We start from the raw sequence: 129,621 nt of genomic DNA, 5'->3' as shown, positions 1-129,621 counted from the left end.
TGAAAACTTACCAGTGTCTAAAGTGAAAAATTCAGAAGCTGAACACATAAAGGGAAGCACAGCAGATACTTCATCCGTAAAGCATGTCAAATCTTAAATACGTTTGTAAAAACATGGAATCATAGATTGTCCTGAGCTGGAAGGGATCATTCAATCCAGCCCCTGGCCCTGCACAGACACCCCAACAACCCCACCCTGGGCACCCCTGGCAGCGCTGTGCCAACGCTCCTGGAGCTCTGGCAGCCTCGGGGCCGTGCCCATCCCCTGGGGAGCCTGGGCAGTGCCAGCACCCTCTGGGGAAGAGCCTTTCCCTGATCTCCAGCCTGAGCCTCCCTGGCACAGCTCCAGCCATTCCCTGGGTCCTGTCCCTGTCACAGAGCAGAGATCAGAGCTGCCCCTCAGGAGGAGCTGCAGCCTGTGGTGAGATCTGACATCAGTCTCCTCTTCTCCAGCTGAACAAAACAAGTGGAGAGGTCAGGGAGAGACCCTTGGGTGACTGAGCTGGGGCAGTGGCCCATGTCTCTCAGCAGGAGAAGGGCTTCACCTACACATCCTCAGTGGCTGGATCCTGGATGCTCCCACAATGTGTGGAACCAGTCCTGATCAAAGCAGGGTAGAAAAACATCCCCAAAATAATGAGCAGCCATTTGTGAAAAAGCCAAACAGAAGGAAGAGAGAACAGCGCAGCAGAGGAATAAGAGAGAAGTTTTAAAGCTGCCTAATTGTTCGTGCAAGCTGAACCCATGAGGGTGTCAAGTGCCTTTTCCCTTCCAGCTCCTCCTGCACGCAGCACTCCGGCCCTTGCTGCTGCTCTTGGCTCTCTCATCAAGAAGTAGCTATTATTTTCACAATCATTTTCTAGTACACTTTACACCACTAACAGAGAAAGCTGTTGTGAATGGTCATTTCGCTTCCAGGCAAGTTTGGACACAAACAGCACTGAGCTCTTTCACCAGCTGAAAACACCCTGGGCTTCTCTCTCTGCCTGAGGGTTTGGAGCCTGCCAAGTGCCCAGGGCAATCTTGAGCCACGCTGCTCCCTGGGCTGTGCCACTGCTCTGAGAACTCATTTATGCTAAACAAAAGTTAATGGGGAACAGAGGGAAGGGGAAAGGAGAATTAGCAGCTCTGACAGACTCCTTCAGGTAATTCTGGTTTTTCTATCTAAAAATTACAACTGCTCTGGAAATGCCACTTTATTCTGTTGTCTTTGGGGTGGATATGTGGTGTGTGAATGGAGAAGAAGTGATTCTGCAGGGGAAAGCTTTGTCTTCCAACAGGTTTGTCAAAGTTGAAATTGCTGCTGAATTGCTTGTGGCCAGGAAGAAATCAGCTTCTGGCCATTGCTGAACCCAAGGGATTTAAGGATACAAGAGCACATAGCTGGAACAGCTGGATTAAATCCTTCCTCATCATCCCAAAGCAGAGGTCCCCCATCTCCACCCAAGGAGCTCAAAGCCAGGTAGCCTGGATAGGAGGTAACTGGAAAAAACCCGAGGCTGCTGGAAAGGACAAAGAGACAATGCAGGAGAACCTCCCCAGAAAGTCTTTTTTCACAGAACCCTCAGTGATGGAAACAGCTTGTCCTGATCCCTGAGTGCTCCCAGCCCTCTCCCCAACACTTCAGCCCACCATAAGACCCTCCCCAGCAGAGGCTCCTGAGCCCAACCCTCACCCCCCAAAGGCAGAGAGGCTGTGGTGGCACTGGGACATGTCAGGAGAAGGCTATGACCGGAGCCCATGTCACCAAGCAGGCCAAGGTGACAACTGTGTGAGCACACTGAGGCCAAAGAGTCCCCCAGAAACGTGACAGGAGTGTCTGCAGCACCAGCAGAAAGCCCTTCCCAGACCCTCAGGAGCTGCTCCTGGCTCCTGTGGAAGAAGGAACACCGGTGAGAGAGGCTGCAGGGCTTGTCTGCAGTGCAGCTGAATTTTCCCTGATATATTTAGACATATTTCTTGACATTCCCAGAGATGGCAGCCTGACAAATGCAAGTACTCCAAGGGTTAAGCGCTTTTAAATGTCTTGGGAGTTATTTGCAAAGCTATTACTTCTGAGTTTGTTAATAAATCAGGATTTAATACACCTGAGTTACATTATCTCCCTGTTCTAATGTATAAATCCTGTCACTAAACCTTCAGGCCCAAGTGCTGTGTGCTTTTAGTCTTAGCTTTAGCTACCTGGTTTCTAAAACGTTGGATTGTTTCACAAGAGATGGATTTTTAAATCCTTCACATCTCTCAGCAAGTATACAAATCTGTGTCTGGAGTTACAAATCCGATCAGAAGGTTTGTAAATCCTACAAAAGACTTACTCGAAAAAGTTTTCATTTACAAATTCTTGCTTTGCCTCTGGGACATGTAAGTGACTTATTTGCCAAGGAGGATTCAGCAGCCCTGGGTTAGATTGAGAAATCCTTCCCTTCGCTCTTCACATGCAAGGCTGGGTAAATCCTCATCCAGCCAGTCTGTAGCTGTCTTCCAAATGAAGTTTGGGGTTTGCAGGGAGCTCCAGAAAAGTCCCTGGAGAGGGATGGATGCTCTGGAGGGGTGTCAGCCTCCTGGGTCAGGCACAGTCTTGGGATTCCCAGGCTCTGGAGACGCCTCCTCTCCCCACTGTGAGAGGGAGCCACAGCTCACAGGAAAGGCTTCATAGTGAGAGAGCTTGGGTGTGATGCACCTGCCCTAGATGTGGGCATGAGGATCACCAGCATCCTCAGGAGTTTGGTTGGAGGAGGTCAGTGAGGGCTAGGAGTGCTTCAGGCAGGTGCCATCCCCACTTGTGCCAGGCTTTTTGCTATTTTTCCTCCTGGAGAAGGATCTCGGGGGATGTGAGCAGCTACAGTGTTGGAGTCTCCCCCAGATTGGGGTGACCCCAGGAGGTGGTAAAGCCTCTCCTCCAACCCAGGCCTTCAAAGAAAGACTCAGTAGTCTTCAGTCGTCCTGTCTCAAGGCAGTTTATTGCATGTTATCTCAAGGCACACACACTCCCTGACATTGTCCCTGACTCCTTCTCCCTCTGTGTCTCTCCCCGTCTCCCTCTGTCTCTCCCACCCAGGGGGCTGGTGCCATCTTTTATATCACACATTACATATTAAATGTTTATGGTTTTTCCCAATGCCTATCACCTATATTGAACAGTGACTTTCTACTCTAAACCAATCTGTGAGTGCCAACATCACCAAGAACATGGGGGATAGGAAGGAGAAAGAAGGAGGACAGGGCACGCCCAAATCCCTCCATCTTAGAACTTCTGACCCCCATGTACAAAACTCAGACCCCTCTGTACAAGGCCTGAAACCCCCCTGTACAGCACTCAAAGATCCTTCCTTTCACTTTGTGACTACTTCTACTATAATATCTAAACTTTTGTGATTTCTTGTTCTTCCTGCAAAGTTGGTAAATTGTTCCACCTTGACTGCAGAGTGAAACCTCCAGGACCTCTCACTCTGCCCCTGAGCCAGTTTCCATGGCTCTGTCACCTCTGTAGGCACTCCCATAACCAGTATGGAATAGAGTAGTTAAAGATATTGGGAAGATCAGTTTGGGTTACGTCAAATATTTGACTTTTTAACATAATTTATTTTTTTACTTTGCTGCTTCACTTTCTGGTTTCAGGCCCTTCCATTCACCTTAGAAAATTTTCCTGAGACATGGACCTCTGAGGACATGGAGGCAAATACAAAATGAGACGAAAAAAAAAAATCAAGGAGATTTTATGAAAAGTAGAGCACATAAAACTAATTTAATATAATTTTAATAGGAAAATAGAGAGGAGCAGAAGAGCTAATCTGTCTAGGTTTAAACAAAATATTGCATACAGAGTCTGATGGGAAATCAGTCTTGCAATAGAGATTCTTCCCAGAATCTCCATGGAGAGAGTTACAGGAGTTACAAAGGGGAGGTGGGTCCAGCTGAAGGGAAGGCTGTGCAGAATGAAGTTACCAGCCAGGAGAGCAGAGCCAAAAGGAGCTGCTCAGGGGCCTGCCCGGGGTCTTCATGCAAAAATCACATGTGTGCTTATGAAATGGGGGAGATGATGAAGTTAGAAGTTATTGCTGGTGCTGAAGGAGTCTGGGTTGCCAGACTAGAAATGTGGAAATGGATCTCAACACAAAACACAGTCTGGCCACGACGACTTCTGCCTTGCTTGTCCTGGGCTAATGTCATGAGTAGATTGGGGCTCAGGAATGCCATTTTCCCAGGAAGAGGAAGAGCAGAGGGGTTTTCTCTGTAGAATGGGAAGTGGTCTGGTGTCCAGATGTTGTGGCTGTGGTGGAAGAAGACACCAGCAATGCCAGGGCTGCCAGTGCTGCTCTGTCCCTCTGTCCCACGGGGCTTTGGGCTGATCTGGGAGGTGGCCGGGGCTGCATGGACCAGGCTGGAGGTCAGAGAATCTGGGAACCGTAGAATGGACTGGGTTGGAAAGGACCTTAAAGCCCATCCCATCCCACACCTGCCATGGGCAGGGACATCTTCCACTAGCCCAGGCTGCTCCAAGCCCTGTCCAACCTGGCCTTGGGCACTGCCAGGGATCCAGGGGCAGCCACAGCTGCTCTGGGCACCCTGTGCCAGGGCCTGCCCACCCTCACAGGGAAGGATTTCATCCTCATCTCTAATCTAAATGTTCTCCCTGCCAATTTGAAGTATGCCCCCTCGTCCTGGCACTCCAGGCTCTTGTGAGTACTTTCTCCATCTTTCTTGTAGGCTCCTTCAGGTACCAGAGGTGGTTGAGAGAAGATGGTCAGGACCCTCCTCTGACCTCCAGGTCCCAAAGACACGGCTCTGAGCCACAGGAGAGTGCATCCAGCCATCCCAGGGAACTTGGAGGGGCAGATTCCCTGGAGAGCTGGCTCCCTGTGCCCCAGCTTGGGGGTGTGTTTGAGCACAGCAGCAAATAAACACCATCTCCTTCTTTGGTCCACAGCAATAAGAGTGGGCTAATATGATATGGCACTTCTTAATTATTGGATCACCAACATCAAATAAAAGACATATTAAACCTTCCAGGAACGGATGCAGCTTTAAACTTGGGCTTTAAATTAAAATAAAAAATCCCCAAAGCTCTTTCAGTGCTGCTTCTCTGCACGCCTGAAAATCAGAAATGGCTTTGCCATCTCATACTGCTTCTGTTTGTCCATTCTTCCTGTCTCTGTTTTCATGTTTTCATTTTTCTATGGCTGTGTGGAACACATTTCTCAGTTAAGTACTTGCTTTTGAGAGTTGTTGCCATAACAACCGTTTCATTCCACGATATGCACACTATCTCTGAAATACAGAATTTCTCCTTAAAGGAGCATGTGCCACACACATCAAAGAGGAATATGGACTCATTATTTTTTACATTATTTTGTGGGCAAATAGATGTTTTCCAATACAGTTTTTTTTTTCTTTTCTAACTGAATTTTCTTGTTCAGTGAAACTATGGGTTTTTTAAGCATTCCTATCTCATAGTATAATTTTTTGCCTGAAACACAGAATATTAGAAGACAAGAATCTTTATTGTAGTTTCTTTTCTCCAAAGGTCTGAGAGAACTATGCTGCAGTTAATGCATTTAAAACCCATCTTATTAGAGAGAAAAATTATGTAAATAAAATCCATTAAAAATGCATAGTTCTTGAAGTAAAACCTCAATTTTCCTGCATGAATTGATGGTGGAAGGAAGGAAAGGGCCAAGAATAGGTTGCTTCATTTTTTAGTATCCTGGTTTTGATGGTCTCTGCAAGAAGCATTACATGTGCAACTGAACAGCAAGTTTTTCCCCAAAAATGTCCCACAAAAATATTCTATTTCTGAAATGTCAGAAAAAACATAGTTTGGAATGAGATGATCTTTAAGGTCCCTTCCCAGCCAGGCCATTCTGGCCTTCCACGTGCTGCTCAAACATGAGTCCTGTGGTTTGCTCACCACAGAGGTGTGAAGCCATGAGCACCATGGTGAATTTGGGATTTATACATTGATTTATACATTGATTTCTAGGATCCTTAGGAAAGTCAAGTTTTGCATTGCAAACCCAGGGAGACCACAGCCACAAGAGCTCAAGGCCAGGGAGGATGGAGCTCTGAGCATCCTGCTCTGGTGGAAGGTGGCCCTGCCTATGGCAGGGGGGTGAAATGAGATGGGCTTTGAGGTCCCTTCCAAACCATTTTGTGATTCTGGGAATGAGAAGGCTGTTCCTTCCAACCCCATCTCCTGCTACTTGCATTGCTTCATCCACCATGGGTGATGGACACTGCTTGGCACTGCAGTGCCACCATGCAATTCCTGCATTAGTGCCAGAGCCGTCACATCCCTCCTGTCCCTGCTGTCTGTCCCTGCCCAGGAGCCGTCCCAGCCCTCCTGTCCGTGCCCAGGAGCCGTCCCAGCCCTCCTGTCCCTGCACAGGAGCCATCCCAGCCGTCCTGTCCCTGCCCAGGAGCCATCCCAGCCCATGGCCATCTCACCGCGGTGACCTCGTGTCCCGCAGCATCACTGTCACAAGCAGCAGTGACACCCCTGCCCCGGTGACACCCCAGGGCCACGTCAGAGCCAGCTGTTGTCACAGCCCCTCGCCGTGACAGGGCCATCAGCCCACATTACGATCAGAAGGGGGGAAGCTTGAGAACCCAGCAGCACGGAGCCGGCAATATTCCCAAGATCCCAAGGCCATTTAGCTCGCTCTCGCACCAAAATCTCTCTCCTGAGCCACTGCACAGCCTGCTCCCAGCCTTGGAGCAGCCAGGAGATGCAGGCTGGGAGCAGGAACCTGCATTTGCAGCTCACACCAGTGCATATTTTAGCTCAGGTTTACAGGCTGAGAAGGGCAGGAGTGGAAGGATGTGGTAGCTAAAAACGCTGCCAGGACAGGAGCTCCTCAGCAGCTCAAAAAAGTGCTTGAAAGGTGCCTTGCTCTGCAAGTGGTGGGTGCTGGAGAGGGAAGGCCAGCCAGAAAACACCTTTATTTCTGACATTGTCTGGTCCTGCTTCCAGCTCTGAGAGGAAAAGATCCATGAATTGGTGCCCCATGCCCTGGGGAAGAAGTTGGACCAATCACTCATTCATCTCCTTCCAAAAGCAGCTCTGGACAGCAATGCTGGATTTTACACATATCATGTAGTGAGAAAGAGACTGGGGGGGGAAGTCAGAACTCCAGATCAGTTCTGAAAGCTGGGGGAGAGCAAAATTTAAGCTCCAGGATCATAAAAATGCAGAGTAGCTGCAGCAGGGGTGCTCCCAATGGAAAATATTTCACATGGGGTGTGCATCAGCAAAGGGGTTCTGCACCCCACACATGACTCAGGACAGATCCACCTTGTCAGCTCTGTCGTGAAGCATCCCAAGGGGTTTGTGTGGTCCCAGAATGAGAGAGAGGAAGAGGACCTGTCCTTCAGGAGTCAGGGACTTGGTCCCCAGGATGTGCAAAAGGTCTCATAGGTAGAAATGTCTGACTCCATCAAGTAACCAGCAGAAGTGTTGATGGAGCGGGGGATGGAGGCAGAGAAAACTCAGTCATTTATCAGAAAACACGGCTTTTTAAGGGCCACATCACAGCTCACTCTGACCTGCAGCTCCTGCCAGAATCTTCTACATTTCTGGCTCACATTACCCACAGCATCTCTCGGAATCTCTGTGGATTGGAGGCATCAGTAAAAGCCACTTGAGATCTCCTCTGCAATGGATACAGGACAAGAGTGAGGGATGTACTCTGTGAAATCAAACTTCCTTTGCACTGGTGGGGTGCAGGGCTCTCCCAGCCCAGCCCAGGAGCTGGCTGCTGCTCCTGAGCGAGCCCTGGTGCTGCAGGCAGATCCCTCCCTGTGGCATCTTGTCCCAGCACCACCCTCCTCCATGAGCGGTGGCCACTCTCCCTCGCTGTCCTTGAGCACCCTGGCAGTCAGCAGCCCTTTGGAGGCACAGCCACCTCCTCTAGCAGCCTGGGACAGAGCCACCTCCTGCAGCAGCTCCCCGAGAGCTGCTCTGAGCCCTCTGCAAGCACGAACATTCCATTGATTTATTAATGAAGGGTGCTCACAAGCACATGCTGGTGCGCTCCATGAAATGGCCTTTAGCTTGTGCTGATTACTCATGTTTTACATCAGCCCGATGTTTTCTAGATGTGTTTCAATCAATACAATGGCCTTTTTAGCACACATTACCGCTCACCTTTGGCTAACCAACCATCACATTTCTTCTCAAGTGCCCATTTGCATCAAACTAACCCCAAAGATGCATCAGCTCTCCTTTGACTGCCACCTGACCTGACAAAAACGTTCCCATTTAGGTATCAAAATGCCTTGCACGCTCAAGCTTCCTTGCTGACTGCTTCAGACAAGATGTTGGATGTGTTGTGTCACTCATGTCAGAGTAATTCTCCACACAACTTTCCTTGAAACCGCAGCATGAATATTCAACTTGCTCTTCTTTTCCCCAGACTCAACATTTGCCTACACTACGCTTTGGGGTCAAGGCAGCTCCAAGAGGTAAATGCCAGCAGTCATCTGAGAACAGGGGAAATATTTTGGCTGAGCACGTGTGGAGTTGTGCACTGATGTGTTTTCATCCCTTCTGGCACCTATGGTGGCCATTTTCAGGTTAGCTCAAATTTGGTCCCCAGAACTGCTCTCAGATGCTTTGCTCAGCACCAGATAACCTCTGCTCCTGGATGCTGTCCAAGGTTTTCATCCAAGGTTTTCTTTGGGAAGCAGTGGTTATGGGATCTGAGTGACCTTTGGAAAAATAGTAGTAATTTTTAAATTTTTAAGATTTTTACTTTTGGTTTTTTTTTTTTATGTTGGATCCTGTCTTTGAATATCCAGCAATCCTTAAGGTTTGCCATTATACTAATTTGTGGCAAATGGCTCTGCCCCTAAAGCAGCCTTTTCATCACCATTCCAGTTAGTCCAGCCAAACCCAACCATCCTTGCCACCAACTCTGTTTTTAATGTTCCAGCTGCACTTTTATTGCTTGGGTCATCCTGGCCAAACCTGCAATTCCACATTTCCCTGGAAGGGCACAGAGCATTTTGCCTGTTTTAAAGGCCCATTCTTCGTTGGTAGTAAAACACACACTGTTAAATAACACAGCTGTCATCTTCATTTGTTCAGGAGCGAAGCGAAAGCAAACAAGGAAGGGAGGGGGAAGGGACCTTCTTGTGCTGACATTGCTTCCACACACACACCAGGACAAGCTTCCCAAGTCCAGAGTTTCCTTATTTAGATGCTGACTTTGGTGAATTCCTCTGGGCCACTGCTTGGAGCTTGTCGGCATTGATTTAGACACCGAGCATGACAGAGTGACAACAGACCGAGGACAGTGCCCTTCCTGCCTCGCCCTCCCACCTCCCACGCTTCCTTCCCCACCAGTCACCCAGGCCATCCAAGCCCACGGTGATTTTGCCACCAGGTGGGACAGCTGGACCCTCCACATCCAGGTGCATTGGATGTAAAACACAGGGAATGAGATGGGAGGGGGCTTTGGCAGCAGGATGTCTGACAGCCCCAGGGAGATGTGGTGCTTTCAGGGGGTAGCTGTGCCACCAGACCTTCAGAAGAGGAGCAGCTGCAGCCTTAGGAACCAGTTAGACATGAGCAAGTACCAGAGCACCACGGGCACCAACCAGTGAGCTCTTTCATCCCTGATTTGTGGGAAGCCCATGTTGGACAGAGATCAGAGTTATCTCTCCTTCACAACGTTCTCTGGAGCAGCAGGGGTTGGGTCTGGAGCAGCACGCTCCAGTGCTGCCCTGCTGGGAGAGGTGTTTGCCTCTTTTCCTGGAGTGCTTTGTTCTTCCTCATGTTCAGCATTCACCCTGGACCTGAAAACATGGCTCACACCAAGCAGCCCAGAAAATTCCTGCTGCCAGCCATCAGCTCTTCCAGTATCAGCATTCCTATTGCTTAAATTCCCTGTAAAATCCCAGAGCTGCTCTATCTTTGAGGTCTGTACAAACACACACCACTGCAGCTGTGGAGGAGCCCTGGAGCTCCAGAAACCCAGAGACAGACTGGATATCTAAGCACAGATATGTTCTACCACAGAAATGGGATAGCTGAGAATTCCTCATGGATGCAATGGGGCCTATGGGAGACCCACTCCCTCTTGACACTCTGAGGCACCTTAGATTTCTGTCTTAAGGCACTTTATTCACAAACCCCTGGTTTCTTTTTGTCTTCCAGTGAGAATATTTGAATGGGTGGTCAAGGATCTGCAGAACACCTGCAGCCCACATGTGGTGGGTGCTGTGTATGAGGACCATGGAGTAGGAGTGTGGTCAAAAACTGACTAAGCTATGAGTGGTTTGAAAAAATATCATAGAAAACTTTGGCAACAGAAATATTCCTGCAAGTAACCTGGACTGATAGGACGAGGGTGTATTAGGGGACAATTGATTGGCTCATTAAGGACTCTGCTCCTTGCCATGAGCCCCAGGGCACCTTTACTTCTGGTATGGCTGTTTCCAAAGTCCAGTATAACAGTGGACTGGATGAGAAACTTTGTGGCCTCCTGCACTGTGAAAGCTGAGAACTGCAATAGGAAAGGGAGAGGGGAAGGTGGGGCAAAAAGGGAACTGTGGGTACTGGTGTGTGGGACCGGACAGGGAACTTGACTGCTACTTTTACCAGGAGTTATCAGCTCATCTAACATTTCTGTGCCAAAATCAACTTTCTGAAGGCAGCTAAAGTGGATCTATATCTTCATCTTGTCTGCACTCTGTTGCTCTCCCTTGAGAAGAGGGAGGAGACCCTCACCTCTGCATGGACAATAGAGAGGATGTGTTAAATATACCTTTATTCCATGAAGATAGTGAAAAGCAAATCCAAGTCCGAATCCTAGGTGGGCTCTCAGCTTGGGGAAAACTCCCCCATCCCACTGCTCCAGACTGGAGCTGTCTCTGTGTTCTGGTGAGCTGCTTGCCCTGGTTCCTGTACTGAGGTGACTGCTCCCAGCTGGTCTTTGCTCCTGGGTTTGCTCTGGTCCCCACACAGGCTCTGGTTTCATTTCCTTGGTCAGTGGTGGACAATGGTGTGTGTTGTGACAGAAACAGCTGTGCACCAGCAGCTCCTCCCTGCTGCCCTCAGCTCTGTTCTGGCCAGGCAGCCCAGGAGAGGGTCTGGGGGGCATCCAGAGGAGACAAGAGAGGGTCCGAGACACTGCCTGTGCTGCAGAGCCCGGAACACAACACATCTCTTCATTCTAGAGGCAACATGTCAAACTAAATTGAAGATACTAAATGTAATTGCAGTTTGCTTTAGCAAAACACACTCTCAGCCGTCTGCGAGAGACATTTAAGCACTGAGTGCTCCTGATCCAAATATTAGTACATTTGTGGGATTACAGCTTCAGCCCACCCCTGATAGGAGCTTTGCCCTGGCTTCGGTGAGCGCTCCAGGGCTGGGAGCTGGATCAGGAATCTGGAGCTCCAGGGTGGGTTAACCCCTTCTGCAGACACCAGGCGAACAGGACAGCAGCACTGTCCCAGCCAGCAGGGCCACTCCAAGCCAGGAGCACTTGCCATCAGCCTGTGCACCATGGAAACCACTGGCTTTAGCAGGAAGGACCTGGTCAGCAAATAAGGAGCTCCTACAAAACCAGCCAGAGGCTTTGTCACAATGAGATGAAATGGGAATATAAGGTGGGCAGCAGGAAGCTTGAGTAATTTCCCAGAGTGAGATCTATCAGGTTCTGGAGTTATCCTTCCAAGGAAATGGTGGCAGGTCCACATCTTTAGAAATTTAAACTAAATGAAACTCAAGACAATGGAGAGGAATGTATTTTCAGTGCTTTTTCCAGTGTGATGGAGAAAAAGAGTCTGCAGGAGGACAGTGAAGGAAACCTGTAGTCCAGATTTACAGCAGACTGCCAGAAATTGAGGGAGAAGAGGAGGGAGATAGCTGATGAATGGCAGTGCTGGGACACAGCTCTGTCTCCTGAGGGCAAGGGCAGCTCTGTGGGACACAGCAGCTGTGACAGTAACAGTGCTGAACCAACTGGAGGACATGGACCCAGCAGGGAGGAGAGGCTGTGGGCAGTGGGAAACGAAAAACATGGGACAGATCCACACCTGCATGGTGGTCTGAAGTGGGATAGGGAGAGAGAAAGAGAGGAGACTTTGATAGAAGTGAGGGAAGTGCTGAGGGAAAGGGGGAGATGGTGGTGAGAACAGGAGGAGGGCCCTGAGCATGACCCAGCCATGGTGGTCTCCAGACAGGCACCAGCAATGGGCCCAAAGGAGCTGGAAACTTCCTGGATTCTGCCCAGGCCTGCCTGGGAAAAGCAGGTTCCAGCCATGAGGTCCTTTTACCATCCTGTAAAACCCTCTCCTTGCTCTCTTCTGGGGCTCTGTGCCCAGGAGGGGCAGAGCCAAGGGACCAGCCATGGTTGATGCTGCTTCTTCATATTTTCCTCTTCTCTTCCCATTTTTCTTGGAGAGGGAGAGTGAAAAGCCATCAATATGAGAATTGCTGAACTTTCAAACTTAATGCAAGCTGTTTCACCTGCTGACCATGGAGCCTGAATCTATGTTTCCAACCATAGTGAAGAATTTACTTTGGCATTGGTTTTTTGTTGAAAATAAAACTGAACTGAGGGCAGGATGTTGTCCTTAACTAGTTTGAGATGACTAATTATTAAACTAATTTTCTAAAGGTTACCATATACAGAAAAGCAATTATACAGAGATTAAAACAAGTTCAGAAACCTGATTCATTCTGAAACCATGGTAAACCCAAATCTTGTACTATTTCTGATTTTTAATGACCTCAGGAACATTTTGTTTAACTTAGATGTCAAATGCAACTCTGAAATGAGAGATTAAATATATTTTGTGCTTTTCTTTCCTTTTTTTTTTTTTTTTTTTTGTTTTTTTTTTTGTTTTGTTTTTGTTTTTTTTTTTTTTTTTTTTTTTTTGTTTTGTTTGTTTTTTTTTCCTTCCCCCTACAGTGCACAAATTTCCAGTGCTAATTCTGTTAGTGGATTTCAGCAGGCTGGCAGGAAAGCTGTGCATGGAGAGAGGATCCTGGTTAACCCCTGGGTGGCTGCACTCCTTTGAGACACTCCTGGCTGTGGAATGAGTGCCTGGAGATGCAGCCCCAGAATCCCCACCCTTCATCAGACCCCTCTAAAGCTCAGGCTGTGCTTTGGGGTGTGGGGGTGAGAGCAAAGAGGGTCTAATGATGTTGTTTCTCCCCAGGGCTGCTCCCCACTTGTTCTGGCCCTGGCACAGTGACCCCAAATCCTCCCCTGGAGGCCTTTGCTCATGTGGATTAGCTGTAAAAAGCAATTTTTGTTTGTTTGTTTGTTTGTTTTTGTTTTATTTTTGGCAGTTCCTCTGATCCCAGTCCCTCAGGGGCATCCTGCCTCAGGGTGCTGGCACTGAGCTGTACCAAATCTTTGGTCTTCTCTGCTCTGGGGCATGGGGCAAGGGGAAAATGCCCATTTTAAAGCAAGAACTCCCCTGACCTGAGGACAGAAGGAAGGTCGACATGAGATATGATATACACAGGCACCATTATTGCTTTTTTGGTGTCTGCCTCTGACCACTGAGAGGGACCTCCCATCCCAATCCTTGTGGTCATTCCTGGGACTTTAACATCAGCCAGGTCAAGTTGAACTAAATCTCAGCTCATCCAAGTTGTGAATGAGAGTGCAAGAGGCAGAAAGAATACATTTTGGAAGGATTCTGGGGAAAATATTACCTTGCTTTTGTTTCTTGTCTTTATTTGTGCTCCATAGGGGAAAAAAATTAGTAAAAGGGACTTAGGACTGAGCATTTGGGTCTGGGCTTCTAACAGAACATGAAGTTGTACTCCTGGACATCCCAATTTCCCCCAGGCTGGCCAAAGACAGAAGTTGTTACCCACAGGAGCAATGCTGGTCTCATTTTCTGTCTCCTAAAGATAAAGGCAGCCAAGCAATAAACAAGGTTTTAAAAAGCACCAACTGTAGGTGAAAAGTTCCCAAAATACAACTGCACTGTCAAGGAGCTCACGCCGCAAATCACTCCCCCCTCGCTGCCCCTCAGCCCCACTCACGCCAGTGCCACCCTCCCTGGCTCATCCCCCATTGCTAGAGGCACCCCAGATGGATCTGGCACCGGCAAACTGGGGCTAAATGCACCGATGTGGGGCCAGAGTTGAAAAGCTGCATGTTTCATTTTGACATGCACTAAGCAAAGGCTCTGCTGCTACCGCGTCGAAACGAGCTCGCGTGGAGAAAGGCGTCTCAATTTGCTGCTGCTGCTGCCCACACTGAGGTGAAAACTTGTGTGAAACAACATGGAACACTCCATCTTCAGTTCAACCAAGCATTGCAATGGGCTTCCCTTTTTCCTCAGGACCTGATTTCACTTTTCAGGGCCATCCACACCTCGCCATTTGCAGCCACAGAGGATTTATTGCCCAGCTCCAGCCCGGGGCTCTGGGCTGCACCAGCCCGGTTCCAGGCGGCAGTGGCACAGGCACAGCAAGCTGTGGGACCTGCTCTGCCACCACAGCGTCCCAGCTGTCCCCTAGGACAGCCAGTGGATGTGCCTGCCTGGCTCTGCAGGGCTGCAGAAGGGGATCTGAGCAGGTCCCATGCTCGAGCCATGACAGCGCAGCAGGATTTCCCAAGCTTTTCCAGGATTACACAGTGCTCACAGCGGGAAGAGTTTACCCATCCCTGCGGGGACAGCCACCTGCCCTGCCCTGGCCACCGTCTCCTGTGCAACAGGGCTTCATCCCACAGGAAACACGCTCCTCCCGGTGGCAGGGGATTAATTACTGCACTGGCATCTTAATTCAAGGCGCACACTGGCCTCTAGTGGGCACAGGCAAATCCTGTGTGCTGGCAACTCCGGAACTGTCACGGCAATGGGGGACAGCACAAATTATATCAGTTATTAAAAAAAAATAATAATAATCTGTATATATACTCTCGTATATGTCTGTTCATGCTTTATATATACACACATATGTTTGTTTTTTCATGTATTTCCAGACACACAAATAAATATCTATTTGTCCATGTATTTATACATACACCCATCTACATGACCTGTTGTTCTGTGGATGTCATACCTAACCCCAGTGCTGCCTTGCACTCGATTTCTCTCTCATCTCAAACTCCAGGAGTTTCTGTATTGTCCCTTTCTGGCAGAACCAAACCAGCTCCCTGTGAAGCAAAGCTGAGCCATGGAATTAAAATCCAGCAGAACTCCAGGGCTGGGTGGTGCTTTGGGGAATCTATGGACACTACACATTGACTGATGGCTCCTTCTGGGGGGGGCTGGAATCCAGAAAGAAGAGTGACAAAACTGAGGGTGGAAATCATATTGAGACTTTGAGATGAAAAACAGCTCCTCTATGAAAATTCAGGAGGGAGAAAAGTTGGTTTGAGCACACAGGGCAGGTGGGACCTCCATCAGAGGTGTCTGAGCAAGCAGATCCCAAAAGTGGGAGCCTGAGGAGCAAGGACTTCCTGGACTAGGCTCCAAGGGAGAATCAGAGGCCTGGACTTGTTTCTGCTGAAATCAGTAGAAATTAGTAGATTTGCTTGGTTCACTGTCAAATCTGAAGGAAGCACAGCCAGATCCCACCCTGCCTGAGGAACCTCCCCCTGCACTCAGGTGGGGGGAGCAGGGGAAGCTGCCCCTGAAGCTCACTGGGAAGGAAGAAACTCCTGAGATCCAGTCTTGGGGAATCTGATTGTCCAGCAGCTGACACAGCCCTGTCTCAGGGCTGGAAGGATAATTTGGTTTAAAAAGGACTGCTAAAGTCTTCTAGTGCAGCCTCCAGAGACCTCTCTCTGCTGATGGATCCAGCACTGCTTGTACTTGTTAATGGACATGATCCTTTAAGGTATTCAATCCCTGGGCCAGGACACAGGATCTCCTGGAGAGCAAGGACAAGGGCAAGAACCCCCAGCACTGCCCTCTGCTCTGCTGAGCTCCTTCATTAGCTCCTGCCCTCCTGTTCAACCTCCTTCCCAAGGGGATCTGGTCCTTCATTCCTCTTCCTTTCCAGACCCTGGTGCATTAGAAATGTGCCACACTTTCAAAAACGTTTTTTTGCCACCCCCAACCCTCTCCCTGGGCAGCTGCCACCTTCAGCACCCATCTGACCTGCCCCAGTTACCTGCACTGGGAAGTGCCCAGCTGGGATGGGTCTGGGATGGCAGAACCCACATGGAGCTGCTGGGGCAGCTCTGCAGAGCACCAGGGCAAAAACATCAGATCCACCCCTCCCCGAGTGAGTGAGGAAATGGCCACAGACAGCCCCAAAACCCTGCTGGTCCTTACATCTCCAGGCTGCTCTGGCCATAAATGCATTTATGCCATGTGATCCACAGGCAGCTTAACATGGGGCAGCAACCACAGGGGGGAAAGGAGCCACTCATGAGCTAAGGAATCACAGCTGCTTTAGCAGCTGTAAACAGCCTCCTTATCTGCTAGGCAGTGGGAAAAGAGATATTTACTGGCTGCAGAATGACAGAAAAAAGGAAAGGGGAGAGGGGAGGGGAAGGGAGAAGAGAAGAGAAGAGAAGAGAAGAGAAGAGAAGAGAAGAGAAGAGAAGAGAAGAGAAGAGAAGAGAAGAGAAGAGAAGAGAAGAGAAGAGAAGAGAAGAGAAGAGAAGAGAAGAGAAGAGAAGAGAAGAGAAGAGAAGAGAAGAGAAGAGAAGAGAAGAGAAGAGAGAGAAGAGAGAGAAGAGAAGAGAAGAGAAGAGAGAGAAGAGAAGAGAAGAGAGAGAAGAGAGGAGAGGAGAGGAGAGGAGAGGAGAGGAGAGGAGAGGAGAGGAGAGGAGAGGAGAGGAGAGGAGAGGAGAGGAGAGGAGAGGAGAGGAGAGGAGAGGAGAGGAGAGGAGAGAGAAGAGAAGAGAAGAGAAGAGAAGAGAAGAGAAGAGAAGAGAAGAGAAGAGAAGAGAAGAGAAGAGAAGAGAAGAGAAGAGAAGAGAAGAGAAGAGAAGAGAAGAGAAGAGAAGAGAAGAGAAGAGAAGAGAAGAGAAGAGAAGAGAAGAGAAGAGAAGAGAATTCTGAATGTTGCTTAGATGTATACATATATTAACGTTTCTCACACTTATGGATCCTTTGGGTTTCTCTGGTTGTCTTCCTTTAAACTACATCCACATCATTTTGTGCTTTTTCCTGCAAACACCAGGACACAAAGGTGATGCAGAATAAAAACTGAATCTTTGTGGTGCATGGTTCACAAACCAGCTGCACTTCAGATGAACTAAAAATTTCCCCACCTGAGAGTTTTGTGCAAAAACATTCACTAAGCTCCACTGGAAGAACTTTTTCTAACTGTATACATGAATTTTTGGCATAAGTGGAGCTTCAGGAGCTTCAGCTATAAGAAAATATTGCTCCCAGGTGATACATCAGACAGTGATCTGCAAAAGTGCTGCAAACCTCCTAAAAGCCCACAAGAGACAGCAGATAAAAATCTGTGGGTGTCTATTATCTGATGACTAATAAATGTTGATCAAAATGTTTGCAATTCTTACAGTGAAAATATGCACTGGCAAACTCAGATGTTGCTCAGCTCAACACAAAGGTCTCCTTCCAAACACCCCACCAGGGCGCTGTGCAAGGAAGGCTGTGGGATTTACTGGAAGGGTTGGATTGTCAGAGAATCATGGAATCATTTAGGTTGGAAAAGCCTCTAAGATCATCCAGTCCAACCACTCCCCCAGCACTGCCAAGGCCACCACCAATCCATGTCCCCAAGGGCCACATCCACAGGGCTTTTGAATCCCTGCAGGGATGGGGACTCCACCACTGCCCAGAGCAGCCTGTTCCAGTGCTTGCCAACCCTTTCTCTGCAGAAATTTGTCCTAATCTCCAGCACAAACCTCCCCTAGTTTAAGGCTGTTTCCTCTCACTCAATCCCCTGTTCCCTGGGAGCAGAGCCCAACCCCCCTGGCTGTCTCCTGCTGTCAGGAGTTGTGCAGAGCCACAAGGTCCCCCCCGCCCCGAGCCTCCTTTTCTCCAGCTGAGCCCCTTTCCAGCTCCTCAGTCACTCCTTATATGTTTGTTTGACCAAAAATACTTGTCATTCAATAGTTTTGTTTCAATGGTGCATTTCATATTACAGCTCATGGTTAGAAGGACCAGAAGAGTCACAGAATCACAGAATAATGAGGTTGGAAGAGACCTCTAAGATCATCAAGTCCAACCCATGCCTAAACACCTCAACTAGACTATAGCACCAAGTGCCATGTCCAGTCTTTTTTTAAACACATCCAGAGATGGTGATTCTACCACTTCTCTGGGAAGACAATTCCAGTACTTTATTATTCTTTCAGTGAAATTTTTTTTCCTAATATCTAACCTGTACCTTCCCTGATGTAGTTTGAGGCTGTGTCCCCTTGTTCTGTCAGTGCTGCCTGGTGAAAGAGACCGACCCCCACCTGTCTGCACCTCCCTTCAGGGAGTTGTAGAGAGCAATGAGGTCACCTCTGATCCTCCCCTTCTCCAGGCTAAACAACCCCAGCTCCTTCAAACGTTCCTCACAGGCTTTGTGTTCCCAGCCCCTCTCCAGCCTCGTTGCCTCCTCTGGATGTGCTCAAGCATCTCAGTGTCCTTCCTAAACTGAGGGCCCAGAACTGGACACAGCCCTCGAGGTGTGCCCTCACCAGTGCTGAGCACACAGGGGCAGAATGACCTCCCTGCTCCTGCTGGTCACACAATTCCTGATCCAGGCCAGGAGCCATTGTCCTTCTTGGCCACCAGGGCACACTGCTGGCTCATGTTCAGCCGGCTGTCGACCAGCACCCCCAGGTCCCTTTCCGCCTGAACACTGTCCAGCCACACTGTCCCCAGCTTGTAACATTGTAGGGGATTTTTGTGGCCAAAATGTAGAACTCGGCACTTAGACTTATTAAACTTCATGCTGTTGGACTCTGCCCATCCATCCAACCGATCTAAGTCTCTCTGCAGAGCCCTCCTTCCTTCCAATAGATCAACACAAGCTCCCAGCTTAGTGTCATCTGCAAATTTACTAATGAAGGACTCGATGCCCTCATCCATGTCATCAATAAAAATGTTGAACAGAACTGGTCCCAGTACAGAGCCCTGAGGGACACCACTGGTGACTGTCCCCAGCTGGATGCAGCACCACTCACCACCACTCTCTGGGCCGGCCATGCAGCCAGTTCTGAACCCAGCACAGAGTGCTCCTGTCCCAGCCGTGGGCTGCAGCTTTTCCAGGAGTGTGCTGTGGGAGATGGTGTCAAAGGCCTTGCTGGAGCCCAAATAGACACATCCACAGCCTTTCCTGCATCTACCAGACGAGTCACCTGGTCATGAAAGGAGATCAGGTTGGTCAGGCATGACCTACCCTTTGTAAACCCCTGTGGCTGGGTCTGACACCCTGGCCATCCTGTAAGTGCTGTGTGATGGCACTCAGTATAAACTGTTCCATGACCTTACCGGGTACTGAGGTCAGCCTGACTGGCCTGTAATTACCAGGATCCTCCTTCCCACCCTTGCTGTGAATGGGTGTCACACTGGGCAGCTTCCAGTCATCTGGGACCTCCCCAGTGAGCCAGGACTGCTGGTAAATGATGGAGAGCGGCTTCGCAACCTCATCTGCCAGCTCCCTCATCACCCTGGGGTGGATCCCATCTGGTCCCATGGATTTATAAATATCCAAGTGTCCCAGCAGTTCTCTGACTGCCTCCTCTTGGAAAACAAGAGGACCATTCTGATCCCTGGCACCACCTACCAACCCCTGAGGACAGTTGTCTTGAGGACAAGCTGTCTTACCACTAAAGACTGAGTTACCCAAGCCTTGGAGGTACCACCACAAGGTAAAACACCATGGGAATAGCCATTCCCACTTGGTTCTCCCTACTCCCAGATGAGAGTGTCCTGGTAGGAACTTCCCACCTTCAAGTCTTTGGACAAGTTTACTTGAAATTAGTCACCATCTGTAAAAGCTGTGGGGGATTCACAGAAAGACAGAGAGGCAGCTGGCATGGCTGGAGCACATGGAAAAGCAGGCAGAAAATGGGATGTGTGTTGTTTTCAGCAGGAGCTCAATGCCCCCAGTGCTGGGCAGGGGGAGCTGGATCATGACCCCAGGCTTTTGTCCCACCACTGGGGAGGAGAGGATAGGAGGACAAGGCCAGACAGAGAGATCCATTGGGAAAGGTACCTGGTTGCTCAGAGAAGCTGTGGATGGTCCATCCCTGGGAACATTCAAGGTCAGGTTGGACGTGGCTCTGAGAAACCTCGTCCAGTTAAAGATTTTCCTGCCCACTGCAGGATGAGTTTTTATGTCCCTTCCAACCCAAACCAGCCTGGGATTTTGTGAAATAAGAAAGGCTTTGAAAAACACAAAGGAGTTGCAGGCTCCCTTCAGAAACAGCTCCAGAATCTCCAGGGCAGGGCAGGGCTTGGAGCAAACCTAGACAAACATGGAGAAAAAAGATTTTCTCTTGACCCTTTATCCTACAGGATGAGAAGCCAAAGTAGAGGGGCAGAGAGGAAGGATCACCAGGACAACCTGATCCCAGCATTAATTCCCTCTCTAACACAAGAAGCTGACCTGAGCTGCCTATCAAGTTGTTGCAGTAAATATTTCTGCTTAGTAGCCCACATAAAAATGAACACGAGTTCTTGATCCAGGCCCAGCAAGGACAGGGTTTCCCCCCCCCCGCCACCTAAGTGAAATAGGGAAAAAATAAAATCAGGGAATGTTTTGACTCCCTTTGAAACATTTTGACTTCCACTGAAGAAACTCCCTTGGGTGCCAGGACATTATTTACCATTGGAAATGGTTTTTGTGTCTTTGTAGTTTGAGTTCTCCCAGGCAGGTGCCATCTCAAAATAAAAGTGGGAAGATTTTGTTTTGGAGATTTTGAACTGATTTTTTTACTTCTCTTTTCTTTTTTGTCAACTACCAAGTGAAACATTTTGTTAAAAAAAAATGCCTAAACAAAATATTTTGACATTTTCAAAATGTTCTCTTGTTCCCTTTAACCAAAACACGTTGCTATATTCAAAGCAAATTCACAGATCCCTTCAGCCCTTCCAAAATGCTCTGGGTTTGCTGAACTGCACATTGATGGAGAGATAATCCTGCAGCCACGGAGGCTGGGTGAGGGGCAGGGAGTATGGAGGGAACTGAGATGGGCTTTAAGGACTCAGAGAGGGAAAAATGAGGGAGGCAACAGCTTGGGGGTGCCAGGAGGAGGTGGGAGAAGCTGGGAGAGGATGAGCAGCTCACAGAGATGGAAAGAGTCAGGGGGCTGAGCAGCTCCATGGATGTGGGTGATGAGGTTCATGAGGTGGCTTAGGGGCAGAGAAACCTGCCCAAAACAGAGCCAGACAGAGCTTTTGTGCCCAGCATCTGTGCTGTAGCTGCTGCAGGGAAGAGGAAGACCCAGCCCTGCTCCCTACCAGGCTCATGCTGACACAGATGTGCTCGTGGGCTGTGAGCCCCTTCCTCCTGACGCACTCCTGGAGGAGAGCTCTGCTTGCAGCTTTCCCCTGGAGAAACAGGAGGAAAACAAAATACCCACATCTGAAAGGCTTCAGGGATTCTGTTTACTGGCAGACTGTGTCAGTGGAAAGAACCCAGGCACCAGCACCACGGGAAGCCGCTCCCACCTCTCCATCCTGGAGCTGGTCCAGGGTGGATGGGGCCGTGGGACACCGTGTGTGAGGCAGAGGAATGGGCACCAGGCATTCAGTCTCCTCCTCCTCCTCCTCCTCCTCCTCCTCCTCTCCAGGCTGGCCAGGATTGGGGCTGGATGTTTCCTGCAGAAGTCCTCTCCAACTCTCAGGGCTGGCAGAGGCGCACTGGGAGCTGTGGGGCAGCTGCTGTGGGGCTCAGCTCTCCCTGCCAGCCAGGAGAGGAGGCAAACCCAGTGCCTGGATCCAGGAGAGAGGCAGCTGCAGAGCATTTACCCTTCTGGGTGCCATCCCAGCCCGTTTCCATGGCAAAGGGAGAAGCAGGGAACACACTATCGGCACAATCAGCGATGGGCTGATGCCTCATTGTGCCCATATTTCCTGTTATTTCACCGGAGTTACACACAGATTCAGGGCTGAATCACGGGGTTGTGACCTTCACAGATACTCGGATGCTGGGGACACTGTGGGAGGCTGCTATAATTAGTGACTAATTTGGTGAATTCAGCAGCACAAGCCTTACATCACCCTGGCACACCAGGTGCCAGAGCAGGCCTCAGTGGCAGGTTGGTCACAATTCCCCACAGGTGTCCCTGGTTTGCAGCACAGCTGTAAAAACAAGGATGGGAAGGTGCTGTAGGACCTATGTGCAGACCCACAACAGACATCCCAAGCTCTAGCCCCCATCCCATGGAGCTGTCCTACCCCAACACACAGCATGCAGGGATGATGATCTACACATCATCTGTGTCCACAGCAAAAAACGGCCCCTGGAGCCCCGTGATGGACAAATTCCTGTGCCTGCAACAGCAGGAAAAAACGGGATGCTGAGAGGAAGGCAAAAAATCGAGTTTGAGGAGACTGTGGAAGGATTGGGGTTTGTTTGATGGTTTGAGCATCACCCCAGTGGAAGATGTTCTGGGAGCTCAGCACTGGGGCCTGACCTCATCCCAGGTTGTCTAATGAAGGTGACCCAAACTGGGAGCAGCAAAGAAGAGATTTGGAGAATTCTGGTGAAATGTCTCAGCACAAAGGCAATTCCAGGTTGGCCAAGCTAGATGAAGGCTTTGCTCTTAGCCTTCTTCTGGTACTGGTCAGGAGCCAAGACATGACCAAGTGGGACATTATCAGAAGCTTTAAAGGGACCCACATTTAAAAAAAAAGCAGAGCAGCTCTCCACCCCTACCCTCCACCACCTCTCTGGAGCTGCCTGGGACCATTGGTGCCTTCCACATAACCCAGTATGGTGTGGGGTCTTCTGGGCAGGATTCAGCATCTCCCCATCTTGACCATGCCACTACAAGGCCAGTTTTCCCAGCAGAAGTTTTGGCCCAGCAGTTTATCCTCCCATCAGCAGCACAAAGCTGCACAGATGGAGGATTTCAAGGGAAATTATTTAGATAAGAGATTATCAGGTATACTTCGATGTCAGTTGAACTTATGGGCTTAATGCAGAATGATAAATCACCCATCCAAACACATATTATTTGCCCTGGAGGCATTGTCCTGTGAAATTTATTTCCCACTGAAGGGCCTTGTAAATCATTTGTAGCAAATAAACCACAGCATTTCCAACCCTACATTTTCTAAAATCTGGACTCATGTCTGAAGACTGACCCAAAGGCCATGAGATCTTTCCTTTCTACCAGTTTCAGGAGATGGACCTTTCTCTGCTTTCTGACCTTTTTCTGCTCTCTCACCCATTTTCCAAGCTTCCCTCTCCACTCCCTACTCCTGGCTGTGTGTTATCTATTCATTTCCCTGTCCTTGTGCTGCTGAAGGACACAATTTGCCCCAAAGTATTTGCAAACCTGGCACTGAATCACTCCCACCACCAGAATCAGTACCAGCACAGAGCTGCTGGTGGGATTTGGGAGGCAGGGATCTTCCCTGATGGGGAGCAGTGCACAGAAGCACAGGCTCCATGGCAGCTCTCTGCTTTTTCCAATCAGATTTGCTGGGGTTATCCAGGACAGGCTGTGCTGTCTCTTTGGCTCAAGCCATTTTTGAGACTCTGTGGGGTGATTTTGGCAATGATTCTATTCTCTGTTCTCCACTCCAGGGAATGGATGCAGAGACACTCGTGCCCCAAGCATGGCTGAAGGACAACAGACAGTTTTCTCACTGGGGGTCTTCTCCATCCTCTGCCTGGGGACAGTCCTGACCCACAGATCCTTTCCCACTTCTTCCTCTCATCTCAGCTTGATGCTCTCCTCTCTTTCTGCCTCTTGGAGCTTCATTTGGAGTTGGACATTCATTGAGTTGGACCTGACAATCCATGTGGGTCCCATCCAACTCAGGATATTCTGATTCCATGATTCCCCCTTTCTTGGTGTCCTTTTCAGCCATCCTTCGAAGCAGAGGCATCTTCATTCCCACCTTGGAGACAACCATGAACCTGATGACCAGAGGTCAGCCTGATCCTCCACCACTGCCCTCCAGTGCAGCAGATCCTTTGGTCACCTCCACAGCCAGCCCATGCTTTTGGGGCATCAACATCCATTTCTCCTTGAAACAAGTTGGTGGAGGAGACCCTCTCCAGCAACTCTCTCTGGAGCAATGGTTGTGACAGGAAATGTAATGGGAAATGGCTCACAGCAGGACCAGCAGGGCTCCTTGCAACCAACCTCGGGGCCTGAGGAGTTTTCTGAAATACTGAAGATCATGGGTGCTGCAAGAGCAGATTTTCACCTTTCAGTGGACGTTAGGAGGGAATAATTTGTGCCAAGCAAAGTCTGCAACAGTTGCTGCCCCATATCTGATCATCTCCCGCGATAGCAGCTCGGCCCTATCTGATCCAGCAGTTATTGAAAACTCAGCTGAGTGTGACTGGGATCATTTTTCAGGGTTTTCATGCTGCTCTTTAACCACAGTGAAAATTAAAGAGCCAACTATGGAATGGGAGAAAGCGCTGTACTTTCACTATGACACTTTCTGGTAATGAGATATTTATTAATGTTCATTTCTTCTGAAAGGAAACAAACCAAACCCAATTCCTTATCTCTCTCTCGGTGTTTAAGTTATGAGTAACACGGGAAGCTTTTAGGCCATGAGACAGCAAATACACCCTGCTTGGGAGCCTGTGGGTGTAGGAGATGCAGTGATAAAGCCAAGGTAGATCAAATCTCTCCCATTTACCTAGAACTTTCTGCAGCTCTTGAAATGATGGAGGGATTGAAAGATGCTTTGTCTTTTTTATGAGAAAAGCAGCTGTGATTTAGCAGTTTAATCACTTTTGTCACAAAGAAATGCAAAACAAAGCCCATCACCAGGATAGCTTTAGACACATAGGAAGCAAAGTCATTGCTTATACAGCAGCCAGGCACAGATCTGCTCTCTGAAGCTGCCATCCCACTAAGGGCTTAGCAGTGGTGTTCATGGTCAAACTCTGCTTTTTGATTTTGGGTGCTCAGCAGGTTGTCACAGGCTGACCTGAGGGTGATTTGGAATTAGCCACATGACCAAGGGCTGCCTTCGCACCTTGCAGGGTTGGGCTCACAGGTTTTTGCCAATCTCAGGTGACTTCTGAATGACCTTGTTGAACCTGCAGCTCCGCAGGCCTGGCTGCTGCAGCTCCCCTGCAATCACACCTGGCACACACGACCCGAGTTCTGTCAGTCTCGACTCCCTCCCACGCTCCGGACTTGCAAACTCCTCTCTGCTCCACACACGGGCCCAGGGGTGCGAGGAGATGAGTTTCTTAAGAAGTAATTATTTCCTTTGTCATTATCATCATACTCATGTGATTTATTAGCAGAGATGGAAACTTTGCAGAGCTCTGCCAAGGAAGCTGTGGGTCTCACCAAACCCTGCTCCCACCCCAACCGCAGCTCCATTTACCAGGTGATTTCCCAGCTGCCCAGCCCCAGCTCCTCACAAGAATTACAGACTGGAAGGAACCTTCCAGACCATCTTGTTCCAACCCCGTGCCATGGGCAGGGACACCTTCCATATCCCAGGTTGCTCCCAGCCCCGTCCAACCTGGCCTTGGACACTTCCAGTGATAGGAGGTGGTTTGGGATCTTTGTCTTATACCTTTCTATTCTTATACTCTCCCTCACTGCAGCCCAGCTCCCCCAGTACTAGGGAACAAGCCAAGGTGCATGCAGGGGAATCCATTTCCCAGCCTTGGCTGGTGTAAATGGGAGATGCAAAACAACCTCTGACTTCCATTTGGTGTGTTTGCTACATCAGATTTCTCCAAAGGTTTGTAGTACAGCCAGATTTGGGGCACGTTATCCCCACAGCAAAATGGCCATCTGTCCCCAGGTTCCAAACCCTTGCTAAGCCTTCCCAAAGAAAGGGCCGCTTAATCGTGATGACTTTGTAGTACATCTTATGTTTTTACACCTTAAAAATGGTGGTCAAAGGATCCAAAGCTTACATGCTGCTGCCAACCTGGACAAGAGTGTTTATACAAGATTTGGAAGCTTTGTTTCCTCAGGAGCCTTTTTTAAACCTCATTTTTAATTCCCTGTTTGCTGGCTTTGATGTATGACTGCATTTCCCAGTGTCAGAATGCGGCAGTGCAGGAGAAGGTCTTGTGCTGGAGAGCACAAGTGGTGATGGCTTCCCACTGCCAGAGGGCAGGGTAGATGGGATTTCAGGAAGAAGTCCTTCCCTGTGAGGGGCGGGAGGCCCTGGCACAGGGTGCCCAGAGCAGCTGTGGCTGCCCCTGGATCCCTGGAAGTGTCCAAGGCCAGGTTGGATGGGGCTTGGAGCAGCCTGGGATAGTGGAAGGTGTCCCTGCCATGGCAGGGAGTGGAATGAGATGGGCTTTAATGTCCCTTCCAACCCAAACCATTTTGTGATTTTAAGACTCAAGACAAAGACGGGAGGGGGAAAGTCTTCATGGAGCTGTGGAGAAGCCCTTCTCCTGGGTGAGCTGTGGGGTTCCCCACCAGGAAAGTCGCTGGGTAGGTCAAAAGCCTCCAAGTCACTCGGGCATAGCACTGCATGATTGTTCTTATGGAGAAAGGCCTTTCCCCAGGGCCTGCACCAGCATCCCAGCCAGGATGGTGTTTCCACGTCCTACTATGGCTGCACATCCATCTCTGCCCCTGAGGTGGGGAAAAATGCAGGCAGGAGCCAACAAAGGAGCATTTACCCTCCTTAGTTACACAGCTGGGGAGTGGCAGCTGTATAACTGGCAGACAGACAGTGTCAGTGGAATGCATGGGCACCAGTCATTCAGTCTCCTCCTCCTCCTCCTCCTCCTCTCCAGGCTGGCCAGGATTGGGGCTGGATGTTTCCTGCAGAAGTCCTCTCCAACTCTCAGGGCTGGCAGAGGCGCACTGGGAGCTGTGGGGCAGCTGCTGTGGGGCTCAGCTCTCCCTGCCAGCCAGGAGAGGAGGCAAACCCAGTGCCTGGATCCAGGAGAGAGGCAGCTGCAGAGCATTTACCCTTCTGGGTGCCATCCCAGAAGTGGAGACTGGAGGACTGTGCGTGACTCCCACTTCAGCGAGGGGTGGATGGGAGTGAGTCTTCCAGGGGATATGGGGAAACACCACACAGGGAACTGCAGCTCCCAAGTGGGTCCGGAACAGGAGACAGCACAGGTGAGAAGGCAAGAGCCAGCCTGGCTGGGAAGGACAAGTCTTGCTTTTCATGAGAAACTTCAGAAAGGCACGTTTCCGCCGCAGCGCAGCGGGAACGTGTTTGTACCCACAGGCAGCCTGCAGAGCGGGATGACTGCTCCTCACCCGCCCCGGGAGCACAGGCACCTCTGATCTTGGTGGCAGTGCCGGCGTTTCCCAGCCCCACAGCAGTGACAGCAGTTGTGAGATGAGCTGGCCGTTCACCTCGCAGCACCCGCTGCACCTCTGCTGGCAGCCGGGCTGGAGGCCACGGGCTGCTTCTGGGGCAACCTGGGTGGCTCGGGTGACACCAGCAGACCCTAAAAAGCCACAACTCCAGCACCTGTGAGGTGATCAATCCCATGGGACATGGCAAACCTCAGACTGGGCTGCTGGTGCTCCACATGCACCCCGCAGGCCTCACAGTGGGCAGTGCAGGCAGCATGGGCACTCATGTCCACGATGCTCTGGCACCATCCCAATGTTGTTTAACATTTCAAGATACGTGGCAGTGCCTGGAGAAAGCACTGATGTGCCATGAACTTCCACTGCTTTGGCCAAGCACCAATGACTCCCAGGAGTTTTGTTTTGTTTCCTGAACCCAGTGATAGGATCCAAGAGACTGGCATGAAGCTGTGTGATTAGGGTAGATATCAGGGAAAGGCTCTTTCCCAGAGGGTGCTGGCACTGCCCAGGCTCCCCAGGGGATGGGCACGGCCCCGAGGCTGCCAGAGCTCCAGAAGCATTGGCACAGCGCTGCCAGGGGTGCCCAGGGTGGGGTTGTTGGGGTGTCTGTGCAGGGATGGGGCTGGGCTGGGTGATCCTCTGGGTCCCTCCCAGCTCAGGATGTTCCATATTTCTGTGATTCTATCTCAGCTCAGGTGGTGTCATCCAATTAAAGATCTCGCTAAGAAAAATGAAGTTTGAAAGGATCTTGGACCCTTTAAGTCTCTGAAACAAGGAGGAAAACAAGCAGAGCTCAAAAGTTTTAGAACATTGTAATTTTGCAGTCTATACCCTCATCACTGTGTCCTGCTGGGCCCTCGAACCTAACAGAGGGATCATTTATCATCTGCTGCACAGACAAGTGAGGACCCTTGCAGAGGACACTTTGAGCTTTCCTTGACTGCAGGTTAAGCTTTCCTCCCTAATCTGCAAAAGAAATCTCTCAGAGTGTTTTTCATTGGATTTTTTTTCTGTTTTGAAAGAGCAGAGGGAAGTTCCACAATTTCCGAAAGGTCATATTTTCCCCTTTCAGCGATGAAAGCAGCTCTTTCAGCTGTATACATGTGCAAAAATTCAGAAAGTGTGTGTTGGTACAAGGTATTACCCACAAAGACTTGTTAGATTAAAACATAGATAAGCATCATCTGAATTGTAACTACATTTCACTTGATTCACTGTATTTGTGAGTGAATGATACATGAAGATGTTCTCCAAGATGCCTTTAAAACACCCAAGCACATTTCTGTAAACTTCTAACCTATTTCTATTGTTAACCTTCAGTGAGTTTTGCTATACTCAAAAAAAAAAAAAAAAAAAAAAAAAAAAAAGTGGAAAAAGACAGGAAATGAGCCCAAACAACCAGGTCTCAAAATGAGCAAAATTCAACTCAGACTTGTTGGCAAGCATCCTATTGACCTTGGTCCCAAAGCTGCAGAGCATTGTTGTGGTAGGGGTGGTACCTTGTTATTGTTATTTGCCTGTAGGTGCTCATCCAATTTACCAGAAATCAGAACAGAAAAGTTGAAATGCACAACAAGCCACAGCCCTGAGATGTTTGGCTTGGAAAAGCAGGTGTGACACAGGCTGGAATGGGGACTCGTGAGGCTACAGCTGATCAGTGATAAATTATATACAAATTGTAAATGCATTTTACCCTCAAAACACTGTAGGAAAGATCAAAGAGAAGGTTCTTTGCCCCCACTGTCCATGGCATCCTCTACCCACTCTGAGCTGCAGATAATGGTGCCATGGTTGGTGGCCAAGTCCCTTTGTATCACTGCTGGTTTCTTCTTTGCACACCAGTAAAAAAAAAAGGAGTTGGGTTCAGGAGTTGGCTTTGTCCTGCTCAGTCATTCCCAGGGTGGGCAGCAACCTTCAGGAGCTCTCCTGCCACACTGATCAACAGGAACCTGTCTTAGCAGAGCTGGGAGGTCACTGCAGGGGGGCTTGCACTGCCAGCCTGTCACTTCCCCATCTGGGAGCCTGTCCTTTGGAATCCACTGCCACCATGGCACCTCAGTGCCCCGGAGGAGCTCCACAGCTGCACAGGTGACAGATGCTTCAAAACACACATTTTGTGTGGCATGAGAACAAGCCTGCACACGCCTTCAAGACTCTCCAGAAGGCTCTAAATAACATCAGCAGAGAAAAAATATATATCATAGAAACAAATATCATCTCCAAATAAGAGAACAAGGAGCCCTCCAGCCAACTGACATTTGAGGATTCAGACAGCAGCAGCAGAACTGCCATGAAAACTGTCCTCTCATGCCACGGACACTACTTGGAAGTTATTGTTAATAAAGGCACACAGATTTCCTTTAAGATTATTTCAGTGTGGGCAGCTGTGTCAGCTGCAGCACTCTGGTCATTCCTGTGCTTGCAGCCAGCAGCAGAATGGGCTTTTCCCTGGGAGGAGAGGAGACCAGAGCATCACAGAACCACAGAATCCCAGCATGGGTCAGGTGGGAAGGGACCACGGTGGGGTCACCTGGTGCCACCTCTGTGCTCAGGCAGGGCCATCCCTGAGCACGGGGCACAGGATTGTGTCCAGAGGGTTCTGGAACATCCCAGGGAGGAGACCCCACAGCCCCTCTGGGCTCTGCTCAGGGCTGGCTCTGCCCAGGGCAGCAGTTCTGCCTCCTGGGCAGGGAATTGCTGGGCTCAGGCCCTGCCCGGGGCTCTGGGGACATCGCTGGGCCTGGAGCAGAGCCTGGGGCTGCTCTGAGCTCTGCACACAGGGACAGACAGGGACAGACTGGGACAGACAGACAGGGACAGACAGACAGGGACAGACTGGGACAGACAGGGACAGACAGACAGGGACAGACTGGGACAGACTGGGACAGACAGACTGGGACAGACTGGGACAGACAGACAGGGACAGACTGGGACAGACAGAGAGAGACAGACAGGGCAGACAGGGATGGACAGGGACACACAGGGACACAGGGACAGCCAGGGGCAGCCAGGGACAGCCAGGGCTGAGGCCCCTCTCACTGGGGCTCCTCTCCAGGCTGAGCAGCCCCAGCTCCCTCAGCCTTTCCTGGGCACCGAGATGCTCCAGGGCCTTGCCCAGCTGCAGGAGCTCCTGTCCCTGCTGTGCTGAGGAGCCAGAGGTGTCCCCAGGGCTGGGCAGAGGGGCAGGATCACATCCCATAAGGGCACAGCAAAAGCAGTGGCCCTCCCAGGGCCCCAGAATAGCCAGGGGGGGCTGAGCCCAGAGGGACACAGGCAGCAGCAGAGATGTCCTTTCCTGTGCCAGACACAGATGGACATCCATGGTGCAGCCCCAGTGCTGGGGCTGCGTCCCACTGCCCTGTCCAGAGGGACAGGAGCTCTCTGGGCACACAGAGCAGGCACTCAGGGTGCAAAGCTGCCTTCGAAAGAGTTCTGGTCAACCATGGAGGGAGCAGGTGGTTAGCCACCAAATCCTGCTCGGAAAAGCCACTGCCAGTGAAAACATTTTTGATTTTTATCAATAATCCCAAAGCAACAACTGAAAACTGAAAGTTTTGCTTTAAAGCAAAGTCATCATTGTTTTGATTCTTGACAAGCCACCAAACATTCGCCAGAGAGGTTTCAAAAAAAATACCTTGGCCAGCCCCTCATTTTGTGGTTGGAACATCTGTCCAGGATATCCACATCCCAGATGTGGCCAGTGTGGGGTCGGTTCTCTCCGTCAAAACCTGTCCTTGTCCACAGCTTTTACTAGGAAGCAAAAGGGGACATCAAAATGTCCCTGTGGTCCAACTGGGAGCTGCACATCTGAGGTGTTAGAGGAGCCCTCCAGGTGACAGCCTGTGGATGTGGCAGCAGTGGCCAGGGTGCTGGGATGTGACACACCAAGGCTGGGACAGCAGCAGCCACAGCCCTCCCTTACGGGACACCTTTGAGCAGGTTTGGCCATTGGCTTTGTTTCCTCTGTAAGACCCATTCCCTGAATCTGTGGGTCTCCAAGGATCTCAGCTTGTCACAAACACTGCAATTGCTGAGCCTTTGGGGTGCACAGACACGCCAGGAGCAGCACCAGAAGCACTCAGGACACCACCCTGTCCTTGGGCAGGGACAGGGGTGGCTTGATGGGTGAATCCCTGGATGGAGGATGGCACTGAAGCTTGGCAAGAAGCTGAGCTGCTCCCACAGAGTCCTGCTGCAGGGAGGAGAGGAGAGGAGAGGAGAGGAGAGGAGAGGAGAGGAGAGGAGAGGAGAGGAGAGGAGAGGAGAGGAGAGGAGAGGAGAGGAGAGGAGAGGAGAGGAGAGGAGAGGAGAGGAGAGGAGAGGAGAGGAGAGGAGAGGAGAGGAGAGGAGAGGAGAGGAGAGGAGAGGAGAGGAGAGGAGAGGAGAGGAGAGGAGAGGAGAGGAGAGGAGAGGAGAGGAGAGGAGAGGAGAGGAGAGGAGAGGAGAGGAGAGGAGAGGAGAGGAGAGGAGAGGAGAGGAGAGGAGAGGAGAGGAGAGGAGAGGAGAGGAGAGGAGAGGAGAGGAGAGGAGAGGAGAGGAGAGGAGAGGAGAGGAGAGGAGAGGAGAGGAGAGGAGAGGAGAGGAGAGGAGAGGAGAGGAGAGGAGAGGAGAGGAGAGGAGAGGAGAGGAGAGGAGAGGAGAGGAGAGGAGGTCCCCACCATCTCCTTCCACACCACAAGAGGGAAGAACAGCTCTGTGGGAAGGACAGGGTCAGGAGGCACCTCCTCACCTGTAAAGTTTTTAAGGAAATCAGCTTGCTGCTGGAATCCTTCTCATCAAACATGGATAAGACACTGAAAATGCCATTATGAAGATCACCAGAAAAGGAGGCCAGGACCTCACCAGGAGGAGGTTATTCAGTGTGTGAGTGCAGAAAGGGGGATGTAAGTTTTGAAGGCACTGAGTGCCAACAGCATAGACAAGAAAAACAGGTGTTCATTGCAGAAAACCCAGCTGGCAATTCTCTCCCAGCCAATTGATGAAGGACAGAGAGGGCACAGACCTTGGGCTGCATTTGGGCTGTATTTCATTGCCCAGATCATCACACCTCTTGCAGGGAGGAGTGAGGTAAAGCCAGCACATGGATCCCACCCAAATCCTGCCAAGACCAGGCACTGGTGCTCCTCAGGTGGCTCTGGCTCCTGTGCAGAGCCCCTGTGAGCCAACCCAGCTGAGCAAGTGTCCCCATGGGAGATGTCACCAAAACCAGCTGGGCTGGGGCTTCCCTCTGCTCTGCCTTCCCACCCCAAACCGCCCCCTTCCCAAGCCCCATAGGGCAGTCACTTCCATTAATGACCATTTCCAGAGATCACTTGTGCTGTTTTCATGGAAATTTCTACATCACAAAACTGGCAATAGTCAAATATGGAAGGAATTTTCACAGAGAACAATGTCTTTCAGGGTTTTCCAGATTATGACCCCAAGCAGGTTGAAACAGCACTAGCAGGGAGGAGCTTACCCTTTACCCCTGTCACAAAATCAGTCTGGGGACAGAGGCAGCCACCAGGGTTGTCACCCAACTGCCTTAGTATGTGACATACACTGTGTAGCAGCCGTAATCATGGAATCTTAGAATGGTTTGGGTTGGAACTGACCTTAAAGTTCATCTTCCACTATCTCAGGTTGCTCCAACCTGGCCTCAGACACTTGCAGGGATGAGGCAGCCACAGCTGCTCTGGGCAGCCTGTGCCAGTGCTCCAAGTGGTTTTGGGTTGTTTTAAAAGGCAAACCCAAGGTGAATGCTGGAGAAGTGCCTCCTCCAGATGTGCTCTGCTGCACCTCTGTGCTGTTCACCCCACACCACAGAACAATGGCAGTTTCTGCCACTTGGGCTCCTGTGTAAATGCCAGCCCAAGCCCAGACTGTCCCACAGTGGCTGCTGGTGGTGCCCCTCTTCCTCCCCTGTCCCTCCTCAAAACCTCAGGACAAAACTCCCTTTTCCCAAATGCCAGGGGCATCTCCCAGCAGCTCCAAACCGCCTCCCCCCATCCTGCAGCCCAGTGTGGAGTCAGACACTCCTGCACAGCCCTTGTCTGCAGCAGAGAAACAAACCCACCCCACCCTGCCCTTTACCTAGCAGCAGCAGATCCTTGCTCACTGACAAGTTGCAGTGAATTTGTTTTACATGACCATAAACCAGGGAATAAAATGTCTCTGCCACCTGTTTCCAGAGAGCCATGGGATTTTTTTCTTATTGCTTCTCTCCAGCTGTAAACTCAGCCCTTCTTATCAAACTCAGCCCTTCTTACCAACTCAGCCTTTCTATCCAAACTCAGCTCTTCTTATCAAATTCAGCTCTTCGTATCAAACTCAGCTCTTCTTTACACACTCAGCCTTTCTATCCAAACTCTGCCCTTCTAACCAAACTCAGCCTTTCTAACCAAACTCAGCCCTTCTTACTACACTCACCCTACTCATGTGAAAGGTGAGGGATTCTCCCCAACACAACCATTTTGAACTTCAGAGTCCAAATTCTGGCTGAGCTGGAGCCACTAGCCAAACTTCCCACCCCTTTCCCACTATGTGTAAGGCTAAATAACCCTTCTTATCATTTTTTTTTCTTTGCAAGCCCACCAAAAAAAGCAAATTATGCAATAGGAGCCTGTGCAGACCCTCCTGAGCATCATGGTGCAAGGGGCTGAGAGCAGACAGACCCTCACCTCTCCCCTGAGGATCTGTTCCTTGGCTGTGGGGACATGATGGATTTGTCACAGAAATTCTGCCTGTCCCTTCTCTGCCTACAGGCACCACTTACCTGAACACCTCCAAATCTGCAGGGTAAAAAAATATCAAAGTGATAATCCCCATGGGAAAATCCTATCTTGGATAAAGAAAATGAAGCCTCATTCATACAAATGTGGCAGTTTTGGACTTTATTGATGTCAGGTAATGTGGGTGCCATAAGTCCCCATATTAAAAACCAAGACACACTGATGCTAACTCAGTTTTATTTTTGTTTTCTCACTTGTCAAGATCCCAACAGCAAGCCAGACTTGAACAAAACATTTAAAGTCTACATGGGCCCAAGGATCTTTGTGAACACAGTGCAAAAACTTCTGTATGGCCCAGGCTGGAAGAGACCCAGAGCAGAAGCATGGCTTAAAATCACATCACCTAAAGGAAGGCCAGAAACCAGGCAGCCCATCACTTTTCTATGTTTTCTGACTGACTATATTTTTCTTCTTTATTATGTTAGTCAGGTGCTAAACAAATAAAATCAATTCTGAACTTATAAAAAGCAATTGGAAATGTCTAGCCTTTTATAGTGAAATCTCAACTTAAGCAGCCCACAGCATTTGGAGAAAAATCAATCATCATTTCCATCCTGCTACGTGTGCTACTAAAATTAAGAATTGATGTTCAGCTGCAAAGGAAAATTATTTCAAGAGAACCAGCTTAGCAACAGTGTTCAGTGTTCATAAACCTCCTGTTTACAGTTCTTCTCATGGCAGACCAACTCCTACATCCCACCATGAAATATAAATAATAACGAGGGATCCTGATTTACATACAGTTTCCATCTTAATGGGCATCAAAATTGCAAGCAGGGCAACAGCACCACTTATGGTAATAGCAAGTAGTAAACATGTCCTCAGCCTAACGGGTTCATAAACCAGTGTTAAACACCCCTGTAATTGCAGCCTCTCCCATATCCAAACCAAAGTTCAGCTGATTTTGCCAGTAGCCTTTCCATAAAGACAGAAAGCCTGGAATGGGGCACCTGAAGTAGCACTTAACTCTGATGTAGCCTAAATATTTTATCAACATGCTCTGCCCACTTGGAAGCACCACTCCCTGCATCTTCTTTGATTTATTGCAGCCCAGCCTATGTAACTTGTAGTATAATATGTGCAAACCACATAAATATCTCCCAGAATATGCCACAATGAAAGCCATCCCTGCCTCCAAATAATCTCCAGCCCACCAGCTCTATTCATTAATGAGTACACAGGTCATTTCCATGCCATGGAAGCTGCTGTTTCTCCATCACCATGGGGCTGTGCAGCAGCAGCAGCCTGGGCTGTGTGACACGCTGAGCACAGTGCTGTCCCCTCCAGCCCCCCTGGCTTACCACAGACTTTTCTCAGCCTGTCTGTCCTGGGGTTTGTGGTGGCCACAAGAGTCACCTCGCTCAGGAGGGTTTGTGCTCAGCCTGTGGCTCCCAGGAGGTGCCTGGGAGGAGACAGCCCCGTCTGCCCCCCAAATCCACACGCAGGGTGCTTGGCTGCCTGTAGAAACGGTAAGGAGGCTAATGACCACTGCACCAAACCCAGCTTTTTAATGTTTTTCCCAACCAGTTTTGATCCAGCTGGCTCTGCCAGCCGTTGGTTTCTTGCCCATCAATCCTTGGATTCAGTCCCACTTACACCACCCTCTGTTCACCCTCTTTTTTTTGGTGTTTGATTAGTGCAATTAGCACCTGTGATGTTGCCTCCCCGAGCCCACCTCCTCCGTGGCAGAGCATTCCCACCTTCCCGGCTCTCCCCGATGCCAGGATGGGGACACTGCTCCTCCTTCTGATGCCAGGAGGGGCACACGGCACGGCTCTGGCTCTGTCCAGTCCTGCTTTTCTCACGTCTGTTTCAAAAAGATTGCAGTCAACTTTGAGAATTGAGTAACTGACTTTGATAGGGAAATTACTGATCCAGTATACAGCAAATAGCAGTGCTCTAGAACACTGTTAAATCCGAGTCTGGAAAATGAACTTTAATAAAAAGCATTCCAGTAATGTATTGTGACAGCTTTTAGTGAAATCAGCTCCAACAGTTTGATTCGCCCAGGAATACAGCAAGATACTCCTGCAGCCTTGAGCCATGGCATCAGCAAGCAGACAATTTTATGATAAATGGACCCAGAAACCCAAATTACAGCTGCAGCAAATGAGCAGTATGTTGAAAATTACTCGGTGGCTTTTTGTCTGGGCTATCATGCTGGTATCTGGGTGTGCACTGACACCTAGTGGGATGGCCCCAGGCTGGGAGCAGAGGGGTAAACTGGGTTATTTTTTAAAGAGTGTCAAGAGCCAACCCCTCTCGATACTTTGGGGTTTAAGTTTTTCTATTCTGTTTTGGTGTGCAGCTTTTAGCTTTATATTAAGTGTCACTAGGGTCTTATCACAGGGTGGTGAAGACAAAACAATCCTGTTCTAGCTGGAGACTCAAGGACAATCTCTTCAAACTTCAGGCCAAATGCAAAAACAACTTGAGGAGGGCAGGCAAGCAAGCAAGGAGGATGAAACTTCATCATTTGAAGCTGTTAATTTGGCAGTTGGCTCCTATATGCAAATGGACTAAAACTTATAAAACTGTGAGATCTCGTGACCAAGCTCTGTTTTGCTTCCATCTTGGAGCCGTCTGGGCAGAGCCACGACTGTGGCTGTGGTACTGCCAGGGTGTGGCCTTTGAAGGCACCTCAATAAATATACACTTCATTGGATATTTATTGGATTTTTAAAATTGGATATTTATTCCTTTTAACTCTGCCTAGTCTCTGTTCCAGCTCCTCAAGGCATCATTCTTGATGCTAAATCTCAGTGTCCAAAGTGGTGGCTGGAGCTGAGTGATCTCTGGGGTCTTTCCCAATGCAAATCATTCTGTGAGTCTGTAGCTGCTGTGAGATGACAGTGTTGGGTTATTTGTGCCCCTTCCTCTCCTGCAAGCAAAGTGATTTAGTTTTGATTCCGAAATGTTGCACCTCTGCCATCTAAAGGGTTAATTCATCACTTATTTCTGCTCTCCCTGCTTGGGTCACCCCCTCCTCATTTAGGGCATAGGTGGGAGGAACAGCAGGGATTTGGTGTGGATCAATCCAAGCCTAGAGATGCAAGTGGAGGGAGAGCTCAGCCAATGGCTGTGATGTTGAAATTCACCACACTGGTTAAACTGCAGGGTGCCAAAATCAGCATGACCATGCTGGGAGTGCAGGCTGGGGAACCTTCCCTGGTGTGAGCCACAGGTCACCATAGCACCCCAGAACGGGGTGGGTTGGAAGGGACAGTAAAGCCCATCCCATCCCACCCCCTGCCATGGCAGGGACACCTTCCACTGTGCCAGGCTGCTCCTAGCCCCATCCAGCCTGGCCTTGGACACTGCCAGGGATGAGGCATCTGCTATCCACGGCTCCTCTGGGAGGTTATGGATAGCCCCAGGGGACTCAGTGCTCTCCCAGGGAACCAGGCTGCTTCAGCCCTGGTGTCTTGGATCCACCTCTGCCCTGAGATAGGAAGCCCAGTTCCAGTGCAAGAGGCTGGCAGCACTGCAGGACTCCGCACACAGATTTGGGCACTGGTTTGATGCCTTGAGGAGCTGGAAGAGAGACTAGACAGAGTTCAGAGGAATAAAATGGGTATTTATTGAGGTGCCTTCAAAGGCCACACCCTGGCAGTACCACAGCCACAGTCGTGGCTCTGCCCAGATGGCTCCAAGATGGAAGCAAAACAGAGCTTGGTCACGAGATCTCACAGTTTTATAAGTTTTAGTCCATTTGCATATAGGAGCCAACTGCCCAATTAACAGCTTCAAATGATGAAGTTTCATCCTCCTTGCTTGCTTGCCTGCCCTTCTCAAGTTGTTTTTGCTTTGGGCCTGAAGTTTGAAGGGATTGTCCTTGAGTCTCCAGCTAGAACAGGATTGTTTTGTCTTCACCACCCTGTGACAAGACCCTAGTGACGCTTAATATAAAGCTAAAAGCTGCACACCAAAACAGAATAGAAAAATTTAAAACCTAAGGTATCAGTTTTCCAAAGCAGGTCCTGCTGCATCACCCGGAGCTGGGTTTGAATTACGGGCAGAAACAGCGTGAGGAAGGTTTGTCAGGAGAGACGCTTACAGGCCAGCAATGCCCCAGGTGCTTCACAAACATCCCGGCCCGTTCCCAGCCCAGCTCCCGACAGGAACCGCACAGGAGCGGTGCCGGGGACCGGCACCTTCCCGCGTGGCACCACCTCACTCCTATGGGAGCGTCACGGCACTCGTTATCTTTATTTTGGGGCTTGACAGCAGCACCTAAAGCACTGCCCGCTCCGCCACTGCCCTGCCCTGCCCTGCCGCTCAGCTCTTTCCTGCCATCACGACGGCGAGCTCCAGCCTCCGGAGAGGTACCGCAGGAACCTCCCGCTTCTCTGCGAGCAGTGCGGGTGATAATTCCCGCAGTCAGGGCCCCACAGCCCGGCCGAGGCGGCAGCAACTCCCCAAAATCCACCAGAGCATCGCCGCTCCCTCCGCGAGTCCCGCACCGCCCCGGATGCGGCCTCGCCGCGCCGCCAGCGCTTCCGCCGGCGCGTGGCCGAGCGCTCGCCGCTCCCATTGGCTGGAGGGGGCGGCGGGGCGGGGCCAGGAGAGGAGAAGTCCGCTGCCATTGGCTGGATGGGGAGGATGGACGGGGCCGGGGCTGAGGCGGCCGTGAGGGCGCCCGGGGCAGGGGGTGAGGGACGCGGCCATGCGGGGCCCCGGCGCGGCCGTGCAGCGGTTCCTCGGCCCGCTGCTGTGCCTCTGGGCGCTGCGGCTCCCGGCGGGCGGCGGCGCGGCCGCCCGCGGGCTGGACGTGGCTTCCTACCGGTGAGTACGGAGCGGGCGGTGCGGAGCCCACCCGGGCCGGGGCTGAGCGCGCCTGCTTGTGCCGCAGGGAGCGGGTGCGTGCCATGTTCTACCACGCCTACGAGCACTACCTGGAGAGCGCCTTCCCTTACGATGAGCTGCGGCCGCTGACGTGCGACGGGCAGGACACCTGGGGCAGGTAAGGGCTGGCCCCGGGGCGGGGGTGCGGATGGGCCGCCCCCCTCCGCCGGGTCTCACCTCGCTTCTCTCCTCCGCAGCTTCTCCCTGACCCTGATCGACGCCCTGGACACGCTGCTGGTGAGTAGGAGCCAGCCCCGAGTGCCCGCAGCCTGCTCAAGGCCCCTGAGTGCCACCTGTATACCTGGATTTTATGTGGTGGTGCCAAAAGTCAGTTATTCATTGACCTGAGAACTTTCCATTTCCCTTTGCATCACCCCTGGGAGGGGTGGCAGAGCCCCCTTTTCCTGACACCCTCTGGAGTAAAGATCTAAAGTGTGTGAGAAAAGCTTTTCGTAACAAGATGGAAGTGTCAGTTTTTTAGTAATAGCTGTAGTTAATGATTTCACAAAATAGTAAAACTGACTAAAATCAGCCCCAGATATTGAACTGCTCTTTGTTTTTCCATGAACTCTAAGCCTGATCCTCTGTTTCCCTGCAGATCTTGGGAAATGTTTCCGAGTTCCAGCGAGTTGTCAACGTGCTGCAGGAGGGGGTGGACTTCGATATTGATGTCAATGCATCTGTCTTTGAAACAAACATTCGAGGTGAGGTGGGGTTTTCTGTGGGGTTTGTGTTGGGTTTCATTCTTGTACAGGTCTCAGAGGTGGTAGTCAGAGGGAATTTGGGATGCAGACTAAGAGGATCCATAAACAGAGAGAAAAACCACAAACAAACGTCACTTCCTTTCAGTCTTTGAACATCCCTTTTTGCTTCCTGTCTCAACATAAGCAGCAGTAGATGTGGCACTTTCAGTATTCTAGTGTGAGGTTTTCAGCTTTGGAATAAATATATTTTTCACTGCAAGCATACAGATTTTATCCTGTAGTCTTCTGCATGCTGTTTTGGAGTCGAGATTATGAGTTTTGCACCTTCAGTGCCCGACTGTTTCAGTGCCATCTAGCTAAAAAACACAGTGTTTTTTTAAGAAACAGTGTTTTTTAAAACTGTTATGCTTTTGTTTTTTGTCCTGCCAAATATTGCAGTGCCGATTTTTGCAGCAGTGTAATTTCTCTGTGGTTGTTATGTGACCATAGACAAGCCTGTGAAATAATTCATATTAGCTAATATAGCTGTATTAGCTATATAAGTAATAGCTAGATATAGCTAATAAATCACAGCTGCTGCCACATGGAAATTCTTGACTCTTCCTAGAAAAAAGAAATATATCATTAGAATCAGAGAGTGGTTTGGATGGGAAAGGACCTTAAAGATCATCTATTCCATGACCCACCATGGCAGGGACACCTTCCACTGTCCCAGCCTGGCCTTGGACACTGCCAGGGATCCAGGGGCAGCTGCAGCTGCTCTGGGCACCCTGTGGCAGGGCCTGCCCACCCTCACAGGGGAGAATTTCTTACCAATATCCCATCTAACCCTGCCCTCTGGCAGTTTAAAGCCATCACCCCTTGTCCTGTCACTCCACACGTTTCTGCTGCCCTGCAAACAAGCAGCAAGAACCAAAATCACTCTTCCCTTCTCTAAACTCATTCCTCCCCACGTGGTGTAATGGATTCTGATGTGTCCTTGCAGTGGTGGGAGGGCTCCTCTCTGCTCACCTGCTCTCCAGGAAGGCTGGGGTTGAAGTGGAAGCAGGTTGGCCGTGCTCGGGACCTCTCCTGAGGATGGCTGAGGAAGCAGCTCGCAAACTGCTGCCAGGTGAGCCCTTGTGTGCTGTGTGTCCCTGTGCTGGGGATCAGGAGCTGGCTGCTGCCTGTCATGGGAGATGCACTGCTGCATGAGCCAGCTCAAAAACCAGTCCTGGTGGTCCCTGAGCTCCAAGCTCAGTGCTTCAGGTTTAATTTGTAGGGAAGATGTTGTTGTATGTGTGCATGCCAAGTGCTGTGCCTGCTTAACGCATCAGCGTGCTTGTTTCTTGTTGAGGGGAAATATATTTAATATAAATAATAAATAAAGGCTGAGAGACAGCAGCTTGTAAGACAAGAAGATGCTGCCTCATGTGCTCTTTGTGAGCTGCAGCTGGGCTCTCTGCCCTTGTGGCATGGCACTGTTCCCTTGTGTGCTCCCATGGGGAGATCACAGCCTCATTGTCTGCACATTGCTGGCCAGTGTGTTTAGTGACCACCTTGCTTGTGCTGTAAAAAAATGTGGGGATGCAATCTGCTGCTCTGGCAAGGTGGAAGAGATCCCCAGGACCTTCCCAGGACTGTGTGTACCTTTGCATACCCTCTCTGACCCTCCCAGGATCACTCTCCTCATTTTGTTCTCTGCAGTTACTCCAGCCCCACTTCCTGCCCGTGTGCAGTGGGATGTGAGGCACATGTTTTCTTGAGAGTCTGTTAAACACAACACTGAGCACTTCTGTGACCCCAAAATCCTGTGTTTCAGCTTTCCAGACCCCAACTGGGATGCCCTATGGCACAGTGAACCTGCTGCATGGAGTAAACCCTGGGGAGACCCCAGTCACCTGTACTGCTGGAATTGGCACCTTTATAGTGGAGTTTGCCACCTTAAGCCACCTCACTGGTGACCCAGTGTTCGAGGACGTTGCCAGGAAGGCTTTGAAGGCACTGTGGAAAAATCGCTCGGATATTGGGCTGGTGAGTGAGGAATGCACTTGGGGTGTGCTGGGCTGCTTTTTCTGTACCTTTGTGGATGCAATTCTAGGCGTGAAAAAGCATCAACAGAGAGGAGATAGAGTTGGATAAATAACCACAGTGCTCCTAACTGGGCTGAAGGCTCGTGTTTGACATTGTTCCTGAACACCTGCAGCATCCACATCCCTGCTTTTCTGCAGCAGCCCAACATTATCCCATTGTTCTGGCCCACACCAGATGTGGCTGGGAGACAAATGCCTCCAGCTGGGTGCTGCAGCTCTTGTGACAGCAGCTGTAGCAGATTAAATGAAAGGTCTGTCTGATGCCTGGTGGGACAAAGGCCTAGGGAAGAGAACAAGAGCATGGCAAGTACACTGAGATATTGCCAGTCTGTATAGCTCTGGGGTTCAGGAATACCCAGAACTGGAAGTATTATCTTCGTGTTCACTGTCTCCTGCTCTTTTCTATTGCTGCTTTTTCAACCTCTGTGAAATGTTGGTGATGCGTATGTGAAGAGAAACACATTTATTTATACTCTGTGTTTATTGCCACAAATTATCCACAGGCTGTATGAAGAAATGTTTCCCTTTGTTTGCTTTGGGATTTGTTTATTTTTGATTTATACCCCAAATCCTCAATCATTGCTGGTTTTTTTTCACAGTTGCTAAGACATGATTGTGTATTTAATTGTCCATCAGCTGGGTTTGTTCACAGGCTGAAGAGTGCCAGCATCTATTTAAATATTAACATGGCAGCTCTTGTGCCGTTGACATTCTTGGCCTCTGTCTCTGTATCTGTACCTCTCCATCCTTCTCTACTCTTTTGTAAGATCAGAATTAGGACCAGACATTTCATGTTGAAATTGTGCATTTTTACAGTAGCATTATAATATGTTGTTTTGGCAAGTGAAGCATTGATATTGGAAGCATAAAATGTTTATTAGATATATAAAATACATTATCAGCATGAAAATTGTATTTTCTACAGTTTGCACGTAAGTATAAGAGCTGTATTTTCTACAGTTTGTATTTCTCTGGTGCTGATAAACATGTCCTGTAATAGAGAAAATGCTGGTTGGAATGGACATTGTATATCTGTGAAACTGATGGTCTGAAAAAAGGACCAGGATTTCTTGTGTCCCTCTAAGTCCCTTTCTCCTTGTCCTTCACTCCTTCCAGGTGGGGAACCACATTGATGTGATCACTGCCAAGTGGGTGGCCCAGGATGCTGGGATTGGGGCAGGGGTGGACTCCTACTTTGAGTACCTGGTTAAAGGAGCCATTCTCCTGCAGGACAAGGAGCTGATGTCCATGTTTTTAGGTGAGCGTTTGTTTTCTGTGGGAAGGGGCCCAGCACCTGTGGCAGGACATGAAGGATCTAATGGGGCACAGTCAAGACTGTTCTGAAGGCTTTGCTGTAATTCTTTTGAACAGTCAGTGATAACAGAGTTACCAAAGTGAGCACCCTGAGAAATCATTGAACATGGCTCAAGTGAAAAAGGGGCTTCTCTCATTCTTAAAAATAAGCACTTTTCTTGCTTTTTTTTTTTTTTTTTTTTGTTACAGATGGCTAATCTACCCATCTGTTTCTTTACAGAATATAACAAAGCTATCAAGAATTACACCAAGTTTGATGACTGGTACCTGTGGGTTCAGATGTACAAAGGAACAGTGTCCATGCCTGTGTTCCAGTCCCTGGAGGCCTATTGGCCAGGTCTGCAGGTAAGGGCTGTCATACCAACAGCATCTGGTGATTCTTTCCTCTGTCAGGGGCTGGTCTTCAAGAAAAAAAGTTAGAACTATAACCCTCATCTGTGCAGGTTTAAAAGTTTGGCTTGTTCTCTGGTGAAATCTGCAATAGCCGGAGCTTATGATGATGTTGAAGAAAATGTTAATTTTATCTACAGTCTCCCATTCAGCATGATGGGAGGGCACTTCTGTGGTAGCAAACTCCACTGGACAGTGGTCGCATAATCCAAATGGGAATGTGAGGAAAAAGAAACTCACAGCTCTTTTTCTATTAACTCACAAATGTTTTATTTGTGTGAATATTATCCCATCAAGAGCTTTGCTTTCTCATCAGTCTTCTTGTTTGGACTGAGACTTTGTTCCCCTAACTAAGAGATTGGATGCTGTGATTGACTAAACATTTGACTGAAGGAACACAGCCTTCTTTAAAAAAAATCAGAGTCTTCATATTATTTCAGGTGTGGGAATGTAAGCCACCAGAAAAGCAGCAGTTTCAGTCTTACCTGTTCTTAATGCATCGTGCCCCGTATCAGTTGCACCACTCAGACCTGCTGAAATACCCATTTATGTCACTGGGTATTTCTTTGCCTAGAGCAGTGTTATTGCATCAATTCCTGTGCTGGTTTTTTTCACTCCCACGTTTCTTTGCTGTTTCCTGTCTCTCAGAGCCTCATTGGGGATGTAGATAATGCCATGCGCACCTTCCTCAACTATTACACGGTCTGGAAGCAGTTTGGGGGCCTGCCTGAGTTCTACAACATTCCCCAGGGATACACAGTGGACAAGAGGGAAGGATATCCACTCAGGCCTGGTAAACAGAACTGAAATTAAAAGGGACATGAACTCCTGCTTTAGCTCTGGTTGGGAGGTCAAGTGTTAGCAATACCACAATTTCCTCCCCAGTTTTGCTCTGACTCAGTTCCTGCAGGATTTGAGCTGGGATTTCCAGAGTTAAAGCTGCACATTTTGTTTTCCCCCACTCACAAAGACAGGAAGGAAACAGGAAGCAAACCAGAGTGTTACTATAGAAAGGTGGCGTGGCAATGAATTTTGTTCAAAGTGTGGGATTTGACATATTTAAGTGTTAGATTGTCTGGCTTGGGGTGCTTCAATCATGTGAAATGTTAAAGGGACTGCTTGTGTCCTTTAAATTTAGGAAGTGAAAGTGAGTGTGAATAGACTGTTCCAGTTCTGCATCTAGGAGGGATTCTATGTTTTCTGTGATACTGTAAGGAAATTACCTCTCTTTTTTTCTCATTTTTTACAGCTCTGACAAAAAAAAATAATAACCTGATTAGTGGGTCCATAAATGTTAATGAGAATAATTAACTTCCTTTTGGTCTGAGTGTTCAGGTGACATCCACACTGGACAAATCTACCAAAAATACTCATCAGCCCTAACTATCAAAGGTGTTTAAGTATAAAGACCTGTTCCTTTAGTAAGTAAATACAGCATAGTGCTTATGTTGTCTGTAATAAAGTATTTCCACTCTATTATTTAAAAACTCTATTTTGAGGATTGAATTTCTTGTTTGTAATCCTTTCCAGAAGCATTTTTTTTAACTTTGACAACTGAGTATTAATCTTTTTGTCTCCTGTTTCTCTCCCACTCACTGAATGTGGGAGGGAGCATTAGTCACTCTTACCTGAGCTGCTGCAGGCTGGTTAAAGGGAATTTCTTTGTAGCACATCCTTAGGAAAATCTGTGCTTGGAGCCAGTCAAGCCAGGCTGTTCACTTGATTATGCTGAAGTATTTTTATATTAGTTCAAGGAATAGCTCATCTTTGCTGTGTGTATGGTTTGATAATCTTTGCACTGGCAATGTTTGGGTGTTTTGCAGAGCTGATTGAGAGCGCGATGTATCTGTACCGTGCCACGAGAGACCCCACACTCCTGGAGCTGGGGAGAGATGCTGTGGAGTCCATAGAGAAAATCAGCAAGGTGGACTGTGGCTTTGCAACTGTGAGTGCTAAATCATCTGCCATGGCAGCTGAAGGGCTGCTAAAAATCAGCTTTGAGAGGGTGTTCTCATGAGTGATGTTTTGTCATTGATTCAAGCAATCATTTTGGGCAAAACATGACTTCTTTCCAACAAGCCCCTTGTATTTCTCTGTGAAGCTGCTCTGCTAATTTCTGGTCATGTTTCTGGTTGTAGCTTCCTCAGGGTGGGCCAAATTCTATCATGGGCTGTTGCCCCAGAGTCCAAAATATGGGAAAGCACCAGAAGCTTCTCCTGCATTTCTAGTAGGTGTTGCAGCTGAGCAGGAAGGCTCTCATGCAGGCTCCTCCTACCAGGTGTGTGATTCTGCTTTCCCACTATGCCTTGAAAATCTGGTGAAACACAAGAGAAGTGCAGTGAGTGATTTCTATTAAGTTATTTAATAGAGGATTTCAAACATGCTATCAAGCTCTATTTTTCAAAAAACTCTTTAAAATATTGGGAGTAAGTAGGTAAAAGCCTTAGGATTTTTTTTCTTAAGTGGGGAAATGATGGGAATCTCTTCTTGCCCAGACTGAACTGAGGGTGAGTTTAAATGTTAGGAAGAGGTTCTTCACTGTGGGATTGCTGAGGCCCTGGCACAGGTTGCCCAGATCCCTGGATGTGTCCAAGGCCAGGTTAGACTGGGCTTAGAGCAACCTGGGACAGTGGAAGGTGCTCCTGCCCTTGGCAGGGCATGGAATGAGATGGGCTTTAAGGTCTCTTCCAACCCAAGCCATTCCATGATAAGATACAGGGTGGGTTGGTGTTATACTGTGCTGTTTAACTGAAATTAATTCCAAGTTGGTTGTATTTTTCTCCCTAAGTTCATAACTTAGTGAATTTGACATAACTGTAACCCACTCTGTTTCTTCTCTTGTAGATCAAAGACTTGAGGGACCACAGACTGGATAACCGCATGGAATCCTTCTTCTTGGCTGAAACAATCAAATACTTGTACCTGCTGTTTGACCCAGACAACTTCATCCACAATGATGGCTCAGACTTTGATGTGGTGGTCACACCGTACGGGGAATGTGTCCTGAATGCAGGAGGGTACATCTTCAACACTGAGGCTCATCCCATCGACCCTGCTGCCCTGCACTGCTGTAGGAAACGCAAAGAAGAGCAGTGGGAAGTGGAAGACTTGATGAGGGAATTCTACTCACGGAAGAAAACCAAGAAGTACACTTTAAAAAGAGCTCCTGACCATGGTGAAGGGGAAAATGCAAAAGACCCCGAAGATGCCTCTTCAGAGAAAGCTGGAGAGAAGAGAAACTCTAAGAAAAGCTCACACTCCCTCCTGAGCTGCCCTAGTCAATCTTTTAACTCCAAGCTTGCAGTACTGGGACAGGTCTTCTTAGACAACACCTGATCCTCTTTGCATCATCAGTTTAAATTATTGAACTTGTTTCAGATTCTGGGAATATATTTTTATAGTTTCATAATGGAAAGTGTGGTACCTCACAATGTGAATTCTATTATGAAGTGAAACAACTTCCCATTAAATTCTGCTACGGCACCTTTGTAAGCCATGACTCAGATACCAGCTGTTAATGCTGTCGAGCTGCTGATCTCAAAGCAGTTGGTTGCCTGAATATCAAACAGGTGTCCAGAAAAAGAAAGGTCTACATGTTAAATGTACCTTTTTTTAATTGCATTTTGTGAGTTTTACAGGCTTACAGAAAGATACTTACTTTCTTCTATAAATATGAGCCTGAGTTTCTTGTCATAAGGGGAAAAGCAGGAATTACTGTAGCTTTACTACAGCTCTCTGTGTGCTCCATCTTTTATCTCTGGCCACTTTATAAACATGTAGTTCATATTGAAAAATTGCTGCCCAGTGGAGAAAACCTATTTATTTTGAGTTGAAGGCTCAGATTTGTTGCTCTGGCAGTTCTGTTGGGCATGAAGGATGGTGTGGGGGGAGAGGAGCACTTGGAACATGGGAAAGTGCTCAGTCTCCCCATTCCAGATCAGTGTGAGTCAGTACCTCCTGCCTGAAAACCACTTTAGTAAATGTCCAGGTAATGTCTGGACAAAAAACTGAGCTGGAGGGTGGACTAGGAAATGTTTGATTCCACAGTGTAGATTGCTTTCTTTTTAAAGAATCTAACATGCTTCTCTTTGGTTTCCCCATTTCCTTCCTCTTTCTAACTTCCCTTTGCGTCCCATGTGTTTCCCTGTACCTCAGTCAGTGTAGCCGCCCCGGGGTGCCCCAGCTGAGCTGAACACGAGCCATGCACAAGGCTTGGGTGGAAGGGGGCTGAGCCCAGGCTGAAATTGCAGCTGTGCCTTGGTGCAGCAGGCAGCTGAACAGATGTTCATGAACCTCTCGGTGTTCAGCTGACTCGGCACATCCAGACCTTTAAATACATCATTAGTGTCTTTGCAACAGCTGTGTGCAGTGACCAGGAAAGGAGGAGTCAGTGTGGCCAAGAGGTTTTCTTTCTAAAGGAGAAACAAAAAGAGGGGCAGAAAAGTGATGGAGTTTCTTCATGCCTGCTGGAAAGTGAGGAGTCTGGAGCAAGCTACAATTATTTGAGTGGGCTAGAGGTACAGGAGAAATAAATCCCTGTGAGCAAGGATTAAATACAACTGGACCAGTGCCCACTCTGTGCTGCTGTGTGGTTGCCTTGAGAAAGTAATTTTTTGTTGTTGTTGTTTTGACCTGTACTAATGCTGTAAAGTTAAATAAAATTTGCATTTTATCCTTTGGGGTAGAAATCCTGTTGCAGTTGTGAATGAGCTATGGTAAGAGACACTTGCAGTGTTGGACAGGCATATTGAAAAGACTGGTAAGCTACAGAGCTTTTGGTTGTGTCCTTTCCCATGGCAGCTGAGACAGTGCAGGAATTCCGCATTGACCCAGCCCTTGCAGCCCTTCTGAGAGAGGAAAACAGGCATTGCTGGGCAACGATGAAGCTCTTGTTAGTGGCTCCTTGTTGTCACCATAGGTTATCTTTTTATTTTCCAGCTGTTCACATCTCACACGCTCTTCATTGTTTAATCTGCAGAAAACAAACCCCAGGCCTTCTCCAACAGCTTTGCTCAGTGCTGGGTCAGGTCCTGAAACTCAGCATTGTCGCAGCTGTGAGGTAAACAATGGGACAGGGCAGATATCCAACTCATCAGATCCCTCCTGACCAGGGCATTTTGGTACCCTCATCCAGGAACTTCCAGCAGCACAACCAAGGAGCTGTAGGCTGGGGAGATGAGGTTGTTCCTCAGCATGGTTGGAGCTGAGAGAACTCATCTGTCCATGGCTACTGTGAGTACTTAGATGAATCTTGATTAGATTCTCAGATTCGTCTGAGTGGGAAAGCACCCACAGGGATGATTGAGTCCAACTCCAAGTCAATGGCCCAGGCAGGAACTGAAACTTTGGTATTATGACCAACTGAGCTAATCTCAGATTAGTACTCTGGGCTGAGTGACTCGGAACAACACAGAACAGCCTCAACTATTCCTTGTTCCAGTGCTGTTCCATCTCACAAAGCCTTTATTTTAACAAAAACGAACTGTGATCGGAGGCCTCGGCGAGCTTTTCCTTAAACGGAAAACGGTGTGGCTGGGCCTTGCTGAGTGAAATAAAGGTATCCTAGCGCACATAAAGGCATGCGGGTGGGAATGGGGCGGGGGCCGGCGGGAGGCAGAGCCGCGGGGAGCAGCAGCGCGGAGAGGCCGCGGCTCGCACCGCTCCCTCCCACACGGCGGGCGCCCCTTCCGGCCGCCATGTAGCGTGTCCCGCGGCTGCGCACTCGGCGGAGCGGGCCGAGGGAGGGCTCGCTGTTTGTGTCCCCAGCGCGGAGGCCATGGCGGCCGTGGCGGGGGCCGGCACGGGGCCCGGCTCCGGCACCGGCAGGGCCCGCGCCGCGACCACCAACATCTTGGCACAGCTGCGGCACGGGCAGCTCAGCGGCCGCGGGCTGACCCGCGGGGCGCAGGTAACGCGCTGCGGGCCGCCCGTGGGGCCTGGGCCGGGCGGGCGAAGCGGGCAGGCCGCGGGGCCTGGGGGCCCGTGGGGTTTGGGGCCGGGGGTGCAGCACCTCTTGTCCGGGCCTCTGGCGGAGCTGCGCGGCCGGGGAGAGCCCGGCTGGCCTAGCGGGGCCTGCTCGGGGAGAACGGCCGCTCCCAGCCCAGGCTCGGCGCTTCGGAGCTCCCCGGAGGTGCTCGGGCTTTGCCCCGGCACTGGAGGGGCGGCACGAGGGTGTCCCGGTGCCTTCGGGCTTCGTGTGCCGCCTCCCCGGCCCCAGCCGGGCTCGAGGAGCACCGAGGAGCCGCACAGGCGTTTGCCCAGCCGTTCTCCGCCTCTTCGGTCGGTGTGGCCTTCCCTGCAAAGAAAGGAAGCTCTGCCCGGGACTGTAACAATGCAGCATCGAAATTTAAACGTATTTCCTGGACAAAGGCAGCCTCGTGGTATTAGGGCTTAGGAGACATTTTAGCTCTGTAACGCAGGTGGTTTTATGAGGAACTGCTCCAGGTCTGTTTCTTATTTGTCATCTTTCCCAGTTGATGATGCTGGGAAATGCCAAGGAATGAAATCAGGCCTGTGCCTGTTGTGTGCTGATTTTGGCTTTTTTGGAAAAGCTGCTCAAGGATAATAGACTACTCATTTCTTTTTATGGAGAATAATTGGCATTTTTCTTGCAGATTAAATGCAAAATGGTGCAAAGACTTGGAAGATGAAACATGAGATAAAGAACTTGCATCCTGGTGCTGATTTATTGACCTAAAGTATCTTAAGAGAAGGCAGATGGAATAAAAAATGGCATTTCTCTAATTTAGTCGTGCAGACAATAGCATTTTTCTTGATAAACAAGGATTCTGAGCAATTATTAAGAGAAGATTTGTTTGATGCCTTTTCAGGACTACCTAAAAACAGAGGCCAGAAAAAGTAAAGGAATAAAAAGTAGTTATATTTATTGAAGGGCCTTCAGGTATATTTCAGGCAGACAAAGCCCCCCAGGTCCATCCAAAAATGGACCACAGGTCACAGGTTTTCACACTTTTTAAAATTTGGTCCATTTGCATATTGGGGGTTCATCTTCCAATTAGAGCTTCAGGTAATGAAGTCATTTACCTCAAGTTTGCTCCCCCCAACTCACTTTTGTTTACATTTTTCAGGGCCTGAGGCAGTGAGGTGTCCTTGATTGCCAGGCCTGGAGAGAAATTGTTGTGTCTGCCCAAAATGGGAAAGCAGCAGCTCACACTGGACATGGAGTTTAGAGTTCTACACTAAAGAATTGCAGGGTTACAAATACATGGAAAATAGAAAAGCTAAAATCCTAAGGCATCATGTTCCTCATGAATGCCCGTGCCTCATTCTTTAGCAGAGAGGTAAAAGAGCAGGTATTTTTTTACAGCTATTTTGTCCTTATTTTGCTGCTTCCTCAGCTGCTAGTTCGGTTAATCCTTAAGAAGAGCCAGTAATTTGCATCAATATAAACCTGTATGACTCTTCTCCTTGGGATTGTTTTAGGAGTGGATTTCCTACAGCGCATGGACAAACTTTGTCTCACTGCCTTACATGTCCACCTCTGCACTCTTTCTTTCATGCATCTCCTCAGCCACTGCAGTTTCAGTCAGGTAAACCTGTACCAACATTATGCGCCTCTGTTGTCTGTAGGATGGTGCTTCTCCCTCTGGGCTTTGGTTTGCTTGAAAAATGCAGTGCTACTGTTTTCATTTTGGGCTTTTAAGCTTTTATAGCAATCAAGGAGACTTCTGCTGGTTGCATCCTCCTTAAAATGCCCAAAATTGAGGTGGGGTTTTTGTTTGTGGAGTTTGGTTTGGTTTTGCTTGAAAAATTTTGGCATCCTTGTGCTGCCCAGAGAGTTAAAGCTTGGACAGACAAAGCTCCCACAACTTCATAAATGCTGTAGGAAGGTATTTTAAATCATTTTGTAGAAGAGCATGGAGTGACAAGACAAGGGTAAATGGCTTCCCACTGCCAGAGGGCAGGGTTAGGTGGGATATTGGGAAGAAATTCTTCCTTGTGAGGGTGCTGAGGCCCTGGCACAGGGTGCCCAGAGCAGCTGTGGCTGTCCCTGGATCCCTGGAAGAGTCCCATGCCAGGTTGGACAGAGCTTGGAGCACCCTGGGCTAGTGGAAGGTGTCCCTGCCCATGGCAGGGGTGTGGGACTGGATGAGCTTTAAGGTCCCTCCCAATCCAAACCATTCTGTGATTCACTTAAGCTAAGGCAGGGGGAATAACAACTTCCTGAATGATTTTGAACTTTTGTGAATTCCGTGTCTCTTTACTTTTACCTTGAATCAGTTTTTTGTTTGTAGATGGTCTAAATATAAAACACTTTGATGTAACTTTTGGAGAAGCACAAGGCAGTTTTGGCTGGTTTTTTTTTTTGTTTGTTTGTGTGTTTTTTTTTTTTTTTTTTTTTTTTTTTTTTTAGTTCTATTTTTTATCAAAACATTCCCAGTTTTCCTGCATTTGACTCCTCAGTAGCAGCGTGGGAGCCTTTTCAACGGATTTGCTCCTGCAGAGACTTAAAGCAGGTCAGGTTGCTGTGTTGGGGTGTAGAGCAAGTCATGAGAGTATCCTTGAAGCACTTCCTAGCTGTGTTTTGGAAGGAAGTTTTGGGTCATGTGCTGCCTGGACTGCACTGCTGGTGTCCTGTAGGCAGGGGAAGCCCTTCTCAAGACGTTAATTCAGGGAGACTGGGGAGCCCAGTTCCGTGCTGGGGTGCCTGCCATGGGCAGCGGTGGCATTTAGCCCTGAATAAAGCTTTGTGTACTATTCCTAGGTGATCTCAAGATCCATTTTTGTATGAGGAAAGCTGGGAAGGATCATTGTTGACAGGCCTGCATCTAAAAGTTCATCACTCTGATCTTACAGGGACATAGAAGCATTTTTGACAGCAACAGCCCCCTGAATATCTGGCAGTTTTGAGGTCAGCTGAGGCTTTGAAATCTGGATCCCTGCGTGTTCCTGCTGTGCTCACCTACCCAGAGCCCTTGGCTTCCTTGCCATTTGGTGTCTTGCTTTATTATTAGTAATAAATTATTCAGAGAAGGGCAACAGAGCTGGAGAGTCAGTCATATGAGGAGTGGCTGAGGGAACTGGGAACAGGGCTCAGCCTGGAGAAAAGGAGGCTCAAAGGGAACATCTGGCTCTGCACAACTCCCTGACAGGAGGGGACAGCCAGGTGAGGGTCGGGCTCTGCTCCCAGGGAGCAGGGACAGGTCAAGAGGAAACAGCCCCAAGCTGTGCCAGGGGAGGTTCAGGTTGGACAACAGGAGGAATTTCTTCCTGGAAAGGATGGTTCAGGCATTGTCAGGGGCTGCCCAAGGACATGGTGGAGTCCCCATCCCTGGAGATGTCCAGGAAACAGCAGGACATGGCACTCTGAGCTGGGTGATGAGGTGGGGATCAGTCGGAGCTTGGACTCTATACTCTTGGAGGTCTTTTCCAATCTAAATTATTCTGTGATAAGAAGTTAATTAGCTAAAGCAAATTTCAGTAGATACTGCCATTATTTGTTCCTGTATCCATTTTATCCATACTGCTGGAATCAGCTGCTGCCCTGTACACAAGCCTCAGTGTTGATATCAGATTGCATAACCTTGGATCAGGATTTGCCCTGCCCTGAGCACAGAGCCAGTGCAAGGGGCTTTGCAGGTACTGGTGAACCAGTGGCAGAAGAGCTTTCCAGAAGTGACACATTTCTAATAAGGAAGAATATTGGTTGTGAGGGGCCTGGTGTGTTGTCCTTTGTGGGGCACAGCTGTGGGACAAGTTTTGTGCTGCTGTTCCTTGAAAGCCAAGAACACTCTGGCTCAGCTGATCAAGCTCAAATCTGCTTAGCAAGAAGGTGCACACTTCATCTGCTGCAAGCCAGCTGTGAACAACATGGATATGACATGAAACCAGAAGATACTCAGATGCAGCTCTGTAAATCCCTGTGGGCAGAGCAGTGTAATAATGGACTAACCAGGGATTTGTTGTCTAACTAACATGCTCCTGCTGCAGTCCCAAGAGCTGGGTGTCAGCACTGCTCTCACCCTCATAGGATTGCCAGAGCTTAGCTGAAACAATCAGAATGGAAAAAAAGGAGTCCATTTTTCCAGCTGTATTTCATGCTTTGCTCTCCCTAGGACCAGACACTTCCCTTAGCAGGATAGCCCCTATTCACCCTAAAAAAAGCTCTGTGGAAGGGAAACATTTTCTTCCTCAGACATCCAGATTTCTACCTCCTGCCATTGCAGGTTATCAGCAGGAGTAGCTTCTTAACCCTGAGAAAAGATCTTGGTTTTGAGTCAGCTTTTTGTTTCCTCCTTACAAGAGCACCAACAAAACAACATTCACATGAATATAATCCACTTGAGTAGCTCTAATTGTGTGGGTGTTAGCAGGCTTAGGCCTCTTCAGGGGAGGACAGTGAGGGAGTGTTGGAAAGCCTGGACATGCTTTTGTTAAGTAACAGGACCAGAGCTCTGTCATGCACTAGAAATGCTCAAAAAGTGGCTGTGTTGGACTTCAACTCTGTTGGTGTCTGATTTTTTTTTTTTTTTTTTTTTTTTTTTTTTTTTTTTTTTTTTTTTTTTGTGGCTGAAGAAAAGTGAGAAGAAAAATGTAGATGTGATACTCCTTATCCCTCTGCTTTTTCTTAGATAGCCATACAGATTTTGTTTTCTTTCAAAATGAATTAAAGAAGAAACTTAGAAAGTTCCAAGAAAAAGTAGTAACTGAGAAGTTAATATAATTTTAATATAATTATACATATTAGTTGATCTCGGAGAGTAAGGTCAGCAAAGCAAATATTATTAGCTCTGTTCTGATCTGGTAGATCCTGTAGTGGGTTTGGAGAGGTGCTGGTGTTAAAGGTCTGTGTTGGAATTGTCCCGCTCTGGAAAGTGCTGTGGGGATTGGAGATTCAGGAGACCTCTTCCTTGTCTTGGTAGACCAGCTCTTCTTCCAGTTCTGGTGAGCAGAGCTGTAGTCTGGGAGCTGTGGGAATGGTTAGGCCTGGCTGGAAGCTCTGGCATGTTTTATCCAAGGACACTGTGTCCCTGGGTTCATGCCTGGCTTTTGGGTTGGAAGGAGATGAGATGGGGGGCCCCATGCAGGGCTGGGGAGGATGGAGAAACAGGGAATCTAGCTGAGGGAATCTTCATCTGCACTTGAAGAATCAAGGAGCTGGAAAGAGGCTGGACATAACTACTCTTACACAGACTTCTCCCAGCAGTTTCCTTTTAGGATTAATATTTGTGGGGCACTGCCCTGTGTTTGATCAGAGCTCAGCTGGTGACCACAGTGTGTTCTGCCCTGGAGCTGCAGTGCTCAGCTTCTCCCTTGGAATGCTTTCCAGAATCGCTCCATGGGCCAGCAGCTGTGTTCCTGCAAAGCTGTTGTGTTAAAACCAAAACTTGCAGGGTCATTTGCCTTGGCTACAGGTTTTTGTGGGAAAAGTCATGTGAGGAAGGAGACAGCTTAGCCAGGCTGATGGATGGTTGTTAGCAACTGGAAAATAAAATGCAATACAGAGCTGGAATGGTGAGGTACTCCCCAAAATCCTAAATAATCATTTTCCTGGCAATCTGTCAGAGATGACTTCCTAAGTTATTACTGTTCAGAGGAAAATTAAACATTTAATTGCACAAATATTAGTTTCCTGTGTTTTTTTAAAGGTACAGCTTTAAAGGCTTGAAGGAAAGGATATGCAAAGGCTTCAATTTTATTAAGAATACATAGAGACCATGTGCTTGCATCTCTTTGTTGAGATCCATAATCTTGTGCCTGTTTCTTTTTAAACTTTCAAGACATTTAAATATATACTTCAGAAGTGGTCATGGAAAATCCCAAGAATGGAAATTCTGCTTTTTTTAAAAGCACTTCCAGTCTTAATGTATGGTTTGCAATGAGAAATTGAATTAAAAAAACCTTGTAAGTGATGTGTCATAGCTGTGAAGTCTGTCACAGCAGGAACCCTTCAGTGCTGTGAAGGATGCCTGGGCACCTGAGTCACTGGTTTTGCTTTCTGAAAGATGACAGCAAACGCCCTCCTGTAGCGAGCACTCAGCAAGACAGTGTAATGTTTGAAGGGTAAAATGTGAAATAGAGACATAATTTTATTAGGAAACTGCCCTGCCCTGGAGAGCAAAGGGAGGATTAGCTCCTGGTATTTCAGCTGCTGTCACCACTGCTGGTGGTCAGCAGTTTTGGGAAGACACAGAGAGGTGTCACTGACCACAGCTCAGCACGGGGGTGGAGGCAGGCTTAGGAAAATCAGAGGTTTGCTTTGTAGGGCAAGGAGTATTGTCACAGTGTGGGAACAGAGGTGGGAAGGAAAATCCTCTCTGGAAGGGGAAGAATTTGGGAGCAACTTCAGCTCCAAGAGATCTCAGGGCAGTAAGAAATGTTTTGGCAATGCTGAGCACTTGCCAGGGCATGGACACAGAGCAGGGGGAAAGAGCTGTTCCTGTGCTGCTGGAACTGCTGTGCCTGGAGGACGAGCAAAGTGGAGGGGAAAAGTAAAAGGGAGATAGACTGATCAAGGGATGGATTTAGGTAAATACTAATGTATGACTTCATGAAGATGCAGGTATTATTCATAATTATTTCTTGACCATCATGCAAATCGATGCCATCAGGGGAGGTTTAGGCTGGATATATAGGAAATTCCCCCAGAGAGTGCCCAGGCTCCCCAGGGAATGGACACGACCCCGAGGCTGCCGGAGCTCCAGGAGTGTTTGGACAGCGCTGCCAGGGGTGCCCAGGGTGGGATTGCTGGGGTGTCTTTGCTGGGACAGGAGCTGGGCTTGACAGTCCTTGTGTGGCCCTTCCAAGATGGGACATTCTGTATTCCATATTCTATCATTTCTGAAAGGATTTAAAAGACAGTAAGATTAGAAAGAAATCTAAAATAAATACAGGTGGGTGCAGTGTCTTTTTTCAGCCCTTTGTATACTGTCAAGGAAAATTATGCACAGAAGTTATTTAAACTGTGTAGTCGGAAAGTGTTCCTATGGTAGTTATCAGTCATTGGAGTAATCTCCTGGGAAATCCTGAGCTCCATTTCCTTAGGAGACTTTAAAGAGAAAACCACTCAGTCTGTTCTACCTTGCAGGCATGGGTGGGCTGGTGACACATTTTTTATCTCTGAATTTAAATCCTCTCCAAGGTCTCTGATTGCCCTTCCAGCAAATCTGCACTGCCACGGCTTTCTGGCATAGCTGGAGCGGGGGGACATGGATGGTCCTGGTGAGGTGGTAATCACCAGGCTGGGGAACAGCATTCAGGAGACCACAGGTGTAAAACCAGGATTGTACAGACAGCTTTGCACTGGGACATAGCTTGGGAGCTCTGGATGAACTGGTGTGTGTCACTGTGTTCAGGGATCAGGCCGGAACAGAACCACTCTGGGGAGCCCCAGTGTGCTGTCCTCAGGTTTCTCTGTTTGTGAGCCACAACTGGGATGTGTTGCAGCAATCTGGGAAGTGACTCTGTGGAGTCCTGGTGTTTGTACCAGTTTGGTTTGCTGTACTTGACTCTTACAGAAGTTTATATGCTGCTGCTCCTGTTTTCTCAGAAGTGATCCTTATTCTGTCATGTCCTAATACCAGTAAGGTGTGACAATTCCAAACCCAGCTGCCAGCACTTGGGGAGATCCTGGCTTTTCATGGATACCTCTTGCAGCTGGGCTGCTACGGCCTTTCCTTCTTGCTAGATCATATCTAACTTCTCAAGTTTTGTTGCAAGATTTCAGGTATTTTATCCAGAGCTTTTTCAGTGAATGAAGAAAATCAGTGTTGGATTGCACTTCTTGTGCTTGAATGAGACCAAAAAATTCCACAGAGGAAAGGAGCCCTAAAAGACTCAGTGCTGATTTTGATGACTATTCAGTAAAATATCTCCAAAAAGAAAACCATTTTTTCTTATAAATGAAAAGCATTGACTAGCTGTTGTTATGGAAAACAGGAGATGCAGTTTTTAACCAAAATGGCTGTGAAAAAAGACAGCTCCGCAAAGTCTGATTGAATTTTAATCCCTTCCCAGAATCCAAAAATCTTTGCATTGGCAAATACCACCCGGCCACAATGGAAATATCCAGAGCCAGGGTAGCCTCAAATACAGAGCAGGGACCACAAGCCAGAGCTTGCAGTGAAACCAAAGATGTGTTAAATCAAGAGAAAGAAAACCTTTTTTATTTTTTTTTTCTTTTGAAAAACAGAGATGATGAGAGCAAGGAAACATTTGCTTCACTCTTTCAGAATTTCAATTCTGAAAGTTTCCTGTGGCTGCCTCTCGGAGCCTGGGGCAGGGAGAGGAAGCCTTGCTAGTACAGAAATGGGAGTGGAGCTGGCTCGGATGGATCCTGCCCCAAACCAAGAAGCATCTATGTGTTAAACCCAGCACAAGGTTTTAATGTTAATTAAAGGTTTTGGCCTTTCCTGAGAGCATTTAAGTGCTGAATTCTGCTCTGTGCTGCTGGAACCTGTGATTGTGGCCTGTGCGCGTCATCCCTGCCTGCGGTATCTTCCACATCAGCTGGAGCTGGAGAGTTGGAATCTTTCCCTGGCATTTTGCTGTGTGTTCTTTGCACTTTGCCCAGCAATTAATCCCCTTTCTCCCACTGCCTGTGGGCTTGTCCTCCTCCCTGGGATGGGGCAGTGGTAGAGCTCCTTTGGCTCACTCTGTGCTCGGTACCTCAAGGGGTAATGGAATCTGTGACTTCCAAGGAGCTGACCCAGAGCCCAGATGATGAGAGGTGATTTTGGCTTTCTGCTTCAGCCCTCTGCTATTTCTCCTGCTCAGAAGGAAACTCTGCCATTCTCCAGCAGTGCTGGTTGATTCCTCTGATTCAGAAAGCAGGGAAAAGTTAAAAACTGGAGAGAATTTTATGTCCCAGGTGTGCTCATGCTGCTTCAATCACTACTTGTAGCAAGAAAACCTGGTACTTCAAGATCCTTGAAGTTCTTATTTACCTAAAAAATGGGGCATTTCATCAGGAAAAGAGTCCTGAGTACTTGGGAATCTTAAAAAGAGGATGAGGACCCACATTAGCTACATTGCCAGGCTGAGTTCTCAGCTTGAATCAGTTTTCTGGTCTTCCTGTATAAGAAGCAGAGAAAAGGGTTAAATTCTCAGTCAGGAGTTGCAGTATATTTGCATATAATTGTCTAATCAGGAATTGAATGGCCCTTTGGAATTGTGCACTGAGCTGTGTCTGAGAAGGATGTCTTGGCTGGAAGAATAAGAAGTGAGATTTAAGCAGCTGGGAGGGAAATGTCACTTAACCACAGAAAGGTGCAGAAATGAGAGCAGCTTTGGGGTTTAAGCCTGGGAGTAAGAGCAGACCTACAAATATGTCAGGAGGCTCAGGCTGGAGATCAGGGAAAGGTTTTTCCCCAGAGGGTGCTGGCAGTGCCCAGGCTCCCCAGGGGATGGGCACGGCCCCGAGGCTGCCAGAGCTCCAGGAGCGTTGGCACAGCGCTGCCAGGGGTGCCCAGGGTGGGGTTGTTGGGGTGTCTGTGCAGGGATGGGGCTGGGCTGGGTGATCCTCTGGGTCCCTCCCAGCTCAGAGCATTCCAGAGCATTCTGTTTTCTAAGGTTTGTCTTGAGGTGCTGAGCAGAGATTGGGGTTTTCTTCTTTCTTTTTTTTTTTTTTTTTTTTTTTTTTTTTTTGAGGGCACATAAAACATTTGTAAACCCAGCCAAAAATCCTGCTGGAACTGTTGTCTGCTTTACCTTCTCCTGTGTACAAGGATAAGTCCCTGTGTTGGGGTTGGTGAAGGTACCTCTGAAGTATCAGAGAGGAAAGGAGTTAAAGTTTGGTCAGTATTCATTGGATGGTGGATTTTAATTGAATGTCCTGAGCTCTTCCTTGACAGATCTCCTGGCATTAACCTGGAAGTATTCAGGCTTCAAAGCGTCTTTTGTGGATTTTAAGAAGAATATTTTGGTCTTGTGCTTCTACTTTTCTTTTTTTTTAGGTGTTAAACACCTAAAAAGTGATGAATATTAAGATTTTTTTTTAACTTTAGGGAAAAAGGAGGAACGTTGAAGAAAGTTTGGGCAGCTATAGTAGCAAATGCCAAGTGTTCTTTTTTTTGTAGTTGCAGCCTGTTTCTCAGGATAATGCCAGCATTGTTGTTCTGCTGATTTAGTTGGTGATCTCCATTTACAACCAGCCCAAGATTACAGAGGGAATTTTCTCTCTTTAAAAGAAGAGAGAATTCCTGCTTATAAACCTTTGTGGTCTGGGTCATTGCTGTGAGCAATGACTTCAGGGATTTGGCTGAGGAAATACTCCTTTCTAGCTGAATGCATCAAGTAATGAAGCCTTCCCATCCTCAGCATTCTACACCTTAGACCAGTGTAATTTGAGATAGTGTCAGGGCACCCATTTCCTCCTTCACTGACCTGTCAATTGGAGTTCTGCTAATGGAATTGTTTTAGAGACTAATGTATTGCCATTTTAAAATACAGAATGTAAAAATACAGAATGAGATTATGGACTCTAAATGACATCTGCTTTAAGCTCTGTGCTGCTTAAGATACTTCGTAAAATTCTACAGCTACCTTTCCTGGATTGCTGCCTGGAAGGAGGTACTGGATTTTGTGAGCTCTGTTTCCAGGAAGGTGATAAAGTTATTTTCCTCATTATGAAGCATTGGACACATGGGAATCACATTCTTCCTTCGTTGCAGATCACAGAGGCCTTGTTGAAGGAGAGAGATAAACAGGCAAAGTGGAATGGGATCCCCTTGCTGTTGCAGAAGCTGTATGAGCACAGCCACCCAAACAGCGACTTCTCCCAGTGCCAAAGCATCCTGAAGGTACTGGCTGCACCCTTCTTCCTAAAGCTTGAGATAATTAACTTTCTTTAAAGTCTACCGTGATCATACTGTATTAATTTTTCAAGCTGTCTGCATGATGATATCTGTCAAAATTGGCTGGGAAGTAAGAGCTGGGGATGCAGATAATGAATAATCAGTGGATCACACAGATAGTGGAAGATAATTGTGTTTATAGTGATGAACAGTTTTCTGTTTGAACCATCTCTTCATTTTTCTCCTACATGCAGGAAATTTCTCCACTTCTCTCGATGGAAGCCATGGTTTATGTCACAGAAGACAGAAAAGCTGCTCAAGAGTCCAGTTTCCCAAACACATACACATTTGATTTGTTTGGAGGAGTTGATGTAAGTGTGTTTTTTCAGTATCAAAAGATCTGCATGATAATCATCCCACTGAAAAATCCCTTCAGTGAGGTCTTTGAAGCTTCTAAATGCAAGCTACAGTATGACTTTACCAATTTAATGTTAAGCATTAGAATTGTGCCACTTTCTGTTAATCAAAATAGGAAAATGGTGTATTTTTCAAGGTATTACATTCAAAGTGAGATGTTTTGTTCTTATATTATATAGAATACTTGGCTCTTTCTTTAGTCAGTCTTTTTTTTACCTTAAAAAGATTAGACCTTTAGTTGTGGATGAAGACAGTTTCAAATGATTCCTGGTTGTGAGATAAAATAACACAATGGGCATTGGAGCAGTGAGAATTTCACTTAACACTGGGGGATCCGTGGCAGTTTAAGCACACCAGGGCTCTGTCTTAACCAGGTTGTCTGTGTTTATTGCTTCATCTCTGGCAAAGTTTTTAAGCAGAACTGGAAGGTTTTCTGTGGACATTCTGGCAATTTATCATTTTGTTTATTTGCTTTAATTCCACATTGCACAAATACCCATTTGCTCAGCTTTAATGGTGCCTGACTCTGGCTTGGCTTTCATTAGAAATTTGTATTTTCCAGTGAACTAATTGATACTCTATTTAGTTTAACTAAACAGATGTGCTATTTATTTCTTGTAACACTTAGCTTGCTTTTACTTAAAGCTGCTGTCTATGTTGTTTTGAAATGAGCACTGGTTTAGTTGCTGCTGTAAGTTGAGGGCAAAAGCCTTCAGCTACCCAAGCAAATGAGAACACTATGAACATGTTTTAAATTTCCCTTGTTTTTAAAGGGAAATAGCAGTACTTCTGTATAAATGAATCTCTGTGTGTTGGGGACAAGTTTTTTGTTTGGTTGGTTGGGGCTTGGTTGCTTTTTTCCCCTTGGGCAGGAGATGGCAAATACCAGATCCACTGTAATTACCTGGTGTTATGGCCAGAGATTTGGCTAATAGAGGTGGGTTTAATGTGATTAAAGGCAGATGGAAGCCAGTGCTGTGTGTTTTCAAAAATCCTGCTCTAGCATTTGAAAGGGAAGAAGTTTGATCTGCTGGTGCTGTGTGTGCTATGTGCTGATTTATGTTGCAATACTTTGAGCTGTGGAAAGTGAGTAACTTTCAAGGACACTAAGTTTGCAGTGTACCCTCTAGGCTATAATGGGTGAGAGTTAAAATATTTTTGGATCCTGACAGCCTTTATATTGAGGAAGAACAAAGACAGCTTGGTGGCTCCTCCCTTTATATGAATCCATGTAAAATTAGCCCTGAGAGTGCAAATACACAAACCTCATGGATTTTATTCCTGAATGTAACCCCATCCCAGGAAACACAATCTCATAATTCCCTTTTTGCTCCTTCTGCCTCTGATGAGAGGCAGGAAACCCAAGAATTAAAGCATAAACCCATAACCCCAAACTTTGAGGTGTGCATTCTCCTCCTAAAACACAAGCCATTAGTACAAGATTTGTATTACTGCACTCATTTTTCTCTACCCTATTAATGCTACAGCTACTACTTCAAATATTGCTAGAAAATGTATATTCCTCTTAAAAGTTGCCTATTTATTTATTTGTCGGTGCTTTTAATGTAGCCTCCAGTGATGTCAAGGTGGTTTCCTCTGTGTCTGGATCAATAGTTCATTAAAAGAAGATGGGACAAATAGATCAAGTTGTAAACTTTTAAATATATTGTGAGTTGGCACTGACTGAGTGATGCCTGTATTGCTGTTAACAATTTCAAACTGAATTTTAAAACCAGCAGCATTTGCAGTAGTTCTTGCAGAAGTCATCAGTTCCTTCTGTTTGCCAACTTTCATTTTAAAATAAAGTGCTGTTTTTTCAAATGTTTTAAGCTAAACCAGTGGTACAGACTAGAGCAACTAAAAATCAGTTCTAAATCAATCAGTACCACAGTCCTGGTCTTGGAAAGCTGATTGTACATTCCTTAAATATTAATATAAATGTACATATACATATAGGGTCCTGTACACAAGCAGTGGCTTTTTGGTGCTAAGATAAAATCTGGAGCTGCTAAATTCTGTCTGGACTTGAAATGTTTTTGAAGCCCAGCAAGATTTAGGGATAGCTTTGCAAAATTTGCATCTCTTTGCAGATTATTGCTTAAGATACCTTATTTTAAGAGATGTGTGATCACCATCCTTCATGTTATCTGGAGGCATGTGAAATTACATTCCTTGCAAGCTCAAATTCTTTAAAATTTGCCAGTGGGAGATTATTTTGTACAGCTCTTACTGGTTCTTCAGGGTAAATGCAACTATAATTTGTCAATATGATTTTGACACCAGTGGGGGTTTGATTGTAGAGCCTTCATTATTCACCTCTGTGACTTCAGCAGAAACAGGTTTGGGTTTGTCACTGACAAATTAATTGGTTATTTGTATCTCAGTGATCATTCCCTTAATTCCTTGTCTTATTTTTACAGCTTTTAGTAGAAATTCTCATGAGACCAACTCTTATTACACAGAAAAAGAAGCAGAAAAGTAAGTAAATAGGTGGTTTATCTCTTTTTCTTTTCCCTAATTTTGCTTGGTGTTTCTGTTTCAGACAGAAATTGTTCCATTTTTCTGTTATTCTCTTTCCATCCCAGCAATTTTGTGTTGATTCATTTAGGAGTGAATCACTGGTTTCTTTGTTCTCCCTGGTACTGATTCGTGCTGGGATTTGGGAGAGTCACCTGTTTCCTGGCACATTTCTGGAGCTTCATGCACTCAGCACAACACACTTGACTCAAAGCACTAAATCTGCAATCAGTGGAAACTCTTCTTGTTCCTGTGGCTACAGCTACAGTGAAAATTTATTAATAATAAGCCAGAAAAGATTGTTTATATAATGGGAGCTACAGAGATTGTAAGATGAGTAGCTCAAGAAAACAGCATGCTTTTTGTTACATGACTGCTCATTGCCACATTGCTGTAAGGAGAGGGAGTGCAGTGACTTCAGCTCAACTTTCCTGCTGGAGCAGCTTGGCTGCAATGTTTTCATTTCCCCTGTTTGGGATTCTGCTGGTTCCCTGAGCCCTGCAGAAGGAAGGGAATGTCATGGTGCACTCTGTGCCCGCTAGCCAGGGAACTTCAAAGATGAAGTGACTTGAACTGGAGCTTTAGGCAGTTGAAGGTCTGTACTGAAAACGTGTTTTAAATATTAAAATGCTGTGGCAATGCAGATTGGAAGGTTTTCTATGAAGTCCAGGTGCTGAGAAAACACACATGACTTTCCAGTGGAGAAAACTGCATGAACTGACATTTTTTTCCCCATACAAAAATAATTTAACATGTAAACAGGTCGGGTGTAGAGTGTTTCTTGTGGCTTCTATCCCATAAGGCATTTGCATGTATGCTCTGAGCTGGCAGCCTGAAGTTGTCACCCATCCCAAGCTCTCTGTGTCCCTCCCATGCCAATGGTGTTCCTTGGCAGGGAATGGCTGCTGACTGTCTGCTCTCTCCTTTGCAGTAAGTGATGACCTCATCAAGGACTGTTTAAGCATACTGTACAACACCTGTATATGTGTAAGTACAACTCTTCTGGTCACTTTTTACATGTGCTACTTGATAAGACAATAAACAGACTCTTTTAAGTGTAATTTAAACTTACTCCAAAGCTTTACATTAAAATTCCTTCAGTTAAACACAGTATCACTCTGTATTTTGATGTGTTGCTCAAATGACCTGCATTGTCAAGCTTAAGTTCCCTTGTTTGAATCTTTCTGTCTCTGTGTTTCCATAGGAAGGCAGTGCCAGCCTTTGTTATGTTACAGCTTAAAATCTGAAGCTGAGAATTGATGCCTGTTAAGCCCAGCCACAGCTGCTCTTGTTCAGAATCGGGGCTGGCAAAGGGTTTTAAATTTGATCCTGCAACTCCATGTGCTGGATTTTAGTTCATTTCAGTCAAGTCGTGGCAGATCAGTGCAAAAGAAGGTGCTGGGTTAAAGGCCTCTGCAAATACCTCGTAATTAAAATCCTGAAGCTAAAAGCAAAGGCCTCAGATTATGCATGCAGGGAACATCCTCAGGATTGTTTACTTCATCACACACCTCATTATGCCATAACCTAGGGAACACTGTTTAACAAAAACTTTAAAAAGAGCCAGTTAGTGACTTGGAGCTCTTCCAAAAACATCAGTCTAATCTCCAGAGTTTGAGTCTTACTAGATCATGTCTCACTGATAAGAATCTGTATACACATGGGAGAGGGAAGAGAGGGAACACTTTTTTTCCTTGGCTTGGATGATTTATTTTTTTAGCAGCAGGTAATGCAACTTTTGCAAACTGAGAATAGCATGATATGCTAAAAAACAAGCTTGTAATTTTTAGACAAGCTGCTCTGTTTTAATTCACTTTGGTATTACTGCTGGGATTGGATGAGAGGTGCCCAGTGTCACAGAAATGGTCTGTGGGTAATATTAGCTGGTTTTATGCTTATCTGTAAATATTGGGGAATTATCTTTACTCGTCTGGTTCTGTGAGCACTGGGAATGTGTCTCATGCATAAGATACAGCTTTGCAAGCAGTGAGGATGTAGCTGTGAGTTCAGAAAAGCCTGGCTGTGCTCTCAGCAGAGTGCAGAGCATGAAAGGCAGCCTTAAACTTGGATTTTCTTGCCTCAGTCTGACTTCAAGGTTCGCTCTTTTAGGCCAGTGCTTGATCCAGGTTGCTCAGACAGCAGTGCTGAGGGTTTAGGAGCTGCTGTGTGTGCAGACCATGGCATAGAGCTGGTCACAATTTGTATGGCAAAGCAGAGCCCAGCCCCTGTGGTGTGTGCCCTGGCAGGCAGGCAGGATTGGCTTTAGATTCAGACAAGGAAACAGCTGCCTTGAGGTGAAGCCTCTCATCCGGCATTGTTGCCAGCGCCACATTGACTCCAGACCAGGACTGGAGATGGTTTTGGTTGCCACAAACACGACATTCCCTGGTCTCAGAAGCAGCTGGCACAGCACCACATCATCTCTAGGGCTGTCCTGCATGTGCTGTGCCATGTGGCAGCTCGGGGTGGGCTCTCACTGGCCCTGTGTGTGCTCATTTCCAGACTGAAGGAGTCACAAGGCGGCTGGCAGAAAGAAATGACTTTGTTTTGTTCCTGTTTACACTGATGACAAACAAAAAGACATTCCTACAAACTGCAACACTCATTGAAGATATCCTGGGAGTTAAAAAGGTTAGTTACTGCTTTCTTAATATCATTTGGATGGCTTTTCTGCCCAGTGGAAGAAAGAGCTGTTTCTCTGAAGAGTTGCTGAGGATAGTCCTCTAAGCTGCCATTTTCACTTCTTGTAGCTTATTTGAAACCTGCCTGTTCACAGTGGTAATTAACTTCAATCACTGCTCATAAAGAAGCCAAACTATTCCTGTGGTGTCATACTTGTAGTGCTTTTACCCAGTTCAGAGAATGGTGGCAGCTGTGTCCCCATGGTCTGAGTCATTAAAGAATAGCCCATCTTACAAACAAAGAAAATGAACCTCATATAAATTCAGTTTTCATCCCTGCCTGCTGATTGTATTTGACATATTTAACTTGTCTTCCTCACATCTGGGAGGTTTCCTGTGTATTCCTGGGTGTTTGTCACCTCTCTGAAAAGTTATAGGCCAGGGACACAGGGCACTTAAATCTTCTGCACAAACTTGGTTATTGAACTTATTTACTAGCATCATTGCAGCTCAGTGCCCTGATGTGATGCAAGTAAAATACTCGAGGTGTAACCTTGGGAAAACCTTGATTGGAAAGAGTCTGTACATTTTGTTGAGAAGGCCATGGGTCTGTAACCTGATACTTTATTATTTAGAACAGGATTGAGGTTGATGTACTTCCTGAAATAGGAAACAAGCTTAGTTTATCTGAATTATTTTTTCTGAAAGCTGTTTTCAACATCTTTTTATTAAAAAGAACTTCAGATGAAAAGACTGAGAAATTATTTAGAAATTATCTGTGAGTTTCAAAGAAAAGACAGGATTAGAAAACAAAATTGAAACTTCTAATACCTAAACATAATTTATGTATTAAATTAGGCTGTGGTTTTGTGGGTTTTTAGTTAAAAAAGGCCCCAACATTTTTTTTGTAAATATAAAAATAGTATTTAATATATGGATATCTGTACTTTTGGAATTGCTAAGCCTGACAGCTGTTGTAAATCCCAGCTGCTTCTCCTTTGCCACACTGGAATAACCCAGAGAGCTCCCCAGGGAGGATCTGCCTCTGTTCACTTATTGACCATCCCATGTGACTGAGCTGGTGTTGCCTCCTCCAGGAAATGATCCAGCTGGATGATATTCCCAACCTGGCGAGCCTGGTGTCCAGCTTTGACCAGCAGCAGCTGGCCAACTTCTGCAGGATCCTGGCTGTCACCATCTCGGAGCTCGACACGGGCAGTGATGACAAGCACACACTTCTGGCCAAAAATGCTCAGCAGAAAAAAAACTTGGGCCCTTCCCGAGCTGAAATTAATCAAGGTAATTGTTGTGCTGTAACAAATCAGAGTAATCTCAGCCATGTATAAAGTTTTCCTCTTCTCAGTGTCACACAGTGTTGTTTCTGAAAGATACTGAAAGTGTTGTGCCTTACAAAGCATTTTTCTTGATTCACTCCCTTCAGATTGTTTCCTGAAAATAATGTTTCCTGTTAGTGGAACTCTGTAGCTTTTGGTTTTTCATGTGGTGTTGCTAATTAGGTGGGTTAATTTCTGTCCTTTCAGCATTCTCTGAGTGGCTTAAAATAATTGGCATTTGTTTTCTGTGCCTTAGCCACATCCATAGACTTCACATTAGCAGCTCTCAATAATTCTGTGTCCTCCACAAAATACGAATTCCTGAACTAAATCTGCCTGCAGTGTGGTTGCTGTTGGAGCAGTTCCTTCTCTGATTTTATCTGATGTCATCCTGAACAGGATGTCTTATCTTTATCAAAAAGAGAAGTGTGATTAATATTAATTACTTTGCCCAGAGTTTAATATTAATTATGTTGCCCTGTGAGGTTGATCTCAGCGTTAACTTTGGGCACAGTGCAGCTTTCCTTATTGTGCTGAGTACTTCTCAGGTGCAGAAGTCTTGCCTAGAAGGATGAGTAGGCATTGAAAAAGTTAAAGTACCATCAGATGTAGAACCTGCTGTTTTCAGCTCTTGCTGTGCTGAAAAACTTTTGGGCTTCTGCAGCAGATATTTGCATAGGCCCATGCCAAGCAAATGTTTAGCTAATCATTTTTGATGGGCACAATCAGAGACTTGATTCTAAGGCTATACAGTATATTCTATTTTTAAAATATTATCAGGGAGCTTATTCTTTCAGAGATGCAACTCTTTCATGTAATGTTCATGGCCAGATTCTTTGTCTTTTCTCCTTGCCCCTGCAAGTGGGAAGTGAGGCTTTAGCCATGTATCTTTAATAAACAGGTCCTGTAATTAAGTTTTTCTTGAAGGCAAAATGCACCTCCTCAAACATTTTGCAGAGCAGTGACTTCTGTCCTTGCACTGCTCTTTCTGAGGGTGCAGCTCCACAGTTAAAACCCTCACACCTGGGGCTGCTGTGGTGTGTTCTCCACCTGTTTTGCTCCATGAGGAGCTAATTCAGGAACCTAGTACTTGAGAAGCTGTCAGCTTTCCTCTCCACTGCTGCAGGGAGCCAGTTCAGTCACTACAGACCAGCACCACAGGAGGGAAAATGAAGGAGGAAAGAGGAGCCCTTCCAAAGGCTGCTGCTTTATTTCTGCCAGCTTAGTGTTCAGCCAGATCAGTTCCTTGATAAGACTGGAGAGCAGCACTGAATTATTGCTGGGGTACGGATGCTCTCTTCCAGTCCTTAACAGGAGAGTGTGCTGAGTTCTTTCATCTTCAGTTCTTTTTAACCATACACTTCTGTATTCCTAAAGCAGATGTGCTGGTACCTTGTGGTGATTTTAAATTGTAATAAAATTATTTCTCTCTTTTTTTATGTTTTTCAGCTACACTTCTGAATATTCCAGGCTTCATCGAGCGGTTGTGCAAACTGGCCACACGGAAAGTGTCTGAAACAACAGGGACTTCCAGCTTCCTGCAGGAGCTGGAGGAGTGGTACACCTGGCTGGACAATGCCCTGGTGCTGGATGCACTGATGAGAGTGGCAAATGAAGAGGCAGAGCAGAGCAGTACAGGTACCTGGCTTGCATCCCTCCACCCACCAGTAGCCGATGCATGTCTTAACCTTTCTCGGGATTTGCCACGTGTTGCTTTTCCCTTCATCTGGTCCTGATTTCCCTTTTCTTGCATGGAGGACTCACATATCAACATTTAGGTTTTGTTCTCATGTAGCACTGATTTTTTTACTGAATTAAAATTAGCCAAAGGAGAGGCCCTCCAGCAATGTGTGCTCTTTGCATGCCTAGCTAACACTGAAATGCTGTGCATCCTCAGCCCTAACCTCCTCTGGAGTGATTAAAATAACCCTCCTGAAGTGAGTGGCTTCACCAGCATTTTATTCTAAAACTTTGGCTCATGACTTTGGGTTCAAATGCTTCATACCAAGCAAGTGGCCCCTTCTTTAAAAAGGAAAGGTAGTTCCAGCTAAATTAAATGAGTTAATTGGAAAAAAATAATTGTTCCAGTGGAAGTGTTAATACAACCATAGGAAAATGCTTTGGAGCACATGTGTGGTTTGTTTCTTCACCTTTTGGTATGACAAAAATGCAATGTATGTCTGGTAGAACTCAAAGTACTTCATATTCCTGTTTCTGCTCTTAACAGGGTAATTCTCTCTAAGGTTATGAAATTTATTTAACTGTAGCCTAAGAATACTGGTACTGAGGTATGAAATGAAAGTAGATTTAATAGTAAGTACTTCTGATAATCTCCCATCTACTTTTATTACCTTTCTGCCATGCCCTGGTGCAGTAGTCTATTAATTAATTTAGGTGAGCCTACTTATTTTAAGGAGATGCTGACACTTAGTTCGTTGTGGAAAAAGAATTTGATTTTATCTCCTCTAAATTTTCAGCTATATTTTTTTCTCTAGCATGTAATTCAAATTGGTTATTACTATTTTTAGTTAAGAAGAAAATTCCAGCAGATGTGTTGCTCCTGCATCTGCAGTGTTCAGTGTAAAAGTAACAACTGTAACAAATCCTTTTTGTTGAGGCTGCCTCAGTCTCACATCTTTGCCATCTTTTTCAGAGTCTTCAGATGAGAGTGGACTGGCCAACACCTCCACAAGGACACAGCTGCCCCAGTCCATGAAGATCATGCACGAGATCATGTACAAGCTGGAGGTGCTGTACGTTCTCTGTGTGCTGCTCATGGGCAGGCAGAGGAATCAGGTGAGCCCCAGTGCATGCGCACACTCACAGTTGGTGTCTCTTTAAACCTGAGTGCTCATGAGTGAGGTCATGGACACAGAAAGGCCAGGGCAAAGCTCAGGGTACAAAGCTGGGCAGTCTATCCTGGCAGTCCTGCCCAGAAAACAGGCAGCATTTCACTGGGACAGGGCTGGTCACACGCTGCTCTGCAGAGCTCTGCTCTGGTGCACGAGGGATGCAGGAGGATGCCTCCTGTGTGAGGAGGTGTGTGGGTACCTGGATGATGCAGGAGCTGCAGTCAGGTGTTCTCCCCCCTCCTGGTGCCTTGGTGACCAGTTTGGATGGAGCCCCTTCAGTCCTTACTCTTCTTTGGCTGCTTTCACTTTTGGAAATGCTCTAGATGATTTTTGCAGCATATTGCCATGACTTAGCAAAGTGTGAGCATGCTGTTAAACTCCCAGCTGGGAAGGTGCACTTCAGTACTGTCTGCACTGGTCACTGCCTGCAAATCTCACTCATCTTTTCCTTTGCCTTTCTTCCTTTTGAAATGGAAAAAAAATTCCCTGCCTCACACAGGCTTATGAAGAACCAGTCACTGCAGCTCAGCTGTGGTTTGATTTAAATGGGTCAAAAGCAGGTTATGAAGGGAAAAGCAAAGCAGTCCTTGGTGAGGTTTTGACAGGTTTCCAGCTTTGGCAGTCTGCTCAGCTCAGCAGAGCTTGGCATAGCAGGGGTATTCAGATGTCCTGGACACTGGGAGGGCCAAGCTGGTGTGAGTTATTGAAAGGCTGTTGTGTTAGGCAGGAGAGGCTGTGTTGTGGGCAGGGGTTGGAACACATCTGTCTGGAGTATTTTGTTCTCTGTTAGTAACCTCCCAGGGTATCAGTCACAAACACCCCCCAGGGCAATCTCCTAAATCTCTTAATCTGAATACAGGTGCAGTTGTAGCTCAGTTCTAAACACAGCTCACCTGTTCCCTCCAAATCTACAGCAGAGCTTGTGGACCTCCCATCCCTGGAAGTGTTCAAGGCTGGGGCTTGGAGCAGCCTGGTCTGGTGGAAGGTGTCCCTGCCCGTGGTAGGGGAATGAGATGGGCTTTAACATCCCTTCCATCCCAAACCATCCTGGGATTTTGTGATTCTGAGCAGACACTTGGCATTAAAAGAAGCAGATTCTGCATAAGAGGAAGCAGAGGGAACAAGTAATTCTTGCAGAAACCACAGTCATTACCATAAACAACTCCTGATCATGTTGTCATTCCTTTTAGAAGTGTTGTTTCTGTTAGGCATGAAGTAAAATGTAAACAAAGCCCAAAACATAACTGAAACTACCAGAATATGGATCTATTAGGAGGACTTTTTCTTTTCCATTGTATCAAGGCAGAAATTCATCCGTGCCTGAGTTCCCCACAAGAATGCAGGTTTATAGATTCTGCAGAAACTGCTTGCAGCCTGCATTCATCCTGCTGCTGCTGGAGGGAGATGGAGGGTGCTGGATTCCTTCCCTCCCTGGGTCACTTCTGGTGTGTTCCTGTCAAATGTGACAAGGCGAAAAATCTCCTGCTGAAGCAGCTAGCTTTGAGGATGAACTTATGTTTTAATTTCCTGGGAACCCAACTCTTATCCTTCATCTGCTATTTCTGCTCCCATGCAGATGGGGAAAGTAAGGATAAAGGTAGCTTGCAGTTCACTTCTTCCAGGACTGATTCAGGACTGGAGTTGAATTCTTGAAGGATTTGAGTTACTGCATTCCCAAACACTTCTTGTCCATAGCCAGGGTGTTTATTGTTTATTTTAAGGTTTTGTTTTGGTTTGTTTGGTGGGGGGGAAGGGGCTGTCCTTTCTTTTTTTTCTTTTGTGAAATCCTCTGCCTTTAAAACACGTGCTGCGTCCTTCATTGCTTAATCTGCATGAGACTTGTGTGGCAGATGTGAATCTCCTGCCCTTCCTGAGAGCCAGGCACAAGAAGGACTGGAGCTGAGCTGTTTTCCATGGGAAGCTCTGGAATGCAGGCACAGCAGTGTGCAATAGCACCCTCAGACAAGCATTTCAGCTGCTTTTGGGTCTCTCTTTTCTGTGAAGGAATAAAAGCACAGGATCTGTGGTACCAGTCTGAGCAGCCAAAGGACTTGCTGGTTTTAGATTGGATTCATTTTTCATTTTGCATAGCAAATTTATTAAGGGCATCACAAACCTGCTTCAGTCTGCTGTAATAATCGACATAATGGTCTGGCATTTGCTTGAAGCAAGGTGCAGCCTCCCAAACTCAGCTTGTCCCCAAATGAATCTCTGAATGCTTGGTTTAAACTTGATTGTTGACTAATTTGCATAAATTGATAATTTGGTAGCAGTGATTTAGCTCCTCCTGTGGCCATGTTGGGATGATCTCACCCTTGGGAATAAGTGGAGTTTCTCTGCAGATCTGGGCCTTTGCTGCCTTCTCATTATGGTCACACCCTAAATTACTCTCCTTATGTATTTTTCTAGGCTGTCCTGCATGTCTGTGTTGTGGTGAAGAGCCATCAGCTGATTTTCTTGCTCCTGCTGTAGGGAGCCACACTGCACACAAAGAAACTCAGCTTAGCAGAGATAGTTTTAGTGTTGAGAAAGCAACAGAGCAAGTCCTGTGAAGCTGGATGGCAGCAGGAAAAAGCCAAAGTAGCTTCAAGGTTGAATATAGAGCAGGGATTGTCTTGGCATCCTCAGGCAGAGTAATTGTAATGAGTTTGGGCTCTGGGAGAGAGTGATGCAGAGGCAGTGACGTGACTGAGGAGCTTGGTCAGGTGAGAATTTGGAGCTGAGCAAACTAAACTGCACAGATTTGAAATCTGAGTCATTTGGAGAGGAGCAGATTCAGGAGTTCAAACAGTGTAGAGAGTTGTTCCTTTAGTGAGGGGTGAGGCTCTTGCAGGCAGCTCATGCTCTTGGCTTCCTCCTGTTGTACCTGTGCCATGGAGGGACAGGGGCACTACAGGGAACACTTTGTTCAGAGACATTCCTCAGAGCTGCTTTTGTGACTAAACCAAAGTGTCCAAGAGTGTTTCAAAATGATAGAGCACCAGAGGACTCCAGGCTCAGCAGTCTATCAGGGCAGCATGGGTGGGGTGGGAAGGAGCTGGATGCTCCTCAGGTGTGTATTTGAGGTGTCCAGCAACAGGAATGTGATTTCCATCAAGGTGGAACAGCTGGTGGCTACAGCCAAGAGGAGTGCAAAAAGCCATCAGCTGTGCTGCAAACTAGAGCTAAAACCTGTAAAACAGCATCAGCTTCAGATATTTTGATTCATTCAGGTATATGAGTAAATACAACAAAGCAGAATGATATGCTTGAAATGCTGCTGGTTACAGTTCTGGATCTTGGGACAACCTGGGGTATTTTTAAGTAATTTTGTCTGTTGAATTTAAGGAACATGTCCATTACTTGGACACTTAATTTTTGCAGAATTTTGTATATTCCAGTCATGTGGTTTTCATTTGAAACCACATCTCAAGGAATAATGCTTGTACTAGGCCTACAGCTAATAAAAATCCCACTTTCTGTTTCCCTTACTCCTCATCTTCTAAATTCCTTACATCAAAAGTATCCCAGCTTAGACTGAAGGTATTAAACAGCTGTTCACACCAAAATTATTAGCTTTTTTTCTATGAATAAAAAAAATGTACCAGGCAGACTGGTAAAGGAACCTGAGCAATTTGACTTTTTTTTTTCTCTCTCAGCTTCTCTTTAACCTGAAGGAGCAGTGTGGTGTGGTTGTATTCCTGCTGGACTCTGCTCAGGACTCCTGCTCAGGTCACATGAACAAAACCAGTATTGATGGGTTTTGTTGTCATCAGAGGCCTGCCTGAGCTGCAGCTGACAGCTGCAGCTGTCATTTCCTGCAGAGGGAAAGGACACTCAGGGGATTGAGTGGCTGCAGAATTTCCCCAGCTCAGCTGTTTGGTGTAGATGCATTTTCAGTGTGCTGGAAGTGATGTCCTGATGCCCAGAGCTGCTTCCAGAGACATGGTGGTTAATTGAAGCACTGATGAAGAGCTTTATCCTAAAATGTCTGTTTTCTATTCATGTCCACCAAATGGAAACTGCTGCCCTGTGGTTAACACAAACACTTGGTGTTTGAGACAAGAATTCACATCCTTTTGTCAGAGAATGACATCACTGTACCCATCTGTTTGCAGGCTACATTAAATCTGTGTTTGAGGCTGCAGCAGACGTGTTTGTACCTCTCTTGTTCCCCAGGTTCATAAAATGATAGCAGAGTTCAGACTCATTCCTGGCCTCAATAACCTGTTTGACAAACTCATCTGGAGGAAGCACTCAGCCTCAGCCCTGGTTCTGCACGGACACAACCAGAACTGTGATTGCAGCCCGGTGAGGAACCTCTGCAATTCTGTAGTGGATTTTCATCCTGGCACACAGTTCTGAGGAGCTGTGCTGAGTAACTGGGTGTTTGTATCATCAATGACTTGAGATGTCGGAGCATTCAGATTTTGGGGGATTACTGATTTCACTGAAGTCTATCCTTGGCTCATGTTAGCATTGTAGCAGGGCCAATTTAGCCTCTCCCTTCTCTCCTAGTTAGTTTGTTGATTTTAAGGAACATGTCCATTTTGGGAACTGAGAAAGGAGTAAATTTCTGGACCCTGGCAGCCAGAGGTAGAAGGCAACCAAAATTCAAAGAAATGATACCTAGGAGAGGCACAGAGTACAAACTGTGCCACACTCAGGTTTAGGGGGTTGGGTTTTATGGTGGACTCTATATTTTTTTTCTTTCCAAACCTAGACATTCTGAATTGATCTGTACTTTTATAAGCCTTTTGCCTTTGCAGTGAGAAGGAATTATTACCTTATGTGCATAGGCTTGGAGGCAATATCCACTTCTATTTTGGGAAGTGCAGCCTCTCTGTTTATGCCATTCACTTGCTCTGCTCTCCAAAGGGGTTTGATTTGGAAAGGTTTTCCATTCAGCTGTTTCATACCTGCTTGGTAACTAATGCTAGCCAAAAATTCTAAAGCAATGATGGTTTTTTCACCTTTCTTGTCTTCTTTTAGGACATTACTTTAAAGATACAATTCTTGAGGCTTCTTCAGAGCTTCAGTGACCACCATGAGTGAGTATGAGAAGCTGTGATGGGTTGTGGCTTGGTGCTGTTTGCCTGGCTGTGGTTCCAGGTGTCCTGGGCACAGGGCAGGCTCCATGTGAAGGGAATGTTGTACTGTCCCTAAACTTCATGTTCCTTTCAGCTCTTGCTGTAACAGCTTAAGAATTTGCTCTGTGGTGGGCATGTCTGAATATGTCTGGTGTGGCTAAACCCAGCCCATTTTGTCTTGTGTTGAGATGAGCTGAAACATGTACAGGATGAGTTAACACTTTCTGGCTGAAGGAATAAGGAAGCAGCTTTCTTCTTTTTTGCCTTCTACTCAGAGCTGACACTGAGCCAGGGAAATAGGAAAAAAATCTCCTGTCTGCCTTCAAAATAAATCCTTAGGAAAACTTGTGTGTGCTGGAATAGTTGGAGGGGTGGCACAGTTTGCTTGGGGTTATTTAATATTTAGTGCTGTGCTGCTGGTACAGAGGTGTTTGAGACTTGTGAATTTCATCCTGTATTCCATCCATGTCCTGTTGCTCTCATTCAGTCCTGGGAGATGGTGCCCACTTCCTCACAAACTCTTGTGTTCGAGGCATGTTGCACTTGAGTTGCTGCTCATTCCTAGAGACAGGCTGATATTTTTGTGCAGGATTTTAGTCCTGTTGGATAGATTTCAAATATCAGCCTTTTTGATTGTGGAATATTAGCTTTGAGAATGCAGAGCTGCTGGACAGGGAGGGAATGCTGACCTATTGTAAATCCTTCATGCAAGACATTGTTTGCCTGGGAATTGCTCCAGGTTTTCCAATAAAATCTCTACAGGTGATGTTACTACTTAAGTGGCTGCTACAAAATCTTGGGCTTGTTTGAGTAGAAAACAGCTCCCAGCTGTAACATTTGAACAAGTGGAATGTGTGGAATCTGTTTGGGGGGTTTAAATAATTACACAAACTTTCTATGAAATCACAGATAACACAGAGTTAACTGAGGACAAGATGAGAGCAAAGTACTTGTATTCAATATTCATTCAGTGAAATTGTGTCCAAACCAGACTTGCAGAGCTGTTTGTTGCAGGGAGAGAAGGGCTCTGTTCTCATTGCAGAAACCTGTCCAGTCCACATCAAAGGAAGCTAATCTGATAAGAGTGTTGGAAGCAAGAAGGAACCTCACACTCATCCTCTGCCCCCTGAGCTTTCCTGAAAAGGAATCTTTGCTGTCTGATTCTGAACACTTGAAGCAGAAGGACTTTCAGGGAGCACACTGCCACTGGGCAAAGGGGGCCCCTGGACTACATTTCTACTCTGTCAGATTTATTCTGCAGTTAGTTCACTTTGCAGACAAAATAATTTATTTTCATTATGAAAAGTTCAGTATTTGATAAAGAATTCATGTATGTTCCTGGGATCTATATCCATTTTTATTTGGATCTTTACGTTTCATGATGTTTTTAAATATTTCCAGGGTAAGGTTTGTTCAGATAATAAAATACCAGGATGACTGAGTCCTTTTTTGCAGTTTCTGCTTTCTTACTTAGAAAGAGATTTATTACTTAAAAAGTGCAGTCGCTATAGAGTAGAGAAAAACTTCACGAAGCTGTTAAAAAGTTTGCTATTTCATACTTATTTTGGTCTGAAATTCAGCAAAATGTTGCTTAGATTTTTTTAAAAAATTACCATTATCCAGAAGAAAATATTTACAAACCATAAGATCCCAAACAAGTCAGCAAAGAACAATCATCTCAAAGCTGGTCAGTGTTGGAAGTGGCATTTGGTAAATTTTGGAGGAGTTTTTCCCAAGCTGCAGCTGGCTGGCCTGGTACAGGGAGCAGAGTGGGAATGCTGTGAAGAGCAGCCAGGAGAAAGCAGCTTGCCCAGTCCTGCAGCCCTGGTAGACCTGTGGCTCTGCTTTTCATGAAATTGCGTTTTTGCCTCTTGAATTCATCCTGCTTTTCTCCCCTCCGCCCCTGCTGTCTTGCTTTAGGAACAAGTATCTCCTTTTGAACAGCCAGGAACTGAATGAGCTGAGTGCAATCTCCCATAAAGCCAACATCCCTGAAGTGGATGCAGTGGTCAACACTGACAGGTGAGAGGGGACTCAGGGTGTTGGTCAGCAATTTAAGAGTTTTGGAAGCATTTAGATGGGAAGTTTGGTATCAGCTGTTTAGTTTGACCTCTGTCTGTCCACCACACTTTCATTTCAGTGACTCCTTTCAGTGGGAGGTGTCCAGGTTTGTGGGATGTTGATGGTCATTAGCAAATCTCAGGTGTGCTCATGCTCAGAATAAGGCACTGTAAAAACAAAAGCAACTTTAAAGCCCCTGAAAAGAGGGATTTGAGTTCATGGTTCAGACTTCACTATGATGTGCTGGGTCTGCCTGTCTGGCCTTCCTCAGGTTAGGCATTGCAGACAGACCTGGAAAGTAAACTGTGATCCCTCAAATAATTTAATTGTTCCTGCTATTAAAACTTAGTTCTGGCATTCAGGAGCAGTGTGTGCACACATAAATGTCCATTTCCTGGCTGCATGAACACATCCAAGTGCCTGCTCAGAGTATTTTAAGAGCAGCTAATAACCAGAATAAGCTAAATTAGATTAACTTGTTAAACCACTTACAGAATCACTTCTGTTGCATTTGAGTATCTGTTAGATGCACTGTTTTGATATAATAATCTCTTTAATAAATACATGATTCTGGTGTATAAAGCTCAGCAGATGGAAGACTGTTTGCAGAATTCATTTTGTCAAAATACTCCCAGGGTATCAGCAGGGACTTGGTCTGCAAATAGCAGATTTACCTCACTCCAAAAGGGAATCTCTAAGAGGATTTCTAGATTACAGTTATTATCATAATACTGTGTCTAATTGGGAAGAACTTGGGGGTTTTTTCACCCTTAGGATTTAGTTTTCATGTTGCTTTTCTTGATACATGAGTTCAAGGCATTACTTCTGTATGAGTTTAATGCAGGTGGATACTCCACTGAAGGTGCTGTTTAATACAAGTAAAATTGCAGTTATACAGCTTCTATGTACAGCCTAATGTAGCACACAGCTTTCCATACTCTGCCTCCTAAATTGAATTTAGACTTTCCTTTACATTTTTTTGAGGGGAAAAAGGGGTTTCTTTCATTCCTAAGCTCAAATGTAGTATTTTTTTTCTTATCTCTTGATTCACACAAGGTGTGAATTGGTATTTCTGAAATCATTAAAATTATGAGAGAAAGTTTTTATTTTGGATTTATTTGGAAGTCATGTTGCAGGTATTGCAGATATTTACCAAGGGTAGTGATGAGAACTCCTCTGCTGGTAAAACTAGCACAGTATTTGTACTGTGTACTTCAGTACTGAGATTTTGATCATCAAAAGCTCTGGAACAGTGACTGGATGCAGTGCTCAGTGCTTGCCCAGCCCTTCCACTCAGCTGTCATTTCTCACCTGCTGCAGGAGCCTTGTCTGTGATGGGAAGAGAGGTTTGTTGACCAGACTGCTTCAGGTCATGAAGAAGGAGCCAGCAGAATCCTCCTTCAGGTGGGTTCACTTTGCCTCTGATGAGGTGTTTGAGACCCCTGGGATGTTGCTTTGGTTTTGTCCAGCTTAGAGCAGCTGAGAACGTTGGAGAATAGGCTGTGGAAAGGTCTGGCTTTGTTGTGCTGTGGTGGCAGGGCAGGTGTGAAGAAATCACAGCCAGTGATTTTCTGCAGGATCAACAGGTCTGACTCCAGCTTCAGAGTGGAATGAAACAGATCAGAAAACTGGATTTAAATTGCAGTTGTGATCAAGTACTTCCCTTGCCCCAAAACTAACACCTCCTTTCTTCTCTTTCTCAGGTTTTGGCAAGCAAGGGCGGTTGAAAGTTTCCTGCGAGGCACCACCTCCTATGCAGACCAGATGTTCCTCCTCAAAAGAGGACTCCTGGAGGTAAGGAAGTTTATGTCAGGCATCCTCCATAGCAATCAAAAAGGATTTATCTGCAGTGAACTAAAAGTGGATAAAATTGTAGTGTTAAATACTATGCTGGGTTTAAAACTCAGCAGGGAAATAAAGGCCACTCAAGCTGCCCCCTTGCAGTAGTGGGGGAATAAACACTCAAGGAAATAAGTCAGGATCTCAGTTTACTGGAGAAATCACAATAGATGCAGCAATAATAATAAATGAAAAACTGACCCTTATTCCTGTGTAACTGTGACAAATACTGGGAACACTTACAAAAAATACCTGTGAATTCTGCTTGTGGCAGCCACACGTGGCCATTTGTATAACCTGTGTCACTGGGAACTCATTTTAACAGGAGACTCGGCTTAATTGTTGTCTTTAGTTTGGTGTTGTGGTATTCAGTCACCCAAGAACTTGCAGATAAATGCTTTAAATACTGATTAAATCAGAATCTGTGTTGTGCTGCTGGCTAGGACTAAGCTGTGGCAATAACATGTTTTCCTCCCCTGCCAGCATATTCTCTACTGCATTGTTGATAGTGAGTGCAAGTCACGGGATGTGCTTCAGAGTTACTTTGACCTTCTGGGAGAACTGATGAAATTCAATATTGATGCATTCAAGAGGTTCAACAAATACATCAACACAGATGAGAAGGTAAATATTTGTAAAAGCTGCCCCCTGTGGCTCAAATTACACCCTTTTATAACCAAACATAGTACTAAAACTTGGATTAATTTGGGTTTGGGTTTTAGAGCTTGGGGCACAATAAACATTAAGGGATGAGTTGCCAAAGTCCCTCAGTGTTTCCAGCAGTGCTCCAGCTGTCCTGAGACAGTGAGTGCTGAGCTGGTCAGCAAACATTGCTCTGCTCCATGATCAGGCAGGTCTAAGGTCAGGCTCAAGGGTAGCAGAACATTTCCTGTGAAGTTGCCAGATTTGTGGTTAAGTGATAGTTACGGACATTGAGACAGCTCCAAAAAATCTTGCAGTGGGAATTCCTTTGTGAATAAGGCTTAAAATACTTGATACTGCAAACAGATTTAGGTATTTCATGTTATTTGAACTTAGAGATGTTTTAAGAAGCCATGGCTTATGTAATTAACTATAAAATGAGCTGCACATCAATGGACAGCTCTATGCAAAGTGGTTTCATGCTCTTGTGCACTTCTGACATTTAATATCAGCTGGTGGGTAGGTTCTGAATGGCCTTATACTCTTGCTTTTGTTACTGTCATTTTTCTCTCATTGCTGTTAGGTCTGGTAGACATTGCAGAAGGGATGTGTAAATATATTTAAAAAAACCTAGATCTATTTTCTGGGGTTTTTTTTGCTAGTAAATGAATTCAAACATTCTAGAGAATGTCTATATTTCCTCTGTGCTTCCTGTTTATTGATCTCTGACTGGGTTTCGTTCTCATTCTGTGTGACTCCCTCCCTCACTGTATTCCTCCCTAGCGCTGTCTGCTTGTACAAAATCAGCGTAGGAAACCGTGGAGCTGCAGGAATTCCTCCTCTTTCAAAACAAATACTGTATGAAATCTCACTTTCAGTGGCAAGACATAGCCTCAAAAGAGATTTTAGGGATGCCAGGATGGCATTTTTCCATTCCATAGTGTTTTTAAGGGATCTTTGGTCAGCCCTCAGTGCCAGTGTTGGCTTGGGCAAGGTGAGGCGGAGCTGGGAGTGATGTCTCCTCTTACCTTGTTAGAGATAACAAAAAGGTAATGACCCTGAGTATTAATATATATTAATATATATTAATATAATATATATAATTAATAATATATATTAATATATCATGAATAATATATATTATATTTTATATTCTATATTATAGTGTGTAATATATATTAATATATGTAAATATTCTGTGATAATAAATATTAATATTAAAATATTAATATATATAAATATTAAATATTAACTTTTTAAATTCAGGACTAAAAAGTGTTTCTGTTCAGTTCCAGATATTTTTAAATCAGATCAACAGCTCTCTGGTGGACTCAAACATGCTCGTTCGTTGCATCACGCTGTCCCTGGACCGGTTTGAGAATCAGTCTGATGCTAAAGGTGAACAGGAAGCAATGGGGTGGGACTGGGAGGTGTTCAGTGGTGATAATGGTTAATTTAAATCTGGGCTTTGACAGTTTGGGGGTTAGACAAGGAAATGCCACCTGGAAAGTTTGAGCACCAGTTCTTACTGCCCTGGTGTTTGGATCAGCATGTCTGAACCTCCAGCACCTGGTGATTGTGTTTCTCCTCTTGCTGCAGTTGCAGAGGTCCTGTCCGAGTGCCGCCTGTTGTCCTACATGTCCCAGATGTCCATGAGAATGTCCTTCCTCTTCCGTCTCATTAATATTATCCATGTACAGACACTTACACAGGTAAAGAGCTGCCAGGGACCTTGCAGTTGCCTTACTGAGACTGGAGTGGTGAGCAGGGCTGGGAGCAGGGAGGAGCCTGCTTTCCCTGGAGGACACCCATGTCCCTTTTTCCTTGCTGCGTGCAGGAACACTTCCACTGGGTGCTTTCCACAGGCTTGTTTTACAGGGACCTGTATACAACAGGTATCTTGGTATTTATATTTTTTTGCTGTGTCATTTTTACTTCCAGGAAAATGTCAGTTGTTTGAACACAAGTTTAGTTATCCTAATGCTGGCCCGAAGGAAAGAAAAACTCCCTTTTTATCTGCGCACCTTGCAACAGATGGAATACACGGAAAAATACCCTGGCTTCATCCTGAACAACTTCCACAGTCTCCTGCGATTCTGGCAGCAGCATTACCTCAACAAGGATAAAGATAGCACCTGCTTAGAAAATGTATGTGACCCTCTTAGCATGGCAGGAGTCGATCACAGCAACACCTGTCTGCCAGTCCCTTGGCAAAAATGGGAGGTTGGGAAGGGAAAGAAGGGAGGAAGTTCTGCCCCCAGTGTAACTCTGTGGTGCTTTTCACACAAGGCAGGTGCTGGGCTTCCCTGGAAACAGAACCTGAGGTCTTGGCCTTGGCACACAGAAGTGAGACTTGCCAGTGCTGAGTGGGGTGGAGAGGCAGGGCTGGCAGGATGGCCAGGGAGGGGGAGGCAGGACAGAATCCAGTTTGCAGAGTAGTTAGCACCTTAGTCAGACTGTTCCCTTTTCCTGGTGTTGCAAACAATGCAGGAAGAATATCTGATGTAGCTGCTGGAAGCCAAGGGAGCAGCCTGCAGGTTTCTGTGCCAGAGCTGGTTTGTCCTGGGTCACTGGTGGGTAGAAATAACCAACGATCCAGTGACGTGGGGGACATGAGGTCTGGTGTTGGGCTGCTGGGGTGGCCTTTTGGCTTTGAGGGAATAATGCAGGAGGGCTGTGAGCAGGGAATGTGTTGGTTTTTGTGTCATCATGGGAGCGGGAGCTACTTCAGCATTGGCTTATCTGTGGCACCACAGGGTCCCAGTTTGTGTTTGGACTGGACAGCAGAGGAGAAGGTTGGGATTATGGGAATACTGGCCCAGGCAGGCTAGGGTCACCCTGTGCTGCTCTTAGCACTGGGAGTCCTTGTCTGCATCTGAAGAGTGGGCAGCTGGTTGTAGAGGGTGTAGTTGTTCAACACCCAGCCCTTCTGCTGGGCCCCAGGGAGGGAGGGCAGAGTGGGGAACTCAAAGTGTTGGTCACACTGTGGGGCTGGGCAGCTCGGGCTGAACAGGAAGTGATTGTCAGCTTTGGGAGGTGTTCCCTGCTGTGGCCTCCACTGACCCCTCCTGTTTCTGTGCCCACAGAGCTCCTGTATTAGTTTTACCTACTGGAAAGAGACTGTTTCGATACTGCTCAGTCCGGACCGGACGTCCCCCTGTGCCATAGTCAGCTACATCGACGAGGCATACATGGACATTGACAGAGACTTCTCCGAGGAGTAATTCCCGCCTCCAGCTTCTGACGGACAGCTCAGAGGGTCCCTCGCAGCCCGGGGATTTTCAGGGATACGCTGTGTAGTGTGTGTGTGCAGCTCGGAGCTGCGGAGCATCGTCCCACCCCTGCCCTGCTGGCCCCAGCTCTGACCTCTGAGACTCGGACAGCTCTCTGGGCAACACATTCAGGGATGTATCTTCCAGTTGTTCTGGGATAAAAATAATCACCTGCACAAACCTGCCTGTATTATTTTTTTTCCTCTCTCCCAGTCTGGCAGGGCTGGCAGAAGGGGTTTTGCTGACGTGAGGGTTCCCTTCTCTGTATGTGCTGGCTGAGGTATGGCTTTCTCAGGGCTGCCAGGACGAGCAAGTCAAAAAGCACAGCAATTGCCCTCCAAGTGTGAGGTCCAAGGAGCCCATCTGAGCAGGACCCCACCACCAGCCACATGCAAAGCCACCACGAGGACTCCCTGCAGGTGTTAACTCTTCCACTGGGCTTTGGAATCAGGGCTTTGGGGTTGGTTAGAGCATGAGTGTGTGTGCGTGTGTGTGCTTTTAATTCCTGAGAGCCCCAGCTCCAGTCACCTCTTTACCATCGCCTTTTGGATCATTTGGTACTAAATCTATCTGTGCATTAGGAGAGAACCTCTGCTCCTGCTGTCCTTCCTGCAGATCCTTCCCATCTGGAGGTATTTCGCAGTGCTGGAGAACAGGGACATTTCAGCAGTGGTGGAATTGCAACAGGGGTTGGCTTTTTCACAGAGCACTAGCATTAAAATGTAATAATTTTTTAAACTTGCGGCTTGTCCCTTCTTGGGTAACTAACCTGGTTTTAAAATCCTTTTCAGGACCATTGCTCTTGATGTTAACCTGCTATGCCTGGAAGTCTTATGTCAGTCTCTGCTTTCAGCCCTTAATATCAACACACACATTAATCTTGAAAGTGCAATATTTACTGGAGATGTCAGTTTTTTTCCTGGATCTGTTTTAATCAGAATGTGTTAAATGCTGGGAATAAACACTCCTGGTTGAAAGTAACTTTGTAGGATATGTTGGAAAGGGGGAATGGGGTTTTGGCAGTCTTGATTGCCAAACCTGCATGTGCCCTGCCTGTTCACCAACACCATGATGCTCCAACACATTCCAATACCCAGGAGTGAGATACACTACCCTTAAGCCATTACATTTAAGTCAGAAACATGTCTTGCAGCTACAACTAAAAGAAACCAGTTTTGAAACACACATCTGAATTTTTTTGACATTTTCTAATTTATTTGACGAGATGACTTCAGCTCTGTCCAGGCTCCGAAGGGGTGAGGATGTCCCAGAGCTGCAGCCTTTTGTCTCGTTGTTGCCAGCAGCATGAAACCCACCCTGAGGCTCCTTGTGCTGGGGCTGGAGGAGTGAAGGAGGCTCCAGCCCCAGGAGTAGGACTTGTCTCTGAACATCTCCCTTCTCCTTTCTCCTCCCACACCTCAGTGTCCTGCTGTGGGCTCACAGGGTGGTCAGAGCTGCTGAGCTTGTGCATAACGCTGGAGCCTTGCAGGAGCTCCTGGGGATCCTGGTATCCCTCCCTGGGAGCTGCATCCTGCTCTGGTGAGGGTACTCTGGGGAGCGTCTTGCCACAGCAGCTTCACCTCTGTTCCTCACTAGGTCACCCCCACCCTGCCCCTCCCTCCCCTCAGCTCATTTCTTTCCCATCTGTACTTTTTTTGTTCTTGGGTATTTGTGGTTTTGGTGTATCTTTGCTTCTTCTTAACTGTAATAGATGTACACTTAAAATAAATGCTTCAAATTAAAAGGCTTTTAAGTTAAGGGATGCCTTTTCCACAGTGTAGTTAATTGGTGCATCCACTGATTGCTGCTGTAACCCTGCAGTCTCACTCCCCTCTGTGTTTTAAAGACAATTTGGGGGACCTGCTGCCTTTGGCCTTGCCCATGGGCCTGGGGGAAGCTGAACTGAGCCCACACCATCTCTGGGGGTCCTCCCAGGCCTGGGAGCAGAGGTTGGGCTTTGCTTTTGGGCTGATTGGGCAGAGAAGGGCACAGGGAAGAAACCCCTGGCAGCTCCTCCAGGGGTGGAGCGTGCTGGGCTCTAGGGAAAAGGCTCTGCCCCAGTGCACAGAGGGTCACAGGCAAATCCCAACTGGGGCCACGTTCCTTTGGGATGTCTGTCCATGCCAGATGCCACAACAATCTCATGGTGGGAGGGACCAGACCCATGGAGGTGCCAACGGGCTCTGGGCTGGGATGGAGGGAGGTGGGAGCCCTGGAAGTGTGCACTGTGCCCATGGATTGCTGAGGTTCGTGCTGCCCTGATTAATGCAGATTTGCTAACTGCAAATAAACATATTAAATGGAAACTATTAAAGAAATCTATTTTAAAGAAATGAGTGGAGGTGTCTTTTCTTTCCAGTGCCTTTGCCAAAGCCATAGCCCCCTCCAGGGCTGTATTAGGGGGCTTTCTGTTCTCAGGAGTAGTGGCTGAGCTCTGTCATTCCTCATGCCTCAGCTCTGGTCCCCTGCAGTTAGAGATGTGTTCTGGTGGTGAGGTATGAGGAAAGGGCTCTTTTCCCAAAACCCATCCCAAGCCAGGGCCATAGAGCTGGGAGAGAGAGGATTGAGCTTCTCTCCTTCCTGTGTCTCCCTGTGGAAAATGCTCCCCTAGACCCCAGGGGCAGAGGCCAAGGCCCTGGTTACCCTGTGACACACAACAGAGCCAGTCCTGCCAGGTCTACGTTTTATTCATGCAGTGCAAAGCTGACAGTGACAGCCGCTTGCCTCCAACCTACAGCAGCAGCTGGGACAGGGCAGGGCAGGGCAGCCGGGCTCCTAATGCTGGAAAAAATCCCCAAAGGGCTTTGGTGAGAGGCAGGAACTGGAGGCAGGGAGCACTCTGCCACCCTTCAGCCCCAGCATCAGCGGGAGGTGAAGCAGCAGTGCCACAGCCGGGTGTGACCGTGGCTCTGTGGTCACTCCCCTGGCTCCAGGGCTGGCAGGAGCCGTGCCCACCTCCCCACGCTCCCATCCAGGAGTGCCCACCTTGGAGACGACAACGTCCCTGGTGCGGGCGCGCAGTTTGTTGACCTGGGTCTCGGCGATATCGGCGCGTTCCTCAGCGTCGTCCAGCTCGTGCTGCACCTTGCGGTACTTCACCAGGTTGGAGTTGGCCTGCTGCTCCTGGGAAGGGAGAGGGGAGGGGGCATAGGGGACAGCTCCGAGCTCCCCACATTGCTGTCGTGGCCCCTGGCAGCCATGGCAGGCAGTGCCAGGGAGGGGCAGCCCTGTCCCCTGTCCCAGAGCAGTGATGGGCACTTACCGCCTCCTCAAACTGGCGCTTGTAGCTCTTGACCTTGCTCTGCAGCTTGTCAATCAGGTCCTGCATCCGAGCCAGGTTCTTCCTGTCTTCCTCGGCCTGCAAGTGCCCCAGCTCCCTTAGCCAGACCCCAGCAGCCCCTCACCTCCACCTTTATCAGAGTCCCAGTGGTGCCAGCTCACAAACAGTACCAGCCTGCCCCACCAACCCAGCCCGGTGTCACAGCACCCATCCCTTGGTCCCCCCTTGTGTCCCACCACCCAGCTCAGGAGGTACTGGGAAATGGGCAGAAGGACCCAGAGGAGGGAGAGGATGTTGTGACATGGAGAAGCTTGTGCAGTTGTTGTCAATGCCCACACAGAGCCCAGAAGAAGCTCAGGCTGGGCTGGACTTTGTGGATGGGTTCTTGGGTAACATGAGGCCAAGCAAAGAGAAGTGTGCCAGGTGCTGCTGGACCAGGGCTGGACCCGTGTCCAGAACTGCTGTACCTGGTAGCTCAGCTCCTTGATCCTGCGCTCGTACTTGCGAATGCCCTTCTGGGCCTCTGCCATCTTCTTCTGCTCCGCATCCAGCTCTCCCTCCAGCTCCCGCACCTGCGGGGGGCACAGACTGGTTCAGCACTTGGCTCCCAAGCACCAATGCCAGCCCAGCTAAAGCCAAGCCACTTTCCCAGATCAGAGAAGCCTCAGCAGAGGCTAAAACCATCCTGAGCAGGGCCTGGCCTGGCAGGGCCTTGAGGACTGTCCCCTGGTCCCCCAGAGGCACCACCTGTCCTCAGAGGGATGGGGCAGAGTCTGGTGCCACAGGGTCTGGGGCAGCCCCAGGAGTTGGCTCCTGAAGAACACAGCCAGGGATCTGCCCCTACTGTCTCACCCTGGCCTCCAGCTTCTGGATCTGCTTCTTGCCCCCCTTGAGAGCAATCTGCTCTGCCTCGTCCAGACGCATCTGCAGGTCCTTGATGGTCTGCTCCATGTTCTTCTTCATGCGCTCCAAGTGTGCGCTCGTGTCCTGCTCCTTCTTCAGCTCCTCTGCCATCATGGCAGCCTGCGAGGCCAAGAGCAGGGGGACATCACCTCAAGGCCAGGCAGCCCTGCCAGGCCAGGGGCTCAGTGGAGTTGTGAGACCCATGCAGCAGTCCCCACCACTCTCTTACATCTGTGATGGCCTTCTTTGCCTTCTCCTCGGCGTTGCGACACTCCTGCACCGCATCTTCCACCTCGTTGCTCAGCTGGGAGACATCTGCCTCCAGCTTCTTCTTTTGGTTGATCAGACCCATGTTCTGCACACAGAGCAGGTTCAGTGTGACCGGGGCTGGTCATTCACCACAGCTGGACAGCCTCCTGGCTCTCCCACCAGTGCAGACATGGGAATTGGCAGTGCCTCACCTGGGAATGGAGCAGGGTGACCCTCTCGGTGGTCTCCAGCAGCTCCTGCTCTGCCAGCTTCCTGCTCCTCTCTGCCTGCTCCAGTGCTGCCCGCAGCTCCTCCACCTCTGCCACCAGCAGGTTGTTGCGGCGCTCCAGGGCACCCGCCTGCTCCTTCAGGTCGTCGTTGTGGCGCTGGGTGTCATCCAGCTCGATCTGCAGGTCCTGTGGGGCAGTGTGAGGTCAGTGGGGACAGCCAGGAGCCGGCTGGCAGCAGGGACAGCACCAAGTCTGTCCCAACCTTGATCTGGGCCTGGAGCTGGCGGGCCAGCTTCTGGAACTCGGCAGCCTGGCGATTGGCATGGTTCAGCTGGATCTCCATCTCGTTCAGGTCCCCCTCCATCTTCTTCCTCAGCCGCACGGCCTCATTCTTGGCCCGGGCCTCTGCATCGAGCGAGGCCTGCATGGAGTCCATGGCGCGCTGGTGGTTGCGCCTGCAGGAGAGGCCACGCATCAGCCACGTCCCCTGGGGACACCCTGGAGCAGCCCTGCCAGGGCCACAGTGCCAGCTCTGTCCCTGAAGCGACATCCCAGCCTGTCCCCTCACCCCACACACCTCAGGTTCTCAAACTCCTCATCCTTCTCTGCCAGCTTCCTGTCCATCTCAGCCTTGATCTGGTTCAGCTCCAGCTGGATGCGCAGGGTCTTGCTCTCCTCGTGCTCCAGGGCTCCCTAGAGACAGCTCAGCCATGGGAAGGTGGTTCCTGGGAAGGGGGCTCCCCCCGGCCACCCACCGCCCCTGGCTTTGTCCCCCAGCCCATTTCCTATAGGGGGGAGAGCAGGTGGAGCCACCCCAGTGCCTGCAGTGGTTGCGGGACCCCCATGAATGGGATTCCCAGGGGTCACAGCCTGGCTCAGGACTGTCATCCCCCAGCAGCATACAACCAGAGCTGCAGGGTGGGCCAGGGGCTCCTGGGGGCAGCAGGAACATATGAGAAACAAGGACTCACCTCAGCCTCCTCCAGAGCTGCCTGGATATCGCTCTTCTCACTCTCCAGCACTTTCTTCACTTTCTCCAGCTCATGGATGGTTTTGCCACCCAGACTGATCTGGTCAGTCAAATCAGCAATTTCCTCTGCCAGGGATAGAAGGAGTTTGGTCAGGAAGGAGTTTGTGGAACCAGCGCTGTGCAAGTGATGTCCCCATCCCCCTGCCCAGGCTCAGCTGATGTCCCTCAGACCCTCAAAGAGCAGCCAAGGCTGTGCTTGGGAACATTTCTGCAGTCTGGGAGAGAGCAAAGAAGAGGCATTAAGGACCTGGGGAGACCTGCTTGTCCAACAGCAACACCCCCAAGGCAGCGTCATGGCACTTGGCAGCACCATTTGGGAGCAGGAGCCATCTGGGGACAGGAGCTGTCTGTCGTCCCAGAGCGTGCCCAGCATGAGAGCAGGACACACGCTGGCATCCCAGCAGGGCTGCTGCATCCCTCCAGCGGAGGGGCTGAGCAGCAAGGCCTCTCCTGGCCAACAACGGACCCAATCCCACATGTCTGAGGACAGGGCAGGAGCCTGGGCAGAGCCTACCCTGCAGGTTCTTGTTCTCCCTCTTAAGGGTCTCCAGGTTGTCCAGGGACTCCTCGTAGGCGTTCTTGAGCTTGAAGAGCTCCGTGCTCAGGCTGCGTGACTCCTTCTGCGACGCCTCCAGCTCCACCTGGGTCTCCTCGTACTTCTGCTTCCACTCAGCCAGGATCCTGTCGAAGTTGCGCTGCTTCTTGTCCAGGGCAGCGCAGGCCGAGTTGGCGCGTTCCAGGTCCACCGAGAGGTCCTCGATCTCGGTCTGCAGCCGGTGCTTGGTCTTCTCCAGCGAGGAGCACTTGGCGTGGGCGGCCTCCACGGCCTCCTCCGCTTCCTGCAGCCGGGTGGCCAACTTCTTCCTGCCGACGGCACCGAGGTGAGCGCTCCCTGCCCCGGTGCCATCCCGCCCCACAGCCTCTGATCCAGGCAGCAGCGTCTGGGAGAGTCCCATTGCTGAACAGAACGTTGCCACCTACAAGGAACCGACTTGTGCCATGGGACTTACTTGGCTTCCTCCAGCTCCTCAGTCCTCTGGATGGCATCAGTCTCGTACTTGGTTCTCCACTGGGCCACCTCGGCATTGGCTTTGGACAAGGTCCTCTGGAGCTCGCTCTTGGCCTCCACCTCCTCCTCGTACTGCTCCCGCAGCAGGTCACAGTCGTGTCGGGAGGCTTGCAGGGCATGGGCCAAGGCATTCTTGCTCTGAGGAAGAGAGAGCAGCAGCTGACCCCAGGCTCCAGGACACAGGCCATGGCACCAGGACTGGGAGCAGCAGCAGGGAACTTCTGTTCCTCCCAGGTGAAGAGCTGCCTTGTGTGCAGGGTATGTCCCACCTCCCCAGTCCAAGAGGCACTGCCACAGTGTCACTCAGAGACCAGCCATGCCCTGAAACCTCACCTTGGTCTCTTCCTCCAGCTGTCTCTTGAGTTCCTCAATGCTCTGTGTGAACGAGACCTTGCCACGGCTCAGCTGGTTGATGAAGGACTCCTTCTCCTCCAGCAGCCGAGTAAGCTCCCCTGGGTTCAAACACAGCCAAAACTGCTACTTCAGGGCTGTAGGGCTACAATCTGCACTAGCCCACACTCTCCCAGAGCCTGTGGCCTCCAGCTGTCCCAGCTGTCCCCCCACCAGGGCAAGCTGGGCCATGGGCAGAGGTGCAACCATTTAAAGGTAAAGGATGCCAGCGAGGAATCCCTCCTGAGGCACAACTAGTTTTTCCCTCCACAGGAGGAGGAGGAGGACAGCCTGCCTGGTTGAACCCCACTCCCCAGCCACACACCCAGAGTCAGAGCACTCCTGAGGCAGCCGGGTGCCCCTGGCTTGTGCCCCACGCACCGTTCTCGGTCTGCAGCCGGCCCCGCTGGGCATTCACGTCCATCAGCTGTCGCTGCAGCTCGTCCACTTTGGCCTTGGCCTCATTCACCTGGTCCTCGTAGGTGCGGCACAACTTCTCAGCATTGGCCTGCAGGCACCAAGCACAGCCTGGCTGAGCTCAGCTCTGGACACATAGCACCAGTCTCCCACCCTGGGATACCCTGCCCTGCTCAGTGGGTCCTACGGGTACACAAGGCAGAGAGCAGGAGCCTGCCAGAGCTCGCTGCTAAGCTAACAGTGGCTCTCTGCAGTCAAGCCTGCCAGGAAATGTCTTCCCAGAGCCCCCAGACTTGACTAGGACAAGTAAAGCATCCTGTAGTGACATAGGGACAAGCTACGGGTCAAACAGGACCTTGGCCATAGCAAAGAGCTATTTGAGACACTACCCCATGGACATGGCTGTGCTGGTCACGCTGCACCCAGCTGCACTGATGTCCACAGGAGAGACCAACCAGCCCCGTGGAGAACCAGGACCCACCTTGTTCTTGGTGATGTACTCAACGTTGGAGGACAGGTCGTCAATCTCCATCTTCATCTCGCTCTTCTCCTTCTCCAGCTTCTGCTTTACGCGCTGCAGGCTGTCGATGCGCTCGCCCAGCTCGGCCACGCTGTCCGCGTGCTTCTTGCGCAGGGCGGCCGCTGTGGCCTCGTGCTGCAGCGTGGCCTCCTCCAGGTCCCGCCGCAGCTTCAGGAACTCCGCCTCCCTCTTCTTGTTCAGCTCCAGCTGCGTGGCCGTGCTGCCGCCCGCCTCCTCCAGCCGCTCGCTCAGCTCCTCCAGCTCCCGCGACACCTCCGCCCGCTGCTTCTCCACCTTGGCCCTGGCCGCTCGCTCGGCCTCCAGCTCTTCCTCCAGCTCCTCAACACGTGCCTGGACACACAGAAAAGGGCAGATGCTCCAAGCTCTGGGTGAAGCTCCAGCGTCTCTGCTCTCCACAGTGGAGCAGTATCTCTGATGATGATGGGAGGCAAAAAGCCACCAGTCTTGGGCTGTTTTGGGAGGCAGGTGCTCCTTGGTAGCTTGTTTGGAGCTCCTGCTCTCCTCTGTCCCTGCCATCAGGATCCAGCTGGCATTAGCTTCTTTCCATGGGAACTTTCATGATTCTGGGGACCTGTCTCTGATAGGAAGAAGCCCAGATATGGATTTTCAGAGTTTCATTACTGGATTAAAGGTTTTTTTTTTGGACAGAGAACTACATCCTGGAAGCTGTTCCTCAGGCTGGTGATAGTGTTCACCTCAATAGCTCATTCTTTAATTTTCAACCCACCATGTTTTGGCAGAGGGCTTGTCTCCCGCTACCCATGCCAGCTTTTTCCACTGAGATGCCCCTGTGCTCAGAGAGGGAGTGGCTCATGCAGATTCCCCTGCACATCACATCTAATGGAAATTTTGGAGTCCCAGGATGTAAGAACAGTTCTTCCCACCATACCTGGACCTCCTTGATCTTCTTCTGCAGCTGGGCCTCCATCACTTGCCCATCTTCAATCCTTGAGTTCAGCTGACTCATCTCAAAGTCTTTCCTGTACAGACAGAAGACAGGATCAGACAAACACTGTCCTGTACAGGTCCTTCTGCCTCCTAAATTTCCCTGCACTCTTACACCCACGCCAGAGGATAAACAAACCCACAACGGAAAGGGACTGCAGAGATAAGCAGCAGCTCATGGAAGGCTCACAGGAAGGGCTGAAGTAGCCAAATTGGCAGACAAGTGGCTCCGAGGGTTTTCCTCCAAGGTCCCAGGGTGCTCTCCAGTTCCCCAAGGAGAACGGGACATGACTGAAGTCTGTACTTGCAGCTGAGGCCCCAGCAGTGTGTTGGATCCTGCCAGGCAGGTCCCTCCCCTCCAGCCCCATGGACAAAGGAAGGTCTGTGAGCCTGCCACAAGCTCCTCAGCCTCTCTGCAAAGTGCCCAGGAAAACCAAACCCTCACTGAGCCTGGGCTGATCACACAGCAGTGCCCGGAGCCACAGCCCAGCCGCCCCTGCAGAAACCACACATCTGCTGGATTCAGACGTGCCCAGGGCCCACGCATGTGTCACACACTCACTTCTTGAGCTTCTCATCCAGCTGCTGCTTGTCATTCTCCAGATCCATTACAGACTCTTGTGACAGCTTGAGGTCTCCTTCAAGCTTCCTCTTTGCTCTCTCCAGGTCCATGCGGACCTTCTTTTCTTGCTCAAGAGAGCTTTCCAGCTGGAGAATGAAGGGAAGGGAAGGGAAGGAAAGGACCTTCTGTAGTACCACCCTTACCCACGTCCACTGGTGTGGGAACTTCACCAATCCCCTGGGAGCCAGAAGTGTTTCCCAGCTGGTCTCCAGTTCCACTCCCTCAGCCCAGGACTGCTCTCCATGAGGTGCTCTACACCACCTCTTGTTTCAGGGATAGTTTGTCAATGGGATTATTCATCAACTGGCCATATTAAAGGGGGATCTGGTAACGATCCCACACTCCAGATCCCATTCAGGGACAGCCTTTGGGCTCTCCTGGAGATGTGACTCAAACCTCTCTTGCTTTATTCTCACTGGCCTGTGACTCACATCATCCAGTTGCTGCTCCAGTTTGACCTTGGCTTTGGTCAGTGTGTTGACCTTGTCTTCCTCAGCCTGCAGGTCATCCAGGGCCTGCTGATGGGCCTCTTGCAGGGCTTTCTTCTCCTTCGTCAGCTTGGCAATGATCTCATCCAGACCAGCCATCTCCTCGATCAGGTTTTTAACCTGGATCAGTGCGGACAAAAGTAGAGACCATCTTCTCAGAAGAAGGGGGTGCAAAGCTACTCCAGAAGCCTGACCCTTGAAAGGCAGGAGTCCATCCATGGGCAACAGCTCTGCTCCCCACCAGCAGCCAGCCCCTCTCCCCTTGGCCAGGCTGGCCCCATCAAGTGTGTTTTCCATGCCTCAGATCACTTGCCACAGCACAGAACCATTTGCCCACAGCCCTCTGGGCAATGAGGCAGGACACAGAGGGTTTTTCCCTTTCATGCCCCCCTTTTCCCTCTGCCCTGCACCAGTTTCCCCACACCAGCAGCCTTATCCCAGATGTTTCTCTGGTGTCCCCACAAACATTGAGGCTGGACCCTGCAGGGAAATTGGTTACCTTGTTCTCTGTGGCGTGTTTCTCCTTCTCCACCTTGGCCAGCGTGATCTCCAGGTCGTCAATGTCCTTCTTCAGCTCTGCACACTCATCCTCCAGCTTGCGTTTCTTGGCGGTGAGCTCTGAGGTCATCTCCTCCTCATCCTCCACACGCTCCATCAGCTCCTTCACCTTGGCCTCCAGCTGGATCTTGGACTTGATGAGCAGGTCGCAGCGTTCCTCTGCATCTGCCAGGTTGTCTTGCTCCTGGGAGAGGCACAGGAGAGCCAGCGCTCACCCTCTGGACCAGGACTTTTCTCTCAGCCCTGCTGTCCTGTCCTTCTCCTTGTGGAAGGGGCAGAGCAAGCCTGAGGTGCTCAGGTGTACAAGAAATACAGCTCCAGTCACTGCCTGTCATCAAGGTTCAACCACTCACACTAACCAGGGCCAAAGAGCAACTCAATCTTTCCAGAGGGAGGACACGCTGGCACAAAAAACAGCACAAAATTTGGCAAGCAAACATTCCAATCCCCTCACACTCCCCTGTGAGGAGAGCACCCTTCCTAGAGCCAGGGGATCACAAATCCCTGTGACAGCCCCAGGATGTGATGGTACTTCAGGTCTGCAGTCTTAGGTTGTGTTTCAGACAGATTGTGGCAATGAGGGAGCTTCAGAACTGCAAGAGGCTGAAGGAGGGTTGTAGGATATTCTGCTCCTTCTTCTACCAATGGATCCTGCACTGTCTTAACACCCCCAGAGAGAGGGTGAGGCACTCACTGCCTGCAGTTGGAGAGCCAGGTCGTTCTTCTCCTGAATCATGGAGACTTGCTTCTCTTCCAGCTCCTTCCTCTTAGCCTCAGACTTCTCCAGAGCCTCCTTCAGCTTCTGGAATTCCTCCTTCAGGTTGGACATTTCCTTCTCAGTCTGAGCAGACTTGAGTAAAGGCTTGATCTTGAAGAACAGCTTCATCCAGGACCAGTTCTTGACAGCGTTGAAGGCACGGATGTTCCACTGGATGGTGTAGAGGGCTTCCCTGGGGAAATACGAGCACAGCATCATCAGGGGTGGATATTCCCCATGTCCCATCCTGGCTTCTCCAGGCCTGGATACGGCTCCATTCTCCACCAGCTGGAGAAATGGCAGAATCATGAATGAATGGGACACTGCACATTGTACTGGCCCTGCTGGGATGGGTGGGGTGGCCTGAATCTCAGCTCTCCTCACTCTGCCTCTCTCTGAATCTTCCAGTGAAAACCAGAGGCTCCCCATACCTAGATCCTCCCTTCCAGGGCCATGCCAGACCTCTTGCAGGTTTGCCTCCATCCCTCAGGACCAATCACTGCCAGCCACAGGCAAACCCCACAGGTCAAACCCATGGACACAAGCAGAAGAGACAAGGAGACACAAAGTTCTGCCTTTTGCCCCCCATCTACCTCCTGCTGATGATCTTCTGATACTCCACACGCATGAGGTACCCACGGATCCTGGCCTGAAGCATTGTCAGGACCTTGGCCAGACGCTCATCTCGCATCTCCTCCAGCAAGCCCAGCAAACCAGCCTTGAAAAACACCTGTGGGCAGAGAGTGGAGTCACCAGCAGAAGGACAGAGGGCTCAGGGGTAACACAGCCTGCCAGGGAAACATGGAGGTGCACCCACACATGGCACGGGGAACCAGACCTGCCCTGAGCACCTCATGCTCCCCAGCAGGGACAAGATGATGTGGTGGGTGGGATGAGGTCAGGCAGCAGTGACCTGCTCAGACTGTTCTTTCTCTTCCCAGCCTGTATCTTCCTCTGCCCTCCTGAGTCCCTGCAAGGGCCACACCTGTAGAGCCTGCAGAGTGCAGGCCTACAGCAGGGCTGTGGCCAGGCAGAGACAGGCACGGAGAGTAACAGGAGGGGAAATTTCTCCCTCTCAAGGATCAGCTGCCTGCTCTCACCTTGGTGTGACCAAACTTGTACTGTGCACGGTCCAGTTCCAGGGAGCTCAGCAGCTTCTCTGTGGCCTTCCTGCTGTCTACAAACTTGTCTTCTGGAATGGCTGCTGGATTTAGGATACGGTAGCTGTGGGGCAAAGCAGAGGGAGGCCATGCAAGAGGACTGCAGCACCAGCATCACCCCAGAGCCCCAGGCATGCCCGTGCCCACTGCAGCCATGGGGCTGCACCACAGGCTGGAGCTGTGTGTGAACTAGTTGCTCCAGGGCATAGGATTGCAGGCACCAGGGAAGCCTGGCAAACTTTAGTCCCTGAACATCAGGGAGACTGTGCCAGGAGGCCACTGCCCTCACTAGGCCTGGGCTAAGCAGCATGGATGGGACCCTAAAGTGACAACCCTAAGGATCCAGCCCAAGGGCAAAGAGAAATCTGAGCCAGGATCAGAGGGGCCTGAGCCTTGCCACCTTCCCCCTGCACCAGCACCTCAAACACCCAGATCTCATCCCAAACTCTCCATGTCTGGCACCCCAGAGCCAACAGCACAGCTATCCCAAACTGGACAGGCACTGGGGGTATGTGGGGGTTCAGACCAGCTCTGCACAAGCTGGGGAGCAGGTAGGAGCCAGGACAAGTCTGTCTGCCCTCAAAACACGTGCTGGGTGAGGAAGAAGAGGGGGTTACCGCTGCTTGAAGTCTGCATAGAGGATCCTGTTGGGGAAGCCCTTGCGGCAGATGCGGATCCCTTCCAGGACACCGTTACACCGCAGCTGGTGCAGCACCAGGAAGGAATCCATGGCTCCTGTGGGGCAGGACACACATGGAGCAGATGATCAGCCCAAGAAGACAGAGGAAATGGAGCTGCAGCCCAGCTCTGAACCCTGGGAACATCCCGTGGTTTGACCATGTGTGTTAGCCTGTCCTGCAGGTCTGTGCTGAGCACCAGTGCTGCAGCCTTCACCTTGGATGGTGGAACTCAGCCTGGAAAACTCATCCATGCCTGCTCTTATCCAAGTGCCAGGCTGCACAGCCAAAGTGGGAGCCTGGCAAAGCTCACTCTCCCCAGCAGAGGAGATTGATCTGGGTCACAGGAGTTTCAACACTGAGATGGGGTCAGGGCTCAGTGGCAGCATGAAGAGGGTTGGGGAGAGGGTGGGTGCAAGAATCCCTGACAGTTCCCACATGTGGTTGTCCCCAGGGGCACTGCCTCAGCTGTCCCCTACCTGGGGTCTTTGTCTCGTTGGGGATGATGCAGCGGACAAAGTGGGGCTGGGTGGAGCGCAGGTTGGTCATCAGCTTGTTGAGATTCTCCTGCAGGGCAGACACAGGGGGTGAGGAGACAGCTCTGCTTCCCTGCAATGCTTCTCTTTCTCTCCAGCTCCTTTCCCCCACAGATAGGGAGGGAGCAGACCCTGAGAGCCCCTTATGGCATGAGAAAGGGTGAATTTCCTCCTGCTATCCTGGCAGGGGACATCCCCACCTGGGGCAGGGTCAGTGCCTCCTGCCAGGGTGGGAGACTGTCCCCATGGCAGAGGGGGCTGGGCTGGCAGACAGGCCAAATGGCACTGGCAGGATCTTCTGTGCTACAGAAGTTTGCTGTGCCAGATGCTTCCCAAGTATTTGTAGGCAAAGTTTTGCTGCAGGGGAGAGCCAGGGACACAGGACTGAGCATATTTCTGGTACAGAGCTCTTTGCTCAGCACCCTGCAATTCCAGTGCTGGTGTCCACACTGGCTGCAGATAGAGAATGTTAGGATATGCAGGATTTCCCTGCACCTCCACAGTGCTTCACCCCCTTTGGCCATGACAGAGGGCTCTGCTGAGCCAGACTACACCTCCTTTTCTCTCCAAGGCAACTCTACTCTTGATCTTTCCAGCTGCCTTTCCCTGATTGTACAGGCTCAGCCTGTCCAGGACCAGCTCAGGGAAGAGAGCACCTTCCCACAGCTCCACATCACCATGGGGCAACTCCTCACCAAAGACACCTTTCCCCATGGCCTGTCACTTGTCCAGAAGGAAGAAAGTCACACTTTTTCCTCAACGGGGGCTCTGCCACAGGGCTGCCTTCTGCAAGCACCTTGGCAAAGAATCACAGAATATCCTGAGTTGGAAGGAACACACAAGGATCACCCAGCCCAGCTCCTGGCCCTGCACAGACACCCCAACAATCCCACCCTATGCCTGGGAGCATTGTCCAAACAGTCCTGGAGCTCTGGCAGCCTCAGGGCTGTGACCTTTGCCCTGTCACCACAAGGCTGTCACGGCAGGACACACCCCTCTGTGCTGCCTTCCAGTTGGTTGAGGTCTGGGCTGGGCAAGTGACTGCTGTGGTGAGCATGGGATGGAGCTGTGTGACATCCTGAGCTGTAAAATGGGCCAGTCACCCCCCAGGACAGGGAGCTGCCTACTCAGAGACCTGCAGGATCCTCCTCCATTGTCTTCCGCCCAAAGGCTGTCCTTCCCGCTGACAGGAATGAGGAGAGAAGTAGCACAGACTTAAAGTGATGTTCATGTAATTAATTATCTAAACATCACTACAAGTCTTAACTGCCGCTCTCTCAAAGGCGGAGGAGCTGCCGCAAGCATCACGAGGGCAGGAGCAGCACGAGCCCAGCTCCAAGGGAGCTCTGCCAGCCTGCAGCCTCGTGTCCTGCCCCAGGAGCACGGGCACAGGGCTGGGACTCTGCTAGGCACAGGCCCCTTGGCCAGGGATGAGAGGGAGTTGGGGGCTTTGGTCTAGTGGTGGTCCCTCAGGAGCTCTGGTGGTCCTTCAGGAGCTCTCACGGTCCTTCAGGCCCCAGGAGGTGCAAGAAACCAAGAGTTTGGCAGGGAAGTGGGACTGCCAGTGGGACCCTCAGCACGTTTGCCTCATGGCCGTGGATGAGGGGCTGGCTCTCACCTTGTGCAGCTGCGACACTGTTTGGAAAGAAGCCGCCTTTTTACGTTTCTCCTTGGACCCTGGCTTGTGAGGCTCCTCTGTTGGGTTGAAATATTGATTACTTACATCAGAAAAATATCTGCCTGCTTTGAAAGACTCAGGGCACCCCCAAATACCCCTAAAATTCCCACAGCCCTTGCTGTCTCTAAAACAAATGTGGTTGTGCCCTGCTGCAAAACAAAGGCACTGACCACCAAAAACACCCAGCAGCCATCTCCCACTGTACCCAGCTCTGGGTGTTGTTCCTCAGCTCCTGGTAGCAAGACACCCCTTCACACTCCCAAAGTCACAGGGCCACCACAACAACCCTATGACCCCACACAAACCCTTAAACCAGCAGCCACCTACTAGGATTTTAGGGATCAATGTGGGTTTTCCCTTTGCCTGGGCTGCCAAGGACAGGGATGCTGCACCAACAGCTGGGCACGGAGGAGAGGAGGGGAGAGACCAAGGTAAAAAATGGGGTGAGGGGTTTCCTCACCTGAAGCAGAGCCCACATAATTCTCATAGAGGGAGGCCAGGAGCTTGTTCTGGGATTTCTGGAAGACGGACACCACTGTCTCATTCAGAGGGTCCTTGTTCTTGTCCAGCCAGCCCACGATGTTGTATGGCACCTGTCCCAGGACAGGGAAGGTCAGGCCAGCCCTGTCCCTGCCAGGGGAAGGTGTGGGGGCTGGGAAGAGCTGCCAGGGACGTACCACACCAGCATAGTGCACCACCTCAAAGTGCGCCTCGTATTTGCGCTTCTTGTCCGGCCGCGGCTTCTGAAAGTTGGGCGACTTCCCGATGTGGTTGTCATAGAGCTTGGACTTGAAGGTCATGTCAGAGGCTTTGGGGAACATGCACTCCTCTTCCAGGATGGACAGGATTCCCATGGGCTGCAGGGAGAGGGGGGATAAAGAGGACTGAGCTGTGTTGCCACGTCCCATCCCAACACAGGGATGCTCTGTGCCACTGAGCGTAGGCTTGACCTGGGAGAGCCCATCCTAATCCAAGTGCAAGACTCTGGCCATAGGGCCAAGCTGTCACTGGCATATTCCAGGCTGCACCTGACCTCCCAGCCCCACGTGGGACTGGCCAGGCCTGCAAGATGTGGGAGTTTGCCCTGGTCCAACAGATTGTTGAGAAGGAGGGATCCTCTCCAGGATTGCTCCTTTCCAGAAGAAAAAAAAGAGTTTCCTTCATGCAATGGTGGAAATATTTTCGACAAGCTGCTCTGAATCAGTGAATGCTCAAGTAAGAAGCACTGATGGGCTGCAAGTGGGTAGGAAAAAAGGGGAAAAGATGATTGCTCTCTGGAGGAAAACGCTGCACCAGGTTTTGTTGCTCCCCAGTGGGTAGAAATAGAATTCCCATGTTCTCATAAAGTCAGAATTTGTGTGAAAAAGGTGTCAAGGGGCTGGAGGCTCTGAGCTGTAAGTGTGGGGAAAAAAAAGTTGGGCACTTGCCACTGATCAGGGAGGGAATAATTTATTTTTGGTAGCAGAGCACCTCTCTGTTGCAGCCTTTGCAAACAAACCATCCCCCAGCAGTAGCATTTCTGTGCCCTGCCTCACGCTCTACCTTCTCAATCAGGTCAATGCAGGCCTGCAGGTCCAGGCCAAAGTCAATGAAGACCCATTCGATGCCTTCCTTCTTGTATTCCTCCTGCTCCAGGACAAACATGTGGTGGTTGAAGAACTGTTGCAGTTTCTCATTGGTGAAGTTGATGCACAGCTGCTCAAAGCTGTTGAACTGCAAGAACAAAACAGATCTGAGTCAGAAGGAGAAGCTCCAGAAGGGAAGGGATTCACTCTTGTGCTTTGCCTGGGTGTGAAGGGTGATCCCTGCCAGGCTCAGCTGTGTGGCTACCACAGCAGGTAGCCAGAAATCACTAGAGATGTGCCCACAGCAGTGTTAAATCATTCATTGAGAGCTGCCTGTTTGCTCCAGATGCATCAATTCAGACAAGAGCCCCTTTTCTCACCAAGGCCAGCAGCTTCTTAGAGGAGACAGAGCTCTCAAACCCCAGGGGACTGAGTTGCCTCTACAACACTCCCTGAACCCACTGCAGGGGCCTGCAGAACTCACATCAAAGATCTCAAAGCCTGCAATGTCCAACACCCCAATGAAGAACTGCCTGGCCAGCTTGGTGTCCAGGGTCTTGTTGATCCGGGTCACCAGCCACTTGAACATGCGGTCGTAGGTGGCTTTAGCCAGGGCCCCCACAGCGTAGAGCACCTGCCAAGGCAAACCCCAGAGCACATAGTGAGCTTCTCCCTGCTGCTGCAGGAGCCACAGGCTGAGAGACAGCTCCTCCTGGCACACAGAAGATGGACACACAGATCCAAGGAGTTCGTGGTTACAGTACAAGCTCCAAAATTAGTTTTGCATTCCTCACAAGTGTGTTCGTGCCTACCTGGCCTATCTTGCCTCCAAGGTCTTAGGATATAAATTCAGTTTAAAGAGACATTTTCAGAAGCCTTGTGCCTGGCCAGAGCCTACAGCCCACTTTGCATAAGACACCAGCTCCTGAATTGTGCTCAAGGACTGGCTTACACTATTCAGGCCAGGTCTGGGTTCCCAGCTGGGGTGCGGCTGGAATCTGACAAGACACATGTTTGGTGCATTTTGGTCTTCTACAAGATCAACTCAGATGAGTGTTTAGATATCCAGAGTTTTCTAATTTTCAGGGCTGAACTCTTCACAGGAGTGTGACTGTCTCTGAAGCAGATTCACAGAACCTGGACCTGCTCTGGCTGGGATCCAACCCACATTTCAAAGACACCACACTGAATCTCCAGCCTTGGTTAAATGTGCAAAGATATCAGCCAGCTCTGCCACCCATTTTCCCTGCTCCTAAAAGCCAAGAACTGTGGATACACCTTTTCCTGCTGCTCTGGAGTCTCCTGCTACACCCAAGACAGTGAAGTGAAGCATCAGTGGCACACCAGTGTGAGCAGGGGACACGTGTCCTGCTGTCCTGTCACTCACCTGCTCCACGTTCTGACCTTTGGTCACGTACTCATTGCCCACTTTCACACGAGGATGGAGCAGCCCCTTGATGAGGTCAGCTGAGCTGATTCCCATGAGATAGGCAGCTTTGTCAGCACCTGGAAGGCAGCACAAAGGCATGAGGAGCCCGCAAGGAGGGTCTGGGAAGGGAAAAAGGAACCAACCAAAATAAAAAATGACCTGCTCTTATGAAGATCACTGCTAACCACACTGTTTTTTCCACCTGCTCCAGTGTCTAATGTGATTTTCCATCCTGGATAGTCTATGGTGTTTTGAAGCTTGAACCTCCTGACTGAGAAGTTACTGCTTGGAGGCCTGCTGCACTTTATCAGGTGCTTATCAGGTTTTAGCCTTATTGATCTGGGATTCTCTATGCATTTTCCAGTGGAGATTTGAATTTCCACGCAGCGAAATTGAATTGACCAGAAGAGAGGTGATTGTCTTTCATAAACTCCTGATAGCAGATTGTAGCTAGCAAATCACCTCTGTAGGGAAATCACTGCCATATCAAAACCTTCCTTAATTACCAGGTAGCAGCTAAAGCCTGTGTTGCCACTCCTGAGGCAAAGAGAACTTTTCCTTCATGAATGTTAACATGACAAAGACTGATCCAGCTAATCATTTCTACTGGATCCCTGCTGAAACCTTCCAAGTACATGCTAGAGCTCCCCCTCCTCACCCTCCCACATGCTGTGAAGTTTACCCTCTCCCTTCAGATTTGCTCTGCAGCCTGACTGTTCTTAGATGTGTGAATTGCATTGGACTGTGCTGAACAACAAGCCAGGAAAAGTGTTAGACAGGGATTGTGTCCTACTCTAACAGCTCTTCAGGAGGCTGTGAGCTGAGCAGGTCCTGCTCCCAGCCTGGCTCCTCCTCTGTGGATGCCCTGCCTGGAATGCTGTCCAGTGAAGTGCAGGAGGCGAAGAGCAGGAGGAGACTGCACAAGATGAAGCCCAGCAGGGACGTGACACCCTGTGATGCTGCTGAGACAAGTCTGATGCAGATGAGACCACCTTGCAGGGAGACTGTCCAAAATATTCCTGCTCAAGGACAAGCCCTTGATGCACCCCCAGCAGGGCCTAAGTCAGTGAGGGTGTTTGGGATCAGGGTTACTGACCACAGGCCAGGCATGGGGAGTAATCCCAGCCTGGGCAGGTCTGGAGCACAGAGCCCAACTCACTTTCAGTGCCATCAGCCTCTGCCTGCTCTTCCCGCTGCTTTTGCTTGAACTTCATGTTCCCAAAGTGCATGATGGCCCCCACTATTTTATAGCAGCCGTATTTCTCATCGCTGCTGAAGCCTAGGATGTCCATGGCATGCTGAGGAGACACAAAGCAGTAATATAGACCAAATTCACCATGCTGAGGTGAGGGTTGGTTCCTTCTCCCACTGTCTCCTAAGGTACTCTCCCTGTCCTGGGGCTGGGCAGGGTGCCCTCTCTGGTGGGCACCAAACCAAGGAATCCTGTCCATGGGGTTTGAATGTGGCTCCAGCTCCCACAAGACCCATTTGACAGCAAAAGGACTAGCCTAGCATCTACAAAGAGGAGGTTCTCCAAGCTGAGGGCTCAGGAGGAGACCTGACTGATCTCTACAGCTCCCTGACAGGAGGGGGCAGCCAGGGGGGATCTGGCTCTGCTCCCAGGGAACAGGGACAGGATAGGACGGAACAACTTCAAGTTGTGCCGGGGAGGTTCAGGTTAGACATCAGGAGGATTTTTTTTGTAGAAAGAGTTGTCAGGCATTGGCAGGGGCTGCCCAGAGAGGTGGTGGAGTCCCCATCCCTGGAGGTGTCCAAGGAAGGGCTGGACATGGCACTCAGTGCTCTGAGCTGGGTGTCAGGGTGGGGATAAATCACAGGTTGGACTCCACCATCCTGGGGTCTTTTCCAAATTTAATGATTCTGTGATCTTCCTTCTCATGGGCACTATGGGAAGTGCTCATCTGCCACAGGCCCTTCCTGATGCAGGGAATGACTGTCCCTTCCCTGCCTGGATGAGGCTGTTGGTGGAGATCAGAGTCACTCTGCCCCTTCCCGTAGGCTCACAACAGCCACTAATGAACCAGAGGGAATTCCCAACTGATTTAAAGAGGGACACACAGGAAGCCAGGGCACGTGCCCAGAGGTGCCCAGAGGAAGGCTGTGCCCTCCCCAGGCCCAGGGCTGTGCACGTACATCTGTGGCCATGAGCTCCTCGCCGTCATCCAGGTTGTCCACCGTTGTCACCCCCTGGGAGCAGAAGTGGTAGTCGTAGGGGTTGAGGGACAGCAGCAGCATATCTGCAGGGGGATGACATGCAGAGGGTGAGGCCAGCCTGGCAGGGACATCCCTGGGCAGAGGGACAGCCCTGCACACAGATGGAGCAGGAAGGCTTCTCCAGCCTCAACTAGAGGGCACCAGCTGGGGGAGGAACAGCCTCTTCCAGCACAGGCAGGTCCACACATGGGTCCACCTCTTCTGTGCTTGCCTCCTGCATGCTATCTTGGGATATGGCCTGGCTGCAGACTGATTTAGAAGTGGCCACCATGCCCTTGTGACTCCAGATAAGATTACTGCTCCCTCAGACCTGCCTAATAAGGTGCTGTTCAGCACCAAGCTCAGGAGCCCTCGGCCAAGAGCTGACCACCCCAGGGGCTGTGCCAGCCATCCTTCTGCGTGGGGAAAGGCTTCCTGAGTGTGATGTGGCACCAGGAGGCTGCTCAGAGCACAGAGGTGCCCCAGCACAAACTCAGATGAGGCGGGGTTGTCCTGGGGATCACATCTACAGCAGGGCTCAGAGAGAGCTGGGCAGCTGTGTCCAAGCTCACCTGAATGACTCACAGGTCATCTCACTTGCTGAGAATGCTGCAAAACACCTCCCTCTATCCCAAAATGAGTAAATCTGCAGCTTGCACACGCTGAGGTCAGTGCTGTACCCACCACCTCACGAGGACTCTGTGCAAGGAGGCTTTGCAAAGCACATTCCCACCTTGCAGATAGACCCTGGGTGACCTCCGCTCCTACACAGTAGCAGAAAGGGCTTTAGTATGGCTTCTCAGCCTCTGAGGATAATGGAGGCTGGGCTAGATGACCTCTTGAAATCCCTTCCACCCTGAATTCCGCCAATCCCGTGATCCTGCACAGCTAGCAAAGTATTCAAGGGCAGAACCTGCATGATGAGCTGAGTCTGCTCATTCCTATGGACCCCAAAGCTGACAACAGAGCTCTCTGAGGCTGTTTTCAGGCCATCCTGCTCTAAGGGCTGTGCTGCATCATTGGCTGCCTTACCTTGCAGCTCTGGTTTCTTCCCAGACAGGATCTGGTAGAAGATGTGGTAGCTTCGCTCTTTGGGTTGCTGGAAAATCACTCTGGATTTTTCCAGAAGATCTAGAATGAAATAGGGCAGAGGGGTCAGAGCAGGGCTTGTCCCTTCCCAGAGCTGAGTACAAATGGTGGATGAGTTCCCTCCCCAGTGTAGCTACTCACAGATGTCAATGTCTGCAGAGGCCAATTTCCCTGAGGGACCAAAGTGGATCCGGATGAACTTGCCCTGAAAACACACACAGGAGGTAAGTGCTGGGCTTGCCTACAGAGCTACAGCTCTGAACAGCCCCTAGAAACAGAATTAATTTCCCACTTCTTGAGCTTCTGCTGATACCAGGCAACTTACTGGCCTCTCTAAAGGGGTGAAGTTCTCTGGTTTGTAATGTGAAGAAGCTCAAAGAGCTTTGCCCAAGGGTTTAAATACCAGGCAGGCAGAAATTTCACTGACAGCAGATAAACCCCTGTCCTCAGGTCTATTCTTACCACTGTCCATTTCTGCAGGGCCCTGTGACACGGAGCCTGCCTGCAGCCCCTGCTCCGTGCTGGGCTTAGGGTCTCCCCCAGCAGTGCCTCCCTCCCCAGGCACAGGAGCTCTGCAGCCACAGCAGAGCCAGGCTGGGCTTAGCAAAAATGGTGCTGCTTCCTGGCAGGGACACACTTGTCTGTCCCAGAGCACTCCAGGCTGTGCTCACTGTCCCTCTCAGCTTTGGTCCTGCCAGGGATGTCTCTCCAGCCACAGGCTGTGACACCAGGGCCATTTGTGCTGGCCACCATTTGCTGCACTGATGTAACCAGAAAAACTTGGCTCTGGCAGTCCAGTGCCACTGGGAAGCAGATCCATCTCCCTGCTACGTGCCTGTGGCTCCCAGTGCACAAGCCCACAGTGCCACCCACTGCGCATCCAGCCCACACCAGCAGCCACAGCTCCCTGTCCCGCTGAGGCACTCACAAAACGCGAGGAGTTGTCATTTCTTATGGTTTTGGCATTGCCAAAAGCTTCCATGGCTGGGTTAGCCTCGATGATTTGATCCTCGAGGGTGCCCTGGAGAACAAAACCAAAGGGTATGTCAGCTCCCACAGCCAGAGGGGATCTGTCACCAAGAGCACGGAGCAGTGCCAGGGGCTCCTTGCTGCACTCCTCAGCTGTCCGTGGGACCTGCTGCTCCCGAGGCATCTCCACGTGCCCAGGCCATGCAGCTCAGTTTATCAGCACAGCTGGGGTTTGCAGCAGTGCCCTCTGTGGCCTTCTCCTCACCTAAACTGGAGCCCCAGGCTGCTGTCCCCTCTGCACACAGCAGTCCTTACCCCTATTCTTAGGAGCTACACTATGCAAACCAAGAGCAAGCTGATGTTGTCACAACAGGCTGAATCATTTCAAGCTCTCTGACACCAGGCATTTCCTCTTCCACAAACCAAAGTCTAGAACAGCTCACATCAACAGCACACAGTGAAACAAGAGGTCCTTACACCAACAACATGGATTGCAGGGTCCCACTGTGATGGGAATACACCACAAGTCCCAGCTGGCAAGATCTGCTGGCAATACTGGGGCTCTCCTGAGCAAGGCCTAGGATGAATCCTCTCCTAACCTTGTTTGCCCATTTGTGTTTCTCTGTTCAAAGATAAAGGGACAGTCTCTGCCTAATGCAGGTAAAGCAAGACAAGGATTTGAAGAGCAGAGCAAGAGACTGGTGCTACACCACATGAAGGACGGTGGGTTTGACACCTGATACAGAGTTTGGTGGCACAGACACCTGCAGGAGTTTTCATGAGAGCTTTGCCCATGCTCTCACACATTACAATCCACAGGGCTTTCCTCAGGTGGAGATCACCATCTCTGGGCTGTCCACCCAGAGCCACCCTCTCTTTCCAATTCTGGAACCACAACTGCTCTCCACCTCTGCAGCTCCATCTGTGTGAAGGGCAAAAGAGACAGGGAGCAGCTGTGCATCACACCGTTACCAACACACTATCACCTGAGTATCCCTTGAGCTCTTATCTCTAAATTCAGCCTGGCCTAAAATTACCTGGCCTGGGCAGCCCCAAGACCCACAGGTTCAGCCCCTGAGCTGCTTCACTCTGTTTGCCAAGTGGCCACTCGTGTGATGATAAACATCCCCCAGCCAAGGGTGTGCACCAGCTAAAGGCTCAGAGAAAACCAAGGATGTGTGACTGAGCCCTCGGGGTGCTGGGAGCCCCAGGGGCTGAACCTTTGCTGGGTTTCCTTGGAGCAAACACCTCAGACATGTCCCGCAGGCAAGGACAGCTGCCTGCAGTGCTGGGCAGCACCAGTCCAGGGCTTGGCATAAGGTGGCAAGCCTGGGCATCAGCAGGACACTGGTTTGCAGCCAGAGCACAGGGCTGCCTGTGGCAAAGGGTCTTCTCCTGCTCCTCAGCACCACCACCCCCAGCTGGCCTTTGAGGCTGAGGAGGATCTTCAGGGTGTGAAGGCTTCACCTCACCTTTGGAGGAGCCCACACCACTCCTAGGCAAACACTGGATAGAAATGAATGTTTATATTCAGAGTAATTATCCCTTGAAGGAGAGGTTGGAGTCAGAGAGGCAGAAAGAGATGAAAACAGCAAAGCTTCCAGCTATGGGAAGGAGGCAGATACAAAGCCAAGTGGAGAACTAAACACTGCCCCAGGTGCTGCTCCCAGACTTAAGGAGGAGGCCCCACACGTCACCCCATCATAGATCTGTGGTGCAGCAGTACTTTGTCCTCAGCATTAAAGAGCCCACAACACTTACCCCAGTTTTAGTGGCAATAGCTGCCTAGAGAAAGGAGAGAAAATTATCTTTAGAAATCCAGGAAAGCCAGGCAAGAACCACAAGAAGCATGGTCAGAAAAGCAGGGCATGACCATTTAGTGCCAAAAAAAAGTCCAAGAGGAAAAAAAAAAAAAACTCAGAGGATTAAACTTTATAGGAGAGGCCAAAAAGTTGTTAAATAGATTAGCTCAAGAAAATAAAGAAAGGTGTCAAAAAGCAAGAAGAGTTAAATTCAAACTCGAAGAAGAGGAAAGAAAATAATGCTGAAGTATTGCTTGTCTGATACCTAAAGCAGCCAGTTTGCTTCCATAAGGGGAAAGCAGGCTGGAGCCTCAAAGTATCCAGAAGAAATAAGCAATTGCAAGGGCAGCTCAAAAATAACCAGCACCAAAGAAAAGCAAGATTCAAAACAAGAGCAAGAAAAGCACAAGGTATAAAAGGGTCAAAATTAACAAAAGGAGGGAAAAAAAGGAGAAAATGCTGAAAAGCAAGGCTTAAAAGAGGCAAGGTGGGAAATGGAAGGTTTACTTCATCCCTTTAATGCTCCTTAAGAGGATCACAGGGATGTTGAAAGAGCAAGAGAAGAGAAAGAGAACAATTAAAGCACCTCTTCCAGGCTGCACGGATTGAGCAGCCACATTAAAAAAAAAAAAAAAAAATCCATTTCCCCTTGAGCAGAATGATTTCAAGCCTTGCTTGTTCAAAAGTCAGGGAAAAGCCAAGCCCTGGGTGGGTCAGACCAAAACACGTTTCCAAATGCAAAAAGTTGGGGAAGAAAAAGTAAGAAGAAAGGGGAAGGCAGGAAAAAAAAATTAAAAACAAAAAAAGAAAGGAAGAAAACAACCAGAACTTGTTTGAAAAGAAGGTCTTACTAATTTCTTGCCCGGTGTGTCGCCCAAGGCTGCGACAATGGCAAAGTACTGAATGACCCGCTTGGTGTTTACAGTCTTACCAGCACCAGATTCTCCGCTTAGAGTAACAGAAATACACAGATAAGGGCATGAGGCAAAGAACAGGCACAACCATCACAGACACCCTGCCGGGCCCCGGGACGGGAGGGAAAAGCAAAGCCTCGGAGGATGGGGAGGCTGCAGCTCTCACTCAGCCCCCAGCCCGCGGGGGTACGCGCTTCTGTTCGGGGCTTGCCTTTGGAGCGACACGCAGCTCCAGGCTGTCCGTGCCTCCACGGCTGCCAGCCCGGGCTCAGCTGCCCGCTGCGGGCCCAGCCCTGGCCGCGGGGCTGCAGCTGTCCGGGACCAGCCCGCTCCGCTCGGGAGCTTTCAGCACGCCCTGCTTTGCCGGGGCATCTCGGAGATGGCAGCGGCACGGGGCCGGGCTGCATGGTGCCCGCTGCGGGCTGCAGGGGGCTGGCAGCCCCGCTGAGCTCATCCCTATAGTTAGTGCTGCTGTCCCATTGTAATCCCAGATCACAAAGAGCCGGGGGGAGCGGGCAGCGGAGCCACCACCGGACACGCGCCAAGCATCTCTCCGCAGCCCCTGCCTTTCCTAATTAGGCCATGGCCGAGGCTAAAAATGTCCGTGGCTCCTGGCAGCGGCGAAGGGTCCTTTAGAGTCCTTTATATAGCCCTTATCTATATGTCACTTGAAATCAACCTGGCCTCCACCCTCCCACATCACCCTTCTCCCCCGCCGCCGCCCCTCCGGCCACCATCTCCCTCCCGCCTTGGCTTCCATTTCTGCTTTCCCCTGGCTCCCCGCAGGGTGCCGGTGCTCGGGGCGCCCCGCGGCAGCTCCCGCAGCTGTCGGGGTGCGGAGGAGCCCGGCCCGCGCGGGGCTTTGTCACCTGGCACGGTGGCGGCGGCAGCCTGGGCGGGAAGGGTGACAGCTGCGGGGACAGGGAGGGGACACTACGGGGGAGGCTGCTCTGGGCACAGGGTGCCCGTGCAGGGAGCACAGCGCGGGGGGTCTCTGCTCGCAGCGGGGCTGGGCAGGGCGAGGGGATGGAGGGGCACTTACGTGATGAGCATGGACTGGTTTTCACGGTCTGCAAGAGAAGGAGCCGGCGTTAGGGCAGCGCTGCCCACCTCAGCCCTGCCCCAGGAGCCCGGGCTCCTGGGGTTGGGGTCCCCCAGGGCAGGGCTTACTGCGGAGCATGTCGTTGTAGGCGTTGTCGGCGATGGAGTAGATGTGCGGGGGTGCCTCCGTGCGCCGCTTGCCCTTGTAGGCTGCCACCACGGGCGCCGTGTACACGGGCAGCCACTTGTAGGGGTTGATGGTGACACAGAAGAGCCCCGAGTAGGTCTGTAGGGGGAAAACGGGTAGATGAGGGATAAGGGTGTCCCAATGCCCCCTCACCTCACCTCCCCACCCCACCCCACCCCACCCCACGGGTGCCGTGGGCTTACGTAGATCATCCAGTGGGAGTAGCGGCGCTTCAGGTTGTAGAGCACAGAGGCCTCGTTGAGGTGTGTCAGCATGGCCATGTCCTCAATCATGTCAAACTTGGGGGGGTTCATGGGCTGCACCTCGTCCTCCTTCACCACCCGTGTCTGTCAGAGGAGGGGGACACGTCAGAGGGACCCCAGCCCTCACTGAACACCCTCTGCCCCAAAACCTGCCAGGTGGAAGGACACCCTAAGAGTCCTGTGCTGGGCACAGCCTTGGTCCCCGTGCCTGCTGTCATCCTGGCAGGGCTGCCCAGTGTTCTGGGTGACAGGCCCAGGGCAGCCCCAGCAGCACCCAGCCACAAAGCCCAGCTGGGACAAGCGAGCCCAGCTTGTTCCCTCCTCAGGGAGAGGGGCTCTTGCTGAGCCTGACAGAGGGGTCCAAGTTGTTCCCCCAGAATTGCTTGACACCCCCATCCTGTGTTCTCCTTCCCAGCCTAAAAGCCCATGCCAGCGCTGTCTTTTGCTCCAAAGAGATCCCTGGTTATTTGGGCAAACAGCTGAAGCCTGTACTCCATCACTTTAAACTGGATTTATTTAATCCCATGAGACCAAGCACGGGGAAAATATCACATTACGTATCTGGCCTGGATGGGAGAAGCTGGATTTAGCAAATGGTCTTGTTAATAAAGACTAAATTAAATCTTTCAGAGGTTTATCTTTTTTATGGGTGAAGATGAAGCGCATGGTGTTAAAAGATGCCAGGTGTTAAAAGCAGGAGGGTACACAGGATAAGGGAGGGCTTTATGTCTCTCAAAACTTTCTGCTGGAAATGCTTATCCAGGGAAAGCTGATATAGTTTCTGATTTTGTAAATCCATGACAAATCATTAAAAAGACAGTTTCAAGAGGAAACAGCAAAAGAGGGTTTGGAAACTGCTCTGTTCTCAGAATTGGAAGGTGTTCTAAATATCAGAAGAAACTTCTAAAATTTATAACTCCTCTATGACAAATTTTACTTTGGAAAGGGACTTGCTTTCCAAAATTCAGACAAAAATATTTCCAAAGCCTTGACACTTTTCAGAGACAATTACATATATATATATTTTTTTTTCACATTTAGCAGGCACAAACGGTTCTTAGTTCTATTCTGACTGGAGAAGAAATAGAAATAATAAAGTCTACCATTTGCTGCCTGGTGAGGCCCTTGTTCTTTTTCCCAGTTTCATACCAGTGTGCTCTGCAGTGAAGTTGCAGGGTCATGAGACTTCCATAGTAAGGAAAGGAATATTAATTAAGCTTATTTGCAGCTAATTGCACTGGATATTATCTTGACAAATACCAGCTGGTCCCTGCTTGCTTTGCCGCGGAGAACTGGAGCCGCCTGTCCCCCCAACAGCTCACCCCACTGCAAATCTGCGCTAAAAGGAGCAGGAATTGGCCAACTGGCCCCTTACCTGTTGTTTCAGGCTCTGGGATGAGCCGGGCACTGGCTCAGCATCACAAAGGGCTGTGCTGGGGGTGCTTCCCCATCCAGGAGCTGTGCTGGGCCAGCCCCACCGTGCCCTCGGTGTGTCCCGCAGGACACCCCGGCTGTGACAGCAAGCCCTCAGTGGGGGACGCTGAACTGGTGCCACTCTTGGCAAGAAACTGGCCTACGTGTGCTGACACTGCCGTGTGCATCCCCCCGAGGCACAACTGATCAGCAGGACAGAGTTATCAGCAAGAGCTCATGGCTTCAGACGTGATCCTGTCACACATATCCCCCCGCCACACACACTTGCTCTCCTTGGAAAAGGAAAGGTATTTGCTTACTTCCTTATCTTTGGTTTCTACAGTGACTTTGCCACCAGAGCTTTCTTTTATTTCCACTTCGATATACGCTTCTTTCTCATCTGGGATCCAAGCTCGCTTCTTTCCTGGAGGAGACATGGGGAAAGGGAAAGGGAAAGGAAAAGGAAGAGGAAAAGGAGAAGGAGAAGGAAAAGGAAAAGGAAAAGGAAAGGAAAACATAATACAGGTTGAAATGTAGATCACGTGAAATTGTCAACTGAAAGCCACATAAATGCAGTTTGATAATGTGGAAAGACAGTGTTTATTCCTTCCTGTGTTCTTGGTCATAGCAGCTGGGATTTCTTTGCCTTTTTCACATTCAGCAGCTTTTTACTTTGATGGGGTCAGCTTCTAGCCTGACAGAAATTTGCTGCTTCATGTGTGCCTGCACTCAGACCGTCATGAGAAGAGGACAGTGTGAGGAAACAAACTTCTTCTCTTCTGCGAAATTGCAAGGAGCAAGTTGGGCCCTGCATCCTGAGCATGGCAAGCCATGGAAGAACAGGGTGGCTGGGACAGAGAGGACACCTCCAAAATGAAAGAGCTGCAGAAGGCTTTGACACCAGTCTCCCAGCCCTCCCATCCCGCAGGGTCGGGGGAGATGAAGGATCACCTCTACCCACACCTCAGCAAACCAGGGGAAAGTCAAAAGCCTGTTTTTCTCACTTGTGAGATCTTCCTGCCCTCCAAGGTGCTGGGGGAATTCTGCAGTGCCTGTGATGCCTTGAGGAGCAGCACAGGGAGAGGGGCAGGGAGGACTCCTGAGAGAGCCATGGCAGAGGGGCAGGCTCGGGGACACAGCTGGGCTGTGCTCGGCAGCCTGGGGCTCTTACCATCGAACGGGATGGTCTGAAGCTTCAGCTGCTCCGTGTAGCTTTTCCGGAGGTACGGAGCAGCCTCCCCAAACTCGCTCATGTCCAGCAGAGACATCTTGTCTATCTGAGGGAGACTTAGCAGCAAAGGAAGAGTGAAAGACACCTGGGCCCTGAAAGGAAGGAAGGAAGGACAAAGGGTCAGTGCATGGGGAAAGTGCCTGCTGCTGGGTTGAGAATGAGTGACATGGTCACCAAACAAGCTTTTAATTTTAGGGAGTGAGAGAAGACAGCGACAGCAATGCTAGCTGATAAAAATTATATTAATGAGACAATTACTGAACACTTTCCCTTCTGATGCTGTCATCCCCCCACTGGAAGTCCCAGCTGGGTAAGCCGGAATCGCTTTGGTGTCAAAATCCACATTCCCACTTTAAGTGAGATTGTCAATAACATCCCTTTCCTTGATAAGCTCAGCTAAAACCTATCCCAGCTCTACAGACCCATTGGAGCCCTGGTGCCCTGCACAAAGACCTAGGGCTGTTCTGCTGAGCAATACTGCAGCAAGATAAAAGCAAGGCTGGATGTATTATCCCTGGGAAGACCCTTCTAGAAGGCTGGTGTGGCAGCTGCTTGGAAAAGCACTTTTATGACTGTATTTCTTAATGTCCATCTAAAGCAGTGCCACCCTGCAGAGCTCTGTAACACCGCAGCCATCATGGATGGAGCCACAACTTAGCAAAACACACAGTCTTCAGCAAAAATGCTCATGATCCAGGTCTGTCCCACCCTCCCCTGTGCCAGCAGAGCCAGCCCCTGTCCTCTGGGATCAGCCACCCTGCAGGGGTGAAGCGGGTTAGTAGAGGGGACACACGTGCACACAGACATGCTCTGTATTACTGACCTTGGTGCTAGGACTGAGTGGCTCTGTGCATGCTGCAAAGCCCCTTTTTATTGTGTCTGTCAAGGTCAGAGTGGGAAAAGATATGTCAGAAATTCCCATGTGTCATGTCCACACAGCTCCATTGGTGCTGCTGTCCCACTGCCCGGACAGACACAAAAGGCAAACTTCACTTTTATCTCTCTGCAAATGCAGCCTGGTTATTTTTATTCCTGTATTGTCAGGCGAGTACAAAGGCAGAGTGAGAGACTGCAGCTTGGGAAGGCAGCACAGATCTCCCAGCCTGCTCTGCTTGCTCCAGTGGGGAGCTGAGGAATGAGAGCTCTGCCAGTTCCTCTTGCACCTGAGCACTCGATCCTGTTGCTCCTGCCTCCCACCATGCCAGGAGAGCTGCTGCTTGGTGGGATGTGTGTAGCCACTGGCATTTCCAGCTGGAACATCCCAGCTTCTCACTCAGCTCTGGTTTAGCTTCTCCCAGAAAGAGTGTCTGGAAGGGGAAGGACCCTAGGGCTTCATCCTGCAGGTTTTGCTCCCTGAACTCCTCACCTTGGCATGGGAGCCTGTTTTGTGGCTAGGCCAAGTTCATAATCTCTCAACAGAGAGGTTGCTGGGTTTCCTGCACACCATTTTGCACAGACAGCACCCAAGGGTGCTGTGTACAACACGGTGATCGCAGCCTGGAGCACACCGCCATGCTGGCAGCACCACCATGGGCTGCCCGAGATGGGAACAGGACACCCCGGGGCCATGCCAGCTCAAGGAAAAGCCATTTAGCTACTGGCATCCAAAGTGCAATGAGGTTTCTACCCTGGAGAACCAGGACTCATGGCTTCAGGGTTTGCTATTCCCCATTCAGCACCTCTCACACCCCAGAGTAACTTGGGGCTGCTGTAGCCTCCTGACAGTGGGGGAAACTGAGGCAGGGAGTGGTTAAGGATCAGCTGTGCAGTGCTGTGCCCAGGCTGGATGTGGCACAGGCTCTGTCACAGCCAGAATAGCAGCACCAGAGGCTGCTTTGGGCATGTGGCTTCAGCCTGGGCACACAGCCGAGGCTGCAGAGAGATTTTTGCAGCCCCAGCACCTGCCCTGAATCCGAGCCCCAGCCATAGTCAGTCTTTCCATCCAGCACACAGGTTTGCTGCTACATGCCCCCAGTCTGGGTTGCCAGTGCCATCATCTCTGCATCCCACAACAGAAAGGTCCCTGCTCTCCCACCCTGCTTTGGAGAGAAGTCATGGGGTGGAGGAGTGTGGGAAATAGTAAACGTAAGATTTTCAGAAAGATGGAAAAGCAGCCTTTATAAACAGAAAGAACAGAGAATCAGCTACAGCTGTAAAGTCTGAAGGTAGAAAAAGTTACAATAGTATTACAAGTAAGGACATGAAACAACAGTTTGAGAAAACCTCCAAACACAGAGGAGGACTGCAGAGCCATGCCCTGTGGGTTGAGCCCCAGCCGGGAGGATGGCTGGGCTCAGGGATGGGTTGATGTTGCCTTCACTGGCAGTGCAGTGCCAGACTCCCCCAAGAAGTGAAATGCTCCCATGGAGGGGAATCTGTAGCATGAACAAGGACTTTGGGTACATCAGGATAAAACGGGGTGCAGGGCCCCATTCTCATGTCCCATGTGGGCACTCCTCAGCAGGTTACTCTTCAGGAGTGCAGGTCCTCATCTGGATTTGTGAGCAGCTGGTGCAGAGCTGGACTCCACCAAAGTACCTGCTGCAACCTTCAAGGAGAGACCATGGGGACACCAGTCCTGAGGTCCCTCTTGACCTCAGTCTTGCCAAGATGGCAGAGTTCCAGCAACCTGAAGAGCCACAGGCTCTGAAGGACCACAGGTCCCTCTGAGGTTACCCTGGTGGTCTTCTGCCTCTCCGTCCTGGGCTCAGGGTCAGGTTTCCACCCACTCCCTGGAGGGACCCAAGGCTTTGGTGGGTCCTGTGCCAAGTACCTTTGCCACAAGTGCCCCAGCAGTGGGATGAGCCCTTGGCCCAGACCCACCAGCTGGCCCAGCCTCACACATTCTTCTCAGGGCATGTACTCGCCCCACACTCTGCTCACCCCCTCCCTTGCCTTATCTTTAAAGCGATTTTATTTTCGGAGATTCCTCCTGCAGTTCCTTCTGTTCGCCCTGGTTCCTCTCCCTCTTTGAAGAGGTTCCAGCAGGGTCCATCAAAGGCCAAGCAGATCTGTAGAAGGGGAAATGTGAATTGGTCACTCCAGCAGCTGCTGAAGGGTTCTTCTGCCAGGTTTGGGTGTTTTTGGCGCTGGTGTTTGTGATGTGGCTTTTCTGGATGGTGGGAAGCTCATTCTTGTATGGCTGGCAAGGCCTTAGCTGTGCCCTGCTCAGGCAGGGGGACAGGGCAGTAGGATCCTATGGACTTCCCACAAAATCCCATGGGCACAATGAGGAGCTCATGGCTTCAGCCTGAGCAGAGGGGAGTTTTCTTTAGGTGGCTCTTGCCCAGAGTGAACAGCTGGCCCAAATGATCCCCCAGCCCTGCATGCCCACCCTCAGTAGTGAGATCATCTCCCTGACCACTAAGACACCTCTGGTCTTCCCCCTGGGCTCTGTGCTTGGTGTTGGTGTCCCATGATATGATGGAAAAGGAGGGGGCTCCTCAGCCAAGCCCCCGAGGGCTGGACAAGCCTCTCCTCGTGGGACAGGACACCACCAGCACCAGAGAGCAGAGCTGACCCTTCAGTGAACGTTTTGTGGTCAGACCAGCTCCAACCCAGCCCTGGAGAGCCAGGAGGGTGCCAGGGGCTCAGCCACCCTCTCCAGAGAAACCCCCTGGCTGCTCCCTGACCCCCAGGAGGAATGTTTCCCATTAGCAGGCTCTGATAAGTGGCAGGAAGGAGAATTACTCTCTGTGTCAGGCAGCTCACTAGAGGTTTCCACACTTAACATATCCCCACTATCAGCTCCCTGAAATGCACTGGAGGGGGGTGCAAAGGCGGCTGATTAGATAAAGACAATCTGCAGAGGGGCTATTTCAGGCATATTTCCATGGAGTGGGAATGTCTGCTTGCAGCGAGGCAGGAGGTGACAGGCCAGTGCTGCCAGACCAGTCACATCCCTCTAGCTCAGCCTGCCCGTGCAAGGCCCCCTCCAAGGCAAACCCCTGAGCCCCCCCAGCCCTGTCCCACCAGGGTGACAGAGACAGCAGCCACCAGTCCAGCACAGGCCCCTTGCAGTGAGCAGGAAATGGGCACAGCAGCAATGCTGCTGCTGGCATCCCAAAGGTAAGGTGCTCCTGTGGGGTTTAGGATGGGGTTAGCACTGGATCCCCTCATCTCACAGCTCCCTGGGCACTTCCCGCCATGTGTACTGCCTGGATGTCCCACCCTGGGGACAGTGCTGGACCCCATCCTGAGCTGGCTGTCCTTTGGCTGGCAGTGCTGCCTCTCTAACCCTTCATAAACACACACACAAAGCTGCTGCTGCCATGAGCACCTTCCTGCAGTGGTTCCCACCTCACCATGCATGAGCTCTGGGCAGCACAGGCATGCTGGTGGCTGACCCTCCACACAGGGAGCCTCCAAAATGAGTATCAGGGATGAAAAAATACCTGGAAGAGACTTGGCATGAAAAATTATTGTATAGAGTTAGCAATCAAGGTCACACACAGGCATGAAGAGAGTAAGCTCACTGGAGACCAGAATAATTGGAGAGGTTTTGTTCGTTGGCCTTGAATTTTCCAGCTTTGAGGTTCTGGGTGTTTTCTTTTGGGGATTGCCATGATGAAGCATCTGTGTAGGAATGAAGGTTGTACTGAATACTGCAAAATTACAGGAATGTGTGAGCCTCCGGTGAGGTTTTGGCAATGCACTTCAAAGCAGTGAGAGTAAGGAGAATCTTGCCCTGTTCATTTGAATACTTAAGAGCACCTTAATTGCAGCTGGCCTGCCAGGACAGACCCTGGAACATGGCAGCCTTTGGAAATCATGACCAGCAGCTGCCTAGGAGGCTGCAAGGGACGGGGAGAGGCTGATCAGAACCAGAGCTGGGCTGCAGTTCCAACACTCTGTGGGCACGGCCTGCCCCTGCAGTGGCCCAGCTGCTCTGGTTTTGCACCAGTTTTCATCTGCTGTGAGATCTGGGAGCAGATTTGGGAGATTTTTGGAGAAGGTTGGGTGGGTGTTGTCCTGCACATACACACCAAGCCCACACAACCAGTTCCTGGGATGATCCCCTGCCATCTCCATTCCTCCTGCACCTTCTCCCTCACTCCATGGGAAGCATCCCCACTGCTCTGGGTCATCAACTCTCACACGAAATTGAGCTCAGTCCATCTCATGGCAGGGGACATTTGTTCAAAGTGGAGTGGCAACAGACGTGGGAGCTCTTTATGGGTTCTGCTCACCTTGGACCTTTCTCAAGACTCAGAAGGGAGGAATATTCCTGCATGTCCTCACATCACAACAGAAGAACTTCTCACCTCACTATGGCACATCAGCCAAGATGGGCTTTTCTGTGTCAAAATTGCAGCAAATGTCTGGTTCCAGGTATCCAGTCTCTAGTCTGGACTGCAGACAGCAGCTTTCCCCTATAAACCATCCCCTGTCCCTAAACAAGGCTCTATCCCATGGCTTTTGGGCTCAGGGTTTTCCTGAGCACCCCAGCACAGCAGCTGAACTGGACACACACACACACAGAGTCCATGCTCCCACCCTCTTGGTGGCTGGTAAGTGAAATAACCTTCCCTAGAAGTCTGCAACTCCTTTCTGAGGGGCAGTGAAGGGACAGGCACTGATCTCTGCTCTCTGTGACAGTGACAGGACCCAGGGAATGGCTGGAGCTGTGTCAGGGGAAGGTCAGGCTGGAGATCAGGGAAAGGCTCTTCCCCAGAGGGTGCTGGCAGTGCCCAGGCTCCCCAGGGGATGGGCATGGCCCCGAGGCTGCCAGAGCTCCAGGAGCGTTGGCACAGCGCTGCCAGGGGTGCCCAGGGTGGGGTTGTTGGGGTGTCTGTGCAGGGCCAGGGGTTGATTTGATGAACTCAGTGTGTCCCTTCCAACTCAGGATATTACAAAAGCTCCCTGAGGCAGTAAATGCTGATGTTGGTGGGGATCTGGGCCCAGGACCAGCTGCTGGGTCCCTGCACTGGGGCTGTCCCTGCAGGGACCTGCTCCCTGCCAGCAGAAGGGGATCCTCATCCGTGGCTAGTCCCCACCCTGGGTGCTGTAGAGGCTTGGGCACAGCTCAGGGGAGCAAAGGTGCAGCCTGGCATGGCAGGTCTGTTTGCCACCCCTGGTCCTGCTGCGCCTCTGGCAGCCAGGCTTGGGCTATTTATACCTCACCCCATGGCCACTTCATGGCACAGAAGGGTCTGGTGGAAAAGCCAAGGAAGTGAAATTACTTTGGGGAAGAAATGACACTACCCACTTATAAATAAACCCGGGTTTCATTGATCTTTTAGATGCTTCCTTGGCAGAGAGTCCAATGTCATTGCTCCAGCAATGCAGACAATACTCGGGCATTGTTTTATTCTCAGTTACAGGGAAAGGGACAGCACCAGCTGCCGTTCTATCTTTAGCCCATGAGAGCACTCTTCAATTGTTCTGCACTTCAAACAATAGCCCGACATGGGGAAGAGGAGGATTGCTGGCTTTACCGCAGCGTTTTGCATCGAAATACAGCCTTAGAGACACCAGATTTCTGTCACACCCTGGCTGAAGCTGATGCTTATACCACAGGGAAGCCATGGTTCCAGAGTGTCTTGCTTTTCTTGTGGATGATGGGCCAGCAAGAGGTTTGTCTCCCTGAGGAGACCACTGAACTCTCTTCCATGAAAACAGCCCTATTGTTCTGTCTTTAGGGTCTGGTGCTGGGCATCACATCATCTCCTCCTGCCGTGCCTTTGAGGCTGCCCTATTGGAAGCACTGGTTCCTGCACTGATGCCCAAATATCCTGAGGTAAAACAGAGCTGCCCAAAACCTCAGACTGGGCTAAACTGGTTTCTCTGCAGCTGGAAATGCAAAGGAGAACCCAAAAGGGCTTTGGTTTTTTTTCTCTCATTATAGGGTACCAGGGAAGCGAGTGAGTGAGGGATGAGCAGCTCCTTGGAGGCGTGGAGGGGCAGCCAGTGCCCAGCTCGGCACCCACCGGCAGCTGCACGGTATCAAATGCCCATGCAAAGCTCGGCACTGCTGTGGGCAACCGAGCTGCTGCCTCTCTGGTGGCTCTGCAGGTGCCCTCGGGCATGGCTGGGGGAGCTGGGATGTGCCGTGGGCATCCCGGGCGGGATGCGCCGCGCGGGGGTTGTACCTGCTGCAGAGCTGCCTTTCTCGTGTCAGGCTCGGCTGAGGAAGGACAGCAGGGTCATGGCACAACTATTCATTCCCCCCACCCCGTTGTGGCTGATGTTGTCTCGAGTTTCAATTGTCGGAGTGCAGGGCAGCCTTTGAAAAGGGATGCGACAGCCCAAAGCCACAAAGCCCATCTTTGAAGGCTCTTTAACAGGGACAGGAGAGGTTTACAAATATAAAATGCTTTTCTTTAAACTTTGCGGGACTCTATTTTTAGTAAATAAAGATAATGGCCCAGTTGCTGTTGTTCATCTTTTGTTGCATGGAACATGCCAAATACTTACCGTGTCTGCCATATTTTTTTATGATTCAACCTCCTCTGAGCTGCATTGCAGCTCTCTGACCCCGCAGCAGAGATTATGAGCAATCTGCATGTACAAATCCTCCCTGGGCTACTGGATTACTCTGAAAAAAATCTCATTCTCCAGAGTCAATTGGGAAAACAGACAGAAAAGGCAAGTCACAGCTCTCTATAAAATACTTCTCCTATTCTGAGCAGGGTACATTCATTCCAGGAACTCCCAAGGAAAAGGCAGAACTTTTTTTCCCAGCTTTTTGCAATGAACTTGAGACTATTTTTGCAATGTTTTGCTTAGAAACCAAAGCTTTTTATACCCTTTCTCAGAGCAAACATGAGGTAGGGAAGATGCAGGACCTGAACTGAGGATTGAGAAGGGAAATGCTTCTGTTTGAGAAAACTGTATCCTTCTGCACCCTTATTAAAATTTGTTCCTCACTTCTAGTGGGGTCTGAGCTGGATCCTGGCCCAGGGCAGTTTTCCAGTGAGATAAGACTGGATCACCAGCTGCCAAATTCACAGCCTGGATCTGTATTAATTAAGGTGTGAATCCACAGTTACTGATGGATGGGGCAGCAGAGAGGAAAGAGTAGGATTCTGTGCCCAGAAAACAAACAGGGTGGGTGTTTATAGAATCACAAAATGGTTTGGATTGGGAGGGACCTTAAAGTTCACCTCATTCCATGTCCCTGTCACTTCCATATCCATATCCATGTCCTTTCCACTAGACCAGGTTGCTTCAAGCTCTGTCCTTTGACACTTCCAGGGATGGGGCAGCCACAGCTTCTCTGGGCACCCTGTGCCAGGGCCTGCCCACCCTCACAGAGTAGAATTTATTCCCAATATTCCATCTAACCCTGCCCTCTGGCAGTGGGAAGCCCATTCCTCTGGTTTTGTCACCCCAGAACCTTGTCCCCAGTCCCTCTCCAGTGCTCTTGGAGCCCCTCTAGGCATTGGAAGGGGTCTGAGGTCTCCCCAGAGCCTTCTCCTTTCCAGGCTGAACACCCCCTGCTCTCCCAGCCTGGCTCCAGAGCAGAGGGGCTCCAGCCCTTGGAGCACCTTCATGGCTCTGCTCCAACCTCCCAGGAGAGCTGTAAGTACAGAGCTTCATTTTGGTGACAGATCCCAAAGAAGAGAGCTAAAAGGCTCAAAATGACCTGGACAACTCCTGGCACAGGCAGTAGGATAAAGAGCCAGTCATGTCCCAGGTGGTCCAACAGTGATGAACTCTCTATGGAGAGTGACCAAAGGCAAATGTAACAACAGGCACTGTCCAACTTGCTGGAGGCACATCTCAGGGTCAGGGCTGCCTTTTCATCCTCCTCTTAGTGCATCCCACTTCAAAGTGCCCTCCTGGGATTTTCCCTTCCTGCCCCAGGGTGTTGTCCTTAATCCACCCACAGCCTCCCTGCAGGTTAGGTGGGTCAGGAACCCTCCTGTACAACAGGGTTGGACAAAGGGCTTTTGGTGGGGCTTAGCACTAGTGCAGTGACAGACATGGTGCTGCTTTTGCTCCTGCCTAACAGCAACTCTTAGGACAGCTGATGCAAAGTTTAAAGTCACTGGCCCAAGGTCACCAGCAAGTCAGTCATCAAGTGAGGAAAGGACTCATAGGCAGGCAGGTGACACATCCTATAGCTCTGGGACAGGGTCACCCAGGGGATGGGGAGATCTCCGTCCTGGGAGATTCTCAAGGTGGGGCTAAATAAAGCCATGGCTGCTCAGTTCTTGTTCTAGGGATGCTCCCACTGGAGCAGGAGGTTAGGTTAGAGACCAGACATCTCCGTGACAGCAGGAAATGTCTGAGTTAATTCCTGCTGGTAAAGCAGGCAGAAAAAAAAAATAAGTATCCAATGGCAGCACTCTACAGTCAATTAAATAATCTAAAATCTCTCCATTTTGTGACTCCAGGATCTGAGCATTATATGTGAATTTACTCATCCCACTCCCAAAGCTGCACTGATAAAAACTGAAGTCCAAAGATGAAGATGTCAGGCTGGTTCTGTTGGCTACACGCATGCATCACACAGGCATCTCCTCACCAGCCATCGATAGTTTTAAACATTTGTGACACAATTCCAAAGGCTGTCAGGGGCTGAGCAGAGTCAATGAGGGTCCTGCTTACTCTCTCCCTCACGGTGGGACACAGGGTGTTTGTAAAGTCGTACCAAGGAAATTGCAGACCCGCTGTGGAAGCTGCGGGCCGAGTGCCCCTGCAGGGTGGGAGCGGAGCACGGGGAGCAGGAGGGGTTTGGTGCTGGAGCAGCCGGAGGGAGGTGCGGGGCTGTCCCGCTGTGGATCCGCAGGAGGAGCAGACAGGATGGCCCGGGCAGAGGCCGTGGAGCGGAGCAGCCAAGGCAGGAGGGCGCTGGGGCCTACCCGGGCTCTGCTCCCGGCAGCAAAGGCCGTGCGGGGCTGCAGGGAGGGCAGGACCGGCGCTGCCTCAGCCCCAGAGCCTCCAGCGCCGGCCGAGCCGAGCCCCGGGGCTGCCCCCGGTGCTGCCGGCCCCGCTGCGCGGCTGCTCCGGGCAGGGGCTGCCGGGGAGCTGCTGCCTGCCCCGGGGTGCTCGGGGGCCGCGGGGCCTGGGGGAAGGTGCCTGGGACGGGGCCGAGTTCGGGCACCTGCTGGGTCACGGGCTCGCTGCGGAGGGGTCTCGGCTCCTGTGGGAGCCCGCAGCCCTGCCCTGCCACCTCGCACCCCGCCGAGGCTCGGTGCCAGCACCCAGCGCTCCCACACCGACCCTGCAGCCGCTGCGGGCACCGGCACCCGCGGGGCCCAAAGGCCCCGGCCCCGGCCCAGCACAGACAGCGCTGGCCCCTCCAGGCCTCACCCGAGTGGGGCACAGGGGCCAGGGGCGCTGCCAGCAGCAGGAATGCGGGCAGGGCAAGGATCCCCTGGCTTGGCTTTTGTCTCTTGAACAATCCGGGCACAAAGCTGGTGGGGAAGCAAAGGCCAGAGCCTTTGGGGGCTCCAAGTCTTTAACATCGGCCCCTGCAGCTGCAAAAGCTGCTCCCCACATCCTGGCTCCAGCAATTCTCAAGGCTGTCGTGGCCTTCAGAGCGTGAATGTGGATTTTGTATCCCTGTGGCCTGGTGCCGGCTCAGCCCAGGAGTCTCTGTGGCTCCACCAGGAAGGGTGGCCGAAGGGTCCCTAACTGATTTGGTGGCATCACTGCAGGGGCCGCTGCTGTCAGAGCCCCCTCTCTGCTGGTGACAGCTTTGCTCTTGGGGACACGCTCTGCAGCAGCCCAGGAACACGAGCAGTGCCCAGTTCTGGAAGCAGCATCAGTGGGACCCCCTGTGCACAGGAACCCCCAGCCCCGGGAACCCAGAACAAGTAGAAACCACAACTCTGCAAATGCTGCTGTGCTCAAAGCAAATGCAAAGAGAGCTGGGCTGTGACAAACAAGGACAATGTATTTACAGAACAGCAGCAACAACAACGAACTACAGAACGTGTCTGCATTATAAGAATCTTTATAACAACAACAATCTCTAGAACATATTTACAGAAGGGTCTAAGAAATAACAATCTTCAAAATGTATTTACATAAGACCCAATGAAATAACAGTCTTCAAAACATATTTACAGAAGGCTCTATGAAATAACAATATTCATAACACATTTACAGGAAACTATCAAAGAACAACCTATAAAACATGTACAAAACAAAGAGAGCACATCATCGAGGCACTGCCTAAATCCTGCTTAGCATGGACTTGAAATCCGGGCTGCAGTTCTGGCAGCTCCTCCCCAAAGGAGCACTGGAGTGGAGCTGCAGGAGGTCGGGGAAGGGCAGAAAGGAAGCTGGGACAGGCTGAGTGAGCTGGGAAGAAGCAGCATCAAGAAGGGAGCCAGCAAAGGTCTGCAGCATCCCGAGGGGCAGAGAGAGAGGGGCAGCCTGTGCCTGCCCCTGCAGCAGGAGTCCAGATCTGATCTGAAAAGTAAACCGAGAGAGGGAATGAGTGACCCTTTTTCTCTCTTTTTTGGCAGCATGAATGGGAATTGAACCAGTAGCACATGAGAGATCTGGAAAAGAAGAATGAAATGCATGCACCTGAGATGTGAAATCATAAGGAAAGTACTCAAGACTTGGAAGTGGAGAGAGAAGGCGTGCAGGAAGAGTTGGAGCATGGGGCTGCTTCTTTGAAGAAATGGAGAGAGAACACTCAAGTACTGAGAGCTGCATTGAACAAGAGTGAAATTGCCAAAAGGTCTTTGCAGAAACACTTGTACATCCTGAAGGGCAAGTCTGGTATCCAGGCAGGCACTGGGATTGACCTTCAGTGCACTCCAGTGTCCCTGAATCATTCCAGTGCTGTTTCCCATGAAGAGGTGGGTCTCTATCCCTGTCAGTCCAGGCCTGCTTGGGTAAAGCAGCCCGGGCTGCAGCAGGCAGCCTTGTCTGTCTGCCTGGCTCCAGCCAGAGACCATTGACTGCCAGATTGTTTCCTGGCTCGCCCAGAATGACTGATCCAGCTCTGGAGCTTGCTCTTCAAATCAGCTCCAGGTCAGAAGCTGGGCATGGGGAGCTGCTTTTCCTGTGCCCATGCAAGACGTGGGGGTTTGGATTTGGTGTGGGAAGTAATGGAGCAGGTGAGAAGAGTGATGGACTAAACTGGACCAATGGCTGAAAATCAGCTGCACTCCTGCAGGGAGTTCTGCTTGGAGCTGTTGCTACATTCAGAGGCTTGCAGGCCAGAATAAAAACTCTGGATTAAACCCTCCATCAGAACCGACTCCTTTCCTTCACCATCGCCTTAAAGGATTCTCAGACGGGGAAACCTGAGGAGCAGACCCTCTGCTAGAGGAAGCTCCATCCCGCTGCCACCTGAGCTCCAGCATGCCTGGGCTTGTCTCCATGCACCCAGCTGTGACATCCAACTAGCCAAAGGTGTCTCTGGGGTGAAACACCACAGTTGCCACCATTTGGTCCAGCAGCAGGGGCTAGACAAGCCAGGGCACGTCCCGTTCTCTATATTGGAGCCTCCAATATTAATCCCTTGCTATTCCCAAAGGGAACTGTTCCCCAAGGCCCAGCTCAGGCCCTCCCAGGTCCCTGCTGGGCTTGGCACAAGGAGAGCAGCGGCTTTCTCACTCACCCACTGGGTCTCCATCCGCTCCTTCGTAAGAGCAGTGAGTAAACAGCAATGACCAAAGGCCCTTGGCCTTTGCAGGGTGTAAACACCAATATCCAAAGGCCCTTGGCCTTTGCAGGGTGTAAACACCAATATCCAAAGGTTCTTGGCCTTTGCAGGGTCAATAGCACACGAGCAAAGTGCCTTGGCCTTTGCAAGGTCCAAGCCCCAAAGTTCATGAGCTGTTGACAGCTCCAGGGTCCAAAACCCAATAGCCAGGACCTGTTGATTGCTGCCAGGGTCCAACCCCCAACATTCCATCAATCCTGCGATTGATGGACTGAACCTGCCTTCTTGTAGGGCCTATCTCTCCAGAGACAGACGGCCCCAGGATGTCACTGCCAAGTTAAGGTTCAGAGACCGATGGAGCTTTAAGTCTCTGCTTCCACAAGAGAAGCTTTGGGCTCCTTGAGCACAGCTGCAAAGGAGCAGGACAGCTCCTCGTGACGGTCTGACAGCTCCTGGCTGGTCCTTGCACAGTTCTCAGTGTAGTTCTGCCGGTGCTGTCGGTCTTGGGCCAGCTGTGACTGCAGCAGGGACACCTGTGTCCTGGCTTGTAAGATAAGCATATATTCTATTTGCCACCTGTTGGGCAATTTTCTTATCTTTTCCAAGAACAATGTCTCCCTCCGGGGAGATATCTTCTGTTAATGTGCCATTGAATGACTCACTGCATGACTGATAAAGTTACATCATCCCATTGTGAGATGCTCCACCCAGAGGGAGGAGCCAAGCATCCCCACCTGCATAAAATCAGCATTTCTTGGGACATCAGCTCAGCCTCTTCACTGGATTCCCAGAGGAAGACCAGGTCCATCTACTCTATCACCAGACTTTCAGAGAAAACTACACCCTTCTACTGGACCATTGCTTCAGCAGCATTTCATCTGCCACTCCAGGAGCAGGAGGAGCAGCCACCATTTAACTGGACTATCACTAACACCCTGACTCCTCAGGGTGTCAGGTTTCTGACTCTATCAGTAGTTTTGTTTTTACTAATTACATTTTTTTTAATTTAGTTTTTTTTCTAGTTATTCCCACTCCCATATCTTTGCCTGAGAGCCTTTTTATTTTGAAATTGTGGTAATTTGGAGGGAGGGGGTTTTCCTTTTCCATTTCACGGGAGGCCCTTGCCTTCCTTCACAGACTCCTGTCTTTTCAAACTAAGACAACCTGAAAGAGGCACAAGGCCCTGCTCAGACAAACCCACGCTGGCAGGAGCACCTGCAGCCCCACGGTACCAGCTCTCGGGGCAGACACAGCTTTCCCCAGCTGCCCCAGTCTGGACTGGTTTCTACTGGTTTATTCTCCACCCTGCACAGGTAGTGGAGCTCCAGCTGCCCCCACAACCCCCTTGAGCATCAAATTCATGTGGCTCAAGGGTCGTGTCCACAAAGGAGACGGAGTCCTGTAAAAGTGCCGCGGCTGGAACAAAGGGAGGGAGTCCCTCAGGGTCTTTCTCAAATAGCTGGAGCAAGTAGCCTTCTTTTCTCCTTTCCTGGCTTCATTTTCTCCTCATTCCCTTTCCCCCTTGGCTGAGCTACTTGGGAGGTACTCGGGACTTCCCGATCCACCTCTCCATGTCCCCCTTAGTGTGTGCCCTCTGTAAGACACACAAACCATGATCATTGCAATCAGCTGAATACATTAATTTATTTTAGAAAGCTTTACTAATTGACATGGACTTCTCAGGGAAGAAGAATAAAGACATAATAGGGTTTTGAATATAAACTTTGTGAGAAATTATGTTCACTTTTAAAATTTCAAAGGTTTATTAAACCTGAACAAAATTGCAGCAAAAGTCTTGAAATAGAGTTCACTTTGGAGTTCACTTAAGTTAACAAAATGAATTAAGCATTTATATTTTAGCTTGTAGAGTTATGTATTGAATTTTAACCTTTTACTTAAGAAACCTCTGCCTGGTACAAAGGGCATAAGAAAATGCAAATTTCTGAAGCTGCTTGCATAAAGAACAATACCAGAAGTGGCAAAGAACCCAGATAAAGAAGCTCCTCTGTCTCTAAACCTATCAAGACTGACAGACGTACTCAGATAAGCACCAAAGGACCAAAAGCGCACGCGCAAAGAGGAAAAGTTCAAAAGTTTAATCATGAGGAAGACCAAAATCTTCAGCCTCAGGACCACTGAGAGACCCCAGCACAACCACCACAGCAAACCACGCGCGCCCAGTAGGGCGTGGACTTACTTAGCATGAGAAGCGAGGACAGGCAGGGCCAGGGGTTGAATACGCATGAAAAAGTTGTGCAATGTATTGCATATGGAACATCTTTGGAAATAAAAGTGTGGCTCAGCCACGAGGGCCGTGAGCCCCGCAGCACGTTCACCCACACCCGCACCTGGGGCAGTGCTCAGGCAGCTCCAGCAGCTCCAGCGTGCGGTCCCGGAGGCCGAGCAGGAGGTCCTGTGTGCAGTTCCTGGGCAGCTGCAAAGCACAGGTGCCGAGGAATATACCTGGTGCAGGTAGCTCGGGGTGCAGCTGCAGTGCCAGCTCCAGGCTGAACTCTGGCTGGCAGGAGCCCGAGGGAAGAGCCCATGACCTGCTGACCCTTGGCAGGACAAAGAGCCCAAGGACCTGTGGCACAGCCAGGTCAGTGGCCACTCAGAGACAGGGCAGATGCCAAGCCTCGGGAGGAAGATCTGAGACTTTGCTGTGCTCGGACTGTGAAGGCGTAACAGCCCAGGGGTTCAAGGTCCCTCTCTGGAGGCACCGGCTGTTTCTGTGTTCCTGCACTGCAAATAAATTGTTTTGTGGAATGAGACACGTGAGACTCCACTGTGGGAAACCTGGTCTGACTGTGTGACAGTGGGGGGAGTGCAGGGAGTCAATGGGGGCACCCTTCAGCTCACCTGAGCCACCCACTGCAAAGGGGATTTGGTCCCAGCAGGAACAGTCTGGTGATGGGAGTGTGAGTGCCAGAGTGCCTCGGGGATGCTCAGACAGGGAAGTTTCCTTAACAACAGGGCTGCCTGAGAGCTGGAGCAGAGCCCAGGCTGTGCATCTGCTGGGCTGTACCCGTAAGAAATCGGGCAAGGTGCAGCAGAGTGCCCTGGTGTGGCAGGGCATCTCCCCTGCCACGAGAGCTTCTCTATTGCTTGTTCTTGCTAATTGGTGGGATAACTCTCTAAAGACCCCTTGTCTCGTCAGACGCCATAGAAGTGACACTTGTAGCTGACAGTAAACATCTTGCTGTGGAAGCGAGATGTGGAGAGATAAGCTGCAAGTTGTGACTGACAAACACTCTGTTTTACAAACTATGAAAGCTACATCAAACTTGCAAAAAGCCGAAGTTTTCTGCACATTCCCTGGAAATATGTGGGGGTCTCTACCCAGAGCTGGGATGCCGCCTTGCAGTTACTCCTTCAAGGGTTGAGTGAAAGGACTCTGTGAACACCATCATCAATTCAGTGGTAAATTACATTGACTCATAATCTATACTATTTCTTTGCTAGCTGTAATACAGGTACCTGTCTGGTTTGAAAAGACAGGTGTCTGTTAAAGAAGGCAGGAGCCTTCCCGAACTGGAAAATTCAAAGCCCCTCCCTCTGAGTTATTATAATTTTGAAATTAAGGGGCTCTCGGGCAAAGATATGGGAGTAGGAATAACAGTTCTTTTTTAGGAAAAAATAAAAAAATTAAAAGAAAATATAAAAATAAAAATTCAGTAATACAAAACAACACTGACAGAGCCAGAATACAACCTAACAGCCTGTGGGCCAGGGTGTTGGTAGCAGTCTGATTAAATGGTGGCTGCAGTCCTCCTGGAGTGACAGCTGTGGTTCTGTTGGAGCAGTGATCCTGTAGAACGGTGTCATTTTCCTCTGAAGGTCCAGTGGTCCTGTAGATGGGCCTGGTCTTCCTCTAGGTATCCAGTGGAGAAGAAAGCTGCTCCTCTGGGAATCCAGTGGGAAAGGGCTGCCTGTGATGTTCCAAATTTCAGATTATATCTAGGTAAGAATGTTTGGCTCCTCCTCTTGGGTCGAGCATCTCACAATGGGATGATGGAATTTTATCAGTCATGCAGTGATACTCACTGGCCCATGAAGAGAAGATATTTTCTGGAGGGAGGATTGGTTGTGGAAGAGACAAAGAAAACTGCCCCACCTGGTTTTAACAGATGGCCTAATTAACAGAAGATAACTGCCCCAAGTCTAACAGATAGCAATAGAATACACACCTCCAGCCACATCTTGCATTTCCAACCTAAGATATTATTCATCCTTTGTTCTATTGCTATCTGTACTATACCCAAATCAATAAACTCTATACGATGAAACTTTACACACAGTTCTTACTTAAGATTAGGTTTCCCTGTGGTACACAATGGACTTCTCTATCTTTCTGCATTACCTACCAAGTGTAACAAAGTCTTTGAGCAAAAACAATCCCACGGATGGGTTTGTGTTTGCCTGAGGTGGGACTAATCCAAACAGTCTTTCCTAAAATACCTTTCATGTGTACCACAGGGACTTCATCTACTGTGTGCAAGGGTTCAGACTTGGCAGGACCAGCTCAACTGATGGACTCTCAGGTGTTGACCATCCAGGTGGTTTTTG

General features: G+C 49.5%; 3 protein-coding genes across 3 annotated transcripts; 2 read left to right on the top strand and 1 right to left on the bottom strand.

Moving 5' to 3' along the window:
* The first annotated feature begins 38,775 nt into the window (after window positions 1–38,775).
* Window positions 38,776–48,130, top strand: EDEM2 (ER degradation enhancing alpha-mannosidase like protein 2). Its single transcript, XM_053958270.1, has 11 exons — window positions 38,776–38,913; window positions 38,981–39,091; window positions 39,171–39,210; window positions 39,572–39,677; window positions 40,663–40,788; window positions 41,479–41,690; window positions 42,866–43,007; window positions 43,284–43,408; window positions 44,102–44,246; window positions 45,277–45,398; window positions 46,298–48,130. Exons 1-11 carry the CDS (start codon window positions 38,795–38,797, stop codon window positions 46,787–46,789), a joined length of 1,740 nt encoding a protein of 579 aa, XP_053814245.1. The 5' UTR covers window positions 38,776–38,794; the 3' UTR covers window positions 46,790–48,130.
* Window positions 48,131–49,053: 923 nt separating this feature from the next.
* Window positions 49,054–84,589, top strand: TRPC4AP (transient receptor potential cation channel subfamily C member 4 associated protein). Its single transcript, XM_053958269.1, has 19 exons — window positions 49,054–49,361; window positions 60,085–60,213; window positions 60,462–60,578; window positions 63,045–63,102; window positions 64,073–64,128; window positions 65,644–65,772; window positions 66,860–67,061; window positions 68,546–68,734; window positions 69,750–69,892; window positions 74,107–74,238; window positions 74,920–74,978; window positions 76,938–77,039; window positions 78,399–78,482; window positions 78,782–78,872; window positions 79,401–79,541; window positions 80,849–80,957; window positions 81,159–81,271; window positions 81,501–81,707; window positions 82,646–84,589. Exons 1-19 carry the CDS (start codon window positions 49,230–49,232, stop codon window positions 82,781–82,783), a joined length of 2,331 nt encoding a protein of 776 aa, XP_053814244.1. The 5' UTR covers window positions 49,054–49,229; the 3' UTR covers window positions 82,784–84,589.
* Window positions 84,590–85,526: 937 nt separating this feature from the next.
* On the bottom strand, window positions 85,527–112,523 carry MYH7B (myosin heavy chain 7B). Its single transcript, XM_053958380.1, has 42 exons — window positions 112,419–112,523; window positions 111,568–111,671; window positions 109,775–109,918; window positions 109,514–109,670; window positions 109,386–109,413; window positions 108,281–108,377; window positions 107,389–107,412; window positions 105,587–105,679; window positions 104,800–104,863; window positions 104,602–104,700; window positions 103,510–103,613; window positions 102,515–102,653; window positions 101,314–101,432; window positions 100,411–100,560; window positions 99,904–100,074; window positions 99,039–99,218; window positions 98,822–98,954; window positions 98,302–98,378; window positions 96,627–96,714; window positions 96,088–96,205; window positions 95,411–95,534; window positions 94,904–95,040; window positions 94,248–94,503; window positions 93,495–93,737; window positions 92,939–93,115; window positions 92,448–92,593; window positions 91,830–91,920; window positions 90,881–91,270; window positions 90,364–90,490; window positions 89,926–90,044; window positions 89,534–89,730; window positions 89,038–89,387; window positions 88,465–88,589; window positions 88,071–88,186; window positions 87,756–87,948; window positions 87,476–87,679; window positions 87,244–87,369; window positions 86,964–87,134; window positions 86,579–86,683; window positions 86,094–86,189; window positions 85,817–85,954; window positions 85,527–85,612 (listed from the first exon to the last, which is right to left on the bottom strand). The coding sequence occupies exons 1-42, from the start codon at window positions 112,513–112,515 to the stop codon at window positions 85,607–85,609; spliced, it is 5,823 nt and encodes a 1,940-aa protein (XP_053814355.1). The 5' UTR covers window positions 112,516–112,523; the 3' UTR covers window positions 85,527–85,606.
* Window positions 112,524–129,621: the final 17,098 nt, after the last annotated feature.

Source organism: Vidua chalybeata, chromosome 17 (assembly GCF_026979565.1).
Source record: "Vidua chalybeata isolate OUT-0048 chromosome 17, bVidCha1 merged haplotype, whole genome shotgun sequence".
NCBI classification, from domain to species: Eukaryota; Metazoa; Chordata; class Aves; order Passeriformes; family Viduidae; genus Vidua; species Vidua chalybeata.
The sequence above is the reverse complement of the archived record's forward strand: the minus strand, read 5'-3'. Positions and strand labels throughout refer to the sequence as shown.

What these genes read in the sequence shown, in the direction of transcription:
- EDEM2 (XM_053958270.1), top strand. Translation starts at nt 38,795, where the DNA reads ATGCGGGGCCCCGGCGCGGCCGTGCAGCGGTTCCTCGGCCCGCTGCTG. An exon ending in GGGCAGGACACCTGGGGCAG is followed by an intron (nt 39,092 to 39,170) that starts GTAAGGGCTGGC and finishes TCTCCTCCGCAG; the next exon opens with CTTCTCCCTGACCCTGATCG. An exon ending in CTTTGAAACAAACATTCGAG is followed by an intron (nt 39,678 to 40,662) that starts GTGAGGTGGGGT and finishes GTGTCCTTGCAG; the next exon opens with TGGTGGGAGGGCTCCTCTCT.
- MYH7B (XM_053958380.1), bottom strand. Translation starts at nt 112,515, where the DNA reads ATGTCTCTGCTGGACATGAGCGAGTTTGGGGAGGCTGCTCCGTACCTC. An exon ending in CAACGAGACAAAGACCCCAG is followed by an intron (nt 96,206 to 96,626) that starts GTAGGGGACAGC and finishes CCTGCCCCACAG; the next exon opens with GAGCCATGGATTCCTTCCTG. An exon ending in GGAGAACAAGAACCTGCAGG is followed by an intron (nt 88,590 to 89,037) that starts GTAGGCTCTGCC and finishes TATCCCTGGCAG; the next exon opens with AGGAAATTGCTGATTTGACT.
- TRPC4AP (XM_053958269.1), top strand. Translation starts at nt 49,230, where the DNA reads ATGGCGGCCGTGGCGGGGGCCGGCACGGGGCCCGGCTCCGGCACCGGC. An exon ending in ATTTGTTTGGAGGAGTTGAT is followed by an intron (nt 60,579 to 63,044) that starts GTAAGTGTGTTT and finishes TTATTTTTACAG; the next exon opens with CTTTTAGTAGAAATTCTCAT. An exon ending in TGGGCAGGCAGAGGAATCAG is followed by an intron (nt 69,893 to 74,106) that starts GTGAGCCCCAGT and finishes CTTGTTCCCCAG; the next exon opens with GTTCATAAAATGATAGCAGA.